This window comes from Parus major, chromosome 2, assembly GCF_001522545.3.
Source record: "Parus major isolate Abel chromosome 2, Parus_major1.1, whole genome shotgun sequence".
NCBI classification, from domain to species: Eukaryota; Metazoa; Chordata; class Aves; order Passeriformes; family Paridae; genus Parus; species Parus major.
This window is the reverse complement of record NC_031769.1, coordinates 30,950,795-31,094,973: the sequence shown is the minus strand read 5'-3', so window position 1 is coordinate 31,094,973 and position 144,179 is coordinate 30,950,795. Positions and strand designations below refer to the sequence as shown.

The 144,179-nt window shown below is 39.0% G+C and overlaps 2 protein-coding genes and 1 long non-coding RNA gene across 3 annotated transcripts; 1 reads left to right on the top strand and 2 right to left on the bottom strand.

Moving 5' to 3' along the window:
* The first annotated feature begins 21,384 nt into the window (after positions 1–21,384).
* On the top strand, positions 21,385–40,148 carry CDCA7L (cell division cycle associated 7 like). The gene is made up of 10 exons (XM_033519198.1): positions 21,385–21,444; positions 28,209–28,358; positions 31,595–31,726; positions 32,187–32,543; positions 34,267–34,341; positions 35,440–35,622; positions 37,017–37,151; positions 37,941–38,090; positions 38,727–38,863; positions 39,214–40,148. The coding sequence occupies exons 1-10, from the start codon at positions 21,385–21,387 to the stop codon at positions 39,242–39,244; spliced, it is 1,410 nt and encodes a 469-aa protein (XP_033375089.1). The 3' UTR covers positions 39,245–40,148.
* Positions 40,149–41,880: 1,732 nt separating this feature from the next.
* LOC117243869 lies at positions 41,881–49,043 on the bottom strand. Its single transcript, XR_004495803.1, has 3 exons — positions 47,982–49,043; positions 46,649–46,867; positions 41,881–44,417 (listed from the first exon to the last, which is right to left on the bottom strand). It is a non-coding gene; the product is annotated as an uncharacterized LOC117243869 (long non-coding RNA).
* Positions 49,044–60,875: 11,832 nt separating this feature from the next.
* On the bottom strand, positions 60,876–137,214 carry DNAH11 (dynein axonemal heavy chain 11). Its single transcript, XM_033512550.1, is given in 28 exon segments — positions 60,876–61,052; positions 61,604–61,650; positions 61,653–61,722; positions 62,165–62,214; positions 62,217–62,324; positions 62,327–62,333; positions 62,957–63,020; positions 63,022–63,092; positions 63,646–63,806; positions 65,122–65,236; positions 65,238–65,322; positions 72,407–72,519; positions 73,878–74,115; positions 75,118–75,122; positions 76,844–76,951; positions 76,953–77,007; positions 91,173–91,246; positions 91,718–91,783; positions 93,451–93,594; positions 129,179–129,256; positions 130,711–130,883; positions 130,987–131,095; positions 133,238–133,381; positions 134,232–134,278; positions 134,955–135,111; positions 135,222–135,375; positions 136,210–136,370; positions 137,020–137,214. Coding segments are annotated over 28 exon segments (2,976 nt in total).
* Positions 137,215–144,179: the final 6,965 nt, after the last annotated feature.

Sequence of the window (144,179 nt, the reverse complement as noted above, 5' to 3'; positions counted from 1 at the left end):
AAATATCTTCTCACATCAATAAGATTGTAAATTTTAACTCTATTTCATGACAGCAAGTGTAAGCAAGAATTACACACAGTGCAATGAGCTGAATAAATTAATATGCTTAGGGTTTTTGTTGCTAGAAATACTTTGTTCTGTATTATAATCAGTCAGTGTAACTGATCTCAGCTGCAATTTAGGTTTCTTCTCAGAGCTTATGACAGACAAGCATTTGTGACTTGTTGGAAGAGGCCTTCCAACAGTGTTCATCTTTATGGTCTTTCCAATAAAGCCTTGTCTGAGGCCTGACCTTCAGCACACAGGTTTTTTCAATACATTAGAAAGACTGAGTTGCTGCTTTCACCTCTTTTCCCATTCTTTCTGCCTGCTGGAAGCCAGTCCTTGCTGTCTGCAGCCCCTATATTCCTCCACAGTTTAGCCACTCAAATATATCTTCTCATGGAGATGAGATACCAAGAGTGTTGAAGACAGAGGCAAAGAATGCCTTAAGCATCTCTGCCTTGCTCATGTCCCTGTTTGTGAGGTGATCATCCTCATCCTGTAATGCTATATTTACACTGCTTATTGCCATTAATATATTTGAAAAATATCTTTTTATTGTCCCTCACAGTTCTGTCCAGCTTCAACTCCAGCTGAGCTTTGGCTATATGAATTCTGTCCCTATAATGACAAACAGTGTTTCTGTATTCTTTTCATGTCACCTGACCTTGATTCCAGTGGGCATGCACCTTTCTTTGTTACCTTTTTCCAAGAGAAGATTCTTGTTCAGCCAAGCCATCTTTTTGCCTCACCTTCTTGACTTCTGACATTTGAGAATTGCCTGCTCCTGTGCCCTTAGGAGGTAATGTTTAAAAAGTGACAAGCACCAATGGACCCCAGCAGCTCCAGGGGACTTTACTAGTTTCCTAGGCAGCCTGAAGTCAGCTTTCCTCATGTCCAGAGTTGAGGGTTTGCTGACACTTTTCCTCTTATCAACAGAGATTTTAAACTATCTCTTTCCGACTCTGAATACAAGTTTTGTCATCAAATGTTAAAAAAATATTTCTCAGCCACAAAAAATCATGTACTTGGCTTAAAAACAACAAATTTAGAAACAAAGTATCTTTTGAGCTCTTGTATTTTCTTTCTGCTTGAAAAATGTATGTTTAATTTACTCACAGCTTCAATCTTTTCTACTCAGAAAGGAGGGCTGAAGGTTTACATTTTTGTTTAAATAAGTGTTTTGCAGTGCAGCCACATTAAGCTATTGAGATACCACATGAAGCAGTTTTTTGTTATGGAGTAAACACTGAAATCCCCACAAAGACAACATACAAATTAATGGAACACCCACAAGTCACATATTATAACTTCTTTGCTGTCACCACTACAACTGTAGGCATACTGCTACTTTTGAGGTTTTTTTCTTTTGTGGGCTGATTTTCACCTTTAGTGAGAGGATCAAGCACACCAAAATTCTGCTTTTTGCCAGGAAACTTACAAAGTTTGCAACACTTTAACCATCAAAATAGTTGCATGATATAGAGTAGCCATGCAGATTTGCCACCTGAGGCTTTACTGCTGGGTGCAGCTCTCTGTCTACTCTCTGTCTACTGTGCCTCTGAACTCTCTGCAGACAGGGCTGCCATGGAGTCATTAGACCTGGACATTTGTCCAAGCTGTGAAGGACGCCAGCGCTCTGCTTTGGCACTCTATTGCATGGGCATCTGGTCCTAGTGTTGCTAAGTGGCTGATTTCAACAAGCCAGTCATGTGTCTCCACATCACTCATTTATTCCAGGAGTGGAAAAAGATTAAAAAAAAACATTTTATGACAAAAAAAATACTGTTATGGGAAGCACAGTCTCCTCATTCAGATGCCCTTGTGTTAATGTATGAAAGCCAGCAATGCTATTAAAAAGATATTTTAAATTAGCTGCATTTTATTTCCTGCACCTCCAATGTCAGCTTCTTTGTCTCCATATATGTAGCCAAAGTTGCTGGAAATCCCATTTTATGGATGCATTTCCACCTTCATTCCGTTACTGCTTGATTTTGTACTCGGGATGAAAACCACACTGCTTGTGGATGCATATACAAGCTTAGTGCTGGGTGTATCAACCTTCTAACAGGGTTAATGAAATCGCTTTCTAGGCTGATTATTGCTCCCACAACTGTGCTTTTTGTTCCAGCTAGTCTTGGGACATAGAGATGCCCAGTACAGCAGGATTTGCCCCAAAAAAGTGTTTTCAGGCTTAATAGACAAGGCAGGTGGGCAGTGACATGGTCCCTGTTTTCAGTGTCAGGGCTGATTTTCATTAGGAAAAACTAAAGCATAAACCATACCTCCTACTTCTTAGGCTAGATCTCTGATTTTGTGCTACCATACTAACTAGATCTCTAAAAATATCAATCTATTGTTAGCAGGAATAAAAACATGTAGTGTCATAAAAGATCAATTCCACCAACCCTAGTGGGGATTTGATGCTTCCAAAGCAAACCAAAAGAGACATGAAACAGCAACCAACCTAAGCAACTACATATTGATAAGGATTTCTTCTATATTTAGCCTTTCAGAATCTGAGAATTACTTCATTATGCATTTTTCCCTCCTGTAATGAGAAAAAAAAAAAAAGAATCACAGATGACATCAGGATGAATTTGACTTTTTTGGCATTTATTTTTTAAATTTAATTTAAATTTTAATTTATTTGTATTTATTTGTATTTATACATTCTGGGGGCCACTGGATATTCAGGGTACTCACAGTGAAACAAAATTTGTAGTATATTAAAAGTCTTGCATAGTAAAACAAAGCTTCACTGATACTTGTTTTCAAAACAGGGCTGACTTTGACAATGAGTAAATAGTGACAACTCAGCAAAATTGAAACCAGATGACCTCATGGAAAAATGTAGTCCTTCATGAAATAGGATAGTTCCTCTAGAGTACGCAGCACTATACTGGCTACAGCAACAGATCCCAAAATATAGAGAACCCTCTGCCCCATTGTTCCAACAGGAGAAAAAAATTAAGAAAAGGCAAAGTTCAAGACTCTCTTTGGCAACTCTTGAGATCCAAATGATTTTGCTGGACAGAACCAAACCTCAAACCTTTAGCTGGCCTTTTGCCTCTGGCTCTCTACACTACTGTTTTCTCCCTGCCATTACATCCAGCTGCCTTTCCCTTGCACCACAACATTGCATCAAAAAGATGAGCTGATTACCCATCACTGAGTGTTTGTAGCTCCAGGTGTCTGTCAGACATGCTCTGGCTGCAGCTGAGCAGAGTAAAGAGGCCCAAGCTTAAGAAAAAAACCCAGGAGTCCTTTGAAGCCCTCTGCTCTTAGAAACAGTTCAACTGAAACAGGATATCTAGCCTCAGAGCATGCCAGCAGTACTGATTGCTGTCTGGTTTCAAAGCTTACCCTAAAACCATGCTGAGATGCTGAGCCAAAGGCAGGAGAAGACTCTGTCCCCAGTAATGAAGAGCTAAATGGCAGAAAAGTGAGAGAGATGCTTTCCATGGTGAGATGGATAAAAGAAAGTTCTACCCTGATTTTAAAAGCCCTTCTGACTCCAAATGATTTTTATTCGTGCTAACTAGTGCATGCCTGACCTACACTTTTTATTCCTTTATTTGACAATAGCTTACTCATGGGTGCAGAAATGCTTATGATAACTGTAGGGAAATCCAGCCTAGGTCCAGCCAGACCCATCAGCTTATGTCTGAAACTGCTGTGCAAATGCCATAGAGCTACTGCTGAAGCCAGTAGTCACCTGCAGCTGTGTGGCACCAAGCCCAAGGTAAGAAGCTTGGCAGTCCCTGAGCCTGGCAGGGCAGCTCAATGTAGCCTCAGCACCAGCTGGGCTGAAGCTACATGTCTGTCACCAATCTGTCACTCTTCAGTCCTGCTTCTGAGAATGGCCTTTAGCCTGGGGTCAGTGCAGAGGGCACCTCAGCAGGTCCTGTACTGGTGTTCATGCTGTGCCTCTACCTGAGCCAAAAAGCATGAGCTGTATAGGAAAGGATGAGGGGCATCACCCAAGCTGCTACAGCAGTGGCTCAGTTCTGTTCTATTATCTGGGTTACCTGATTTTTTCCACTCCCACACTTTCCCAGACAGGTAGCAATATCTATACCTAAGCAAGCTGACATTCTGCTCTCTGGGATGCTTAGGTAGATTCCTGATCACCCCAGTCCTCCTACAATGCTTTTTCCTCCTTCTGCTAATTGGTTGCTCAAAGAATTGAGTCTTTGCTGAAGCCAGGTTTGAAAAGTTAGTGCCGACCTGTTTTTGCTTTGAGCATCAGTGAACAAATGTATAATGTAGTTACTTAAGACTGGCTGGGTGCCATTAGTTACACACAGTAGCATGGTTGGCACCCTGCAGAACTAGTGCAATGGTGACTGGAAAAAATAATAAAGACATTTTTATTTTTATTAAGGAAAGATCAGCTTAATAACATCCTGGTGATATAACACAACACCATGACTGTCAGAGATACTCAGAAAGGTCTAGACTCTTAATGAAAAAGAGTTAAAATACGTTGGCATTCAGCAACTGTGACGATACTGAAGCAAGAAAACAAAAGCTGTCTAGACCTTTGTGATATGACCATTTCTCTCCCTCTCTTTTTTTCAATATTTCTTCCTTGCTTGTCCCAGATGCTACCTGGAACAATAGAGTAATATTCCTGGTTTTCCTTTGGTCACTTACAGTGCTGAATTCTTCATCACATTTCAATATCTAATGCAGTATACAGCACACAAAACACAAAGCTACAGTTCTGAGCCATGGTATTCTAACTGGAGGTATTCAGAGCATTCTGGATCAGGTTTTTTAAAACAATTCTCATTTGAGGAAAAATTAATTCAAAAAGCCTCTCCAAGGCTTGTTGGAGTGGAATGATGTGTAGTCTCAGATGTGCTGCAATTACCCTCAGCAGAGTCAAGAGTCAGATTTATGAATCCCTCATCAGAAAGAGTCTCCTGGGTTTCCCAGGTCGAAGGGTCAGGGCTTCAGCTGCTGCTTTCCCCTTGCTTGCATCTGGACCCGTGTAAGTTGTTCATTACCTCACCTCTCCCTTCCTAGGGAAGACAGGGACAGTGATACTGGCGGGTTCCACTTTATATCACTGAAGGTTCATCTTTTTCCCAAAGTGTGTGTGTGTGCTTCTCTGGCACCCCTGCACAAGGAGATGCATCCTGCATAGCACTTTCTTCCTAAAGGCACCAGTCATGATATACACTTTAGATTCTATGGTTTTGGAAGTGTATGGGCTGGGGCATCACCTTCCTGAATCCATGATTCCTCTTGATAACGTGGTTGTAAGGTATGTAGTAAGATAAAAGGTCAGGCTGAGGGAACGAAATGAAGGGAAAGCAGGGAATGGTAACCAACAAGCTTTGTATTTTTGTTATGTTGCACAGCTGTTCTTTTTGTCTTCCTAATGCTGTTGATCTTTTTGAACTGTAAACTGTATAATAAGCAGGACTTATTTTCATTCTCTGTGTGTAAAGGGGATACATATATTTAAATAGCATATATGATAGAGGAACATGAAGAGTCTTTAAGAGTATCTTCCCTAGCTTGAGATTATCCACATTTATGTAAAACAGGATGATCTCCATTTCTTGTCTTAAACTGTAGATTTTCCTGCACATTTTGTTCCACCATTCACCTTAGACATCTCTGCATTTACACGTACAAACGTTTTGCAGATTACAAAATGACAACTTCTGCCTTTTAAAAATCTCTCATGGGAAATAAAAGTTCCCTATGCAACCTATCACTGCACAGACTCTTATGCCTTGGACCTCAAAACATAAAATCAATCTTGATATTTAAAGTCTGAAAAATGTGTGAGGAAAATCTAACTCAGAACAGATAGGAAGAAAGGGTTAATTGACATGAAGACCAGCACAATCCTGACCATATTGACTGTTGTAAGGTTTTCATTAGCAAACAATTAGCAACACCCACACCAAATAAAATGAATTTCCTAACAACAGGTAGTAATAACAAAATACATTCGTTAGCTGAGAGGCATTAGAAGGTAGAGAAAGATTATCCATAAAGAGAGGATTAGTAAAAAGAGAAGCCCCTGATGTAGCAAAGGGAGCCTCAGCAGGCCAGCTGCCTAGATTGAGGTAATAATCCCACATTTTCTTCAAAGAAATAATAAAAGTAAAGGGAAAGATCAGAATCAATAAAAGAACCCCTTTGCATGATACAGTGTGCTATGGATAAATGCATGTGCCTTTTAAACAATCATTTCTAACAGGGAAACAAAGAAGAATCAGCAGTAGGGTTCAGCAATATTTAAAGAGACCCAGGAACTCATAATGCCACTTTTATACCCATGTAACTCCACTAGCATCTTGATTTATACCAATCTAAGTAGGAGGAGAATCTGGATGCACACAGTACAGTACAGTGTGCTACAGGACAAATTGTTGTTCACTGTTGTTTTTCTGACTGCTGGGGGGCAAACAGAATGAACTAATTGGTCTCTTCAGGGTTTTTTTATGTTGGTGGTTTTTTTTGTTTTGTTTTTATTTTTTTTTCCTTAGGAATGTTTCATATCCCGGTTATTTTCTTGCCTTAGTATTGATCATTGTTGCATCTGGTTAGTGCAGGGCAGAGCAGAGTGAAAGTTTGCCTAGCTTGAGCACCCCCCGGAAGGTTTCCCATCCCTTCTGGGCAGCATTGCTACGGCAACAGGTGCCTCGGAGCGGGGGGAGAAGCAGTTCAGGGGCCAGAGCCCAGGTACAAGGGGGTGTTCTGTCGGTTCCCAAAGCGCTCGGTCCCACTGCCATGGTTCAGCCAGGTTTTCGGCGTGATGAATTCGGCTCCAGCGGTCCACTCTCCTCTCAGCTTCACAGGACCTGTTCCAGCAAAGCGCAGGGAGCTGCACCAGCACTCTGCAGAGGCGTCACCTGGGCGTCACCTCGGATCCCAGGCTTCGCCATGGAAATTCCAGCCAAGATTCCGGCTGGGTTCTCAGCCCTGGGATCTGCCTCTGTTGACACTTGCCCTGTGGCCCGGGCCGGGCGCTGAGGCGGCGGGGACATGGCGGCTCCTGCGGCGCCTCAGCGCTGCCTCCATCAGGTGGCGCCATTGCCGCGGGCCCGGCCTCAGCTGAGGGCGGGAGACCGCCGTGAGTCTGCCTGAGCTTGTCCCTACTCCCGTTTTGTCCAGGTGAGTCTGAGGACACAAGCGGTGAAGCGCAAATCAGCTGCAGGAGCCAAGAATGGGTGAGGGCGCCTTTGTTTGGGTGTACCTGAGAGGGAGCTTTTCCTATAGGAAAAGTAGTTGAGATTTGTGCCACGTGGCCTTGACCTGGGAGGGCAGGTTTGCATCTGACATAGGTCACTTGAAAAGGTGCGAGGAGGATCATCTCCAGGCCTATGATATATCTATCCTAGATAACCCCTAGCTCTATCTGCTGCCGGTGTCGACTCTCCATGGTGTCCTCAATCCTAGGGGTGTCCGAGGCAGCAGCAGCAGCAGGTGCTAAACTGTCCCTGTCTGCTTGTTGCTGCTTTGCTGCTGGAGGGTGTCACCCTCAGCCACTGCCACAGAACCTGTCATCCCTCAGGCACTGCCACAGAGCCTGTGTGTGATTCTGCCCAGGTCCAGGGCAGAGCCATCCCCATCGACTCTGGTGACTCACAGGAGCTGCAAGGAACTGTAGCTACTGCAGCATCTCATCTGTGAGGAAACAACTTCTGGGCTGAAGGTGGGCAATGAAGAGCCACCAACAAAGCCTCTCAAAGCACTCACCTGCATGCCAGTGCTGCGCTGCACCCTGTGACTTCTGCTTGTAGCGCTAACTCTGCACAAGCATATGGTTAGATTTAGGAAAACATCTGCCAGATTCCTTCAGTTCTACCACACTGAAATTGCAGGAGACTTTGAACTTTACGTGCTCTCACAGCTCTAGTTTACAGTGAGGGACTAAATTAACAAAAGGTGCTAGTCAGGAAAAGTCACCTAGATACATTTAGTCAAGCCAGTGCATACAGAACTGGAAAACTATATTCTAGGAGTGGGTAGTTACTAACAAGGAAGTCAAAACAGATCCCTGTCCTACCATAGAGCTTTGGTCGTGGCTCAGAAGAATGTACTGTACAGCCATCAACCTCCATAGCCTGCCTAAAGAGAAACAAATATTGCCATGGTAGTGATGCGGTGCTTCAGGACTGTCCATTTTTCACACCCAGTGAACCACAAACTTGTCATGCCAAGAAGAGCCCAGATCTGGGCCAGCTCACTAAAATCTCCTCCAGGTGAAGTGTCTTTTTACATCCCATTCAAATGCATGGGAGGACAGGGCATGAGCAACTCCACCCTCGACAAAAGCTTATGCACAAGGCAAAATCTCCTGGAGATTTCCTCCCACTCTGCTCCCTCCTGTGGTTCCTCCTGGAGGAGGGGGCAATGAGGCCCATTATTTATTTAGCACCAGATTGCTCAAAAAAAGAGATTTGAGCTGACTGTATAAAGAAAAGTAGGTTTCATTACCTATAGTGCTTCACATTTCAGAGAAGCTTGTATTGTTACACAGTTTGAATTGTGTATTTGAATTTGACAATATAATTATTATTATTAGTCCATAATGTACACTAACAGGTCTGGCAGTGAAAGGCTGTATATTAATGCACAGTAACTATGTTTCTCTGGAGGGGGTTAAACAAAACTGTAACTAGGGTCAAAGCTATGCTGTTGCCTCCATCTGCTAGAAACCAGGCATAGTTGCTTAAATTTTAATTACAAATTAATAAAACAAAAATATGGTGCATTTTGCACTGGGGGGCTAAATGCTAATTTTGCAGCTAACAATGAAATATCTAATGTTGGAAGGCTCTGGTGTTAAAGGTTACTGTCGTTTACCTTTGAAAATATGCTTGATAAGAGCCTCAAACTGGAACTGAACTAATAATCAAAAAAGAATAGCATAGCCCAGTGAACTAATTTTTACACCTTCTCTCTTTCCGCAGGTTCAGATAATTTCCTGGCAAGGACTCTTAAACCAATATTTTTTTCTTAGTAAAGACTGACAAGTTTCTGGAGCTCTTCTATAGCCACACTAGTTTCTGGGAAGAAGAGATAAGCCCTTTCCTATTTGCCAAACAATGATGGCAAACAAAGCAGCATTCTACAGGAAGCAAAAGGCTTTTTAAAAAATGTGCTTTATTGGCTTGGCTCAAGGTTGCCTGCAAGACTGAACAAGCAAATACATTTTATTCATATTTCTCTATAACACATGTTTCAGTACAAAGTACAGGCATTAAGGGGCAGATACAGAACTGGTTTCAGGGCGACTGGTCTGTTTCTTTCACAGTAAAACATTTGTGTGGTTAATAGTGCTGGAGATACAGCATGCTAATAAGCACCCTGAAGGTATTCTTCCTACCTAGCCTCCAGTCAGGGAAGCAGCTTACAAAATATTTAACTCTATAAACTCTTGGGATATAAAACAATTGGTGGCTGTGACTGCAATGCACCATCCCTTCTTCTAGGTCTCAAAACTGTACAAAACATCATGATTCCTGGAAAGAAATTGCGTCCTTCAACAAACTAGTGAAACTCAGTGAGAAATGTGCAGGAGGAGGAAATTGGTGGCTAGAATATAGGAACCCAAGAGACGGTGAGTCAGATAGACTTCTTGTAGGATCTCTGTCAAAATACCTGTGAAACTTCACTTTCGGCAACACACATGTGTTTAAGCCAATTCAGATCTTAATTCCTCCTAGTCTTTTCAAAATACTGGCACAAATAATCTTTTGCTTCCCTTCATTTGTCAGGTGCATACACACAATCCAGTTCCTCTGCTCTGGCAGAGCTGGAACCCGTGCTACTTTGGACTGTGCCAAACATCTTAGGCAGCCATGACATTCTTTGCCATTTGAGACCACCTTGTGCCCTCACTGCTCAACAGGTTTTGCTGTAAAAAATTAGCAGGTTTAGTAGTAGTAGAACCTTAGCTCTCCAAAGGCCAGAAAGAAAATGTATGTAGTAGTGGTGTTGCTCCATCACCCGAATTATTTTGAAGAAATCTTCTTTTCTGACGAGCTCTCCTGTGAGTAGTGACAATCTCAAATCACAGTTTTGGTGATGCCAAGCCATTTTGAGGAGATACAGGAGATACAGGAGATATTGTGGCTGTCACCACCTTGTCTTTGCTGAGATGTGAGAACACTTCTCACAAAGTCCTGCCTTCCCTGTCCAGCTATTAAATTTCAGATGATGGAAGGAGCATTGCTACCAAGAACCCATGAGGGAAGAAGGGACACTGGGCTGAGTTACTGCAGGAAAGAAAGTGATCAGTGAAGAGAGGAAGGTAAAACAGCCAGCCACCACTTCCTTCACATTCTACCAAGGGAGAGAGTTAGTGTCCTGCCAGCTGTGCAAAGAAAGCAAGCCAATCTGGAATCAGACCAAAACTGCATAGGGAAAGAAAGGTAAGGCAGAGAGCTAGTGTCATGCAAACCTGTCCCTACGCTTGCATTCTCTATGTGGCTACAGGGAAATAGTCTTTCTTTGCGTTCCTGCCTGTTTCCAAGGGAGGTAGAATTTGGGAATAAATATTTAATGTCAGCCAAGAGTTTGAGTTCCACAAAGGCAGTTAAGTGTTTATTCCTCAGCCTGGGTCCTTGCTTTCTTGGAGCAGAGTAGGTACAGAGCCTGTCCTGGAGATCAGCCAAGGCAGGCATTACCACCCTTTTTGTGGCATGCTTCCCCATGGAAAAATTTCAGGCTCTCATTGCTGTCTACTGTGGCATGTGAACAAAGGGCTCGTCTGCTGTCCTGAGGGATTTAGTGGATTTGGTAAGTGATTTGCCATTTTGTAACAGGAGCTTCCCAAAAGAAATCTAAGTACAGCGATCCCTCTCTCCCTGTTCTGTCATTTAACCTGGATATATGGCTTTTAACAGTGTTGCCAGTTGCCTTGAGGCCTTATTTTGTGAAGCTCTGTTTAAACATGTAGGAGGTTTTGTCACCATCAGGCAAAGTTCTGTAAATAACCTGAAAAATGAAATGACAGAACATACCATCTACCAAGGGTACATAACTGTTCTCTTTGGGTTTTTGCTTGTGTTCTAATCTCTCTCAAACTGTTTGAACTTCCAGTCTGTTCCTCTCTATACCAGATTCCACCAGTACCTGCTGCCTTATGAATTGCTCAGAAATACAGTCAGTTTAAAGTGTGTGCCTACAGGAGAGTGATTGCTGGGAACAGCTTGTAGCATGCCAGGCCCGGGTGGTTTGGCCAGGTGCTACCTCGGGATCCTCGGTGAGAGATTCTCAAGAGGGTGACGAATAAAAGAGGGACAGGCACGATCCAGTGACCTGAAAGTAAAAATCTTTAATACCAAAACAACAAACACATAAGCTGAACAGTACAGGGTGTACCAAAAAGGCCAGGGTCCAGGACAGAAAGTAACTTAGATAAGGTAGGTGGAAGGCAGAGTTTGATGGGAAGGAACCAATAAGAATTAGGGATTAGGAATATGTAAAATAATGCACCAAATTCTAACCATTAATAACATAGAAACCATAGAACTTTCTAGCAATACAATTATTCAGGGCTCAGTGTGGGTAATATTTTGCTCTCCATGACTAAGGGGATTTTTCTCACAGCCTTAAGTTACAGTTTTCATTGACCCAAACAACAGTTGAGCATTATTAATGTTGCAAAAGGGTAGGCAGGATTAAAAGGCTTCTCCTGTTCTGACCAACTGGTCTTTGTTCCTACAGGGGCCAACTTTAGGAGAATAATAGAGGTCATGACCCGTCATGAACCTGCAAATTGTGCTGATTGCAGTCCTTACTGCATCTCTTCTGGAGAAGGGGATGTGTTCTTATTGAAAACTGGGTGATAGCTATGTAGCAGCAGGCACAAGGAAGGGACGATGCTAGAAGATGAGAACATGCTAGGACTGAGATTTTGTTCCTCGGGTCTATGCAGAAGCTATTGTATGTTTATGGGAAATATGGCCTTTGTCATCCCAATTCTTTTGAGCTCTACTTTTGGTAAGGGCAGGTAGAGGTGTGTGAAATTCACTTAATTACTACCTTACCCTCCTTGGAAGCATTGAGCAAGCTTTATTTGTAATGAGTTCACTCCTGCAACAAGAACAGCAACAGAAAAAAAGGACATCTATCTTAACAAATGACAGAAAGACCTTAAATGTAGAGTACTTTCCTAGTTGTATGGTAGCATAAACCCAACTCTCTCTAATAGATATGCCCATAAGTCTTTGGAGTAATAGATTATCTTTATTAAAGGTAGGGTCTGATCTGGAGAGTCTTTGCACTGATACAATGGAGAGGATAGTTCCAGTTATCAATACCAAAAAACAAAAGGAAAGAAGAGGGGCTATTCCTACATTAAGCACTATTTTTACATTCTTGACTTCCTTGAGCCACAGTGAAACACAACTGATTAGGAAAATGCTTCTAAAACAGAATTAATTACAGTGATTTCAGTTTTGTGCTTTGTAAGACCAGGTGAAGAATTTTGCTGTGTTCCATTGTTTTGGTCAAAGAATGCATGCACAAATTTTTCAATAAGATTCTTCCTTCCAATAAAGTCAGCAGCATGAACAGCAGCTGTGTCTCAGGTTAGGTACCTAGGGCTCAAGACTGTAAGAAAGTCAGATGCAATATGATAGACCCATCAAATGATTCCCTTTGGGCCACATATCCTCTCCTTGCCCCAAATAGGAAATCTTGGTGGTTTGGGAGCACAGATGCAATCAGGACATCTCAAAACTGTGACTCTTCCTAGGTTTCCCAGTTTGTGCGTATTGCATCTACACATTCCCCTGGAATCCAGCACCAGGTACTGATAAGTTACCATGTAGGCTTTTGCAAGTGTTTGAGCTTATTGCACTCAGTCCTGTTAGTACCTTTTAAAACTTACTCCTAAAACATTGTTAGAATCACAAAGAACTTTGATGTATTTTTAAAAGAGCTTTTTGGTTTCACTTTAAAGTGATTTGAAGTGATCATTGGAACCATTACAATCCTGTGGACTGGATTTAAACTGCATTTAAATTAATTTGCGTAGTAGACAATATTTTCCAAGTTTTCTGTAGTAGAATATAAATTGTCTTGACTTGTGCAACTTTTAAATGCAAAGCATAAAATTCTCTAGCATGTTTCTGGGAGGTAAGCAGTCCTTCTCATGAAAGCTATGAGGTTTTGAAACTATTCTAGGAAGACAATGTTGAAAATCCTTTTATGGTGGAGTTCAGTCAGCGTATTACAAGGAGTATGACACAGTTAAGTATAAAACAGGCAACAGAACACCTACTTCCCAAACACTGCATTTCTAATGAAATACACTATTTCTTGATCATTTCTCTTCCATTGTGAGAAGGGTTATCTGCTCCTTTGAAGATGAAGGACAGAAAAAGCCCAGGAGAAAAAGTAAATAAGCTAATTCCACTGGGGCAATGTCCAGCTCTGTATTTGCAATTTGTCCTCCAGCGGGTGACAAAACATAGACAGATCCAACACAGGCAGTCCTGTCTACCAGACACTGAGCACTGGCACAAGTCTCATTCTCTCCAGTGATAATGCCCAAGAGATGGTGGCAAATACTTTTTCAGGGGTCTTGCTCCAGATAGCTCTTCCTGAGGGAGGGTGTATGGTTCCTTGCTGAGCTGGAGATGTTGGCAACACTCCTTGTTGATGGGAAAGGCTGTCACATCACAGTCACACTCTGCACTCTCAAGCCCGGCACAGGATGCCTAGCAATGACCTTAGACATTTTGCATAAATATGTGTGACTTCTGGAGCTGTGTGAGAAGGTTGTTTTGGCACACACAGTTCTAACAGACTCAGGTGGAAAAGGACAGAAGTAAAAGATGCCCAGACAGATTGCTACTGGTCCTTGGCTATTCGCTTTAGAAGTGAAGCTACATCTGGCTGAAGGTTTTATGATGCCCTCAGCAGGTGTGTGGTGTTGGCAGATTATCATTTGACAATTCTGTCCAATCTATAAGACAAAAAGGGGAAAGTGTTAGTGATACTGCTTCATTCTACACTAATGCCAGCAGGTTGTGAGTGTACCTCGAGATCTTAGACTATGTCTGGGAGAACTGGAGGAACAAGGCTGTTACCACAAGACTGGGCTAAGAGAAGGTGCCTCAGCACTTTGTGCTCTGTATAAATTAATTCAGGAGCTTTTTGAAAAGTGGGGTGAGGAACAGAAGTCCTTAATACTAAAGATAGCCACCTTATTCCCAGATGCTAGAATTGAATGTGAGCCAGAAATAACACAATTTCTCTAAGAGACTATCTCTCACACACAGACACATTTGTCAAGGCATAGCCCAGCTACCAGAAAATAAAGCTCAGGCAAATGGGCAAGAGCAAATGCAAAACCTAAATCATGTGAGACCTGAGACAGCAGAGTGCCATGGCTGTCAGTAGGGTCACCCTTTTCTCCCACTGGCGGGAGCTGGAGGTCCTGGGAACCTCTTGCCTCATGTCCTCTGGGACTGGGCAGCACAGCCTCTACTGTGAGTTTTTGGCTGGCAGTCACAGCAAGGCTGATTTGTGGTAGCATGGTCAGGACTTGAATCCTATTTAGCTATCCCAAGAGATGTTTTGTTTTGGCTACCAGAGAGGAAAAGAAGCAAAAGCAGAAGGAGCTTATCCTCTGGTTTGCTCTGTGTCTCACAAATCTCTCCACCTTCAGAACCATGCTCCTTTGGTTCAGTTGCCAGCATTTTATCTAGTCTACTCTGGCATGTTGTCTTGGCTCCTTCTCCTTCTGTTGCAAAGATTTAGTACTATTAGCAAGTCCTGGTAATAAGTTAATTCCACTTTCAGTTTAGTGGCTGTGGGAAGAAGTAAAACACTTATAAATTGGCTGGGAGAACCTAGGAGGCACAACACTGAGTCACAGAAAGGCAAATTCTGACACTTTTACCTCATAGTGCATTTATGCTTTGTCTTCGCATCCTCTGCCCTTGTGGCTCCAGATGTGAATGATATACCTGTTCATTTTGTCACTTAATGCACAGTGCCCTTAATAATAGTACATTACTGCTTGCAAACTTCACATATTTTTCCTGTGTGAACTCCCAAAAGGCAGTCAGGCAAAAGAAAGGGGTAGATTACAGAATGGAGACACAGCTTTCTTCACCTGAAATTGAAGGTATGCAGACAGCAAATAAATTCTTCCTTTCTCCTTTCACTATATATTAGGTACTGGAGTAGAGATGGGGTATTCATAGTCAAACCCACATGGCAAGTGACACCATATGTGTGATGCTAAAACATACTGTTTGCTGCTAATAAGTGTGTCTAATACAGGTTGAAGCTGATGGGTGCACTAGCCAGATTCTGGGCATGCCATGCAAAAGAAGTGATTAAGCCTTTTATGGATTAAATGAGCTAACACAATAGAGGCCACCTGCCAAAGTGTTTGCCATATGAAACACCAGTGCTAAAATTATCTTAGAGGAAAGAAGGGAAGGAATTTCCCAGGAATCTGAATACAAATGCAGAACTCAAGTGGTTTCAGAGGCAGAAGGCAGTGAGGACACATGGCCTGAATGCAAGCTAAAAGAAAGGGAACTCGGGATGAGTAACTAGATGGGATGGATAAAGTGGAACCATCCAGAATAAAATAGCCTGGTTTTGCTTTTTCCTGTTTTATTGCAGAAGAGGGTGTTTAAGTGCATTGCAAGTAAACTGGAATGAACCAAAGAAATACCTAGTCCATTATTTTCATTTTCTGCTTCTAAATGAAACAAGCTGTATTTTCCTGTGCTTTCAACTCATGGTTTGAACCATGCAGGTGATTTCTAAGGGAGATCCAGAAGTCCAGGAGAAAAACCCATTGAGTCAGGATGTAATTGAGTTGAAGAAATTCTTATGTAAGGTGATAGCAATACTTGAAAAACTTAAATACTGACTAATATATTTGAAATTGAACCTGAACTTTGCAAAAGTGATGGAAATAGCAACGCGGAGGACCCTGAGAAGTCTAAAGAATGACCTTTCATGCAAAAGAATAGCTTTGATGCAAAGACTTTATTGGGTATGAGAAGTCAGAGCAGATTGCTTTCCCAGCCTCTGATGTCTGAGTGAACTGGCAATTGGACAGTTTTTTGGAGGAATTTTATGTTATGCAAACTTTGGTGAGCCTGGAGTTTCTTAATGATGGTGATCTTCAGGATGATTTATGGAACTGACAAATAAGCATCAGAAAGAAATTAAAAGGATGACAAAGGAGAAAGAATTGGGAAGTGAATGACTAGGAATGTGGATTAAATGAGGCTTTGTCATATGTTCCTAGCCTTTTTTTAAACCACAGAAAACAAGAGGAGAAAGGTCAGATAATCCTTACTCACAGGATACAAAAAACCCCATTTCCTCTGAAGGAAAAATCCTAAGCTCATTTCTCTGAAACAATAAGACTCATTTGTCCCACATGAATGGCTGGGAAGGTAGGGGAGAGAAGGGCATTTCCCATGTCCAACTGAAATGTTCCAGCCCTGCTGACGCTGCAGAACTTACCCAAGGAGGAATTAGCTACAACTAACACAGCCCATTCACTGGCAGTTTGGAAGCAGCCATCCATCAGAGTGGGCTGAAATACAACTAAGAATTAATAAAAACACATGAAAGACACCTCCAAATATCAATGAAGAATTTTAGGAAGAATTAGCAAAGGACATGTCTGTTCACCTGGACCTAGGATTTGCAGGATTAGATCAAGGAAAGTATCTCAAAGATCTTCTCATAAATTTGAAGTCTGAATTTTTTTGCTGCATGCAGCAGTATAGTAATGGAAAGAAAACTCATGGGAGGAAGCCTGAAGCTGGTGTTCATCTACCTTGTGAGTATAGCTGGCTGCCTAATAAGTGAATGAAAAGGGGGAATGGACTCTAATCCTGGCTCATCTCCTTTGTGAATGACTGGCAACAAAATATTGTTTTGCAATATGAAACAACATTATATTTTCAGCAATACAAGCTTTGTTGGCAAACTCCTCCCCCTGCCCCCCCCCCCCATTTTTGCAGGAATGTTAAGGGAATGATGGGATAGCATAGGGAAGGCTCTCTTGGACAGTATTCAGGTGACTACTGCAAAAGAATAACCTGTGGATTCATTTTCAGTTGGTAGTGTAAGATCACCCAAGCCCTCAGCCTCACCCACAAGCCAATTTGTTGCACCAATCACCTTGTATGAGGAAAGGTTTTGAGATGAGTGGGTGGAAATCAAGGTAGCAGGAACATTTGTGCTTTTGTTGTTCTGTCAGATACCACCCACAACCCACTGCTGGAGCACAAACCTTCACCACCACCAAAATCCTCCATGCCAGCTTTTGAAAATATTCTGCAAATTGGCCACAAGCAGCTTGAAAAAACAGTGGTTTTTGTATATAACTTAAAGTATGGTTCTGGGTTTTGTTAACAGAATACATAATATTAAAAACTGGGTTCAAGTTAGGGCAATTCTGTCTCTACCTTTTTTTTAGACATGTTTGAGAGAAGTGTTTTGTCCTGAACACCATTCATGGTAGCAATTGTGTGTGTATTCATACAGCTGTTAGAAACTAACACAGAAAATATCAAAGCACCAGAAATAGTGATAGAAGGTGCCAATGAGTTAATAGTCAGGGACACAGCTCCTGGACAAGCGTGACCACAAGTAAATCTTAGATTTGTTGTTTTATTCTATACGTTCTGCGATGGTGATTTGCCCTGCACAGCAGAACAGATCTTGGCCTTTCTTTTTCACTTACTAGAGGATTTGCAGAGCAGGAAAAGAAGATTACAATTCCTCTCAGCAGAAAGTAATCCTTTTAAGTTAGGTATGTCAGCATTCATTGAGAAGTGTGGGAAAGTGCATGCTACTTAAAATGCTTGACAGGTCTCAGAGAAGCGTGGTGGCAGGAAGATGGGAGTAAAGCCCCCAGTTGTGATTACAATGGCCTCCAAATTAGAGACTGTTAGAGGGAGCAGTGAAAGCGGAGTTCAGGAGCAATGATTGATTTTAATGTTTATCCAGCTTGGTAAATTCACAGCAGTAAAGTCCAAATTTATAAACTAGAGTGCTATTTGTTAATTTGAAACGCACAGGAAACAAATTTTCTGTTTCCATGGCCACTTTAGAGAGGTGGTGGTGCTGTCCTGTAATTTTACAGTGCATCATGTTGTTACTGAATATCCTGTAGACTCATGGATCTGCTACAACTGATATATATTTTGAGTAGCTCATTATTCCTTTAGTACACTTTTGTTCTGTTTGGAAATTTTAGTCTGATTATAATAGTCATACTGAGCCCAAGACAGAGCTCATTGTTAGGAGTTTCATTTTATAATTTTGAGTCCAAAGAGTTGGACCGAGACATTATCAGCAATGTTCTCATGAGATGATAAGCAAGGTCAGAAAATATTCTGGATGAAGCCATTGCAAAATAATTCTGGCTTAATATATAAAGCTGAAGAGTACCTGGAATTCAGCTAAAACTCATTTGAGCAGATGATGAGTTCCTACTGACAAGGCAATAACACAAAAACTGATGTGAGTTAGAAAAAAGAACTTTGAAATACTATGACAAGAGGTAAATAAAATTGGCAGGAATTCAATGATGGAAAATCCACGCTGAGAAGTATTTGAGCTACAGCCACAGAAAAATTAAACTAAGAAAATTTTAAAAAACCCCCACACTTATAATAAGGCAACATAAAGAACAATAACTGACAAGAGGGCTTGAAATACTGAGAAGGATAATGATGATGAAAGTACAAAATGAAGTGGAAAGTTAGGGGAAAAGAAAAAGAAACAAAGCCAAAGCAACAAATTGCATAAAATAGCTGAAGATATCAGACAGTTCATAATGTATTTGTAACAGCATAATAGCTGCACATCTCTATTGTAAGAGAATTCAATTTTATTCACTCTAATTTAGCACAGGACAGTCAACACAGCCATTTCAAATCTGTTGTTCGCAATCCAAGATAGCGTCTTGACAGCTTTTAACAAACAGCGCTTCATAACGTAGACTGCTGGGGACAAGGGAAAGAACCAAGCCCAGGGTCAGCAGTGGGACACATAATATACAGGCCTTTCAGGAATGCATTGCACAGGAGATCTTTATTCTTTTGTATTTCAAGAAGTCTGCATTTCAATTTTGCTGATATTACACATAATTCCCACATTTTGTCTTCTACTGAATTCCCTCCTCCCCACCTCATGCCCAAAGCTTCTTATTTCTGCACCCTGAGTGACAACTGCAGGTGCCTCAATAGTGGATATTGCAATGCAAACCAGTGTTTAAATGGCCTGCTTTGGCTAAATGCTTCTTTGTTTGCATGTAACGACTTCCCTCACATTCTCTCCTAACAAATACCTTCCATATGATTGGAGTATAAAGGCTTGGAAGTACTTAAATGGGTAGTCCACCATGTGTTACACTGAGGATCAGTTGCAATGGTACATGGAGATTCTCTTCCCCTCAGAGAGAGGAGAAAAACTCATCTCATCTGCCTTTCACTTTCTAAAAAAATGTTACTTTTTTCTGACTTTTAAGTCAATTTTTACAGTGGAGTGTTTAAAATACTAGTCAGGCTTGGGAACTCATCACAGTATGCAGACTGCACAGCACATTTTGAAGCACTCCCCTAAATGAAAAAATACATAATACTTTTAAGCCTATGTCATCCAGAAGGTACTGAAATTGTCAAAACTATCTGAATTTATTTTTAGCTTGGCAATTCACAATTGTATTTGAAGGTAAGCTACAGAGTAACACACTTGGTCCCTCTGCTTTGCTTTTATCAATTCAAAAACTAAAAAGGTAGTTATTACTGTTTTATTTCAGCCAGATTACATGGGCAAGTGAATTTCTTGCTCTTCTACTCCAGCTACACAGACTAGAGGGCTTGTGGAAGACACCAGACAGAAACCTGGCTGTGAAACATACCCTGAGACCTTATACTGAGATCCCTCAGTTTGGGTGTAGACCTCCACCCCACCCAATCGGACAACTCTGGGACTCTGCTCAAAGGGTAGCTTTTCTCACTGAATTAGGGTGTATTCATAATGCAAAGTAGCTAATCTAGTAACAATCCCTTGAGTAAAAAGGAACACATGAAACAATGTTTTTATTAAAAATTAAACCTCTTAATTGAGGAATACAGGTTGTTCAGAGGAAACTAGAAAAAATAGTTTGCCTGGTTTTGTGTTCATCTTTCTTTCTGCTAGCTGCACAGTGGAAAATATGATGAAATAGGAACTTGCGTGGAGGAAAAGTGCTTTAAAATTTGATATATTCTTTTTTTTCCCAATTAAATTTCTCTGATTAGATTTATTTTCCAGCATTTGTGATATATTTAAATTTGAACCATCGACTTTCTGTTTCAAGGCACCAGTTCTGCTTCCCATCCCTTTCACCTTTAGATTTCAGTTTCACAGTGAAGTTGAAAAAGTTAAAGGCTGTTGAGTTGGGAAGCTGGGAAACGCATTTAAAGTCTGCCTGTACTTGACACTGGTGAGGTCGCACCTCTGAGTCCTGTTTTCAGGTTTGGGCTCATCACTACAAGACATTGAGGTGTTAGAGAGTGTCCAGAGAAGGGCAACTGAGCTGGTGAAGGGTCTGGTGAAGGACCTGGAGCCCAGGTCTGATGAGGAGCAGCTGAGGTACCTGGTGTTGTTTAGACTGGAGAAAAGATGACTCAGGGGACACATTATTCTCTGCAACTGCCTGAAAGAAGGGTGTAAGGAGATAGGGGTCTGTCTCTTCTCCCAAGGAACAAGCAATAGGATAAGAAGAAATGGCCTGAGGTTCCGCCAGGGAAAGTTTCTTCACTTAAAGGGTGGTCAAACATTGGAACAGGCTACCGAGGGAAGTGGTGGAATCAGCATCCCTCAAAGTGCTTCTGAAGTCATATGATGTGGTACTTTGGGACACGGCTTAGCGGTGAACATGCAGTGATGAATTAATGATTGGATTTTACGATTTTATTATTTGTAAGTAGCATCAACTGCATTCCCTCTCCGACTCACCCTCCCCTCCACCCCCCATTTTTTTTTCCAGAGGTTTTCAAGAGGCTTCCACTTCTCGCCTGTATGGCGTAAATAAAAATTTTAAGTTATTTGGAGGATGAAAGCCTATTTCCCCAAGGCAAAGCCTGCCCCTTTCAGACGAACAGCGAGAAGTGTGCAGTAAAGAACGGACAATGCTGGGTGCCCAGGGACCCCGCAGCAGCATCCGGACAGCACTGGCCTATCCCCAGGCAGGCCACGCGGGGTACCCCGTCCTTCCACCCGCTTTCCCGCCGCTGCCGGGCGGCTCCACCCCGCCACCGCCCCGCGCCCCTCCTTCCTGCTCCTTCCTCCTCACCCGCGGCAGCGCGGGCGGCCATGGCGCGGCGCGGCCGGCGGCGGCGGCGGGGGGCGGCGGCGGCGGCGACCCGCGGCAAGGTGAGGCGGCCCGCGGGCTGGTGGAGCGGGGGTGCGGGGCCGGCGGTGGGGCCAGGGAGCCGGCCCGCAGCTTTCCGCCTGCCCGGGGCAGCGGCGGCCTTTGTCCGCTGCCCGGGGCGTGAAGGTCGGAGGAGCTGCCCGCCGGGGCCGGCGAGGCTCTCCCCCGGCGCGGCCGCACCGCCCCCGCCCGCAGCGCGCCGTGCGGAGCACCGGGCGGCCCGCGGTCCCGCCGGGGCCATCCACGTGGCGCGGCGGCTCCGCGGTTGTAAAAGGCCGGGAACGGGGTGGAAGCTGCCCTCGGGGCGGCCCTGAGACACTCAGCAGCGGCGTGGGGCAACTGCAGCTGTGTTGGGATTTGTAGCGGCGCTAATAAAGGCTGACGGAGTGGATCATTGATAATTAATTAGTTGTGAGCCTGGGGATGCCACTTTAGAAATAATGCATTTATTTATTTCAAATTTTGGCCACCTTTTTGTGGTTTGTTGTTTGTTTTTTTGGGGGGGGGAGGGTGTTTGTTTGGTTTGTTTGTTTTATATGGGGTTTTTTTTGTTTTGTTTTGTTTTTTGGTATTTATTTTTTATTGTTGAAACGCCGCTCTGCCAACACAGACACGTATTTGAGTCCCCTGAGAGGCATACTTCCATCAGCTGTGATCAGGTCCAAGCCTGGTGCCACATGCTTGGATGCATCAGACTGATTGTATGGTTCAAATCTTAAGAGGTGGTATGGTTATAGAATCATAGAATACTTTGTATTGGAAGGAACCTCATCTAGTCAACCCCCTTGAATGCACAGTGCTATCTTAAACTAGATCAGGTTGCTCAGAGATCCAGCCTGACCTTGAATATTTTCAGGGGTGGAGCATCCACCAGCTCTCTAGGTAACCTGTTCCAGTGTTTTACCATCCTCCTTAAATGTATTCTAAATTGACTCTCTTTAAGTCATGGTGAGCTTCCCAGGTGGTGGGAAGGAGCGAGGAGAAATTCAGGATCTCTTTCAGCTTTTGCTGATGGAAGGTTAGAGCTCTACTGGGGTTTCTGTAGAACTGGAGAGTAGTAGAGCCACTGGAATATTAGAACCTCTGTCCTCTCAGAGACTTTTTAACCCTTCCATCTTTGTATCACCTCAGGCCCACCATTGTCAGTGTGAAGATCAGGGCGCTATAAAATAGTTTGGGGTAACCCTGTTTGACAATAGACACAAATGGCACTTGGTTCTCACCTCTGGTGCTGTAATACAAGACTGTTACTAGTCTCCACCAGCTCCCTTTCTGGTTCACAGCTACAAGGCTGCACATCATGTTTCTTTTAAGGCTCAGCAAAAGGGAGAAGGACATGGTCTGTACTTGGTGCTTTCCTGTTTCTCATGGGAGTTTGTTTTTGTCTGAATGCAGCCTTCTGCTGGCTCTGCCTTGTTTTTGTGATACATTGGTGAGCAGTGAGTTCAGTCTTGGCTGGGCCAGAAGGATGGGTGAAGGTTTCTTTGCCTCTGAAGTCACGGATCATCACTGCTGACAGGCAGATTTGCTTGTTGAGTACATGCCCCCATTTGAAAACAGTTGCCAAATAAGTCAGCAGTACAAAACTGTTTTGAATCACAAAACCTGCAGTTCCATTTCCTGTCTTGGGGTCTGATTTACTGGGTCCTGGCACAGCAGTTTCAGTACTCAGAGCTTATTAAAGGGGTGCCGGCTGTGACAAAGTGCTTGCACCCAGAAGGCCTGAACACTGCTCCTAGACTCAAGCAGTCCAGTCACAAAGCAAGGATGCATCACATGCCTGTGGTATTACATGAAAATGTTTTCCTTGGACATGGAAAACTTGGACTAGTTCCTTGCTGGGACTTGGACAATACTTAGGCATTACCATAGATGAAAAGGATGCTCTTGAATTATGCAGAATTAATTCAGAAATAGTTGTTACAACTGTTTGGATTAGTGAGAGATTAGATGGTACAAAGGAAGAAATAGTAGCAGTTGACAGTGTTTGGATTGTGTTCATACGCTGGCATGCTGATATTCACAGTACTACCAGCTTTTTTGAAGAGTAGGAAATAGTTTCCAGGAAGGTACTACCTATGGTAGGTGGCATTTTGAATGATTTGCCATGTGATTATGATACTTGGGCATTCCTTATCTTAGGATAAAGTAGCTTTATGGGCATTAGTTTATTATCAGCCTAGATAAGGCAATATAGAAACCGTATTCGGCTGTTCTGAAAATAGCAGAATTTACCAAAATTTCATGGAGCAATAAGTTTGGAGGCACCCTCAAAGTCCCAGGAGTTGTTGCTGTGACAGATTAAAGGCTCAGGCGTAATCCATCTTCACTTTAGAATCAAATTATTCCTGCAAAGATAAAAGTGGGTGATGACTGCTTGTGCTATCAGTTGTTCCTTCTTCTTTCAGAACACTCACTTGCCTTACCATCTCCTGCCGCTTATGCCAGGAGTGCACTTCACTGTCCAGGGGATTTCAGCTTCTTGTGCTTTAATGATGTTGAGAAATTCTGGGGGTTATCTTCCTTGTCTTCCTAGATTTTGTTGATGCCCACGAGTCTCAGGCTGATTTTGTGGTTGACAGTCTTCTTGACCTTGCATCCAGACACTGTGATTCTTTTGCACTGTAGTGTGGGGCTTTGCATCTCTATGCTTTCCATGTCTTTCACATATTTGTATGATGGTTAAAATTAAGCTTTTAGAGTGCTGTTTGCTTTTATGACTCCAGTGGAAAAAACAGGATCTTGACTTCTGAATAGTTCTGGCTTACTGGTCTGGCACCTATTGACATTCTGGCTGGGCCCCTCTATTCTTGTAGTGCTGCCCACAATTGTCAGCCTTGGAGTGCTTCCCTGTTCCTTTGTTCCTTTGAGGTACAGCCAAATGCAGTGCCTGTAACCCTTGGGTGGTGTGCCTGAGGCTGGCTCCTGGACTGCTGAACCTGGGACAAGTCAAGAGACTTTCCAGCATGTGGTGAAGGTGTGACTTTGCACAGGTTTGGTTTATGTGCATGTGTGCATGGGATTGAACTTTGATTATTTGAGTTTGAGTGTGATTGAACTTCTCTGTCCTTTGAGTAGGAATGCCCATACATTGTGCTAAATTGAATTAAGGGAACACAGCCCAATTGATTTTTTCCCCCCATGGGAGGAACAAAAATAGAGAATTACATCTAGCCCTCCTTTCTTGTGCTGTAGGTTCTGATACATCACTGTTGGAGAAGAATGTGCTAGTGTGACAATTGGCAGGGAAAGTAATGTGTGCAAATAACTCAAAAAAATTAAATATGGTAGTTGGTGGTGTAGAAATAACATGCTTCCCACCAAATCCATGGGTTTGCATGCAGGCAGGTGTTCTTTCCTCACAGCCTACAGGGCAAGATGCATCTTTTCTGGCTTTGGTGTCAGGAAAGTTGCTTTTTCAATTGAAATATGAAAATTCTTTCTCATATTTCATGATGTGGATAGCAAAACAGCTCACCTCAAGCTTTTCTTTTTTTTCCTTGCCTAACAAGGTGGAATTCATGGGGATAGTGCTTGGAAAAATGTTCTTGTGACTGCTGGGGACCTTGTGTGCTTTACTTTTCAATAACTCATGTGACTGAAGCAGTTCTGACAACCCTAGCAGCATCTGTCACCCTCTGCCCTTGGTGACAGACCTGCCAGTCTCCACAGGCACGTGCGAGCTGTTTGCCCCTGGTTCTGTGGGAATGGGATCTCCATGCAGCCCAGCACATATACTCCTGGGTGTACTGGTGGTATTCTGTCTAATTTAGAGAGGGAAAACCTGGGAGACGTGGATGTCTTGAGCTTTGGACTACTTTTGCAGAAACATAGAATTTGTTATTCTGGCAGTTGTTGGATTGTGTGCCATCTGTAGCAGGGAAGGTTTGCTGATGATTTTGAATAGTACCTTGTAGGGGTTTTAAGAAACTAAGTGTGTTTTATGTACAAAAATAAATGAGTTCAATAGATATAAAATTTCCTGCCAGAAATAAGACTGACTTTTTTAGCAGCTATGAATTATTTCCAACTTTTACTAGATTTTTGGTATTCATCCTTTGTAACAGGTATCTTTAAAAGACAGTATTTCTCACATCTGCAGCATTTGAGCAGTCCTTTGTGATCTATTCATGTTGAAATATTTTCCCTGAGCAAGCTTGGAACGTTCATCACATCCTTGCCTTCATGACTTTTTTAGGGGTTTAGCGGCAAAAAGATCCTCTCCTGGAGTACCTGTGTTTTGCAGGTATTTTGAAAAAATTAACATTTTGACATTTCTGTTTAGACAAATATGTATTTTCTTTCATGGTGTATAATAATTAGTTGGTAATAGTTGAAATCCTAGGCTCTGATGCTGGTTGTAAATCAGTTTCAGAATGTATTTTAATTGGAAGTTGAAGATGGAAATGTCTGTGGCTTCCAGGAGTACACGATAAATGACAGTGAATAAGCCCATCACAACAGAGATATTTGCTGCAAGCTTGTCTTTTATGTCAGTGGACTTTTCTTGGAAATAAACTTGGCTTGCAATTTCAGGTGCAGAAGTAGTGTTGCTAATCAAGATTCATCATGGGGCTTCCCTTTTTAAACTTCTGGAGTATGTCTACCTGGTATGTGTCAGGTGTTGTCTGTTATTAATGAAAGCCCTTCTGGTAAAACTGGACTCATCAGTGGCCAAATTGAGATTCTTTGTAGTCAGGCTGTGGGGAGCAAGTCACAAACTAAAAATCCTTGAAGCTCTGCAGTAAGTTACTTAAGTCAGTACCGGTACATTAGAATTTGGGAATGCAAGAAATTTAAGTCTACTACTGGAAAATAATTTTTTTGTTGTTTTTCAAAATCAGTACTTGCAGCCTCATAATGACTCCTCTGGTGCAGATGCAGAAGCAATAGATGAAGAAGAAGAAATCAGGCATATAGTAATCACAGCAGTGGCTAATTCAGCTGTACATTAGCACAAGAACTAATGCAGTGGCTCCTGGAAGCAATTTATTCATAGCAGCTATGCTCTCAGCTCCTTATATGTTTTTTCATTGAAATGCATAATGCTTCAGCTTTAGTACTTTAGCACTGTTCTATACTGAGTGAATTCCGTCACAGCAATGGAAGTGAATTCTGGTTGTTCACTGTAGGAGGTGGGAGTGAGGGAAGGGGTTTGGATGTGGACAGCATGACTTTAGCAACTGTACTTTGGATCATACCATTATAGGCTCAGGAGGGTCGGTTTTTCAGAGGTGAATTCTACTCTTGCTCCAGCAACAGTAAGTTGGTTTTGCATCAGCCTGCATCAGCTTTATAAAAGTAGAGTAAGAGTAAAGTTGGGCTCATGTTCACCCTTTACTGTAGCTTATTTCAGGGTGTGATGCTATGGTGAAGGTACTGCTGCTCACAGCAATGTTGCTTTTGGAGAATGAACCTCCTTTGGGTCACTTGTCTTCTCACAAGTAAACTTAAAAAAACCCCAACAAACCTTATATGCCCTGTATGAGCGACCTTGGTTTTCTGTGACAGTGGAAAAGGGCAGTCTGCTCTTGGTTCTGAACCTCATCTCAGATGTACTGGTGAATATTCAGGACTTGAAAACAGCATTTTGAGATGAGGAACTGTCCTCTGACCATGCAGTCAATGATCTCATGTTCCTGAGAGTTAGAGTGTGGCTTTAGCAAACAGCAGAGAGGTTTGTTTCAAGTTAGAGTGGTGTGTGTGAGGTGGATGTGTGGTCCAGGGCATGTAGGGGTGATGAGTGTCTGGATGCTGTGAGAAATGCAGGCACTTTTCTCTGGAGTATTTGTGTGACTAGAAGAATGGTTTTGCAGGTGATATTGGGATGTGTAAAAATGTGTTTTGAAACTTGGCAAAATGCCTTCTTCCTTGGTTTTTAAGGCTTCATTTGTTCACCCCTTTCTTACACACACCAGATCCTAATGCAGCTCACATGGGAACTGTCTGAAGGCTTTCTTACTGTCCTGGTACATGCAAAGCCTTATCCAAAGTGTTTGCTGTGAAGTATATGGCCCCGTGGAATGGCTGGATGTAGTGTTATGAGTGTCCTAGGCTGGGACTAGACTTCTTGAACTCTAAAGCTGTGACCTGGGTTACCTCGGGAAGGCTGCTGCCTGCCCTTGGCTGTGCTTCCTCCTCTCCTGGTGGGCCACATCATGGGCTTCTAGCAAAGGAGAAATGTTCTTGGTTAGTACTTTGCACTCGCTTACCAAGTATTGCAGGAGAAGATCTGTGACAGTACTGACCAAGGAGAACAAGTTGCATTTTATTTATTTTTGGAGTTAGCTAAGTGTCTGCTAAAATCCAGAATGGTATTGTGGGATCTAAAGGTCAGGTTTCTTTGTACTTTAGCATTGTGTTTCATTTGAAGTTGTGTTCCTCACCTCTGAGCTATGATTGCTCTGAAAGAGCAGGAGGGATGGTGGGTTTCCCCATGGATAAGGACATCCTGAGCTCCTGCTTGCAAAGGTGAGGCACACATGTATTTTTATGTCTCTGAAGTACTCTCCTGTGGAGTTGAACACCCTGTGTATTGCATCCCCTCCCTAATCCCAGATGCTGAGTCTGTATTCAGGGATTAAAACAGTCTATACAGATTTTCCCTGGAGTTTAGCTAAATAACGTACAATTTACACATAGCGTATTTTGTGCTACAGACTTGTACTTGCATAGGAATATAAAAATAAGTTGTACTGCTGCCAATTTGAGTTCTCCCTGCTAAGCTGATGTATGTGAGTCATATTTTCTGTCTGTTTTGAATCAGAAACAGGTACCCAAGGATGTGGCCAACATTTTTAATGCCCCCAGTGACAGTGAAGATTTTCCAGGATTCCAGGAAGATGATGCTTCCAAACAGAGCTTCTTGTCAGAGAACAACTGTGCTAGTTTTGATTCCCCAGAGTCTGGAAAAGAGGTAGGAACAGATTGCCATAGTCCAATTATGCTCTTGGGATGCAGTAATACTCTGAGCCTGTGTCAAAACAGTGTGAACTTGAACCTTAACGTGTAATTTGCAGTCCCCATATTAAACATAAATGTAAATAAACTTAGTATCCTTCTTTGGGTTTAGTGGTTGCTTTTGAAAACTTCATAATATAAAAAAAAAAAAAAGTGTTTAATTGGAATGTGAGTTTAAGTGAAATAGGTAAGCATAGCAAAAAGGAAAAAGGGAATTACCATCCTGGAAAGATGTTGCTGGATACATAACACAGTGCAAATACATAACATTAGATGGGCATTTGTGAATATGTAGACTTCAAAGCATTTCTTCCAGAAATCTTTCAATGCTGTCTCTGCACTAAAATTCTGTTTTAATAGTGGTAACACAGAGAAATCATCAGCTCCTGCTGCAGTAGTGTGATTTGCTCATTCTTTGATCTCTTGATGATGAAGTGGCTTGGATCAGCACAATGATTTGATGGTTTTTATTCTCTGATTTGGTAGCTGGAGATACCAGCTGAATTCACAAGAAAAGAATAGAACTGGTGTACTGTCTTGGGTTGCAAAAAATTTAGTTGTTAGTGTTTTAGAAACTTATAATTACATGCTTGATAGCCATGGGCTAATGTGCTATAAGATACCTTTGTCGTTTGTGCTCTTGCAAAGGTCTCTCTGTTTCATTAATAAGATAATTGAATTTTTTTGCTTTTATTTTCCTAGTCCATCAGGTCAGCACCTGGTTATGAGGTGCTGATGACAAGGAAGATGATCAGTATTGACCAAGCCTTAGAATAAGGCTTGTACACAAGTATGTATTGCTTTGAGCCTTTACAGGCAAGTGACCCCAGGAGGGTGCAGAAACCTTTTGAGAGTAGAGCCACAGTCTGTGCTATGGACAAAGATAGTGTCTAAAATATACAGAAATGTACAGGGCTCTAAATTGGTTTGTAATCTTGTTGCTAGACAGCAGTACTGGCAACTTCAGAAAACCAGGAGGTAGTGTGCTCTTGCATTTGTGTTTTTGTGGGGAGAATCAAGAAGGGTCAGTGGGGAGAGGTAGTGGTGGGTGGTGGAGGGGAAGCCTTGTGTCGGAGCTTCTGCTTCTGCCTGCCTGGGGGCTGCAGGCACCTGACTGTACTTTTCTCTCCCTTGATTTCCCAAGTTGTGAAACAGAGTTTATGATAATGATCTCTTCTGCAAAGCATTTTAAAATCCTCTGATGAAAAATGCTGTGGAAGAGATAGGTACTGTTAGTTTAACATGCATTGCTGAGAATCCCGGTGAGACTTGTTCCAGATTTACAGCTGGCACTGCAACCTTCCTTGCCATTCCTGTGTTTCCCTTGGGATGAGAATTATTTTAAATCTTTATCAGTATTGAATTTAATTTCCTTACCACTAAATGGTACAATAAAAATACCCCGAGTTCTATCCAATTGCAGCATAATCTGGCATCCTTGCACATCAGGGCCCTGCATCAGGATGAGCATCATCCAGTGTTCATGATGCCATACACCACTATTGCTGCAAAAGGCCATTGGTACTTGTGCAGGAAACAAAAAGATTTTGGTGCAGAGGGCAAAATTATGGGAAATTCAGAAAAAAACAGCAGTTCTTGAGAAAGGAGGCAAGGTAGCTGCCCTGCTGGGGTGGCAAATGGGCTGTTAATGCATGACCTTGGATGGTGAGGTGCAAATGATGAGTTAACAAGTTTTAACAAGAGTAACCTTTGTTTGCCTGCTTTTCCTCAGGGCTTTCTGCAGTTCTGCTCCGATAATCTCTGTGCTTCTGCCCGAGTTCCCACAATTTCTCCCACAATAGATATTCCTGATGTGTATTTTACCTGGTGTAGACTGTTCTTCATAGATGAGCAGCATAGGTCTAGGTGTGTTATTTTTAGTTACTTTAGCTAACAAATAGCATATTTCCCCCCATCAACCTTCATTGTGGAATTTCATAAAAACACAGAATACATAAAAAAACTTCAGTTTCCTCCAAGAAATGCAATTTAACTTTAAAGTAACTTCCCTATTGTGTTTGTTCCTTTCTCAAGCAGCTGCACTGCAGCTATCAACAAAAGAATAAAGTAATTTTCCTCAGAGAAAACTCATTACAATTACCCATAATAATTTGTAGATGTTTAAATGTAAAGAAACAGCATATGCAGTGGTTCCCCCCTCCCATTCCCCTCTAAGTTTTTCCACTCATCTATTGTATCTTTTTTTCACCAGATATTATCTTAAAATAAAGAAGTGTGTAATTAAAGTCAGGAAAGGGAGGAAATTGAAAGGAAGAATAAAGATATTTAGCAAATGCATTGTATTAAAGGTAATTTTTGTTTCTGTGTGGGAAGAAGAAGTAACAGGGGAAAATTGAGGTAATGAATTTACATGTTGCTGACTTTCAAGTGGTAGTTGTGATGTGATCATGGATTATATTCCTACCAGGAACAAGTCTTTCAAGAGATTAACAGGAACAAGTTGACTAAATAGTTTTCTACTAGTTCTTGTTGGAAGTATGGAAATACATTTCTATTTAGTAAAAGTCTTGTGTTTAATTGGGCTGTAATGTTCATATCATGAAGAGTGTTTTAATGAAATCTTTTTACTTCCTGATCTGTAGACTGAAATTAAGGAGCTATCTACCCAAGAACACATGTGAATGATAAATTGCACCAAAAAAACCCCAGAGAGTTGAGAAGTTGAAAGGTGGAGGGATATTAGTCAGGCTTTTCAAAGCTCTGATAATTTGTTTTGGTATTGGTCAGTTCAGTGATGGTGGAATAGCATGAGGAGCACACTCCATCTTTCATTTGTATTTTCTTCTATTCAAGGCCTGTTTTTTTCATCCAGAAGAAAATACATAAAACAACATGATAATTTACATACAAGAAAAGCGATAGTTTATTTTTATTGGGTAGTAATGAAGAAGGGAAGAGGTGAAGAAGAGTTTCCTCCACAAGAGGTAGCTCAGTTAAAGCCCTGTCCTCAAAATGAAAAAAAAAACTTTGCAAAGTTAAAATAACTCAGTATTGAAACTCTGAATGTTGTCTTCTTGTGTTTTGTTTCTTTTGACAGGCTTTGCCTGCCAAGTGCTTTCACAATCTGCCATTTAGTTGGCACTGTCTTGACCCTCAAAACCTGTTTATTGTGGCAGTGTGAATACTCTATATCTGACTGTCTCTCACAGCTACTGAGTGGTGTTTTTGCAGGGGCTCCGGTTTCAGTCCAGATACCTCACTGAAGAGCTGCGGAGGATTTTCACTGAGGACACTGACTCTGACACGGAAGTGTTTGAGGGCTTCGCTTCAAACGAGGTGCATGTGAACAAGAAAGAAGTTCTGGTAAAGGCAGTCACACCTACATGTGAATGTATATGTTGACTTTTTTTTCTGTCTCTTCTGTAGAAACCTTATGTTCTTGTAGGAATTTTTTTGATACACTGTGGTGCTCTTTTTTCATGCTGAATTAAAACATGTTGTCTTAAAAGAGTAAGAATGCTTTATTTAATGTAGCATCACATATTAGAAATGGGAACTACTTCCTCTGCTTGTAGATTGTACTGGGCAAGATTGTTCCTGTGGAGACAGCCACTGTATGCCAGACAATACTACTCTGTAGATGTTTTGTTGATCTCTGCACAGGCAGAAGCTGCATACTGTGAACTTGTAAAAATATGATAATTTAGGTGAATTTGTGGTGTTGCCTTTGGGTGCAGAGACTGCTGTCTAAAACTAGTGATTTCAAAATGACCTCTCTTGTGTCAGAGCCAATAATGTAACATGGGATTTTTCCTGCCTCTAGGTGCTGGAGTCAGATGTGAGCGATGAAGAACGTGATAATGTGTTGGGTAATGAGAAAGAAGAGGGGGAAGAGGTGAAGAAGGTTTCCCCCAAGAGAAGAAGCATTGGCCTTCGTGTTGCTTTACAGTTTCCAACTAGGAAGTCATCTGAGAAAAAAGTGCCTGAGCAGGCTTTATCTGATTTACCTCTAAAGGACAATGAATCCCTCACACCTCTTTCAAAAGAAATAAGCCTCAAGGGATCGGACAAAGTAGAAGGCTCAGCTTCAGAGTCTGAAGAAGACATTAAAGAATCACAGGAGGAAAGTTCCAGTGCACTGCTTAAGAGAGCCATAAATATTAAAGAAAATAAAGCCATGGTAAGACTTAAGAGCAGTATTTTGTTTTCTGACATTTACATCCAAATATGTAGCTTTAGCATACATGAATTTTAGGGTTGGTGCTGTGCTGAAACTTTGTGAAGATCTTATAGTGAATTTTTCTACCTGGAAAAACTCTAGAGGACCCTCAGCACTCAGACATTTGCCCCTAAAATACCCTCAAGTAGGGACTGGCCTGGTCAAGTTTAAAACCAGAGTAGAACTAAGAATTTTTAATGTGGATGTGAACAAAGTTACAAATGACCAAGTTTTGCAGCCTTCAGAACATGTCAGGAAACCAGCTTGTCCTTTCAGGTGGTTTATGGTGTCATTTGCACAACAATGTTTCTACTTTTTGTTTGTGTGTGACAGATCTGCTGCAGTTACTGATTGGAAAGCCAGTTAAAAACTGCTGAGGATAAAAAATGTAATTTTTCAGTTATGTTGGATGTGATTTTTACAGTATTGCTTTACTATATAACTGTTGAACGTGTGTGTATGTGTGTGTAGGTGCAGAAAAGAGCAGCTGATCATTTCCTAATGTTTTTTCTTCTATTATCCAACGTGCCACCAGCTTTTCTTTAAGCTTTAATTAAAGCTTAATCTTTAATTATCATGCTGCTATGTAATCCAAACTGACGTTCAGTCTTTAGTAGCTCCTATAGTTTTACTATGTTTCAGGGAAAGTTGCAGCTTCCAAGCAGTGTTGGGACTCAAGCAATACCTCTTGGTGTGGGCCTGCAGTTCCTGTGTAAAATCTTGCTTCTGCTTTGTACCTGCACTTCTAATCTGTGTCCCCACTGCTGTTGTGTTGGTCTTGCTGCTCCTTGGTCCTTCTCACCTTCTACTCTTCCTTGCAGTTCAACCACTGTGAAATTCACTGGCATCGTAGGAGCAGTACTATAATGGCATTAAATAGCTCTTAATAAATGCCACACTGAAGTATTTACTGAGAAATACTGTATTCAGCTTTCAATCTCTTGATGGCTGTGGCAATCTCAGAGAGCTAGCAGCTTGGCTCATCCCCACTACCATTGGCTTTTCAGAAGTTAGCCTCATCTGGAATTCCAGATCAGGTCAGTGGGGGTTTTTTTTGTACCTGTCAGCCACTGCTTCTGTGGAAATATACCTCTTGTACATGGTGCAAGAAATCATCATCCTGCTGAAGTACTTCTGATGCTGTACCTGATCAGAACATGCATGCATTGGGGGAACTGCCAGTGGTGCTTAGTTGCTCTCTGACTTTGTACTGAGTGTGTGTGTACCCAGTGTCTGTATTGCTTAAGGCCATACTGAGCTCCCCAGCAAAGAGCACAGAGGTATCTGCAGTCAGTAAAAGCTCACTGGGAACATCTTACCATCTTCTGGCACCCTGCCTTTCTTTTTTCCCTCCTATCATATGAACTTAATTTCTCATTTTTAATCATTACCATGTTGGAATGCACTCCTTTGGTCCTGTTTTGACAAGATACTGTATAAATCTGGCTAGTTCTAATTCTCAGTAAGAATTAGTGGGAGCTATGAGGTTAGTATTGTTGGCAGAGGTTTTGCTCGTGGCAGAGTAAATTAACCCCTTTTATGAGCCCCACTTTAAGTGCTTCCATAAAGGTCCCTTGCACATGGTTTAGCTATAATTCAAGTGCATGTGAAGAATGAATGGTGGGTGGTGTTGCTTTTTTTGCAAGTTGCAGTGAGTTTTCAATGTGACATCACTTGATTCCAGCTTGCCCAACTGCTGGCAGAACTGAATTCCATACCGGACCTGTTCCCAGTGAAAACGCCCGCCTCGACTCCTTCAGTAAGTTCCCAGTACTGGCTGGTGGGGACAGTAATTTTTGTTAGACTTAGGATTAACATGTTTCATCAGAAACTTTCAGCAAATTTGTTCTGCTTTCCTTTGGTTTTGGTCACTTCATTTGTATAGATTTGCTACTGGTTGGGAAGTGCCAGAGATTATGTGAGGAAATGGAATTTTGTAAGATAATTTGTGAATAAATGCAAAGACCAACATGAGATGTTACATTATTAGTTTTGTTCCAGAAATACTGTTGAGGTCTTAGACAAATGTCTGTGTATGTGGGAATAAGGAAGAGAAGATGCTTTCCTTTGGGTTTAGATCCTGTTAATTTCCTTCTTGTAGGCTTTTATTCTAAAATCCGCACTTCCCTGTAGAACTGTGTTCATGAAATTGTACCATTCAGCACAAACAGAAATGATACCTTAGTCATTTCAATTGACATTTCTCAACTTTAAGCAGAGGAGTGTCAATCCTTCTTTTTCTGTAGAGTAGCATTTTTCCATTTATATTATAAACTGAAAAGATTTGAGGAAACCTTGGAGGGCCATGGCTTTGGTAGATGTCCGTGCAGGACTTGTGTTGCATGGATTCAATCACACAGTAACTGACAGGTGTGACAGTGAAGAGGGTAACTTGTGCCTCCTAAGAATCTCCAAAATTAAGAATCTTGAACTAAATGAAGCAGCTTCTCAATGCCCTTTCAGTTAAAAAATTTCAGTTAAAAAGAAAATTAACTAGAATTCAGCTTGTTCCTCAAATTGTGTATTCAGATTGTGGGAAAATATGAATATTTAGCTACCAAAGAGCAGTGAGAAGTAGCTTCTACCTTAATGTGCCATGTGTTAAATTTTGGTATAGTTCTGTGATGTTAATTAGAATGGAATTTGATGTGAAGGTGTGATGTTTTAAAAGTTGCCAAAAGGCATAGTGTGTAGGGAGTATATTTGGTGGGGTTGGCTTAACAAATAAGGGCTAGGAAAACAGTAGATCAATTCATGATAGTACAAGTGTGGTACAGACGTTTTCAGGTTGTTTCTAGTGTTTAACACTACAAACATAACTGAAAAGACAGTTACTGGAATTTTATTCTCTTTGTAGAAACAGAGGAAAACCCCAAGGAGGACATTTTCTGAAGGCCAGATAGCACGTCGAATGAACCCAACCAGAAATGCTCGTCCACCAGAAAAATTTGCCTTGGAAAAATTTACTGTGTCGGCTGTCAAATTTGCAGAACACATCCGTAACTACAGACAACAAAACCTCTTGAAGAGACTCAGTGTGGTATTTGCCAGATTTTGATATCCCCAGTAGCCAGGAACTAGGAAACATTTAAATTGTTGGCCAGCACTTAGACCAGACACATCCTATACAAAGTTATTGAAAATCTTTGGTTGGGATTAGCTACAGAAGAAGTTATCTCCAGGCCTTTCTGTCTCATCTTCCACCTGTTAAGTGGGCTCTATTTGTGACCAGCATTGTTCTTGCATAACAAGGCAGTTAACTTATGATCTCTTACTAATTCTTCATCTGAAAGTTAATAGAGCTCATAATGTAAAATTCCTTGGAGGGGCAAGGCAGTGTGGTGGAGGTGGCAAAGCAGATCTCTGTTACCAGACTCAGGTGAAAAAAGACAAAAATTCTTCTCTGGAAATAGCAGATGGAAGATGTGAGTTGTATGGATGAACCGAGAATGAATTAAGGGAATCTTCATGAACAAACTACTACTGTACAGGCTAGTAATTGAAAAGTTGCAGGTTTTAATCCTTCCTATTTTTAAAAATCTGGTTTTTTCCTTCTCTAGCTTATGGTGGTCATTTGTCTTGCTTATATTTTCTGTATAGCCCTTATGAGGAAGACACTTTAAATTTGAATCCTTACAGGCTGGATCTCAGTTCTGCTTGTAGAAACAAGTGCTGGGCAGACTTGAAGCATTATAGAAGGAAGTTGGCTATTAGAAGAAGAGTAGCATCAAATGAGGGCTGGTAAATGACTATTTTGGACAGAACAGAGCTGATCTAGAGTGAAGGACAAATGAGGTCTTCACAGATAGGTATGGGGAAGGCTAAGAATCAGATAAGATTTATTCATTCATAGGCGTCAAAGAGAATGATATTTAGAAGGGAAAAAACATCACTTAATCTTGAGTGGAGTACTCTTCCAAATAACAGGTTAATAAGAAAGGGCTGGGTATGGCAGGACTAACCTAAAATTTCAGTAGAGGTTTTTTTGCAGGACATTAAGAGATTGTCATTGGAGAAAGCAACTAGAGAACATACAAGGAGATTGAAGGATGGAAGCATGGGAAGGCAGATGATCACAGTTCCTAATTTTGAGAGAGTAGAAATGGAGTATAGTTACAGTGGAGGAGGACAGGGAACGCAAAGAATAGTTAGCAGTAAAACATGTCAGGGATTTGTGCAAATAGAAGTAGTAATGATGGAAAGGAATTAAATAAAACAAATAAAAAATATAGTAGAGAAAAGATTATGGAGGAGAGGGAGAGAAAAGAGGCAGGGATGATTTGGAAACTATTCCCCGTTCTTCCTGTGGTGCATGAGCCTGTAGTTTGCCAGCTGTGGACTGCATACTCATTGTAAGTGAAGGAATTTGTCACCAAGTGTGGTGACAGAGGCTTCATGACATCAGACAAAAGGTATTGAGATGAGTTTTTTTAGCAGGGGGATTGTGGAGTGCGCAAAAGAAGGAGATCATCTAAATATTCGTCTCATCGTCCGGTAGAAGACATAACTGAGGAGGACTTGGACAACATTGCAATCACTGTTAGAGACAAAATCTATGACAAAGTTCTAGTAAGTAGTTGCCCTATTCTTCAGTGTTTTTGTGTGCTTGAAATGAAAAGTCTCTCACTATTTCACTGGTTTGCTGAAAGGTGTCCTTTCATGAGGCTCTGGGGAGTTCAGCTCATCATTATTATGTCAAATGCAGCTTTGAAAGCTTTGCCAGACTTCTCTGGGCTTGGCTGTAGTGGTTGATACTCCCTACTGGCTTTTTGCCACTGAAAGTGTTTTTGTGCCACAGAGCTATTCAGTTGTTTGTTGTAGCTATTACTTGCCACTGGTAAGAGTTGACATCCTTTTTGTCTCTCACTAATAAAAATGTTGTGTTGTACCATTAAATATTAGTGATCCCTGCTGTTATTTGTACTCCTGGAAATTATATTTCTGTACAGGTTGTATAGTGTCCAGTGTTCTCTAATAGAACTCCTTCCTTGCTTTCACTGGATTTGGCTATTATTGATTATCATAAAGATCATTTTACCATGTGTGTCATGCTGCATGGTATTGGCAGGGATGAGTCACAAGATCATTTTCTCAACAGTTCTTGGCTTTTCCTAGAGAGAAGAAAGGACCAGAACTGTGATTATGAGGCTTGTATAATTTGAGACATCCAATGCAACTGAAATTTGGCACTGTCTCTATAAAATTCCTAGCATTGTTAAATGATTTATCATAGTAACAGAACTTGCTTTTCATTGTTTAATTTGACTTTGGTTTGAAGTTTGTGCTTATTCTTAGGAAAGCTCATCAATGGGCATTTAAGATGTCCTTCATACAAATGTTTTTCTCTTCCACCTTTAGGGTAGTACTTGCCATCAGTGTCGACAGAAGACAACCGATACAAAGACAATCTGTCGCAACCAGGGCTGTGGAGGAGTAAGGGGGCAGTTCTGTGGACCATGTCTTCGAAATCGATACGGTGAAGATGTGAAGTCAGCTCTGCTTGATCCAGTAAGTATCATTCTTGAGCCTGGAATAAAGGTGTAGTGAACAGAGTTTTGTTATTAATTTGTGATGTCAAGAATATGCTCATAGTAACATGGTGTTGAAACTTTTTTGTCAAGAGTAGATCTGTAATACTAACTAATGGCTCTGATGTGCTGGCCCAGTGTGGCAGTGCCTGCTCTATTAGCACTTTTATGTGCAGTTGCTGAGCAGCTTGGAGATGCCTGACTTTGTTTACCAGCTGGTTAATTCAGTCCCAGGAATTGTCCTGTACCAGCCAGCAGAGAGAGGCAAAGGAACTTGTCACAGTGGGTACCCATCTCTTTCTAGGGAGTTGACAACAGTCAGCCTAACATGAAATGAGTGTTAGGCATTACAGATGACTTCAGTCCATTTGAAAATCAATATTGGGCACATCAGAGAACCCGAGGTTTAAGCACTTAATAATTTCTCTAAATCTGCAGAATTTGGAAAATGTTAATAAGGTTGTCTGGCTGGCTGGTAGAGGCTTGTAAAACCTTGCCCTGAACAATCACGTGGTGGGGAAGCCGTACTCATGTTTCTCTGAGCAACAGGAAGGCAAGTATAACATTTTTCATAACTTGCTTTTACACCCCCCCTCCCACATTCACGCCCCTGCAGGCCTGGATCTGTCCTCCTTGTCGTGGAGTGTGCAACTGCAGCTACTGCCGCCGGCGGGATGGGCGCTGTGCCACCGGCATGCTCATCCACCTGGCCAAGTTCTATGGCTACAACAATGTCAAGGAGTACCTGGAAAGGTAAGAGTTCTGCCCTCTGGTCATTCCTTTTTAAACTGTTGTAGTAGCCCTTTCAATAACAATTGACTTCTTGCGCTCTGGGGAAAATCCTGTGCCTATACAAAAGAAGTTTTGTGGATTTCAGGTTTTTTCCTTGGCTGAAATCAGCTTATTTCAAGTGAGGTACATTGTCTGTGTAAACAACTAATTTGATTAAAAAATTGAAAGACTTTTGCCTATTTTGAAATCCCTGTTGGTTGGCTGAAGTGTATAGATGTGCTGTTTTGGAAGTTATCTTTTTCAGCAATGGAAATGTATGGGGAAGCTGAGTTTCCTAAAAAGCACTAACATTGTTTTCTCATTTCTTCTAGTTTACAAAAACAACTGGCAAATAACAATTGAGAACACTGAACTCAAGCCGTGCCTGCAACTGGTCAATATGTTAACAATTTGACTTCAGAAGTTTATTACTATGTTTTATATAAAATAGAATTGTAGTGTATAGCATATTCATTTCTGTATTGGGAATTTTTTGATTGATATGGTCTTATGCAAAAGATCTCAGGAAAATGTTTTGGTAGAGAAATCTACATGCACAGACCTATATGTTAAGTGAAATGGCACTCTTGAGCTTTGAGTGGTTAATTTTTAATAGAGCTACACAACCACATGATGGAGAGCTTGGTCAAAATGAGCAATACTTTTATTTATATAATTGTGCAAGTTTGCAGAAAGGATGTTTAACAGCTACCTTCAAAGCATCCCGTCTTCAAAGAAACAAAACACCCTTGTCTACCAGCTCAACCATAAAGATCCATTTTTCCAGCTCGGCTTTCTGAACCTGTTCCACCACCTGTAGTTTATGGAACTTGTCCTTGCAAAGAAGGAAGAGGTACTTTCACCTGAATGCCATTATATTCCAGCCAAAGCTGATACAATCAACTGGTGGGAGGATTTTTTTTAAATTCTATTCCAAAGTGCAATTATTCACCAAAACATTAAAATAGAAGAGTGTTTAGAAAAAAAATATCCCAGTAAAAAAACAAAACAACAAAACTCACCAGCAGTTTTTGTGTAGTACACCTGCTGCCTGAACCATCTGCCCAGCTGTTGTAACTGGTCTATATCAGAGTTCAGGATTAATTTCTCTACTTATTCTTAGCTATTTTTTCATTTGTACAACCAGGCTTTCAAACAACTTCTTTTAAATGCAACATATTTGTATTGCATGTTAAAGTATGTTAAAATTTGTGTAAGATATACGTTTCATTTTATGTAGAGAGAATAAAGACTGATCTAAAGAGGAGTATTTTGTGATTCAAACTACACCCTGATGCTGATGTTTCCCATTTACTTTCCCATAGCAGGTGTAATGGTGCTTGGAGATCAATAATCATTATGTGGAGAAACACATGAGCACAACATTGACTGATGAGGAAATAACAACATAGACCACATAAGTGTTGCATTAAGGATTGTGGTTTTGTGAGACAAATCTCTTGCTCCAGCTGACTGTGAAAAATGCTTGTCTCCTTTTACTTTTACTATCAGGCAGATTGAGAAAGCAGCACTTTTTATTGGAAGTTTAGTATGAAACTGCCAGGAGTAAAGCTATTCTTGCCAGAACCCATTTACCTGACTTCTTGATTTTCAGCTTGAAAGTCAAAACATAAGTTGTCCTCCTGCTTTTTTTTTTAATAAGCTAGACATTCATAGTTTCCCTTTGATCCATGGAATAGCCTTTAAAAAAAATGTCTGGCATTGCTGAAGTCAGTTCCTGAACCATGCTTCTGCTCTGGGCCCCACAGGATGTGTGGTGCCTGCAGTAATAGTAGAATTCTGTTGAGTAGCACCTGCTTTACCTGATGATCTGTAGTGCAAGACCAGAATCATTTGTGTTTAAACAGATGCTAAATCGTTAAGGCTACATTTGAACATACAGATGTAGTGTAGACTTTAGATTTGGTTGATTTAGGTTTAGATTTTGTTGGCCTCATGTGCATCATCTCTCTACAACTGCAGATATTAGTACATAACATCTGTCTGGACTGTACTTGCAGGTTCATCAACATGCTCTTTTGCTAACACCAGAGGCTGTAGGGATAGGAAATTTTTAAAATGCAAACACCAACAAAAGCCCAAACTGCGCTCACAAGGTTCCTTGATACTTTTCTCATCTACACAGGAGGAATGAACTGTATTTGCCCTTAGACTGACAGCTGTCTGAAAAAAAAAAAAAAAAACTCTGAAAAGTTGATGCCCTCTGTTTCAAAATGCAGCATTCAAATGACATCCTTGCCATTGCTCCATTCCCCCACCCTAACTTTCACCTTGGGGTTTACCTGCTGTAGTAGCATCTCCTTTCCAAAAGAGTGGCTTTCCTCTTAGTATATTTGGGTCTGGTGGAGTATGAGTATCGGTGGTGTTTCTCTTCTTGCCACTGGGAGTCACTCACCTTTCTCTAATGAGCCATAACTTTGTTGGCAGCTTTTCTAGGTAGAACTAAAATCTCATGTTGACAGCAGGCCTGAATTGTCCTTCCTGAACTAGATGCTTCAGGCTCAGGAAGATACAGATTCAAAGGAACAAAATACAATGTTTATCATGTGATGACAAACATGTTAAAAGAGGGGTTGACAGTCAAAAGGTGAACACTGTTTCCATTCAGGGACAGCCTGCAAACTATATTACAGCTATTGCAATACCTGACTGCTTGAAAATCCAGATTAAAAAATCTCTTAATTCTTACACTTTGCCTATCTAATTATATCTCATTGTACCTCATGCTAATCACAGAATCACTGAGTGTTTTGAGTTGGAAGGTACTCACAGTACAGGTGTTCTCAAGTACTTCCTTTACCCTTGGTATATCTACCCAAAAGCTTTATATGCATTATGACCCAGCAAATAAAACATTCATAATTCCTTATATCTTTATTTAGAATTGTCAATTTTCAGTCAAGGAAGAAGAAAAAACAGGATAAAGACAATTTTTGGGGGTTTTGTTTGTTTATTTGTTTGTTAGTTTGTGGGTTTAGGGGTTTTGTTGGTAGGTTGGTTGGTGTTTTTTTTTTTGTGGAGGCTAGGTTGTATTTTTTTTCAAATTGCAGTTGTGTAGATTACTTGATCCAGGTTGCCAGCATGTGGTAACTACTAACCCTATTCTTCACCTCTGAGAGCTGCAAAAAATTCTAGAAGTTCGTTCATGTGAAATTTACGGTTTCTGGAATAGTCTTTTAAACTTCTGAACCTCAGCTGGATTAGAGCTGCTGCTTTACAATGCAGACCTTGTTCAGACATATTAACAGTTATTTAAATTCAGGAAGTATATTTAATGATTAGAACACCAAGCTGGTATGAAATTTAAAGTCACAGTGACAAATGCCAGCAATCTAACACCATGCCTAAACTTCTTGGTTCTGTTCTTAGATAGGGTCGCAATGCTTTAGTGCAACTCTTGATGCAATTTAACTGCCTAATAGAGTCCCTGAACTCGGAGATCAAGTAATTTAAGTTTATTTCTTACCTTGCATGGAAGGCACACAGATACAGGCCCTTTGGTGTTTTTGGTAACATTTGCAGTTGAGCACACTTTATCCAAAAGCCAGTATTTCCTGCACTGCATTACAGCTTTAAATAAAAAAGTGATTTCAATAATTCAATATGCAGTCAGTAAGTTTAATGTTAGAACTGTCAGCCTCTTGGGCCATCCTGCCCAAGCCTGAGGTTGTGTAGGGTCTACCCTTCTTCAGAGAATCCCTGCCAGTGTCCTGTGAGGAGCTCCTGGCCATCCTTCCCCTAGCCAAGTGAAGCATTTAGTTCAATGCCATTGGTGACCACGCAGAATTTGAGCTACACTGTTACTGCTATACTGAGAGACTGTTACCAAGCACTCCTATGATGTTCAGAATAAATGCAAACATACATTCACAGATTCACAGAATATTCTGAGTGGGAAGGGACCAACAAGAATCATCAAGTCCAACTCCTAAATGAATGATCCACATGGAGATTGAACCCACAAACCTTGGTGTTACTAGCACCAACTCAGCTAATATGTTGTGATTGTGACAGGAAATGAGATGTACTGCTTATTCACTACACTGCTGAAAGTTTTCCATCCCCTGCTGTGGCAACAACTACACAAAGAGGACTGGGAGAGTTGATTTATTTTTCTCTTCAGCCTCATAGCTCTTTTATAGACAAAAACAGAATGATACTATGATACATGCACTGAATTAGTTAAATAACAATGGTGGGAAAACTTGCACTCTTAAACCTTTTTTAAACTATAAAATTCAAGCTTTTATTTCCTTAGCTGTTTTGTCTTCACACTTCTGAGTAGCCTGAAGGAAAGTTTGGATTGTTCCCCCTGTTTTCAGGAAAGGATTATTCTAGTGTTAAGGTGATTTTTATCTTTTTATTTAATCTGTGATTAACTCTCCAAACAGCATCACAAACATAGCTAACCATCAGTAAGTCAAAGAAAGATGTCTGGCACTGAAACCAGATGCTTGGTGCCCTACACCCATCACTGCTGATCTGTCAGAAAGCAGTGAGGATGGAGCAAGCCAGAAAGCCTCACCACTGCTGGCAGCACAAGGTCCTGTGTCCAGATGTCAAGTTCTTGGTACCTCATGAGAAAATCAGTAACCCTAAAAGAGAAGCATCAATAGCTCCTGCCTTAACTGCATATGAGCTAATTTGGTAGACAAAATAAACTACAGATTTCAAATGTAAAGAGTCCTTTTGTCTACAGAGAAAGTACATTGTTGAAGTCACCAGAAAGTATAAGTTTATGTAAGTATAAGGCAATTGTTTCAGTGGAATTTGTTGTTTCCCTCATGTAAGTATGTCTGAAATCAGTTGCAGAAGGTGATCAGCATGGGATGAGTTGCAGGCAGCAGAGAATGTGAGTATGCTCAGTGCTGTTGAATCTGCTGTCTAGGGGAGAAACCTGAACATCACCATGAGAAATTGCCAGAATTTCCTAACTGCTAGATGGCTTCTTAAATACAAATTGTCTGATATCGTCTTCATTGGTATTTAAACTTCATTTTTAAACTTTCAATAAGCCAGAGCAAAGTGCAAATCAGGAACATAAGAGATTCTGACAGAGGCTCTGAATAATGGCATAATGCAGCATACATTGCCATGAGGTATCAGAAGAATTTCCAAAAACAATGCCTGTTTCATCCATGTCTAACCACTGCTGGTGGCAGGCTAAGGGAAAGGAATCCCACAAGATGCTGAACACGTCCAGTACTTGGAACAAAAGGAGGTGACAGAGCCTTCGCTTTAACAAAGTGCTTGGTTTTGCTACAAAACCTGCTTCAAAGGAAAACTGACTTTCATTAGGACAAAATTTGGAAGAAACATGAATGGAACCAGGCTGGTGGACTTAAATCATTGGAATAGCTCTGCACAGTAGCTAAACCCTGTCACTGTGGGGCACTTACCAGTGGATAAAGCTGTGTGTGGATGGATATGCTGGTTTAGTCCATGTGTCTGGCACAACATCACAGAAGAGTGTGTATTGCAGCACTTCCATGTGAGCAGAAAAGATCAGCTCCCCCTTTGGAGAAAAATAAAAAGCCCTGAAATAAGTAATTTGCCTTGAGACCAAGGTCCAGCTGTTTAAAAGACCTACGGATCTCTGAAAGTAAAATGTTCATCACCTCACTCTTTGAGGCAAACAAGAGCATAGGGTCTCCAGGCAATGGTCTTCCCTGCATGACTTCTGCAATGTTAAGCTTCTCAGGAAGCATACCCAGACCATCATCTGGGACATTCTTAACCTGGCCAGGACAATAAAACAGAGCCAATAGAAATCCCAGCAATCAACTCTTTCTGACTCATCTACTTTGAAGTCTGATTTCTTCAGAAGAGCACAAATATCTCATTTTCTTAGATAAAAACCAGCTATGCTCCCTCTATCACCTTTGCTGTCTTCTTGGCTACAGTATTGAGAGGAATGACAGCAAACCAATTAACACTTAGCAGCTTCTATTTAGCTTTGCATTTTCAGGTAGCATTGACCCTTGAAGTCTACTAATACATTGTCCCTGGACTTGGAATGACTGCTGTTTCTAGGATACACCCTGGAATTTTCTTGATTTTCAGTCAAGTGTGATCACTAGTTTGTATTTCCCTAGTACCTAATAGCTTCCATCACCCCCTCCACCACCCACAGTTCTTGCTGTCTCAGGCATTAGGTAAAACAGCACAGGCACAGGCACACATATGCCTTACCCCCAAAAAGAGCCCCTCTCCCTGCAGGCCTGCTCTGGAACTGAGACAGAACATAAATGAAGAACAATTCATAACAGTACTAATGAGCAGGAATTGAAATCACAGCATTAATGCAGCTCAGCCTCTGTTTCAGCCCTAGCTTTGGCATACTTAATGATGAATGCCATATGTTATAGTCCAGACTCCCTAAACTGGATGGGAACTGAGTGTGAAAAGCACAAGCTCCCCCCAGGAGATGAAGCAATGTTTGGCTACTTGAATGCAGAGCTGTCACATTTCCTCCTGCAAAACCTCCATGATCTGATAGTGATAAGAGGAAAAGAAAAAAAGGATGCTTGGAGAAAAAGGAGGGAGTAAAGGAAGGAACCAGAATGGCAGTCACAGGGGACTTTAATTAACCCTGGTAAGGATGAGGAGCTGAAGGCTCAGTCTCATCATCTGCCAGGATTTGGGGCACCTGGACATAGTTTCTCAGATCTACACTCAAAAAGGAAGATGCAGAACGTGGCAAGATCTGAAAACAGAACTAGCTGAGATTTGTGATTACATTTTCCTTCCCTTCTCCTTTATTCATTTAATCTGTTAAGCACAACACCAGTGATGTTCCATGCTTAAAACCCATCCTTTAAATTTTTTCTGGAATGAGTTTGGCTATACTAATGTGTCTGTGTGTCTAACATATCTTGACTATGAACAGAACTACAATGTCCCAGTCAACTCCATATTAAGTGACAAATTTTATCATGGTATTAGGATTGGTCCTTTTAACCCAGCATCTGATTGTTTATCAGTATTGATGTTGTTGTTCTGCTAGACTCTTGGTGACTCTTGAGGTTAAGAGATGGTCAGACACCCTCCTTGGCCAGGATACACCTTGTATCTACCCAAAAACTAAACCTCCTCTTCCTCTACTACTTGCAAGGGAAGTCTTGGAGCAGCCACAAGGCTCCTGCTCAGATCAAGTGCCCAGCAAGGGAAGCAGTGGCAGAGCCTGTGCTTGGCCTGCTCTTCCTGACATGTAAAGCTTGCACACCTCTGCTAGGCTGTGCTGTGAATGCAGCAGAAAAAGTCAGGACTGCAGGCTAGGAAGGACTTCCTATGATTGGCACAAGTGGGAAGGTGTAGGAAAGCTACCCTAAGGAGTTTCATCATGCAGGAGATGGAAACAAAAGACAGAGATCAAGACTAGATCCACTGATTCAACCAACCACACCTTTTTCCCAGTAAGTTATTGTTTCTGTACTTGTTTATGAAAAGGTACAAAAAAAAAAAAAAGAAAAAAAAAGTAGGAGATCCATAGCTTGTTTCCCACCCCACAATAAATTCAATGTGAAAAATAAATTGGTCCAAATGTCTTCCTAGTGCATTACCCCTTGACAAGGCTGGTGCATTATCACACCCATTAACACTCATCTGATCTTTTCTAATTTGATGCATTTTTCTTCTCCCCAGAAATTCTATTCCCCAGAAAGTCTCTTGCTGAAATAACACAGTAAGATGTGTATTTCACCTGTCATTAACAGCACTGACAACACACTGGATGAAGAACTTCACCTCTTTAACTGCAGATTGGCTGGATCCCTCTCCCATGGGTTGTTTTCCAAAGGAGTTTTGAAGAGATTATCTGATGTCAAGAATCCCATCTCAGCATTGGGGTGCAGTCCATGTAGTACAGGGCTTTCAGATGGAAACATTTCATTTATGTATTTATGGTATCCATCATAATCCAGATTTGGTGGGGCCAAGAAACATGGTGCCAAGCTCCCCTTCAGGCTGTAGGAAAAGAATCAATAATGTTATTGGTAATGCTGACACCAGGAAACATTCTTCTATATCTACAAAGTTTCAGAAATTTATTTGAAGTCTGTGTACATGAGGCCTGCATGTTCTGCTTCAATGGAAGACGATTAGCAAAGTATTCCCAGCACAGTTACTATTTGCATAATTTCTGGATACTTCCATTTTCTGCGGGGTTGCTTCATACTTTCTGAGGATGCTTTGCATTTATTTTAAGGACTGTCACTACTGAGGCAAGTGTATTTTAAGTACTGGAAGTCTGCATCACCTCAGCAGCCAAGCAAGGATTCTTATGACATTTTGCCACTCCACTGCATCTCTAGAAGGGTAGGAGTCTTGCACGGGATTTTGGACTGCTGCTTTGGCCTCAGTGAGATAGACAGTGGTGGTGATTTTAACAGCAGAAAAAATTAAGGTCTCAATCAGATCAGTATTGAGCCAAGTACTATTAACTGCACTGTTCCTATAGAGCAGAAAGACCCTAAATCTGTCGGGATATTTAAGATAAGACTTGGGACTTTGGAGCAGATCAAGATTTATGTAGACACGGCTGGTGAGATGTACTCTCAGTGGCTAACCTCCTAAATAAAATAAAAAGGAATAAGTAAGAATAAAAGCAGTAGCCATCACATTTATATTTCAGACTTCCCCATCTCCTGTGCTGTAAGAACTTCACTGAATTCAAAGAATTTCTCTGAACTTATTGTCATAGAGCTGTCTGCAATTTAAACGATGCTTGAAGTTGGTTTTGTTAAAAAATATTTCTAGCTCTAAGTGGTACTTTTCACAAAAGCTATTTCTTCCTAATGCAGAGTCCACTCCACAAAACCACAATAACATTTAAGAGCTTCTGGCATTTAGAACAGTCTACAACAAGCTACTGCTCAAAATAACACCGGTAAGCACTTATTTCTGAAGTCATTTTGGTTCTGCAACCAGCCATTTACCTGTGCCTGAACTTGCTCCACTAACCTCACCCACAATAAGCTGTATCCTAAGACGCCACTTTGAAGTAGTGGTGAGGTTTTGAAAAAAGCCCTGTTATTTACCTCAAGTGGAAGATCAATTCTGTCAGACAATCTGTACTTACCAGTCTCTCTGCTGGCACTTAAATCAGGTTTTACTGCATCCGTGGGAATTGTGTGCACAGAGGGAGGCTGTGGGTTACTGGGGTGTGTAGCAGGATCCTGCTGCCCTTCTGTCTTTACGGCTGTTCCCGGGTGAGGTCTGTCATGATGCATGGTGGGTTATTCTAATAGACCCTGTGGAATGGATTTGTAGCTAAAAGAACTCACCATAAGGCAATAAGTTACAAACAGAAGGTAATCTCCCCACTGAATACAAAGCCCCACCGCTGATGAAGGACCATTTTGTTTACATTCATTTGGTGGCCAGTCAGTGAATGGTTTTCAGATTTTGCTGGTAATTCTGGGCTTTAACTTTTTTCAATTACAGCAAGAAGGTAAGAAAGATACCTCACTGTTTGAAATACCAGTGGATCCACACTAAGGGTTGGGTCCCTAAACTTTCCAAAGGGCATACAAATAGCAGTGATTCTGTTCAGGTTTCACCACCTATACTTATTTTGCAATTATTTGAATGAAAGTTCAGGCTTGTGAAGGTTAATGGACTACCTAAAGTAGTAAAGCAGTAATTCTTTACTTATCCATAGGCTAGAGGCAGAGCTGGAGCCGGCAGGATGAGCTTCCCACCATGCCCCCACGACCTCAGCTGTCATGTGGAGAAATCAGCCTCTTTCGAGGTCAGGAGTACAGTGGTGTTTAGCCTTTCCATCTCCATGGCAACTTACTCTTGGGCATCTTCTTCTGAGCAGTTACTTCCAATTGCCTTCATCTCAGTGTGGCTCTTTGACATATGAAATCCCACTTCTTCGGGACCAAGGAGACACCGGCCCGCTCCTCTCGCTCACAGCCAAAACAGAGGCTTCAACCCACTGCCAAGGGTGAAAGGGGCACTTCTCCCAGCTTAGCCCAGCTCCACAAATGGCCTGCTCACACGTAACATGATAATTTTTATTTTTTCTTTCCTCATAAATGAGCTTTTTACCTTTGGATGATGAAAACTAATGCCTGGAAACGGTGCTTGAAAAATCTCCTGGCTGGTTTTTAGCAAATTGTGTATAATCTGTTCTCTAAAGTGGTTTCTTCAGCATTAAAGGAGAAGCAGACAGGGGTTTTTAATGTTTATATATATATGAAATACATATATACATATATATATATATAATATACATATATTATATATTTATATTATATACGTGTGTACATATATACACACCCCCCCTGCATAAACATCCACATTTTTTATAGCTGTGTATATGGAAATAGATTAAAGCTGTTTCCATGCAAAACTTCTGAGAACTAAAGTTAAAGCAACATTTTCTTTTTGTAGCCTCAAAAATTTTAGCATTTGCTGCTGATTAGAAGCAACTTTGGCAGGCTGGCCCTTTGGAGTCATGGATGCTCCACATACACTGCTGTCCAGAATGAAAACTCACTAATGAAATTTGAATAATTCAGTATGTGTCAGTTGGTGATAACCTGACAAAGCTACAGAAACAGATGTGTGAGAGGGTAGTGGAAAATTAAAAACAGTCTTACAAGGTACTTTTCTTATTTTAGGAGTGAGACACAAGGAAATGTATAAAATTCCCATTATTTTTTTTTTGTGGAAGAAAATGTGCGAAGAGTAAGTGTAAGTTCTGAAGATAGTGCCATTCTGGACTGCTGAAACTGGTCTGACTGGTGAGTCTATCAGTTACTTTGGTTAAAGTGCTGTTCCATAAGAGATACTTTCCCATGCCTACCCAAAACTTTCTAAATGGAAGCACCTTAAAATAGTTTTCCTAGTAAAATGGAAACCTAGGTGTATCCAATGTCATTAAGCTCGCTATACAAGCAGTGTTATGAAGTCCTGAATTCAAGTAACCAATTAATAGTACTTGCAAAAGTAGACAAGCAGTATGCCAACTCACAAACCCTCACAGCCAAAATCTGCTCATGATAAATCATCGACAAATTTGTTCCCCCCACAAGGAAACCTTGCCACAGGTGGGGCTGCCTGGATGAGAAAGCATGTGGTCTTCTCTTTCCCTTAGGTTAAACACACTCTGTACCTGTTCAAGAGCTTTAGGCATGTGTGAAAGCTCTCAGCAGGACTGGGCTGAGGAACTCTTGCAGACAGGTCCAGCAGAGCCTGCAGTCCCCGTGATGTGGCCACCTGACATGATCTCCCCGAGGAGGTTATGCAAGTCTCCCTGTGCAACCCACCTGAGGAACAGAATGCATCGCTGAATAAAAGAAGTCAGCTGCTTAAAGGACAAACCAAAGCTGCTCAGAACAAACACTGTTAGGAGTTATAAAAGAAATCCAACTACTTCCTTTCAGAAAGCTTCATGGCTGCACATTTGCATTGCTGGGTTTGGTTTGTTCAGCAAATAATATTAAAACCAGATGTCCTTTATTTCAATTCCAGTGAGAGGTATCTGAGCAAAAATAGCAACTTTGTGACTAAAATTCAGTAATGGTGTAAAATGTATTATCCTTGCTTTGTTTTCTACCTTAGCCCTTATAAAAATCTTTAGAGAAAACCACATTTTCAAAACACCACATGATATGAGAGAACATAACTTCATGAACAAGTGCATGTATTTTCCCCTACAGATCTTTAAAAACATAATCCTCATGACTAACAGGAAGGTAACCTACTGTGCCTTTCTTGGAGGAGAAATAAAAAACTTGTATCTGATTGCAGTCTTTTATATCTCCTCACTAGGGAACATTCAGTTACTGAAATTCTACATTATTTGAATTTGGGAAGTATTCAAGAACTTTGGTAAAAATTGAATTAATATTAATCCCATTACCACTACACCATATAAGCATTAAGTTTATTGTAGAATTCTAGTCATAATGCCACAGAGAAGGCATGTGGTTAAAGGTGGTAAAACATTTTATTCAAGGAACCGCTGTCTTTCTCTTTTATTTGGTTTCACAGCATTTGAAGATTCTTTTTGCTCCCCTTTGGTTTGCAAAATATGCCAGTTTGTGATGAAACCTTTGCAGACAGGAACCTTTACGCCCTTGGGGGCAGTATTTGCCTCCCAACAGTTCGAGTAAAAACTTAATTATAGGCTTTAAATATTGCATGATGTGACAGAACAGAACAAGTAAAATAGCTGTAGCTATTCCAGCCTGCTTGCTACATAAACTTGTATGCAACAATTTGATTATGTGAAATGCTAATCCATCTTCACTTTAAGCTGGTTCAAAGAAAATGAAAAAATAGTTTTAAAAAAAGCCACTGGAATACAATATGCAGTGCTGCATGCTTGTGATGAGAAGGCTGAACAGAGAATCCCTGTGAAAAATACCAGCAACTTGGATATTTAGAACAAAAAATGTTCTTGCGGTCAGAATAAACCTGCTTTTCTCCTTGTCAGCAACAAAAACTCATGCTTTTCTAATTTCATATATATTTATCTCAAGAAATTGCTTTTCCCTTTGTCTTTTGCAAGAGTATATCAATATTCTAATGCAGTACAAGCTCGTTCAGCTGCACACTTCTGGGACATTGATTATACTGGGATAATCAAAGCTTGTGATATAAAAGGGACATTTTTGCGAGTGTGAGAAAACTGCGGAGTTTGCATTAGAAATATTTTGGGCTGTCAGGTTCACATAATTGCCATTGTACTCTATACAAAACTGTTCTGTTGTACCCAAAAAGCCCACAGAGCCATTGCTGGGTGGGAGGATAACGGAGAGGACAGAATCTACTTCCCCCCACAAGAACATCCAGTGACAACTCCTTGAAAACATGTATGGGGATCAGAAGGTGAAGGGCAAGAGTAGGACAATGAGGCAGGATCAGGCACCCTGTACTTGACATAAAGAGACCTTAACTATTGCAGGTTGGTGTGCTGGAGTTTGTCTTAGCAGCAGGAAAAACTGAGATACAGCATTAAATATTCTTGGGAAAATGCTATAAACTGGTGGAAGTTAAAACAGAGTTATGGCAATTTCCACTACTGATGGGCTAGCTCAAGTTGCCCCGTTTATGCTTTCTGGTCAATGCTTAATTGTCTTCAGGAAGTTATTCCCAAAGGACAATAAATGGGAAGATTATATAGATATGATTTAAAAAATATATATATATGTGTTTGTGTGTATGCATAAGGTCATAGACATGCATATATACATAGGAACTCACATTAGAAAAACCTATTGTCTTATTCCTTTCTCCAATATCTACGTTAAAAAAATGCTTATGAAGCCACAGGGTAATGAATCACTAAACAGTACCATGACAAAGGCCAATAACCAATATTACCAAGAGGAGAAAAGAAATAATTCTTGCTCTTACAGTCCTTTCTAGTATTCCCTGCCATCAGAATCCTCCCTCTCATTAATTAAAAAAATGAATTTTCCAGTTTATGAATTGTGGTTTGAAAAGAACAACTTAAAGTGGCAAGATTTATTAGCAAAGAAAACTAAGGGTTGGAATAAGCTGATTTCATAGACTTGTTTTCTAAATGGGAAGCACTATTAAATCATCATAATAAAATTCAGCAATTATTTCACTATGACACCAAGTACCACAAAAAGGAAAAACAGCTTGATGTCCTACTAACTAAATAAAGGTTAGTAGGGGTATGAAGACAAAAAGAAAATTAATGTCTCAGAGTAAATAGAAGCTGGGAGATATGGAATAAACTATATCATCAAGAGGTGACACTTTTTTTTTTTCTCTTTATAAATATCTCTGAAATTTATTTAAATTACTAAAATGGGAGGATCTATTCAATAATATCCTATATCATTCAGTAACAAATAATTACTGCCTGTTATTTAGGCATTTCACATTTTCACATACAGAACTTACACAAATGACCTCAACTCAGTATTTAAACTATGCAAGTATGAAATATGCTGTAGCTCAGAAAAAAATCGCTCTCGTATCCTTAACTTTGACTCAAGGGGAACATTACTGAGAAAGTCACAACAAGGTGGCATCCTTAATACATAATAATGACACATTCAGGAAATGCACCATTATTTATACATGTGACGTGCTGTAAATTGCTTCCATCATCAGAACTAATTGTAGTGATTATTAATGCAGTGTTATGAACTGTCAGAATTGCTGTTTGTAATTACATTTGTGCAAATGCTTCATTACCTGCCTAATGAATTTGGCATATATGCACATGTAAACCCCTGTTTTTGTTAACATAATGAAGGGCATTTTTTTCCCCCCTTAGCTACTGATGTGGAACTGGTTTGACCTATATTGCAAAGTTCAAGCATCTACTGCCAGAAAAAACCCACAACCCCCCACCCCCTTTGATCTGGTTCATTTTCATACTCACCAAAAGCATCATATAACGCCAGCTACTTAAATACCAGCTTCAGGGAAAGAACTGTGTCCCCCTTGTTCAGTATAAACCTGTGATTGAGTGGAAATGACCTTGATGTGTCATTCTCCTCCTTCTTCTTTCCACCCACCTGACCCCTGCTTACCTTCTTGCGGGGCTCTGGGTGGTAGCTGAGGACAGGGACACAGACGGAGATCTCTGGTGCCCATCGGGTCCCTTCCATTCCAGCCCCAAAGGCCAAACTTCAGTCTCCCAGGAAAGCAGGTGTGAAAACTGCACAGAGGAAAAAGGATGCTTTTAAATCTCCCTTCTCTGGCATGCAGTTCAGGGGTATCCTGTCAAAGAAAAAAGGAGTAACCTCTGCACTAACAGCAGGCTGTGTTGCCGAGAGCTGTGCCGACCTCAGCTGCCAAAAGGGATCACTCACGAGGCTGGAGTTGGAAGGAGAGTGAGAAACAGGTTTCTAAAGAATCAGAGGCTATTGGGCAGTACTTTTTGCAGTAATTCTCTCAATTTTGCAGTGGAAAATTGTTGATAGTGACATTTTAATTCCCAAATGTCCCTTAGGAAAGAGCGGTTGTTCTACTGAAGCCAACAAAAACAGTCTTTACCTAGGAGCCTATAAACATTACTCAGATAACCACTATAGTTTCCTAGCTAAATCATCCATAGACTTCATCCCAAGTAGAAAATTTACTAGTTTAACATTTATTAAAAAGACTTCAAGATCGCTGGAATTTTACACCATTTGCCAAAGAGTCATGTTTGAAATCGAAGTTTAATATTTTTCTTTTTAGCTCCATTATTTATAGTGTTGGTAGAGAATTTCAGCAAGATGATATTCAGCACAGGGCTTCAGCTGGTTTTTAAATAATTTGCCATTTGTCTGTAAAAGCTGCAGAAATTAATCCTTATGTCTCTGACATTTTTCTATATTTTATCTCTCAGCTTAAGAAGTAATATACATACAAAATTAATTTTTATACCCTTGAAAATAATGATGTGTGGAGGGAATATCAGATGGATAAACTCTTGTCTTGTAAAAGGAAATAGATCATCCTGAGCTGAACAACATGTAGTTGAATCTGGGAAAATGGGAAGGATTTTATGTCTGAAAAAAAACCTCCTTAAATCAGAATGCTGAGTTCAACCATGAAAAACATAACACAAGTTTCTACCCTGAATAAAACCACAAACCCATGAAATGCATTCCATGTGGATTAGGGATACTTTGATTTTCTTATTGTAATTAAAATAAGAAGAAATACCTTAACCAGAAATATATTAAAGACAGTGTCTGCACAGGAATTTGTGGTAAGCCACAAACACCTATAGCTCAGAATAGTGGGTGAGAAAAGAGAGTTCTCTAAAGTATGAATTTAGTTCATTCAAATATATATATTCTTTCACTAAACACAGACTGAAGCAGGACAACAATGTATATGAACCACCTTTAATAAAAACTTTGTCTAAATTTTTCAGCTTTCCATTAAAAGTATTACAATAAGAAGTTATAAAAAAGTTGAAAAAAGAACAAAATGCTGTATTAATAGCTGCTCAGCTACAAAACTGCAGCTATTCTTCCTTTCTCACAAATATCTTTCCAAATCATCTCACACCATCAAAATCAATCTATTTGTAGCTCTGATGCAGCTTTTTCCCCTTCTTTTTTTTTTATTTTCTCATTTTCTTTTGTTTTTCCCCCGGCGTTGGCTAGTATTCCTTTTTAAAGGACCTCTTACCCTTTTCACATCCCAGCTCTGCCCTCATGTGTGCTGTGCTCAAGTAGCTGCTTGAGCTACATGTGAATACCTTGCTGGAAGGCGAAAGTTTGCAGTTCCAGCTGCCTTCATCGTGGTCTGCTTTGCTGATGTGAGCAAGCTGACTGCACCAGCACTGCCACTGCTGCAGGGAAGCTGACTCACACTGGGCTTGAAGATCTTTCTACAAGTTCCTGGGGTGGCAGACCAGGATAACCAGGGATCTGGAGGGAAGGAGGCTACAACCTCCCTGTGATGTGCTTGCTCTCCACATTCTCATGTCTTTCTCCTCCTTCTTCTTTCCACCCACCAAGCTTACACAGGGAAAGAGCAAAAGACAAAACAAACAGCACATAGCCCTTGCTCTTTAATTCCTCTCTTTATGCCTGACTGCAGGAGCCCATACGCAGGGTACTGAGCCATTGCCTGAACAGCCAGGTGTATAAATCCACTCTGTGAATTTATATGCATTTATATGCATGACCATGCATTTGGCCAACCCAAGTTTAGAGCAGAGCAAAATACGTGAGTACCATGGAATGAAAGAGCTCTGACTTTAGAGCATGTACATGTTTTTTCCATAAGTGCACCACTGGCTAAAGCTGGTGCAATAAATGCTCTTTCTGTCTGTGTAAGCATACCTGTGCATGTCTATATTGAATGGTACCAATTTGTGTTATTGCTACACTTTCCCTCCTGCCCAACACTGATGGCAAACACAGAGGCAGTGCAGGACACAGAGGGCTGGCCCCTGCAGCTCTCAGCTTAGTTAGGAATCACAACAGCCCCAAGTCCTGGTCTCCCACATAATGGTCATCAATGCTGCCACTTGGTTAATTCAAATATATATATTTCCCTGCGGGGGAAGGAGTAATTAAAGCATAAGAAGGGAAAAAAAAATATGTAGCTTACTTTTACCAGGTCAAAACCATAGGGAGCAGCATGGAAATTAGCCAGCCACCTTGTAGGAGGTTCACCAGTAATTTTAATTGAATTTTTTAGTATTCCTTGGGAAATGATGTACTCTTCTGTGGCTGGGGCTGGCTGAGCACTGATAAAGACACAGAAATCAGGATAACATATTGTATTGCTCACGGAGTTTGCCCAAGGTTCTGAACCACTCAGCTACTTTCATCTTTTCCATTGAAAAGCAGCCAATATGGTTATTGTACAAAACCAAATAAATCTGTTTTCCTTAAGGCATTGTTGTTGTGACTTTTTAATGGGGTAACAGTTAAGTCATTGTCATTTCTTGGTATGCACTGAGGTTTCACTGTTAGCTTCTAAAATTTAAGGACTTGATTCTGAAGCTAATGAAAATATTATAAACTCAGGGTTAAGTGATCTGTGGTTGTGAGTGTTATCACATACAAAGACAAGCTTAGCTCAGAAGACACCTGGACTCTCCCTGTAGAACTGGGGCCTAGGACAAAACATGTCCAAGACGTACCAGGAGCAAGACAGAAGTGCTAGACAGAAAGAAGGGTCCATCTATCCTGCTGCTTAGGACTGTGTCTCAGACTACTTCAGAGTGTAACTGTCTTTAAAGTTCTAAATACATGAGGATGGCAGAAAACAACTGATGGGTCAGAGAAGAGAGATCTAATGGAAAAGCATCTGCCTCCAAAGCAACTCCTAGCGAAAAATGGGAATATTGAGAAAAGTTTAAGATTTATCTGGGCTAAAGATGTTTTAATCACACCATTAGCCCAGACTCCAAGTTTCTTTGTTACAGTACTAATACTTCAACTCAAATTGCAGCTCATCCACGAGCTTTTCTTTGGCTCTGATGTGCCAGAACCTCCTGATTGCACTGGCAATATCCATGCAGCACAGGAGGAATTACAGCCAAAGAATACAACATGTCAGTCACACCCTGGCTGCTGCATCATTTTATTATGAGGTCTGCTGGGGGGAATATATTCAAAAACCACGTGGAAAAAAGAAAAGGGGAATGGGAAAAGAGTGAGACTTTCATGTCACATTACATGATTGCACCTGAATTTTCATATATGCTGCATCCATCCAATGCAAAGTGGAAGTGATTCAAGCCTTAATATAATAACAAAAAAACCATTCAATATATCAGTTATCTGAATATGAGCTATTAATTATGAGTGACATAAGAGTTAAATTTGATAAAAAATTCCATTTTGTCAACCACTGTGCCAACTGCTTTTGCTAGATCTGAAGCCAAAGTAATTTTTAATGCATTTCCCAGGTCAGTCAGAATAGCAGCTATAGGTTGATTTGGTTTTTTCTCTTCAGTATCTAATTATGCACCCTCTAGCCTCCAATAAAATTCATAGTAAAATACTTCATCTTTTTGCTCCAAAATTTTTCTGAAATAAAAGCTTACAGGGGTTTTGGGCCCAAATGCAGAAGACTAAAGCTTGAGAAGCACTGAGTGCATCCAAATCCAATAGTTTTAGATAGATTAGCGCCATTTGGGATTTATTCCAATGTCCTTATGCAGTTTCCTTTCAGAGTTCCCACAATCCTCCATTATCAAAAACCTTTACAGCAAATGGTTGCCTCTCTTTTCCCTCAAAAGCCAGGCATAACAGGCTGGAAAACTGAGCAGATCTGTAACACAAGAAGCTTCTCAGATGTTCCCCATCCATCCCTGTGGCTTCAGACAAACAAACACGGCCTCAGCCATCTCCTGTTTTTTCATTCAGCCCCCAGAGCAGCTGAGAACCCTGAAATCCCCCTGAAAACCAACTTGACTCTTCCCTTCACAGCATTTCTATGCAGGGCTGTTCTCAGACCGGCATGATTAGCTCACTCACATGAAACATGGTTAAACACACTTCCAGTTTCATGGAAGTTCATGTAAGCCAATGAGGGGGGGGCAGTTTGTACATGCTCCCACAGTGCCTAGCACACCAGGGCCCCTCATTAATCCCATGGTGGTTTTGTTTCGTCTGGCAGAAAACACTGACTCTAAGCCATCTCTTCATTTGTTGTGGGCAACCTGGTTGGCAGACAAAGCAGGCTGCAGAGGTTCAAACCAGGAGAGGAGAGAACCACCCCATTCCCATCACCAACTTAATGCCAAGGCCTGGAACGTGCACTTGTTGTTTGGATTCGGGGCTGACAGGTTGTCACATATAAACATTGGCTATTTAGCATGAAACACTGGGGAGGGAGCATCTTTTTACAGTGGCATTTACAGTTGCAGTGCTCCCGTTCACTCTGTTACTGTGCAGGGAAGCCACGGCTTGCCAGGGCATCCCACAGATCTCTTTGTCCACTGCAGAGTGGGTTCTTGCTCCATACAAATCTGACCAAAGCCGTGGCTGCTATCTCAGAAAAGCAGCACTCCAGGACTAATTATACAGCTTCCCCAGGGACAGTCGGACCCATTTCATTAAAGTCTCCATTATGGCCTGCTGAATGGAATAGGAGCTCTTAATTAGGCAGGGGAAGGGTGTGCCTGAAGGCAGTCCTACCCACCCACCAGGGGCTTTCTGTTTTATCTCTCCTGTTCCTCCTGGGAGAGTGCACTGTTCAGCAAAATGTGACATACAGCCTATTAATATGATGTTTATCCTGGTACAAACAAAAGCAAAAGCAAAAGGCACAAGATTATTAGCTGTCTGGAAGTTCTGCTGTAATCCACAGCATATTTTGTGTTCTGGGAACATCCCTCCAGCTGAGGAGATTTTCCCCATCAGAGTGGCAGTGACACTCTTGGAAAAGAACCCAATGGCCATGTGAGCAGCTTTCTTGAGTGCAACCATCTCCTGCTTTAGTCCTAGATGTTATGAAATCTTCCAGAGTCTATAGTGAACTCAAGCTTTTTGCCTGCAATAGAAATAATTGGGGAAGGGTGAGTGATGGAGGGGGAGGAGATGGGAAAGTTAGCAGAGCAGAAAGGAAAAAGAGTGATAATGCCCCCATTAATTTCACTATCACTTGTGCAATGCGCATTACTTCCTCTGAAGCACTTCACTAAACCCTTACAATTTCAACAAGCAAAATTGCGAGCTCTCAACAGCGGCCTTATTGCTGGTATTAGAAAAAGCCTGCAGAAATCTGTTCCCTTGGTTTTAAGATAATGAACCTTTTGACATTTTGATAGATGCTCAGCATTGTTACTGAGCTTTAGAAACTCTTATGGGGGGTACAGAGCAATTCCCTCATGAAAAAGGGAGCAACATGTGGTAGATATCACATCAGTTTTTTAACTGATTGGTTCAGTGGGTAAATGCACAAGCCTCTCACCTTGTGGGGCCTGAGCTTAAATTGAGCACAGTGAGGTCACAGCTGTATTAACCTGGTATTCTCACTATTGTCTGTGGGGAATAGTAATCCTAAGTATAAAGCCACAGAGCCCTGTACAATTGAATATAGTTTGTATAATGACCATTATTTAGTCACAGGGGGCACAAGATTACATGAGCATGGAGAAAATTGCCCTCTGGCCCTCATCTAGTCAAAAGGTAGAAAACAGTACAAAGGAAACCTGCATTATGCCAAGCAGAGGAATGCTCTAAAAATTTCTTCATACTGTTGTGCTTATGGCCTTACACTTTTCATCCACCCCATTGCCATGAATATGGTGGGGGTGGAAGAAACTTTGGAACTTGAATCTTCTGCTGAAAATAAACTGCGCCAGATTTTCCGACAGCAAGGCATATTCCATCCCAGTGATAGATGAATCCAGAAGGCTTTGTTCTGTTCAGTAAAAAAAAATACATCTACATATGCATGTGTAGAAGCACATACACACAAGCATATAACCATACATCAATCATTCCACATTTCTAGCCCTGCATGCCCCATTTCACTTTCGAGCTCAAGTGTTCTTTCTTTAATGGGAGGACAGTTAAGTGGTCCTTGAACTAGAAGCAAATAGAGGCTTACGTATTGTCTCATATCTTCAAGTGGGTCTAGCCATGAAGACAGGATGAAAAACACAGGAGTGAGTGGCTGGACTGCTCTCTTCTTAGCATTTTGCTAAATCCATCCTTGTGCTTTTCGCACAGCTTGAGCCAAGTTTTTTCTCCACAAAGTTCCTACACATGACAAAACATCCACTAAACACAAAAGATGTGCCTTGATAAGTACTTCAGGTCTGCACCATTCTCAGACTTGAGCATCTGACACTGATGGTCATCTCACCAGAGAAATCATCAGGAGAGTGAACTGAAGGCAAGAAGGGAAGCAGGTGGGGAAGCAAGAGAGAAGATGATTGTTCCCATTTCCCTGCAGGATAGTGGTCACATACAGAAAACAGCAACTTCTGCATGCAAAGGACCTCATTACATGCAGGCAATGTTGTCACACAAAGCTGGGGCACTTGGGCAAAAGAAATACCCAAGAACCAAGCTTGCATTTTCAGAAATCATGTAAAAATGAATAAAACTGGTGGGGTGTGAAGAACAGGTCTCTAAAGCCATCCAAAGACAAAAACAGTAAAACTGGAAAACAACTGTGTCAGTGTTCACAACTGAATACACACAGAATCTAAAACCATAATAACTACTAACACTGAAAAATACAGTTTTATTAACAGAATAGCTTACTGTATGCCTATTTGCCAATGACTATTTTCCTCAGGTACCTATATTCAATCTAAAAGAAATCACAAGCACAGCTCTCCAAATAGGCTGTGACTCATGTCTTACCACACTACCTCTTCATAAACTTTTCACCAGGAAAAGAGGCTGTGAAGGACCACAGTAATTGATCTCAAATTCTGGTGAACACCCAGTTCTAGAAGTTTGCTTGCTTCTTAAGATCTGAATTTGTCAGAGACATGCAAGGCATCACCCTCACACACACTTGCCATGAAAAATGAACCCTCAGATTTCCTTCCTCATTCTGTCCTGATGGACAGTATTATTAGTTTAAGAAAAGAGGGTTTTTTTTTTGTCTACTCCCAGGGGAGTTTCTCCTTTTCTGGATGTTTTGAGTCTGCCCAACTCTTCCATTTCTTGGTGGATTTTCAAATATCTTTATCTATCCCTCTGAACACATCCATCACTGCCATAGCCTGGAAGCATGCCAAATACAGATGTTGTTCCCTTTGCAAGATGACTGAAACAGGATGACACTGATAATTTTTGGGGTGTGTAAAAAACCCCTAGTGCAACCAAGGCACTCAGGACGTGCATTAAAATACTACATTATATATCTATACAGACAAGCACACACACATAAAAATTGTATTATTGATAAGGAGTTACTTTGGTTGGTATTGCCATTGTCTGTTCACTGTTAAACATCTAGATATGACAAACTGGAAACCCTGTATGGGACATTTACTGCACTAAGGGGTGGCATGGAGTAAGAAATTCTGTTCTTAGGGGAGTGGACAACTTATGGTAAAACAGAACTTCTTCACAAGATACAGTCAGCACTTTATATCTAAGGAAAAAGGCACTCAAATAGTGAAGAAAACTCCACTTTGAAAACATCACTAGTTTTATTAAAATAACCATGGCAGAATGTATGACTTTATGGGAAATCGTCTAGTTGAGGGATTGTGTCTGGAAATAATGGCAAGAAAAGATTTAGAACTGAAAAGCTGTTTTCCCAAACTACTCTAATGATACTCCATGGCTGAGTAGTTAAAAAGTCAACTGGACTCTTTCATGTTCAACTCTGAACTGAAAAAGGAAATCCAGTTCAAGGAGTTCTATCTCTTTACTGCTTAGAAGAACCTTGACAGCACACAAAATTGAAAAAGGTCAACAGACTTGCTTCAGAGATACCTCTGCCTCCCATGACACCTGAGTCCTGACTTTTTCCAGGGTACACAGTCACTAAAATTAAAAGGAAAGGAACAGCCTGAATTTGGATATGTACTATTTACTCCTTACTTATATACAAGATCAATTTCAACACTAATTATCCAAGTGCAAGCAGCTAAGTCATGCTGTTTATCCTGAACCTAGCTTCATGAAGCCATTGTAGTATTTTAAATGAAAATAATTACATGATAGCATCTCTGGAATTTCTGCAATTATTATTGATAATGAAGCAGCAGTCACCCTGTGTGAGAAACTGCACAACCACAGGATTTGGGCACAGGCATCACCTTCCAGAGAAGAAACAAGAAATCCAGTAAATGTCATCATAACAAATATGAAAATTTTTCCTCACCTGAAAAGCCATTTGGACCAAGAAAATGAGCTTATAATTTTCAAAAATCTTTGGCTTGTGAAAAGATAGGTTGAATATGTGACAGCTTCTTTCAGGCTAGAGATAAAACTTAGAATATCCCCTGATTTTGCAACCTGTTTAATTGCTTTGTGGAAGACAAATTGAAGGCCTGAAAGTCAGTACAATCATTTTTATGTATTTGCATTTGCTTTTTTTGCTTTACTACTCATAAAATAATTGGTTTCATGCTGTAGGCTCCTATAAAGAGCTGGCCTAATCAGTGTAAAATGCAAGAGGCTGAAAAGAGGCTTTTAGAGGAAACTTTCAGCAAACCAGGGTTGAGGGCTGCAAACAGCAATACTCTTCTGCTTCCTTATTTAACTCAGCATGGAGACTCTCTCACTCGAGCAAGCTGGTAATTTTGCAGTGGGTGATCTCCCTTACTCACAGCATTAGATAACTCGGTAGATTTACAACGGGGAATTGTTTATACAGAATTCCTCCAAACTCTTCCTTCCTGGCCCTGTGGGATGGCTTAGCAGAAGGAAGGTAAACTTTTTCAAGCCCAGTCAGAAAGCGCTGTCAGAGTGGAGGCAGCCAACAAAGAGAGGCGTGGGGATGTACCGTGTTCCAGACCAGCAGGAGATCACATCGTGCTCTCCTTCCTCACACACGCAGCCCTGCCAGTGTAAACATCTGCTACAAGGAACAACTAATGGATCAGGCATCACTGCTGGAGGCTGAATTCTGTTTCCTGCACTTGGAGGAAAAGTCAGCAAGAGATGTTTTCACCTTCAGTGAAAACTGGTGGATGGGGTTGACACTGCCCAGGCTGATACTCCCAGGGTAAAGGAGCTCTTCTGGCTGTCAGTCTCTAATGCTCTCTTGTCGTGTTACCCTGACCTTCATTTTCTTTGGCTTCAGCTACCTCAGTGATGACAGTTGTCCTGTCTATTTTTTAATATGCTGTGATTATCCTGCACACTTACCAAATATTCCTATCCATACAGAAAAAAAAATATGGATATACCCTTGAAAACTGATATTATTTCAGACAGTAGAAAATATTTAAAGTAAGTAAGCTTCTTATCTTAGATAAACATTAGGGAATAACTGTCCTCTGCAGAAATATGCCTGTTTACCTGTGAAAACATGGCAATCATATAATAAGTATAATAATAATATAATCAAATAATACCTTTGTTCAAATACCATGTTGGTATTCATTAATTTTATGAGTACTAATTCAAGCACCTAAAAAAATAAAAAATCAAACATGTGACAACTACATTATTATAGACATGAAAATGTGAATATGGAGAGGACAGCCTTTTCTGGAAAGACAGCAATTTGACTATTTCTGTTCTAGCTCATAGAAATGTTACTCTTAAAATAATAATAATAATAATAATAATAGAATAATTAGAATAGACATTTTACAGGTGACTTTAAGTTGTTGGAAACAGTTCAATTGTTACTGCCTTGTGTTGTATTTTTGCTGCAGTTGACTTTGCTGATTTGCTTTTCTTTACAAGTTCACTGTCGTCTAGGAGACTGCCCTGGGCAGCTGACAGGCTGAGCAGCCTGCCATCCTCCAGCTGCCTGAGCTCAGTGGTGAAACTGTTCTGCTTCTTGCTGAGGACTGACCAGCAGAGATTTTAAATGTTTTAAACAAATGTTTAAATTTAAATGTTTTAAATGTTTTAAACAAAAACACTCTGTTTAAACAACCACAGCAAGAAATAAGTTTTATAGCATTTGTAAGATATATTTTCTGTTTAATTACCTCAGTTGATTTGATTTAATTTCTGTCACTGTATACTAGATCTAAGGTGTTGGACATCCAAAGTGAAAAGGTTTGGGTCATCATGGACTAGAACTTTATCGCTCTTCTAGTGTCCTTCCTCCTGAGACTACACAAAAGGACTGTGATCTTGCCAGGGATGGCAAGTGGTAATCTATGTGGCAGCTGAGAAAACCAGAGGATAGCACAAGGCTGAAGAACCTCACTTTGGCAGCAAATGGAGTGGGAAAGCATTGTCATAGTTTGCTCTGCTGGACTGACCTTCTGACAGTGCAAGAGCTTGACTGGTCTTGTGGGGAGCTCTCAAGTCAGCCTCTGACTCACACCAAAACCCTGGGTGATACAGGCCTTGTAAGCATGCAGTCCCAGCTGGAACAGTGTGCAGATGCAGAGGTAAATGGACAGCTGTTTTCAGATCTCATTCCCATGTATATGGCTTTCGCTCTTCAAGGGATAATTAAACTCCCTCACCCAGTTTGCCCTTGCATGAAGCAGGAGTAACTCAAGCAGGTGGAGCAAACCTTTGCAGATGAAGTTAGTTAATTATATGAGATAACTGAAAAGACACACTAGAGAAACACAAGGTATTCTTGTTATTCATTTCACAGCCCTAGGTGTTTTCTCTTCATATTTTATCTCACAGATTACAGTCTACCCAAAGTCCTTCCTATAACCACATATAAAAGCATTTCTCCTCATTCTATATATTGTTATGACTGCAGCAGCCACAGAACTGCATCCTTACAAAAATAAATTGTGATTTATTAGCCAAATGTCCTAGCTCCTAACAGTGCAGTTATATCCTTGTACAGACTGGCATGGAATTTTATTTACACTTATTGGCTGAAGCACAAAGCACTGCAGAGGGCTTTAATCCTGCACTGTAAATTAAATGCAATGCACAGAGGAAACCAAGCAGTAGAAAGAAGTGTGGGAATAATATCACAATAAATCTAATTTTTAGCAGAGCTTTAGGTCACGAGAAGCCCTTTGAGAGCACAGATTTTTAACAAATCAGAAAAAGAGCTTGATACACTTTCCAGACTCTGAAAATCTTTCTAATATGGGCTACTAACAATTACAGTACAGTGGATTCACATAGGCAGATTCAGAGCAAGCAACAGCCAAATCAAAGTATAGTCCTTACCTTATGTTTTCTGTGAGTCTTGCCTTTCAGCATTAATAACCTCAGGCAACAGCTGGTCTTCCATCCTGTCCCTGGTGACAGTGAAATTAATGAAGGTGGTCTGAACAGGCAGTTCTGGCTTGCAAGTGAGGGTTAGCCAGATTAGTGTGAAGGATGAGATGAAAGTTCTTGTTGAATTCAAATTTTTTGTCGTCACTCGTGGTACATCTGGGAAAGAATAAAATGCACAAGAATGGGGTTCTCACTAAATTAAAACCTCATAGGTATCTCAGATTGCAGACCATGGGTACTGTATGATCTTAGCAGCATAGCAAATGCATACAAGCCAAACTTTAGGTGCCTACAACTTAAGAAACAAAATGATTGAACACACAAAAGTATATGAAGAATACAGAGTGTTTATTAATTGTTGCAGTTTCATTTGCATATACAGCAGACACAGGGAGATTATTCACTGCTGAACTGAAAAGCGTGGCTTAGGGATAAATGTCTATCATCATTACTTAAAGGAAACTTAGGAAAGTTTTCAAACAAATTCCAATGAGATAGTTGTTTGTTTTTACTATCATTTCCTTAAATATGTATCCTAAGAAACTAAGCATGGACATGTATTTATAACAAATGGATAGACTAGAGGACAGGGATTGGCTGGCAACTGAAACAACAAAAATAATGATTTTTTAAAGGTAATTTACTAATTTTTTTGTTCCAAATTAATTATTTGCTGGATGAAAGAATTAGTTATCCTAAGTCCACCTTTTATTTACTGAAATCCCTTACTGAAGAACTGTCATTTCCTGATCCTTATCTTCAGTGAGGGGTGAAGCCCATCACTTACAGCCACTCTGCTACTGCTGATTTACCATTTTGGAGCCCAGCAGTGTGGCAACATGAAGTTCACCTTCCTACTGCTGTGGCATAGCACCAGAAAAAATTGAAAGGTTACTTGTAGATTACAGTGTGTGCCATGTGTCTGGTCTGATGTGACCCAGAGACACAAATTTTGTCATTGACTTGCCCAGTGAACAGTCTGTCAATTTCCAGGATTCACTTGCCACACATGAGAACAAAACCAGTATTTTCTGTACAGCAATGATTTTGAATGTTCTCTGGCAAGAAAAGAGATTTGAATATTAGTAATAAAAAAGGGCAAATAGGGCAGTTGTAACATGGAACACAAACTCTTTTATAAAATTCAAATTGACAGTTTTTAACTCAATTTTCAAAGTGATTGCATTAACATAGATATGAAACACTTAAAATTCAATTTATGAAAGTCACATCAGAACATGAATAAAACCAGTACTTTCTGTAGGAATTTTAACATTGCTTTCTTTCTAGGCTATCAAAGAGCATTGCCAGAACATAGGTTTCCTCTCTTAAGATCCTTTCCTACTTCTGACACGCCCTTAGCTATAAGACACAGCCCAAACAAAATGGTGTGCTGAGACCCTTCTGCATTTCACCAGGGAGAAGGAAGAAATGAGAGCTGCTTATGACATACTTCAAGCAAATTCTTTAAGGAAACCTACTATGTCTAGCACTGGGAAACCCATAGCTCTACAAAAGTCAGCATCAGACATGTATTTTGTATAATACTGTCTTGCAAACTAATGGAGATGGGTTTTCCAGGTTTATGCTTGTATAATTGCTTCAGATTATTCTTCAGATTATCCAGCCTCTCTCAGATGGACATGAATTCACTGTCCAGTTCTGCAACATGGTCTCTCCACAGCCTTCAAAACTGGTTACAGCTGGAGGGAACAAAACTGTAGAGTTTGACATGGAGAAAGCAATCTTGCTTTGCTTTCAAGACACACACACTCAGATGAAACAAAGATCTGACAAAAGACAAGTTCTTCAGTTTGCTTTGTCTGAAGAAAAACCTTTGCTAAGGGAGCCACACTATGATTCAGACCATCTATGAGGCAATATAACAAGTTTTAGAGCTCTGGATTAAAGTATTTCCTTTAGGAGTTCTCAATTCACAGAAGCAATAAATAACCAATTTCTGTGATTATCACCTATGAAAGGCAAAACCTACATAATGACTTAGTGGGTTTTATTACTGCAGCTGTTGTAGGTTTTCTGTTAATTACAGATTTGGGAAAAAGGAATGTTCTGTTATTGCTCTCGCACGGTTCAAGAGTATAAGCAACAACGATAAACAGAGAGGTGGAGAACCCAGCAGGATGACTTAATTTTTTTCAGTAAAATATATCTGTTTAGAGGTTAGCTCTGGATTGTGAAGAAATCCAGCAAAATAGGCATGAATAATGGAAGTCCATGACAGAATGAATATCAAAAAACAGTCACCAAAGAAATTTCTAAAGACAAGTTCTACTTTTGCCAATATTTTCTTCATAATGTCCTATTCCCTCAGCTGAGGCAGGCAGAATGGATGGAACCACTCTACCCAGGAACAGACATAGCATCTTTATGTGAGTCCCAGCTCCCTGGTATTTAAGAACAAAGTAAATTAAAAAGAGATTGTTCCCCACTAGTTTAGGTTTGTTTTTTTTTCCTGTTGAAATTATCATAGATTTTGAAATAAAGTAGATTAAGGGATTCAAAAAGGATTTAAAAAAATTTTTAAAAATCTGTATATGCCTTGAGTGTAAATGATTTTTAGCCAAAGCAAATATAAAACCAAATAAATTCTAGGAGGTAACATGAGCACTCAGCTATGAGAAGACCAGGATGTGTGTAACATCTTTTCTGATCTGTCAGACTTGATTGATTGACACAAAGACCTGCTATTCCCTTGTGCATGTTCTGCCTAAGGTAACAATGCCTAGGACTTTCAAAGGCAGGAACTCATGAATTTCGAGTATAGGAACATGACTTCATATAATGCAATGACTTGAGAGTTTACATGACGTCTTTCCTTATCAGACACTTTCATGCAACGCAAAATTAAAGCCTAACTTTCAGGGCAGATGTTCTCCAAAACACACCATAACTCTAAATGGTAGAATGGTAGGATAGCTTCCTGTAGCGAGATGTTTTGGATCAGCTCAGCAAGAATGAAATATGCGATAAATTTTTGGACAGGAAAGTAAAGGGAAACAATATTTTTCAGTGGGAAGAAAGAGGGATAAACACATTTTCCAGAGGAGCTTTCATTCAGCTCCTGCTGCTTAAAATTAAAAGCTTCTGGAACCGACTTGCAAACCCCAACAAGTAATGTAGAGCATGAAGTTGAATAAATCAGGTGAAAACAAGCACAGAATGGAGCTGTTACTAGGCAATCTCAGTAGGCAAACTGTGCAAGTTGGTCAAACTAGTTCAGTGGGAAAAGCACTGCCTTGAAGCTGCACAGCTGACGAGACGTTCAAGGCAAGGAAAGCTTCTCCCTGTGGAGAAACTGAGTGAATTTTCTTGCTGTTTCATGAATAATAGTCATGCCTCATAAGAATGGAAACTTGTTCATACAAACTACATTTGCACATAAATCAAATTTCAAGACATCTTAAAAAATCTCTTAATAACCTAATCTTGCAGCTGAAGAGACATGACTGCCTCTTTGTGACTGTGCAAAGGAGTTCAGCAAGGGTAACAGCTCGTGCAAATGCAAATAAGAGCCTTATGAACAATCAATTTATTCCTCTGCCCTCTCTCCTATGACCCAAAATAACATTGATCTGTTATAGTTAATGCTCATAGCCAGTGATTTCCAAAAGAGAGGTGCTGGGGAAACAGGATAGGACACACACATGTAAAAATTAAAATATTAAGGGCCATCCATATCAAATCTATTCAATAGCACAGTTTCTCTTATAGCAGGTGAAGACCAAAACCCAGCACCATGAAGAGTTGGAATCTGTTTACTTTTGTGTCTTGGTTTGTCTGCTCAAAAAAAAAAATCCAAGTATTTGCATCGTGGATAATTTTTACACACAGTGCTAATATGTTGCACCCAAATTTTGCTTACTTTTTCTCTTGTGGATTCCATGCTTACAGAAAAGTATGTACTACAACCGATATTTTCTTAAAATTATTTTATATTTTTTCCTTTTCTCCTCCTTCTCAAAGCAAATATCTTGAAATATTTTAACAAAAAATCTTAGCATTTTAAAGCAATTTTGAACATAAGGCCGTAGTCTAAAGTGTGTTAGAAAAAACTGAGGAGTTTTGCCATTCCAAAATTAAAAAATAAAAATGTATCCAAATTTGAACACCCAAAATTTGTTAGGCTTCTAAATATATACTAAAGCACTTCAGCATGAAGTCTGTTTTTCAGAGATACAAAGTACCTTTAGTTCACCCTATTGTGACCTGGTTTTGAGGAGAATATTAATTTATTCATTTGAAGTTCTCTAAGGCTGAGAATTTCTTTTGCAGGCTTCATTCAGAAGCAATACCAAGAGCTGGTATTGCAGAATATCCAGGAGTGCAACATAAGAGCCACCTTGCAAAGAAGGAAGGGGAGAGGTACTTTTATGAAGTGGTTCACAGATCAGCAAGTTCTCTAATACACAGGCTAGTAAATTTGCTTTGGAAAGAGTACAAGCTGATAAATCTCCCTTGCTATGCTTTCTGTCGATTGATATGATATATTTTACTTAAAATTAGGATTGTCTGAAGCTCAGTGGATTTAATTATTTGTAATTATCCAGTTGTTGTCAGTATGTGGCCATTTTATGACAGTGGTATCTACTGTGTGGGTCAGGTTCAACTGTACATCTTTTCAAACACAGAATTAATGTACTATTGATGAAACCATTACTAGAACCAAATTAAAGTCTGGGCTGATGTATTGGTCCATGGGGTGCTGTCAGACATGAAAGGAGTAATTAGTATTCATTACTTCATACTCTGCAACATTCCAATTATTAATGAACTTCAACTGCTGGACTGCACCATATCTATCACAAACAGTCTTTCTAGTCTTTCTTTATTAGGAAAAAACATTCAAAGTACCCAACAGAACTACTAAAATAAAAAAAAAAAATAACAGAAATTAATCAAGAATGAAGCAAACTCTGCTTATTTGGTAATAAATGGGGTATATATTGTGTGGGTATATATATAGTGGTGCATATATTTATATTTTAGTGTATTTATATATATATATATATATGTATGTAATTCTACACACAGACACACATGTGCCCCTCAAAGGTGACATGTGCACCTTCAGTCAGGCACAGAATGCCACTTCAAGTAATGCTGCCTAAAATATTGGGCAGAAGAGCCTATTTTTGAATAGCTTCATATATTTGCTTTTGTGTCCACATACACAGCTTCATTGTTCTATGTGGAAGCCTTTGCTAAATAAATTCAAAGCTATATTGCTGTGACCCTTGTCCTTTAAAATTCAACTTATTTCTGTTGTTTCATATCCCTTCACATCCTCCCATTCCTTAAAAGTCTGTTATCTTGTGAAAATTCTGATCTCTCTTTTAGAGCAGTATAATACTAGTTTTCAGCAAAGTTTCTTCACTCTGGATTCTGAAAAGCAAGCTGTATGCTCTCACTATGAAGTACTTCAAATGCAGCTATAGAAAAATGCAACAAAGTGGGATCATTTCAAGGTCTCACAGCACAGGGCAAGAGTGCATCTTCCAGGAGCTTCATGTGTACAAGGAGATTTGAGCTGGTTTTCACTGCTTAGATTTACTGAGCAGGCAACAATGCCTGAAATACAGGGAGGGAAGGAGGGAAAAAAAATATTTGGTATCCTGTCTAAAATGATATCTTTTTTATTTATAATTTGTTTCATATTTTCACTTTCTAAAATGTGAAACTGTGCAGGCACTTTAACCACTCTTTGACTAACATTTGAGATCCATCCAGAAATGCCCCAGGAGTATGTCTGGTATCTAAACATCATATTCTCCAACATGAAATATCTAGCTTGTTGAAGTGTTGCTTGAAAACAAGAATAGGAGGGAGGAACACATTCAGACTTAAAAATAAATTTACATTTGAGCAGAAACAAACTGACATGGCATTTCAGTTCATCAGATGAAATATTTAATGAGGCTTAATAAGTTTACTCTTGAGCAAGCACAAATCAGCATTATTCTTTAAGCTGACATCTGCATTGAGGACTCAACAATTTCATCCAAAGTTTTTTGTGAAAAGTTATGGGATACATTACAGACTGAAAGTCTCTTGCACCAAGTACAAACTTCTTTATTTTTCCCCATTATTATCCTGAAAATGTGTATCTAAAAAGTATCTAAACAAGATCTTAAGAAACATTTTTAATAGTCTTTTTAAAGTTTGATAATTTTTAAAAATATAGAGGAGAAAGAGGGCATGGGAATCAAAGATGAGATTCACAGACATCACTCCAAAAAGGTCAGAACATAAGGTTACCTTCCCTTGTACCATCTACCATTCCTGCCACTGCTGTGTCAGAACAGAGGAAACTCATTAGGTCAGCCTTGTGTCACCAGTTTGAGTCTCCTAGAGGAATGGTGCAGAGCTCCAGGGTGGAGCTGCAGCCCTTCCCTTGGGAGGGAGAGCCCAGAATGGACCCCAAATTCGAGTATTCAGAGCACTCACGTGAAAAATGAGTTTTGGTTCTAGCAGACCAGGTTTAGGGGAAAACTGAGTGGGCATTAACACCTCCATGACATCTGCCTCCATGAATTCCTAACCAGGATCAGCTGGACTGGTTTGGTGCAAGGGAAGTTGGCAGCAAAATCAATGTAAGCAGTATAGCAGTAAGTAGTCCCCATCTCTGGCTAACTTATTTCTGCCTTGTGTCCAGCCATATCAGTTTTTCATCGTTTGTCTTACTCTCCAGGGTTTTTGTTTGTTTGGAGTTTTTTTTTTGGTTTTTTTTTTCCTTTTTAAGCTGCTTGATTATTTAAGAGGTGACCAAAAAAAACATAGTGAAGGCATGGTTTTCTTAAGCTGATATTGCAGCTGGAAAACCCTTTATTGTTAAATCCAAATCTAGCTTGTAATTTCCAATGCCTTCCCCCTTGCTATCAGTGCCTAGCATGGAAAGGAAATACTTTCCTTTCTTTTGAGCTGAATTATAATATATGCAGCTCCTTGTTTTACTCCTTCCTTTGAAGTAAAAAAGTAAAGAATTCCACTCGAGCAATATAGTATTTTGAGTCCAATTTGGAAGCTGAGAACATTATTTTGCTATCTAATATGATACAGATACTAACATTTTAAAATCCACTCATCTCTAGATTTTAGCCATTGCATTTTAAAAAGAAATCATTTGTTACATGAGGAGTTGAAGCACTAAGTAAAATGTAGCGATCAAAGCAATATAGATCCAGTTGTCATGGAAAAATTCTGATTACTCAAGCATACTCACCTTCCCTTTTTAACTGCATGTCTTCCAAGCAGATGATCAAGTATGGGATCAATAAAGTCACACATGTTTTCAATTAATACAGTCTCATCAAAAGCTAAAGCTCTTTCAATGGTCTTCAGAAAACTTTACCTGAAAAATAAAATTCCCCCCCGCCCCAATATTAGATAAATGCTGGTTATAGAAAGATTTCCTTTATATACTATAAACAACAAAGCTTTTCTAAAAGCACATGGTTAAACCATGGAGAACTGCTCACAAAGAATTGCCCAGTGTTTAAGAGTTTGACAGTTTTGAGTTTAACATCTTTCTACCTATGCTCTTGCTAGTGATCATATAAAAAAAAAAAAAAAAAAGTATATATATATTGCTGGGGCTTTTCTTATAAGCAAATCTGAGGGTACAGCCCCACATTGTGGACATTAGAATTGACATAGAAATGTTGGGGGAGCATATACTTATATCATCTATATCTATATCTTCATCTATATATCTATATCTTTATCTATCTATACCTATATATATCATTTGTATCTATATCTATACCTATCTATATATATACAATCAATATCTATATCTAATCTATATCTAATCTTTATCTGTATCTATCTGTCTATTCTTGCGTTACAGCTTTTGTTATTTCCTCATTTAAATTATAAACACTTAGGATCTGAATTACTTGGGAGAATTCTGTTTCAAGGGGCATGGTAAATGGAGTAGATAATAATGGAAAGGTAAGTAAGTAATCAGGCAATATAGCTTCACAGAGCAGGGTACTACTGAGTGTGAATGGAAAATCATGATTATTTGTGAGGGTTGGAAAAAGAATGAAAAGCAGACCAGGACAGGTGAGGGAAAAGAGCTGATTCAAATGAGCAGACAGGCTAGATAATTAAGACCTATTTTAAAAATCAGGCATTACTGTGATCATTTACTCTTTTGTGTAGTTGTGTGTTCTATCTGGAATTTAATAAAAAAACTCTGAAAGCCCTTTGAAATGGAGAATTATCTCCCTAAATCTAAGCAAAAATAAGAAAATAAGTGAAGAGATCAGTTACATGCTAGTGCTATCGGCTATAATTCAGTTATAAGAGTAAGAATTAAAAACATGGTTGTTTACCAGGAAATGACCCAATATTGGCTTTGCCTTGAATGCTGCACATGTATGTGAGGTGCACAATGCTGTGTTCTGCTGACTAAACTGTAGAGTTTAGGACTTTGCACCTTACCTGATGAAAAAGTGATCTGACCCTCACAAGAAGTGCACCTCAACCTCCATTTCCTCCTCATCACTTGAAAACAAAGTAAGAAGGGTGTCTTTTCAAGAACCATTTTAAAGGGAAATAATGCTATGGATAAATGAGCAGAACTGTGGTAATATTTCAATTCTTTAAGTAAGTGCATTTCAACAAAAAAGCCCTTAGGAAACTTAGGGGAGCTTGAAGGCAGTAAACGCGAAAGCCAGTTCTTCAGCGAGCACAAATCCTTTCTGTCCTAGACATACGACTTTAAGGTCAGCTCCATATTTATTCTTTATCCATTTAATTCCCTGTTGCTGGGGATCTATCATCAGAGGTCAGCACTCACAGTTTGTTAGAATAGTGGCATTTTCTGCTGACAGCCTATCACCCTCGTTACTCCACGCCACAGCCCGAGCATCATCTGTCAACGTGGCAATTGGGTCCAGGCCCTCCGCCACAGGAAAAGGAGCCCTAGAATCACAGCGCAATATAATCAGCCAGCAACATTACCAAGAGGCACCACATGACTCAGTGCAATGCACAGGATAACTGGGGGGATATAAATTAAAGTAAGGCAGAAAAGTAAGGAGGATCCCTGTGGAGTTTCAGATGAAAAGAAAGTGACGAGAAGCAGTTTATCATATTTATAACAGATTTTTAAAAAGTGTTTTCTCTTAAGACATTTACTTCATAAAAATATTTATAGTTCAATAAAGTTAAAAATGCATCATATATTATACATCTCAGTGTAGTCTGATATTGCAAATTCAATGCTTATGTATGCTCTTGAGCACCTATTTCTGGAACATAAATCAGTATTTATCCACAAGAAAAAATTATGAAAGCAGGATTCCCATGGCATCTTATTAGTACAGCTCAGCCACCCTCAAAAGCCAGGGAATGGGGCCATCTCTGGGGGCAGAGGCAGGCGTGGGGCTCCCCGTGGGGCAGCAGCTGCAGCCAAGCTGTGCTGTGAGTGTCCCTTCAGCAAGGGGGGCTGTCAGAGCAGCCAGCTCACAGCCACACTTGCTGGATGCCAGCCCCTCACAGGAAAGGAGATGGAGAGGAATGTCTGAAATCAGTGCTCACCAAACAGGTAAGGGTGGGGGGGAGAAATGCCTAATGCAGCACAACAGAATAAGAGAGAGTGAATAAATAGGTTGTTTGGAACAAACAAGAGGGGCTGGTGGAAGCATAATAGTAGAGCTATACCAGATGCCTGGAATTAATTTTTTTCCTTACTGTAGCAAAGGGCAAACCCCCACCAGTTCCTTCATGGTGTTATTCCAGGCTTCCTTATTAGTGATTTTTGGATTGAATTCAAAAGCCTTAAATAAAGGACAGCACTGCATCATCAGTATTAAGCCTGAATTGTCTTGTCCCCCATTCAGAAATATCTCAAAAACTCTTCCATCAAAATTTTCCTTCTCCCTGGACATGTCTAGTCCTCATTGCTGGCTTTTAGACTGACACTTCTTCTAACAGTGTGCACTGAAACCAAGAACCAACCCCCATGTATACCTGACAGTTGTTTATAATGAAAAGCATTACATATATTTGAGCCAAATTTGCAAAATTGTTAATAATAAGAAGGGCACCATGCCCCTAGTGCAGCCTCTGTGGCGCAGTTACCATGGTATTACAGAGCACTTACCACCTTAAATTGCCTAACTCTTGGTTCTAATCTCTGAGCCCAAAATAAACCTAACTTTTGATGAATGCTCTGAAAATGCAAGCACAAGGGTCCCAGCAGGCATACACTCCCCTCTGCAAGTGAGCAACTTATCTATCTCCCATGTGTAACACATTCATCTAAATATATCAAACGACTGAAAACATAATTTGGTTTATCTCTGGACTGTAAGACAACCAATACAATAATTTCCATGAGCTGAAATACTTCCTTGTGAAAAACAATACCACTGGGGTATTATCAGGATTCCTAATATTAATTTTCACACAATGCCAGAAAAATATCTGAGTATATAGGTGTGTCTATTGTCACTGTATCTGCACAAAGCTGATATTTAATTACATAGAACTACTTGCTGTTCCTTCTATAGAGGACTATTAATAAACACCTATTTTACATAACTTTTCAAGTGTATTTGTCTCTTATTTTCCACTCTTCCTCACTTGCAAGAAAACAATCAAAACTGAAATGAGGTATTTTGTCTCACTGCAGTGAAAGCATCTTATAAAGTAAAACATCACAGTATGGTTTATTTTTATTCATAAAAATGTTCAATCCAGTTCAGAAGAGTCTTTAATGAGTTAAGAATGACATTTATTTCCAGTCCTACTATTGAAAATATATGAGGCAATTTTTTCTACCTAGGCTGCAAGGTAGAAGGAAGTTTCTGAGAAAGGATTTTGATCTGCAAGCAGGTTTTTGGTGGAAAAGGACAGGAGAGGTTCCAGGTAAAGCAAAGCTCTAGACAAATTAGTGACTGTCAAACTCTAGCACAAAGCAAATGTCTATAAAGAGATGTCCCCACTGTTCTGAGTGCTGACCTTGGAAACTCAGATTTGGATTTAACTGTATTTCCAGAGGGTCCTCATAACCCAGCTCATCTGCTGTGTCATAGATCTATGATTGAAAATGAGGTAAGTGCTGCCCATTTCACATATTTCTGAGAATAAATGACATTAATAATTATATAATACACATAAGAAATAGGAAACAAGTAGGAGCATTTGCACTAAGGAAGAAAAGACTGGTCCAAAGCTTCAAAAGTAAGGAGAGAGAAAGTTTTGCAGAGACAGCTGCAAGGATTGGAACTTCTATGCATTTAGTGAGTACTATCATGATTTCTTCTATGTGCAGAAAAATGGGGATGATCATAACTACATGCTTTTCCTGGAGCTGACAAGATAAGCAGAATAGGTCTCTGTACAGCTCTATATTTTCAGAGCACTTGCTGTTACAAAGGTGTCACAAAGAACAGGCTTTGGCATTGAGAATTGGAAAGGGAAGGGATATTCTTCTGCCAGAGAACCTCTCTCTTCTTCATTTCCCTCAAAAGATACCTGTAATCTGAGGAAAGCATGCCTGTGTGCACACACACTGTGTGTGTATATATATATATATATATATATATATGTAAGTGCATGTGTATACATAGCCTGCAGAACAAATAACTTCAGTGAGTTACATTTGTATATACACATCTGTATTTCAGATTTTACCTTTTTGTACCTTTAGAGGAGGAATCCAGAAATGTCCCTTTGCCTCCTGGTGATATTGTTTTATGAAGGATCCAAAGCAAGACACAAATGCTGCTGTCAATAAGATGTTACCACATAAAAGTTTTCTTCTGTGCTTTGAGGTTTTCAATGGACTGTCTCCAACAGGTTTTTGGACTGCAAAGCAAAATTAGAAAATGTTATCTCCTGAGCACCATGGAAGTGACAGAATGTTTAATCTCTGTGTTATTAACCAGAAGCACACAAAAGTACAACAGGAGAAGAACTCCATCCACAAGAGATACACTTCCAAAGACTGCAAAGGCTGGAAACAATCCAGAATTTCTGGCGGTGACTTGAAACCTTTGAAGCTGTAAACAACAGGATAGAACTCTTTGTCAAATGTTCTGTCTACTGATTTTTTCAGTAATTGGTGCTTTTGTCTAGATCAGATACAGCATGGTGGACACACTTCAATATTGGCAGCATCTGGTGTCCTACTGCCAGTGCAAGCATTTCCAGCAACATTCAGAAAAGCTAAGGAAACAAGAATATTAGAAGACAAAAAAAGAAGAAGAAGAAGCTGTTTCAACCTCAATAAAGATGTCACCTCTACTTTTTTTTTCACACTTTTTTCCAAGGGGAGGAGAAAGGCAGCAGAGTTGGTATCCCTGCCAGTGGCAGGGGGTTTAGAACTTAGATGGTTCTTTAGGGTCCTTTCAAACCCAAAATTCTGTGAAGACCTGCAAGGTTTTTTGCTCTTATTTGTCCTTCTTCTTTTACCTACTAGCTTACAGACATCTTACTCAGCTAAGGCTGCAATGATTTAGAATTTTGACAGGAGAAAAAGTGAGGGTGGCCAAACATACAGGCTGCCCAGAGAGGTTGTGGAATATCCATGGTCCTGGACAACCTGGTCTAACCAATCCTGTTTGATCAATGAGGATGGACTAGAACATCTCAGAAGGTTCCCTCCAGCTGCAATTATTCTGTCAAAGTTTAACTCTAGAACAACTTTATGAATTTTTTTTGTTTTTTGTTTTTTTTCCTACAGAGAGTCCTGGTTTCCCTTGTTCTTTTGCAGAGCTCATTTTTAACCTGGGATATTTAGAATGAATAGTCAGGAGTGGCCTCAGATCTTGATGATTTATTGCAAGCAGATATTTGGAAAGCTGTTATTTTATTCCAGTTATGTGTTAAGGACAGCACACCATCTAGCTGAAATTTAAGCTGGCTACTAAAACATTTCAGAAAATGAAAGCATCTTCTTTAAAGATAATGAACACTTAAGATATGGATCCTCTCTTTTCAGTCATGATTTGTGACATGGCATAAACCCCAAACTAGCAGTTTTGGCACATTATGCTTTGATTGTTCTGTGTGTACAATTCCTAGTAAAGGAATGAACGTATGCATAAATGCATGCTCAAATAACTTTGGCACAGAGAGGAAGGTGAAAACTGATCACTTGTTAGAGTCATCTTCAAATGGATATAAATCTAGATGTAAGATAGGGATAAAGTGTCATAACCTTTCCTCTTTGTACAGTTTGAAATACTGCAGATAAAATAGTTTCATAGTTTGTTTGCTTGCATCAGGGAAACCCCAGGAAATCATTCTCCAGTGAGTGAAGCAGAGAAAAGACCAGGATGAGAGAAGGAAAACACCTCAGAATTACTTATAAGGACAGCCATTTATACTCTGCCATACAGACAATTGTTTTTCAGAGCAATGATAGTAAGCAAATAATATTTTTCCAGTCCTTTACATGATGTAACCCAAATCAATGAAAATCTCTGAATGGAAAGTATTCTCTATGTAATTTGATACTAAATGCTTGTTTTTTTCTGGTGCCATCTGCTTAAGAGCTTAAAAGAAAACTTTTAAATGTGGTCATTTTTGAAAGCTGTACAGATTATAAAATCAATCTCAAATAACAACTGACTCTCTTTAAAAAATAATTTTGTATGTGTAAAAAACCAAAGCAATAAAATAATTTTTTAATTTTATATTCATGAAGCATTTTCCACTTACATTTTCCAGAAAAATCACAATTACTTACTGAAATAGGTAAACATTCAATCCTGGGATGACAGACACTGAATTCAATGGTAACAGAAGACTCAAAGTCTTTTGTTATGAAAGAGGAATATAGAAGACCCACTAAGAGTGTAGAAGTATCTTTAATAAAAGTATGCTGCTTAAAAGAGCTGGCATGTCTATGTTTCACAGTATAAACACAGGAATTTGGGGTGTGAGGGCCTCCTAAACCCCAGTTCCATCCATAAGATATGCTCAAAGACTGACAAGTAAAGGATCATTGCTGTTAAAATTTCTAACAGCAACGTTTGCAATGTAGCAGTTTTGCTTTGAAGCATTTTAGACATCCATTTTTGCCTAGAGAAGTCATTGGATTTTTCTTTAAATCATTAACTGAGGGCAACAAGACAATAAATCCTTTCATTTACAAGAGGGCTTTTTGATTTATCCATTCTCTCTTCTTGTCACTGACAGGTAAGTCATAAACAATAAAGAGCACCCACCTCATTCTCCAAAATAGCTTTGAAATTTGAAGATTTGCTAAACATAGAATGATTGTCTATTTAAATCTTCAGTAATTTTACCATACCAGCCAAGCACCATAAATCACTAGTGACATTGGCTAACAAGGGTTTAAGAGTTGGAACATGCAGTGTAATAAATTTCCAGACAGTTAAAAATCACTATAATTTTATTCTAATGCATTATAGATTGCCTGTAATGTCATCCTGGCCGGGGTGACCCATTTCTAATTTTGAACAGCTGTTCAGCTCGGGAGTTAGTTAATGATTAAATATAAATTGCCTGATTTATTAGTCTGAATGGCTGAGCTTCCAGGTCAATGCTATATAGACAAAATCATCAGTCTTGATGCTTTTCAGAAGTTAACTGTCTCCTGTTCTAGTCAAAAAGAATTTATTCTCAGAGGAAAAGACTTGACATTCTCAATTAATCCTTTCCAATATTTTCCCCCTTAACTTACACAATAAGATCACTAATAAAACCTCAAATTTTGGAGATAAACTTCCTGTAATTATGTGTAAATCTTCAAGAGCTGGAGACTAACTATGGGCTAAGGCTACTGACTTGCATAGAGATTCCAAAAGCTTTGGAGGGCTGCAAGGCCAGGCTAGTAGGGACCATCTCAGGTGTCTTGGAGCAAACAAAAGTTTTCATATGCAGATAGTAACATCAACTTCACTGCTTTTCTATCAGAGGAAAGATTATTTACATATTTTACATTTCTAGCATAGTAATTTCAGAATTAGATAAAAAATATATATATCCTGTTTTAATTGCATTGGGGTTTTTTAATTAGTTTTATGCTCATACGATATTTTTTTCCAAAGTGATTTAATATTGATTGCTAGCCTCTGCTGAGATATTTGCAGAAACAAAAGTATCCACACTCTGACCTTAGACAGAAAGGTCGCAGGGATTTTAAGAAATCCAACTTAAAATATTTATTCAGACTGCCTTGGGAGCTCATGTCATAATGTAAATATTCCTTGTACCTTCTATTTCCTGTCATATACACTTACTTGTCAAAAAAGGAGCTGCTAAAATTCCAGATGATAAATTGAGACAGAAAATTTCTGTAAAGACCTAGGAGAGGCTGCTCAGCAATGCTGTGGCTGACTCCAATGGTTCTGTTAAGTAGGCATGCGGTAGCTTTAATGATGTTTGTCTGCAAATAAAGCTAATAATCACACTGAAATATATATAATTTTAACATAAATACATTTCATTCTTATTTAAAAATTATTAGTTTCTGTAAAAAACCAAAAGCAAATAGCAAATATCTGACGGGTGCCTTCCACTTATTTGCAATCTAAAGTGCAACAAGGGCAGATGCAGGGCGGCTCCATCCTGACCTAGAGAATTATTCAGTCTTTCTGCTCATTAACCAGAGGCTGCCCAGGCTGTCACAATGTGTTCACAGTTATGTATAAATGTGGTGACTTCGTTATTGAGATTTCTCTCTAGCAATCTTGCCAATATCAGTTTCTCAGCAATACTTGATTTTTAGGAAATACAATTGTGGTGCAGCACGTTTTACTTCACACCATTTTATTGAGAGTTTATTTGTGGTTTGGGGTTGTTAGGTTGGGTCTTGTTTTTTAGATTGAAGGATTTCTAATAATTGTCATTTTGTCATCTTTATCTTCCCCTCTGCTCCCTCCACCTATTTTCCCCACACAATCTTCAAGTGTTCAGGCCAAGCCTCCTGTTCAACAAAAAAATTTCAACAATTAAAAAACTCAGACTAAGATGAACATTCATGCAAAATCTTTTTAGTTGGGTCACTTAGCCAACCTGTTGGCTAGCCCAGTAATTTTGTTTATTCTGTTTACATCATCTTGACATAGGACTGTTTCTCCAACTGCTTTCTCCAGTGAAGATGTGAGCTTATGCAGGAAAGAGATGGGTAAATAGCATAGCTAAGATTTGTTGTTTGGGGGTTTTGTTTGTTTTTTAAAAGTATCATTATTTTTATATCAAATAATATATTTTAATGACAATACTTGTAGGCAGTAGTTTTAACTTTGAGTGACAAAAACTTCAGAGGAAATGTTTTGCTAAATTCTGTGTTTTATCCTGCAGCTCCTTGAACACTGTAAGTACATTAACAAACAAGAATTTAAATAAAAAAATGCAAGACAGAATTATTATTTTCATTTTGCATATGAGCAAATATGCAGAGCCTGGAGACACAAAAACACTCAGTAATTTGCTCATGGGCAGATTTTCTGCATTCTGATCTGCACCTTCAACCACACTTCTCTGCACTCTGCTCAGAAGGCAGCAACATCCCTGGCTTTGCTTTCAGGGTCTCACACTGCATGCTGGCCTCAAAACAAGTTGCCTCAAACCAATTTCTTTCTCTAGAGTAACATACAGAGCTAAGTGACTTCTACTCGAGGGCAAAATTTTCCCACGTGGGGTTTAATGAAAGAACAGCAGCAAGTTGTGCATACCTCTACAAAAGCTGTTTTTTTTCCATTTTCTTGCAGGATCAGAGATTTGGATCTCTTCTGTCAGGTTTGATGCTTGAATTGGTGGTGTGCAACCAGGAAATTTATTATAAATTTAAAATAAGAAAATTATTGTCAAAGGGGGAAAATGCATCTTATAGATTGATAAAGAAGGTTGATTTTATTTCTTCAGGGGTAATGAGGCAGCCAGTATACCTCTTATGGTGATGAAATTTAAATTGAGAGACTAATGAGGGCTTATACTCAATAAGTACTCAATAAGGACATCTAACAGAGATGGGCTATAAGTAAAATTTCACCAATCTAGTATTCAAGGCATAAGAAGAACAAACACAGTAACAGTTCTCTGACCTTTTTCGGGAGAGACTGATTTCTAGACACCTCAAGTTTGCCTGCATGATAACATAGAACTGACTATAGCCCAAGTACACTCATCCATCAAAGGCTCAGGCAGTAAAGTTGAGAGAGTGAGACAAACAGTAAGCAGTGCCTCAGTATCTGTGGGATTTGCTTTTTTTGATACATAATAGTCTCCTTTATCACAGCAGTTCTTATCCTATGACTTCTGAATAGGAAAGTTGTCACTACAAAAACACACCATTCCCTTTTGTCATCTTTTCATAGCATGCAACATAAATAAAGCCTTGCAACAGCAGAATTACATATTGCATTTTATACCCCAGCACCCTAAATTCCATGGGATAAGCCATGTATTTTAAATACACTTGTTTTCAAGGAGCTGATGCCAGGAAACTCTGTTCCACAAATCACAGCAGAGAGCCATTACTCTCCATAGCAAACCTGCTGGACTGTGCCCTTGTATAACACTTGTCAGGCACAGAGTATATTTTTTAAGTGCTCTCATATAACAATGATTGTTGATAATGATAAATAATACAAATTGCATCACTTCTGCAAAAAGGATCAGTTTGCCCCAACTTTTTAACCTCACCACTACTAAACTTCTCTTTTTTTTTTCTTGCATAGTATAGGAATACTTATTGAGAAATACATACGGATGTAAAAATGGTAATTTTCACAAATATTTTTAGCAGATAACTAGCTTCCTGAAGGATGGAAATCTGATTTATTTCCACTCAAAATACTTCTAAAATAATTTTGCTTGTGAAGAAGCAATGCTTTTACATATTTCCTAACTACCTTTTCATTCAATTTACTGTAATCAATTTATATAGCAAATTTGGACTCGATGGGATATTAAAAATTTAACATACAAGAAAGGATTCATAACCATCATCCTCCAGAGAATGTTTTTTAATCATCTTCAGAACATTTAAAATGTTTGAATTACATCCTGTATTTCTATTAGTACCAGCCTGATTGTATTTACCATCAAAAAAGATTACTGTAACAATATTTATTACAACGCTGCCCACAGACCATAAAATAATTTTGGTCAGCAATTACCTTTAATATCATTGAGTCCAACTGTTAAGCCAGCACTACCAAGCCCACCACTAAACCATGTCCCTAAATACCACACCCCCACATCTTTGAAATACCTCCAGGGATGGTGACTCCACCTGGCAACCCTTTTGGTGAAGAAATTTTTCCTAATATGCAATCTAATCATTTTCTGACACAACCTGAGGCCATTTTCTCTTGTCCTTGTTGCTTGGGAGGAGAGAGCCTGTCCAGTTTACCCTGCAGAGCCTCCCTACCCTCCTGCAGATCAATACTCCTGCCCCGCTTGGCGCTGTCTGCGGACTGCAGGGGCAGTCTATACCCTCATCATTTCTCATTTAAAGATGTACTCTGGAGCCCATGGAAAGTGAAAGGAGGTCAGTCCAACTGTGCTGCCTCGACTGAAGGTGTGTTATTGATTACTAACAGCTGCACTGATTATCATTGCTGAGAATTGCTGGCCACAAAACCTTCCATATGAAAAATATGGAACAACTCTCCTTCCCCCTCTCTCCTTGCCAACAGAAAGAAGCTGAATTATGAGTCAGGGAGCACAGAATACCTGTGAATGCTGAAGTAGAGATCACTAGCATCTGATGCTCTGCCTCCAAGTTTGTTCTTTGGAAAATTGATAGAGGGAGATGGAAAAGAGGCAAATAAATGACTGAGAGGGAAAAGGGCAAGAAATGAACTGAAGAATAGGGAGCAATCCCCTATCCTGACTGGATACAGTCAGCTGATAGCCCAGAGAGACAGGTACAGAAAAATGTCCATATATAGAGAATGACCTTCTTTTATCATGAGAAGAATTGTTGTTTTTATGGACACAGCTCTGAGCTGCTTACTCACACAGCTCAGATAAGCACTAAGAGCTTTCTACAGGCTGATGGGCTACACGGGCTTATCAGCCCCTAAGGTAAGTAAAATCTAAGTACCTGTTGCTAAGAAGTGTCTGCATGGCCCGTGTTTCTTTTCCCAGAAAAAAACCACAAGTTTGCCTTCCCTTTATATTAATTTCGCAGACTTTCTTACACAGTGGATCTTACCTTTAAAAAGCCTGACATGGAACAGTTGGAACAGGTTGCATAGGCCTACATTATAAAATACTGAATAAAGAACTAAATCAAGCAGATCAAGAAGTACCATGGTTAGAAAAATGCAACTGCTGAAACTTTGCTAGATGCAAAACTCTCTAGAAAAGACAAAGAAAACTGCAGAATATGTCTACAGCATTTTATTCGAACTCTAAAGACGGATGACAGTGAAATGTCAATGTTTCATGCTGAATTTGCACCTTTTCATCAGCTGATTTTGGTTAATGGCACTGCTGTACATGACAGTCATCCCCATGAGCAGCATGTTGCACACTATATCCTTTAGCATATGGATTAATGCAAGTTTCCAGCTGAGGAAGCTGAGCTGATTTTAAATGTAACATTCAACAGTGCAGTTCAGGATCATTTAACAGGGATGAAAATCTGCAGAGAAATTTATTCACTGTTGACCATGTTGTACATGTTTAGGTGGACAAAAAGGATGAGCCCAGAGAGCAAAGACAGGAAGGCATCCTGTACTCACCAGTCTGCACACTTCATTCCATCTACTGAACTTTTCTAAGGAACTCAGCTTCTCACCATCCTCTAACATTTCACAGGTAGGAAACCAGGCACTAACCACCAGAGCAACTGCATCTCTCAGCCATATAGCTTCCTGTAGGTAAAACTTTTGGAATTAACATTTTATAAAGTGGGTGTCTCATTCACAACTTGTCATAGTTCTGGAAAAAAATTCCTTCTAAGCTTCATAGATGATTTGAAGTTCTGGTGCCTGCTAACTTGCAATTTATTTTAATTTTTTTCCTTCTAGTTTCCAGTCCTGAGGAAGCTGTCAATGTCTCTTACATGAGTCTTATGCACTACTTATAGACATTTTGATAATTTCCAGTCAGCCATACAGCTATTAGATAAAATTAGACATGTAATTAAGACTAGGTTACTTCAATCACTTTCAAATATTTTCTTTAAATAACATTTTAACATTTTCTCTCCATTAACAAGACATTATATGGTTTGAGTACAATAGATAGAGAAATCATTGTTACTGCATGTGTATGGAAGCTGTTTGGATATAGCATATATAAGCAGTTTGTGGAATTCAGTGACTTCAATCACCTCACAAATGGAAAAAGGATGACACATTAGATAAGAATCCTATTCCTATCTGGAATTTGCAAAACATTAGAATGAACAATATTTTTCACTGGTCTGTGCAAAGGATTGCACTGTAACTGAAGCTTTTGAAGTGAAGTGGTCAGAGGCTATAGTAGAGCACCTAAAAACAGTGACTGTACATTCTTCTGAAAGATTAATTTTATTTTTTCTAACAATCCTCAGTAAGGAAATGGTAGATAAAGACATGAATTATGTAAGGGTATACAATTTTTAAAGGTTTTTCATATAACAAAATTGAATCCCTTCTTGGCATTTTCAAGTTTGTGGACTAAGTCACAACTCAGTTACAAGAAACAAGTCAAACCAAATTTTCCTGAGTGATATATGATGGAGTTTACTAACACTCACTTAAATGTTACAAATACATCTTAGCATACATAGTATACACACTGCATAGACAGGTATTTTCTTTTTATTCTTCAGATGAAATTCATCTTGTAAAATATTACTGGATGAACTAAATTTCTGCTTACTTTTGGAATTATAAAATGGTATAGTTTAGAAGGATCTTTGGGGGTAATCCACTCCTACTCTCAACTCAATATAGGACTGACTTCAAAGTTGTCTTTGAATTCTTCATGATCAGCCCCAATGTCTTTCTTCCCTAAGATACTAATAAACAAAGAGCAATCAAGAAGTATTCATAGAAAGTTCAAATATGTATTATTTTGCATTTGTCAACAGTGAATTTGACCAACTGTAGAGTTATCCATTCAACAACCCCATGAGCTCTGGAACTTATTATTGTTATGAGTAATACCTGCTAGAGAATTAAAAATTAAAGCTGCTGTTCCTTAGAACAGCTCATCAGGTGGATCAGCTAGGGTATGAATCAGTTATAAAAATAATAGTTTTAATGAGATCCACCATGTAAAGAGAATCCTGGCTGAATATGCAATATGGATGTTAAAAAGTGGTTAGTAAAAACATGCATAGTAAATGACAGCATGACAAGTCTTGGCCTAACACAGGAAACAAATGCAAAGACAAATGCAAAGGAATTGCAACTTTGCCTGTAGTGCAGAATTCCTCCTGTTAGGAAATAAACATAGCTGAGAGAAAGACTGCTGCTAACAACCCTCAGAAAAAATGCATGAGGAGAGGAAAAGGGAAGTAAATAAATGTAAAAAAAAATGATGATTTGGATTTGGAGGCTGATTGAATGCAAGGTCACCTAAACCAGGAAAAGGTTATTTGAGATACTGTCAGGCAAGGAAGAGAGATGTATTGGTGCTTTTTTCAGAGGAGCAGATTAAAACAATAAAAGATTCCATGAGTTTCAGGGGTGACTGCTGTATATTAAAAATAAGAAAAAATAAAAAAAAAATCCCAAAAAAACCTCAAAAACCCCAGCTTCCTAAAACAACACTAAAAGGCTATTTTTGTCCAAAAGTGCTTGTACTTAATAGACATACCTCAGTAGAGATGTGTGAAATAAAAAAAACCATGATACTTCCATAAAGATGTCTTTTAGCGCAGATACAAGCTTCATTAGGGCAGATTTTGATATAAATGGCAACTCCAAGGTCATAAGGCTAAGGCTGTTACACATGGAAGAAAAATACCTGCTGTAGCAGCTGCCAGGATTTTTGGGGTGGAGGTCAGGGGGGTCAGAAGAGAAAGTGAGATGGTAAAAGCTATCTTTGTTTATCCATTAAAACTGCACGTCCTTCAGAACAAGACAAAAATTGGATATTAAAATAGCAAGAAGAAAATCAGGAAATTCCTGAAATAAAGAATTAAGTTCTAAAATACCATAACTTACAGGCTTCCAAGACTTTCCATAAAAGTGGATGTTTGTCATTCCTTTAAAATGCTAATTCAAGAGAAAACTGTGAGAATAAATGCCACATTACAGATTTGTTCAGCCTTGATATCTTAAACTGTGAGGTTACAGATCTAAATGTTACCAACAAAAAAGTCCTAAGCCAAGTCAAAGTCTTTTAAACCTAATTAATGTCATAATTTTCAAAGCAATTGAAGATTTCTTTGCTAAATAAGGTTGATAAGCTTGCAGCAGAAATTCCTTCCACTCACCATCTCCCAAGATACCATAAGACATCTTTGTATCAAGAGTGCTTTGTGCTGCAGTTGCTCCATTAAATGCATACTTAAACAACAAATAATCCCTCTCAGAAGTTCAATAGGTACTTGATGACAAGTGCTGTCTTCAATTACATCATTAACTCACAAGACACTTATCAGTAAAAGACTAACCAGAGTTTCCTCTTGTATGTGTATGTGTGCACACATGTGTACCTGTGTTTGTGGGTCTTTCAAAAAAATCAGAGGACATTTGATGCTGTTTTTATTGTATGTTTACTGACAAAAGTTAACACAAACGAGCATGAGCTTCTAAAGCCCTTTCTGGAGGTTATTGCTGTACTGCAGAAGGTCATTACAGGTATAAAAACTTGGCATATATTCCTTGTAAAACTCACAGTCAGTTACTTCTATCGAGCACCATTTCTGTTGTTAGTCTATGGGTTATAATGTGCCTTGATGGCTTCGAGGAAATTCAGTCATTTTGGGTTAACAGCTTCATGTGCTGCCACCCAAACTGCAGAATGTCCTTCAGTACATTTGTGGGGAAAATAGTGATAATCCCTATATGAGACCGTGCCTTTAATATTTTACCTAGATAGTAATGAAATTAATACAAATAAAACATGTTAAAATAAATAAGTAAATCAAAGAAATTAAATGGGCTCAAGGAGTTAGACAATGAAGCTTATTAACTTGGCAGTACTTACAAGAAACTTTTTCCTGCTGACTTCTAGTTTTCCTGTAGCTGCTGCTAATTCAGTGTTAGCCTGAGCCAGCACACAATATTTTGGTTCTCTCTCACAATACACCTTGAAAAAGACATACTGCATTGGTACATTACAGAGGAAATTTGTCTCACTTTATTACAAAAATTACAAATTACTCCTGATGAAAGACTTATGATTATCCTAGTTGTCCTTCATTACATATCTTTGCTTTAGACCCATCTTTCTACACAACAATGAGTCAGGCAAAGATTTTTCTCATTACTGACTACAGCAGATTTTATGATAGACTATAGAAGGATATCTTAAGCAGAACTGAATGCAATCGTAGTGGGTCCACTTTCCAACTAGAATTAATTTATATGTATTGCTATCATGATTTTAGAATACAGCTGGAAATCAGACAGGCACTACACTTGAGTAGATTTCATCTACAATTGATAAGTTTTTTACTATTCTGTAACTAAATGATCATGCTATAATGCTAGGATGAATGGAGCAATCCTGCTGCCAGGTGCTCCAGGGAATCACAAGTGATAAGCCCTGTCTTACACTCCAGACAGCCAGACCCACGATGGATGTTTCAAGTGAAACATGTACATCTGCAGAATATTTCCCAACTCTTGCATTGTAATGACAATTGAAAAACCCTGGACAGCTACATCTTTTTTACCTCTTCCTACTAAGAATAAATACATGCCAAATATTGAACACTTACCACTTTATCTCTGGTGGTTGTTACATGCCCCCTAGAATACTGAGCTGAGCCTACTAAAATAATTAAAAATTCATTAACTGAAATTCCCCCATCAGGGCCAGTCCAAGAACTGATATATACATACTTCACTGAATTTTACTATATTGATGGCCCAGGCACAGAGACCAGCTGCTGCAAAGGGTTTTGTAGGAACATAATTTGGGTTGAAGTCTGGATCCTTCAAGTAATGTTTCTTGGCGACCTTCAGACAGTTCTGAGAAATATGCTCCTTATCACAGTCAATTATATCTCACAAAGAGTCATCAGCATGTGAGAAGTTCCTGTGTATATGATGTTGAATTTTTTGAGAAGAAAAAGCTAAATCCTACTTTCATCTCAAAGGTAAAACTGGATTCCTGGTAAAACTAGCTAATTGGTTTAGAAATGTTTTTCAGTAAAAAGCAAAAATATTTTCCCCAAAACACAGAAGTATTCACTGTCACAAGCACTATTTGTGATTTATGTCTTGCTTGAGATATTAGGGGAAGATAGGATAAATACAGTGAAATGCTCTCCCTTTCATTTTCTCCTGGTTCTGCATTCAATAAATCCCAGTGGTGCTCAGGCTGGCTTGAGTTTGTCACCAAAGGTACACAGAAAAGAGAGATGCAGGGTCATATCTTCTCCCCCTAAATTCAAGCTGCAAGAAAACGAAGTTACGATTTTCTTTCTTTTTGACTCCCTTTTTAACTATTCTTTTCTTTTTTCATCTCAGATATTAACTGATGTCCCTTTGATAATCACCTTTGTGGCTTTCCCAGGTTCCATCCTTGGGCCCTTTCCCTTTATGTGGCAGGATGTTGGTTTTGGCTGGGGTAAAGTTCATTTTCTTCATGATGCCTGGTATGGGGCTGTGTTTTGGATTTGTGCTGAGCACAGGGTTGGTAACACAGAGATGTTTTTGTTATTCCTAGCAGGGCTTACAGGCTTACACAGAGCCAAGGTCTCTTCTGGTTTTTGCACTGCTGTGCTGGTGAGGCTGGGGGTGCATGAGAGGCTGTGAGGAGACACAGCCAGAAGAGTTTCATGGCAGTGACACAGACAGTGGGATCAAGCTCACCCTCAGCAAATCGGCAGATGTTACCAAAGTGAGCAGTGTGACTGACATGCTTGGGGGGTGGGGTGTTGTCTCATAATGCAGGACAGGAGAGCAGGGAAGGTGTTTGTACGAAAAAGCTGGGGGATGTTAGGGCACTCTGTCACTGCTGAGGAGTTGCTGAACACAGGGAGGAACTCTGCAGCCTATGCCATTGCTGGAGGTAAGATGCCAGCCTTTCATGATCTGGGTTCAAATGCAAATGCTGGAGCTAAACAAGACCTTTTGCTAAGATTTTGAGGCCCATGAATTTTTTTCCCCTCACTCCCCATTCTTCCCCTTCAAAGGGCTTTCTTTCAGATAATTAGAAGAAATACCAAGAAGGCAGTGACTGGTAGTGTTGTACTGGAGCTTTCCCTAAATAGTAAAATATTCACTCCAGTTTTGATGTATAGGAAAACATATAAAATTTGTCAAACCAGCCTCTGTCGTTTGCCAAATTTGTCTTCTTTTTATTCCTCAAGTCTGAAACCACAGGTCAAAACAAGGGAGGGAACAGGAGAAATGGAAATATACTGTACGAAAACACTGTACTTACTTAATTTCAGGTTTGGAAATTAAACAATCATCAGTTCAAACAGCTTTGTCGAGTCACTTATTTTGGCTTAACAGTGGCTTAGATCAGTGACTTTACATCAGCATCAATCTTACATGCAATCTGACTGCCTCCATAACTTTCTGCAACAATTTAATTATCTGTTTAAAAGCAGATTATGATTTCATTGGAGCAAATTTATCTGGGAGAGTAAACCTGGGGGGCATTCTGTATCATCAGCAATTGTGTACTTGGCAGATTACCATACATTCTTTTAAAGATACATTGCTTGAGGCTGAAGTCAGTTATACTTGGTTCATCCTTATCCTTGTACCTCATGCTCATCTCACAGGCTCATTTCCTGTCAGGTCTTGCTTAAGCCTAGTTTAATTACAGAGAAAGAAGATATTACACTGATCAAGATGTTAATACTTAGATCAAGCACTCTGCATTGGCAGTAAAAAGCCTCTGTAAGAATTTAATATCCTTACAAAACCTGTTTCTGCAATTGTCGGGGATATTTTCCATGTACACATTTATTAGATAGGACACACACAGCTGCTGTCTGTGGAAATAACAAATATTAAAAATCAATATGCATTACATTACAAATAACAAGTTACTAATCAAGTTAAATATGTCCTTCATCTCCTGTGATGTAGCTTTTTGATTTGTTCCTAATCCTCAGCTAGTGTCACTGTCACACATATCACACCACGATCTGCACGTTTTCTGTCTTTGAAGGGGTAGGTCCTGTTTTAAAAGGCAGTGGCATCTGCACCTTCACATGTAAGCAGCTGTGTCTGACAACATTCAGAGCACAATAAAGGCCAGCAAAATAACAGCACTGTTACTGTCCACTATTTTAAAACCCTACCAGTGTCATGCTCATGGTAGAACCCTTTTTTATTACTGTACAGTTGTGTAGCCCTACCACAGTCATGCAGAATCCTGACTGACCTAATAAATCTGATCTCAAGTGATTTCCATTTTTCACCTATTCTTTCTTAAGTGATACTTCACTCCAAGCCAATACCTCCAAGGTATTTACTTGCTTAAGGTTGTAGAACTCAAAAAGCTCTTGTAAACTCCAATTTGAAATCTATAGAACAGGAAAACAAAAATAATTGTTTAAAGGGTGACATATTTTGATCAATTAGGAAGAGTCTTCACAAATTACTTAGCTAAGATGTATTCTCATTTGCTGAGCTTTTTTTGGTAACAAAAAAATGAGAGAAGATTAGTGTTTAGAAACTATCATTAGCCTTATGAAACAGTTTTAGATTAATGTAGCACAAAATGACACTTTCATTTCCAATGAAAACATTTCAGAAGTGCAATAAAGCAATGAACAGTGGAGTACAGTAATCATTAGTGTCAGGCACTGAACTTCATCCTTGAAACAAAGTGGCCCAAAGATGTGATTATCTCACAATAATCACTCTATGTGTTTCACCTAGCTGCTTAATGAAGTAATTAAAATTGTGTTAAGGGTGTATTTTGAACATCCAAATTTATCAGAAGCATATGGAACCAATACAGGAAAAGCATCACTGAAAAGTGTTTGGTAGATTGTTGAACTGTTGGATCCCATTTGTACAAGTTTAATTAATTGCACTATTTGGACTTGAAACTTCATGGCCATTTTTAAGTCCTATGTGAGATAAGAATCAGCAAAAGGCTGAAGTCTGTAGTTAGCATAATCCAGAGAAATATAAAGGTCCTGATCATATCTTCATCTATCTCAGTATCAAAAATCATTTTTCCCTTAATAAAATTAGTATTAGACACAAAATTTTTGGAAAGCTATTAAATAGCATCTAGCTGTAAGTATTTAAGTGACAATACAGAAGAAAATGAGAGACCATTTTTGAATGTTTAGACAGGACAGTCTTCCCTGCTGGTCAGTATCTGGAAACTATAAAATCCTTGGAAACTTGAAGTCTCCATATCTCAAAATGAGGCATTTACAACTATTACAAGTCAATTAAGATCCTTTCTCAGCACTATTGGCCGATTACACAGCGTACATGAGATTTTGTAGCAAAATGCCAGATTTGAATGGGCCTTCCAGACTTTAAAGGCAGAGGAACTTCACTTTACAGCACTCCACATTGCTGGTACTTTATTTCAAAAGCCATGCTTGCAACTGTAGATAGAAATTTTAGACTCCTGATGAAATTATACATTTCTTTTCATTCTGTGTGAGCAGTAAAGAATGTGAGCTTCTGCATTTCAGACACAGATGTTGATAACTAATGCTAACAGACTAAACTGAGAGCAAAAAGAAGGAGAGTCAAGGAGAGTCAATGCTGAAGACATATATTATCAGGAATGCTATTATAATCTTAAGATTCAAGGTTTGTACCTTGTAAAATGGTGGAATGAACTTTTGTATCAATTGAGTTGTTCAATTTACCTAGAGTCTCAAAGCCTTTAGAAATCTGAAGTGCTAAGAGATGACTCTTTGACCTTTCCTGTATTACAAATAGGTCTGATTCTCAAGATCCACATCCATTAAATGCTTGAATGAGCTCAGTATTTATTGTTCTTTCATCTCATTAAAACAGCTAAAAGGTTAGGAAAAGGCATAATGTAAAGAAAGGTCAAGTGGTAATCATGGTGTGAAATGCTGTTACACGTGTAAGTATAATAATTCTTTAGATTTTATCCTCCCTGGAGAGGAAGTTGTTCAAAACTGTTCACCTAAGAAGGTTTATTTTGTGCTAAATATAGCTCAACATCAGTAAACAGGAGAATTAGACTGACCTTTAGCTCGTCTGCATCTGCAATGGCCTTTTCTTGGCTCAGTTTCTCAGTCTGAAACCCTATCATGGCAATCAAAGCTTCAGTATCTCGATTTTTCAGTTGCAGTGCTTCCTCCTGAGTAGCAAGTTTGGATTTTAGATCTACCTACAGGGCAAAAGTTAATGCATTATTCAGGTCATTAGGCATGGTTCTGAAACCCAAAAGCTGAACTGAAACCAAAATTCATGTTTTGTGGGTCTCTAACAAGAAGCATTGACTTTTCATTTTTTAGCCTTTTTTCTGTTTGTACCTGACAGAATTTTGTTGACATAAATAATTTACTAATGACAGCCTAAGTGCACCCACCACAGACCCCACAGCTCACCTGAGATGCTCAGATGTCTGTCCTGCTGCTGAGGTTGGGGCTGCAATCAGGTGTCTCAGTGGGGAAAAAGAGGGGCAGCTGCTGCACGCAGCAAAGGCACCAACCTAAAGGCAGAAGGATGTTATGGAAAATGCTTGGTATTCACTCTGAGCAGATAATTCCAGCAGAGCTTTGCTGGAATTATCAGAGACTGATGAACAAAAACTACCTGCTAGATTGCTGAAATAGCAATTCATTGCCTACCAGTTGAGACACTCATATAAAAATATCCAGCAACAATATATTTTCACATGTAAAGGAATTGTTTCAAATAACTCTGAGTTTGGCAGGGTTTGGGGTTTTTTTGTTGTTCTGCTAACCTACCAATCATTTTGTCTGGGAGCTAATCAAGATATATTTTAACCAGAGGGGCCTTGTTAATCTGATCTGGATAGGGCTGATAAGACAAAGTGGAAGACAAATATTCGAGGGCTTAAATTTTAATCACACGGAAGGTCTTGAGAGCTCTCTTGATTTGGTGGGCTCCTGAAATCTTACAAAATCTACTGAATTCACCTTTTCAAAATTTGACCATTTGATCTGACAAAGCTGTAATACTGAGTTTTAACAGATGACTGTAGAGATCCTAAAGCTCTCCACTCACTTTATTTTTCAACTTGTTTGAGCTAACTTTATGTCTTTTTCTTTAAGAAAATATTAAACAGTGCTTCCTTTGATATTCTTCTGTAAAGCTCCAGAGTACAGGGTGAAAATGGCTCAATGTTGAAGTGTCTGGCTAGACAGTGCCTGGAGCTGGAGGTCTGTCAGCCAGCAAAGCAGGCAGCACATGAAATTGTCCAATTACCATTTGGTCTTCATCAAATTAAAAATCAGAGAAAAAGAGCATTTTAATAATTTACTAGCAGGAATAGGAAAAAAACAGACTTTAAAACCTTGGCCACTCTTGTCTGTTGACCATTTTTTTTGAAGGTCTTCAGCTGACAAAGTGGGAATAAACCAGCCAGCTCCCATTATTAACCTCATGCAGCAGCATCAAGATGCAATGTTATGCAAAGGCTGCAGATGAGCATTTGATTTGCATAAAAGCACACAAAAATTTAGTTTTTAATAAAGAAATCACTGTATTATGGTATGTCTTCAGCATTTGCAAAGGGGATTAGGGAGCATGTGTGGGTGGGGTGGGGTAAAGGCTTCCAAGCAGTTTCCCCTCCTTTCTGTCTTTGTGGGCTGAGCAACCACCAAAGCACAGCAAGCAGAAGCTCAGACTGGGGGCTGTGGCACCAGCCTCACGAGCAGGTAACAACACCTCATGGAGAGGCTTCACCCATGTTCCTCCTGCTTTCATTACCCCTCAGCTGGTCACTGGCCATGCACAACATCCACACACATGGAGCTGCCTTTTCTCTGTCCCTGGGTTCAGCTTTTACTGTGGCACTTGTTTCCTTCCCACCATTTCACAGCAGCCCCACTGCACTCCTCCTCCCTCCAGACTTTGTCCTTGTTTAAATGGATTGTCTCCTCTTTCCAAAGGCAGCTAAATAACTCAAAGAGCTTCTATAAAAAAAAAAAAACCAAAAAAATCCCCAACAGAACCAAATCAAAATAAAAAAAACCCAACAAAACCAACTGAACAAAAAAAAAACCCAACCAAGCAAAAAAACCTCCCAACAAACCAAAAAAAAACCATCCCAGTTTCAAAAATCAGGTAGTTTCAATGAAACACAAAAATACCACTCTGCAACTCATCAGTGTAATGTAAAGGTGATGATGATTTGCAATAAAACAAAGATAATTTATAAAGAATGAAAAAAAAGGTTGTGGCTTCCATAGTTTACCTGGAAAGCTGCTGCCTGCCTCCTTTCTGAAGAGAGCTTCTGCATGTCGTTTACCAAGTTCTCCATGTGTCATGACAGCCTCTTGCTTTTTTTTGTCTAGGAGGATATTATAAAGCATTATTTGCTCCAGAAAATAATTTGGAGTGGTGTAATTGTACTGCCTCTTGTTGTGATTGTACTTGGCACTCAGGACACTCACACTGGTGTGGGCAGAAGCCATGAAATCAGCATAAACCATGGAGTCCTGCATGAGTGGCTGTACTTACCCAAAGAAATGGAACAAATGGAAACACAGGAACAAAGAAATCCTTCCGAAATTCATTGTATCTGTGTCATTTAAGCATATCCATATATGTTTCTAAGGATGACTCATTCACAAAACTCTTCAGTCTGCACTAAATATAATGTTGTCAGCATGAAAAAAACCATTAAAGAAAAATGAGCCTTCCCCAACTGTTTTGCACATAAATTAATTAATTTTGCACTGGTATTCATCAAGTCTTCATTACTACAGAAGCTCAGTGCTTCAACATACTTTATTATTTTTTAATAAACACTCCTAGAAACTAGGAACAGAGATTAAACTAGTTCACTATACTGCTACATGCAGAGTTTATATTCCATGGATTTTCTTATTCACTTCTGGAACTTCTGTTGAAGAGAAATCTTCTCTAGGTTGCAGAAATACAGTAGAGTGGTTATCCTAAGCACACTGGTCCTCACAGACTTCATACATCATCAAATTTCTGTTTGGAGTTAAGTGCTTTTTTGCCATTAATTTCAGTTTGAATAGAACTGGACACCACAATTTAGATTTCCAAAGTTGTACCATCCCTGCTTATCTGTGCTTCTAAAAAATAGACTAAAAAAATGTAATGAGGGCAAGATTTAGACCGCTGTGGAGTGCTCCCTAAAGCTGAGCCTCTAGGTGTCATAAAATGTCAGAAAATCAGCAACATTTCTGAGCTAAAATTACCTTCTCTCAGCTTCAAGGGGTATTAACCAGAAAAGCAGCTATGACTTCATGGAGTTCAGACCCACTCCAGGCTGTGACAGTGGGGGCTCTCCCCTGTGTGCAGCCAGGCATCAAACCACCAACCATAACTCCAGCTGCAAGCAAACCTCAGCACACTGCAGAGGGGACCCCAGAGCACTACTGTGGCCCTGTGCTGGGTCCCACACAGCACCACCTGCGGTTCCTCTCTCATCACAGAGACCACTGTGCAGCTGGAGACTGGAAATTTCTCCTCACATACTACATAAAAATCAAAACAGGCCAGGCACATTTAAAACGGCTAACAGATGGTCATTAAGTCATGTGTTTCTGAGAAAAATGCAGAGATAAAATGCCTGTCTTTATTCACCTCCGACAGCAAGAAGAGGGGTTCAGGATGGAAGTTCGAAGGTCCTCTTTCTAAATTTGGTGAAAACTAAACTAGCAAATACAAGATACCACTCCAGTCCTTTGAATTAGAGTATACTTTCCCAGCATAAAGAAGAACTAGGAAACCCCCAGAATTAATTTCTGTTTGTTTTAAAGGACTCTATCCACATATATTAATAGAATAAATTCATATACATATCTAAGCAACAGTAGTGTATGCAAAATTAAAAGAGAAATACTAAGAAAACCCATTTAACTCCATCACTGTAACTAACTTTCATTTTGTCCTCTATGACTTCTAGCACACTTAAACTTTATCATTTGTGGAGTCACATCTCCCTCATTTTAATGATTATTTATTGCATTCTGTACAAGACGAACCCAGTTCAATTAATCAAGGGAAGTCTAAAAATCAATTAATATGAATTAAATGAGCTACACCAACTCTTAGGAAAGTCACACATAATTTACCAAAGCATTGTCAATAATGCTTAGGGAACTTTGGGAAAATTGCTCATGAGTGGCTGTTGATGCAGTCAAATGTTTTAAGCCTACATCATTAATATTACAATCAGGTTGATGCAGAAAGGCTTTCCATTTTTCTCAGTAAGAAAACTCATTATTTTCTTGTGCCTTTTCAGAGCTAGTTTAGAAGAATACTTATTTCACCTACAATCAGAAAAACAGAAATTAAAGCAAGAACCAAATAAACAAAGATTTGCGTTGGGGGAAAGCAGAGGCAAATTGCTTTACAAATAGGAAAAACCAGAACATCATTAGTGGAAGCAAAGCAGCATAAATTCATCTTTTAAAAAACTGCTTGTAAAAGCAAGGCTAGTCAGCAGGAATAGACATTTTATGCAGATTCGAGCAGCATTTAGCTTCCAACCGAAATGCGTTTCAGCCCTTTTCTCCTTTTTTTCATTGTTTGTGACACACACGCACCCTGCAGTACAGCTCTTCCCGGTGACAGACAGCCTCCTCACACATGATCCTTATGAGAGGGCTCTCCTCAGCAGCCCTGAAAAGCCCTCTAACAACAGTTTCATTTGGGAATCAGTGAGGGACGGAGCGGGTTCCGCTGGAGCTGGAAGTGGCCCGAGACAACTTGTCTCAATGGGGCAAAATAACTATTGTTATGGAGCTTAACAAAATGGCACAGCATGGGAGACACGCCGAGCCAGAGAGCAGCTGGTTGTAATTCACACTGGTTTTCAGAAAACACTAATCGTTCCCCAACAGACCTCTTTGAGGATTGGTCTTCCCTGCATTTTCAATTTGTCACTTTCTCTTATGATAAGGTCAGCGGTGACAGCACTTCCTGACATTAACAGCTGTGGCTTTTAGAAGGGTCATTGTGGAACTACTAATTGCAGTAATTTCATTAGCATAAATTATTTATTCTGCCATTCATTTATCTCCAGGATTTTTTTTTTTTTAATACTACATTGTACTTTTCAATATATGGCCATTCAAGGTTGTAGGCAAAGGAAATTATTATTGCTAATTTAGCCTTCTTTATGGGGAAAAAAAAAAACCAAACAAGCAAAAAAGAGTTGACACAGTAACAAAATCTGATTTAACAGCAGTTCGCTAGAAAACATAAAGTAGCTTGAAGCCAACAATGAAGATTAGGCTGGTACAAATCGAAACCATTCATTAGTACTAAAGACAACTAAGCATTAAACTTATATATATTTTGAAAGAAAATATGAGGGTGAATTAGGTTCATTCTTACACAATCTCTTTACTCCAGGCCTTGGCTGATTGACTTTAAACATTAAAATAACCCAAAAAACCCAAGGCAAGTTATGAGTAGTTTATGCAGGAATTTTGCCTGCATCCTCCCTCTATCTTTTCTCAGGATGTGAAATAGTCATTGCTATCAAATACATAAATCTTAACTCTTTGCAGTTAGATTGAGCTAGCTGAAACATGCCAAGGAAAGAACAAAAAAGACCAATATCACTGAAAATTAACATACGTGGCAGGCAATTATCAAAACTGAGAAAAAAAAGCCAAGTCAGTGTTTGCTAGGAGGAAAAGGTAACTGGGAAGCTTGAGTGGGTGGACAGGGAGGAGTTTAAGAGGCAAGGAAAGAAAGAAAAATATTACTCCAGGTGACTTCTTTGCCACACTGAACATTGTAAAACACCTTGGAGTTTGATGAACTAAGAGCATAATGAATTTTTCCTTGGTATGCTTAACAGTGTGTGCTGTTTGGTGCTAAGCAGCGGAAAAGCAGCATAAAAGACAGTATGAGAGTAGACAAGAAAATACTCAAAGATCATAGAGATGTACAGGGTTGCTGTTTTCAAAGAGGTGAATTAAAGAATACTGATCCTTTTATTCTGCACTGAGTGATATGTGACAACAGATGAAAGTAAGAAAGGGGGGGTGCCTGTCATGCTGCATTTGGACACAGATTATTTTAAAATACTGTAGATCGTGTCTTACATCAAATGAGGTATAAAAGCACCTTTGTAAGTTCATGAAGTTCAGTACATGGATTTCAGAACAGCTACATCCTGCTCTTTTCTTGTGCTCTTTTAAAATGAGGTTTAGCAATTTCCGTACTGAAACAGAAGAGGGCTCTTTTCCTCTCCTCTCTCCCAAGAAATCAAAGACATCAGAATTGATTACATTTCTGATGCTTTCCGTTTCCCTTCAAATAGCTTTGAACTCCCTGTTTCTTGTCCTTAACCCACACATTGGCCAATGTCCTTCCAGGTGAAAAGTGTCTTGCAATGCCTGCTTCCAACAGGCAGCACGATTAGGGAGGATCACTGCTCTCTCTGTTCAGGTGCTTTCACACAGGGTGAAAGGGATGTTCACAGCAGCACCCTCCACAGAACATACTGACCTGCAGCTCACCATCTCCCTGCTGAGCTCAGCCTGACCCACTTCCTTCCCCAAACAAACTCTATCTTCCAGAAGGGTAGAATTGGTTGTTTTTTTTTTAACAATTATATAGAGGGAAAAAACCCAAACTAAACCCGCCAAAACTTCCTCCTGAGTTCCCACAATCACTGGAAGCTTTTTAAGGTTTTTCTTCACCATTTAAACTCAGAAACTCTGCATTTTTTATTAAAGCAATATAAATATGATCTCATAGTTGTTTTAAGAGAAACTATCATTAGTATAATTTCAAGATACCCTAACTAAAAGTAATCTGTAATATTGTTATACAGCATTGAACAAAAAATCCTTTATCAACTACTATTGCTCAATTTTTTGAAAGTGTGAAAAAGACAATTAGGAGCTAAGTGTCAATTATGCCAAAACAAGTGCTCATTAGCAGACCTCACACTGCTGATCAATGATAAGGAACAGCAGGAGCCAGACACAGGTGAGCACGAGCTAACAAGATTTCTGTGCTAAGAACAAAGGACTTTCCCGAAGTATCTAAAATGGAGCAAGCAAAATGACACATTAACACAACAGCACCAGAGAGAAGGAGAGGACAGCACCTCCTATAAATCTTGGATGGAGAGGTGATGGCAGACTCTTAAGATTCCCTCTTCTTCAGGGTGGTCCTTTTCCACCCAGCCCTTCTCATTCTTTTGATATCCTAATACATCTCTGCAATTGTCCTGCTACCCCTCCCTTTACTCCCTTGGTCATTCTCTCTTGACTTTCTTTTTACTCCTCCTCAGACCCTTTGCTTTATACCTCTCCCACCATTCTGGTTCAGTTTTGGTTTTTCTTCCTGCCTCCCCTTTTCTCCCCACCCGAAACACTGACATAGTTCCTCTTATTTCAATGCCTCTGCTCTGAGTACCTTTCCCTCATCCCTTTAAAACCCTTCTCCTGCCTCATCCTATTATTTTTTGCATTCTGCTCTTTGTTTTTTTGGTCTTCCCATCGGCTGCACATGACTCATGCTACCAGTACTGCTTTACATACATTGATGACACAAACCTCTTAATTTCCTGTCAATAAAGTGTCATGTTATTTTTTTAGTTGACATTTATTTTATTTGCTGGGAATACAACAGGAAAGATACTTAACAGGAGTAGTTAACACCAATGATGAAAAAAAGAAACTCATTAACAGTTGCTAGGATCAGAGAAATCTTTATTAATTATCTAAAAAGAAAAGAATTCTTGAGGAACATAATGTTTAAATTATTTAAAAAAAAATAAAAATCTCTTTTCTCCATGAAATCATATCTGCTTCTTTCAAATAAAAAACTTGGTATCACATTAAAAATTAATTCAATTGGATATCCCCCCCAGCTCAGCAGACAACAAATAACTACCCCGATGACACTACGGGTGTGTTGAGATAAAGCAGGAGCAGCTGATGGAGCATACAAGTGGCAGGTTGATTTGCAAACATCTCTCCCTCCCCCGCAGGCCTACAGGAGGCATCCGTGTGCCGCAGGAGCCCGGCCCGGGAGCCGCATCCCCGGGCAGGGCAGCCCCAGCCATGCCCTGCCCTCCCTTCTCCTGCATCTCAGCGCTGCTGCTGTGTTCTGTACGGCTCCGAACGGAGGCACACGCTGCAAATCAGGGCTGCCTGCTGCTATGCTCAAACTAAAACCAGGCGGCACTTCCTTGGGTTCTCCTGAAATCCTCAGTCTTACCTGGTTAAAACCCCCTACGCTAATAAATGCTCTCAAGTGTAACAGCACTCCAGAAGGAAACTTGTGCAATGGCAGTCTCTGAAGGAGAGTAAGCATTTTCCTGATCTACAGGAGTAACTCCAGCAGTCTCACTGTCAGCATCAGGTTGCTGCATGCTGTTCCATGCTAGAGGAACAGAGGCAGCTTGTTAAGACTCCTAGGACATGAGAATATTCCTTTCCCCTGAAGAGAAACTCACTAATGTATGTGGTTTGTTTGTTTTTTTTCCCTGAAAACAAACATGTCATCAATCAGCAACAAAAAAAAAGAATAATTTTCCAGATATTAAAATGCTAAATGCATTTGTTGTGTGGTGCCATGGATTGTCTTTCCAGGGGAAATTTCTACCTGTCTGAGTGCTGAAGAGATGGAGAACTCTTTGGTTCATCTGAACTGTGCACAACAATATTTCAGCCTTACTTGCTAGAGCTCTAATGAATATGTTTAACTGCATGGGAAAGGGTTAAATAATCTCTGTATCTATAAGATCCTAAAAAGTTTTGAATGGAAGGATTCTGGAAAGACAGTGTTATGAATCACGTGCTTCTCTTTCCCTCACTTCTCTGCCTGTGCTAGACAGCTCCCTTAAATCTCCTCAAGGAATCAGGCAGTGACATATCATTAAAATTCAACTTTTAGCAAGGGTGAACTTGGACAACACCAAAGGCAGTAAGTGTGCAGCAAGGAGTAAAAAGAGGGTTGTTTTTTCCCAGCTTATTCAATTATCGGTCTTTCAGTGATCTCCACTGCTTTCTTAGGAAACTGATGAGCTTGAAACTGTACCTCGACCCCCTCAGGTTCCTCAGTGAACCTCCTGCTGCTGAAGGGAAGGGCTTCCCATGGCCACTCATGAAGCTGGTCACTAGCAGGAGAGTTAACTGTGCTCACAGCATGGCACTGATGGGACAGGAACACAGGACAAACTGCAGAGAGGAGGGAGGGAACACAGAGAGAAAAGAATCACAGTGCAAATAGAGGCCATCAAAGAGAGGCATGCAATAAACCATGGTCCAGCAGCAGCCAGTACACAGCTGAGGCTCCAAGACAAATTTGGCAGCTGATAAACTTTGCCAGCAGCCTTGGGCAAGTAGGTTTTGCTCCTTTTCCCTTCTACAAACATGGCACTTTTGCAGCTTCCTTCTGCTCTCTCCACGTTGGTATCAATTAGTTTGATAGCTATAGGTGATAAGGCAGGCACAGGGACTGGATGGCATGCAGACAGCCAGAAGGTTCACTTGCAGCTGTTCATGGTGACAGAAACCCTGTTACTGAGTTTCTAAACCTATTCAAGCCTCTTTATGTGCATTGCGACCCCTCTAAAAGAGCAGGAAGAAAAGGAGATTTGGATCTTAGCTTGTGTGGGAATTTTAAGGGATCATTCCTACTAAAAGTGGAAAGAGATGTACAAAAAGGGTAGGGCAAAATATTCAAAGGAAAATAAAAGTGTGACTGAGTCTTGATATCACCAGGTCTTCACAAAGCAGCCTGAATTTTAGAAGGAGGGGTTATTCTAGTCCTCAGCCAATTCTGTGAACTTTCTTACTGCTTTAGCACATGCTTTGGCCATTGTATATGCTCTTGGCTAATTGGTAAAATGACAGACATCAGGCTGTTAAGACAGGAATGGAGTCTCTCCTCTATGCTTCTTACTAAAGGAGTTTTTTTATTGTCTCAAACCTTACATCACTGATGCTGTTAATTCCAATAATTACCAATTATTGGCTAATTGGTTAATTCCAATAAAACCAAAAGTTTTCAGAAGGGTTTATAATTTGTCCAGCAGCCACAAGAGCCAGGACAGAGCCCCATCAGGCATGCCAGGGATGTGACAAGTTTACTCTTCCTTTAGACTGATTGAGAATTGACATTCTTATAAGAGAAAACTGGATAAAAAATGGAAAAAGAGCAGAAAGTTGAAAGAAACGAAGAAAAAAAAAAAAGAAGCAATGAAAGAAAGAGGTTGACCTGGCCCAATACTTCACTGAATTGTAAAGCAGTCAGATAGAAGAGGCAAAGTGATGAGGAGATACTAACAATGGAAAATAGTTAAATGGTCTCTGGAAAGAAGATAAAATAATGATGAAGATGGAAAAGAATTGCCACTATCTCATAGTTTCTAAAAATACATCTCTGTACTAGAAAACACAGAGAAGAAAAGACAGGAATTTATCTAAATAACCTAGATAGTGGAACCAAGTCAAAGGAAGAATACACAGGTTCTCCAGAAATGTTTACAAAGATGGGCCAATCAGCAAGTTGGCTTAAGGTACAGAAGAAATAATCTACTTTGAATGTTTGAAGAGACAAATGGCAGAAATGCCCATGTAGAATTCCAGCCAAGTGAAAATTATACTGAAACAAAAACTAAAAAGTATAAAGACACAGAAAGATCTTGGAATTTACTGCTGATGATAAAAATGGGCACACACAGAAGAAACAATCAAAGAGATACAAGAATAAATGGTCTCTACCACAAAACTCTGAATTAGAGAAGAAGAACAAATGCAGGAGAAGAATCTGCTAGGTCTGTTTCAGGACTCGAGCACTGTTGAGTTTTCCGAATTTGGCTCTTGGTTACACTATGTATCCTTCAGTCAGATGTTTCTCCCTCGTGTCACCTCACTTTCTGAAAAACTTCTATGCTCAGCTGTAATACCAAGACTCACAGTGAGCAATGTTGAAGTCTGGGGAACCCAATTTTCTCTTCTTTATTCCTCAAGTGGCCACGTTTCTCAGATCTGCACACCATCCCTGCTGTGGTAGCAGCAGCAAAGGAGAGCCTGGAGAGATCAGTCCATGCTTTGATGTGCTGCCCACAAGTGCCCTTGGTACAGCACTGGTGCCAAACTGAACCTATCACACCTCCAAAGCTGCAAACCATACACAGACTTGCTTGAAGTTTCATCTTCTACACCCTCCCACACTCCTCACATTGCTCATATTTGGACTTAACTCTCTAAGTTCTGGACTGCAAGAAGAGTTCAAATCAAAGTCTTGGGCTGTTCACCAGAAAAAAAAATCTGAATTTAGTGTTTTCTTTAGTCTTATATCCCAAGAAATATTTTAATCTCCCTAAATATTGAACAATTTGTTTGTATGGGATGATTACTATTTACATCAATCTTATGTTGGACTTTAGGGGAGAAGATGCTTTCCCTACCCAATGTAATTTGTTAGAAGTGATTTAGAAGAATTACTTGTATATATAAGGAGCCGCATTATTTTATATGAACTGCAGATCCCTGAGAAGGCAATACTGGGCTCTTAGGATTGTTTGCTTTAAACCTTACTCTGGCATCTAAATTCTAGATTTACTAAGTGATACCCAGAACTCTGTTCTCTCCTTGCCTTGGCAGATATATTCAAATGTGTAAGTACAGTTTTGTAAGTACAGGTTTACAAAGTAACAGGTAACAATTGAATTAAAGTGTTATGAAGGCTAAGACTTGAGAAAGTAGATGAATTCTGCAAAACTGAATTCTAGAAACCTTACAGGGAATGAATGCAGTGATAGGTAAAATGAATTACACAAAAAATTTGGCCATTATTGTGACAGGATGAAGTGTAGAAGAATAATTTCTCAATTATTTAATAAATTACTTCTTGGAATATCTGGTCCTAGAGCTCTAACTGTGGCATACTATTCATAATTTCCATTATTTTTCCTTAAAACACAAAGCCAAGAGATTCTTACTATACTGTATTGCTAGGCAGGAAATTCCAGCACAGCCCTGGATATAATGTAATACTAGATAATTAGAAAACTATCAATTTGTTAATTACTTTCTGTGAACAAAAATATAGGATACAGCATATTCTTAAAGGGGTAGTCATAAAAAGAATGTAACCAGATCCTGACCACAGCATAAGCCTTCTTTCTCCTTTAGCTTTAGTGAAGTTTGGTAAATTCACACCAGGCGTAGATTTGATATGGCATGTTTTCAGGGCTCATTTGCATTCTCCCCAGTGAATTCCCCATACTACAAAGGACCTTGTGCACTGCTTGCTTTGCACACAGAATAATGAAGATGCCATGTGATCTGCTAGCAAGAGAGCTGTGAGGAAAATTGAGTAATTATTACTGACTACATTTTGAACAATCTTTGCATAAGCAAGAAGATCTTATTTTGAAAACATTTATCTTTTGTCCAAGCCATACATTACAGTTTAATTTAACAGAGGGAAAAAACCCCAAAGAATAGGAAATTCTCCATTTAAAAAATGGAGAATGTCTTGCAAGACAAAATATAAATATCACAGTGAAAGTATTTCATCTAGAAATAGAAAAAGAGTAGTTAGTTCTTGAAGACAGACACATCCCTTTCTTTGAGGATTTTTGAGATTTAAACACACACAATGGAGTAATGAAGACAATCACTGCAGAAAAAAGAACTTGTGAAATCAGTATCAACTTCCATGTAGCATTCACCACGCCTAAGAACACAAACCCTCTGTTTTCTTAAGTGTCCATCTGAGCCTCACACATGTCACTCCCACTACAGATGTGCATCTTACACTGTATTTTTTGGCTCAGCCTCCTCCTGCTCATCTCAAATACGCAAGGCCTCTAGGTTCACTAAGTGCTTCAAACAAAGCAAGACAGAAGAGTAAAGAGCACCTTGGCACATACTCAGCCACTGGTCTGGCAGGGCCCATCCTACTTAAGTGTTTGTGTAAACAAACAAACAAAGATGTAAAATCTCACGATTTTACCACATGAGACCAAGCACCTCTGTGGCAGGAGTGAGGAACTGCACAGGCCAGGAATTAGTGCTGACCATCTCTGTGGCATCACCATCATTTTGTGAGCAGAGCACAGGAAATGCTAAGCCGTACGGATACCAGCCTTTTCATCCTACTAGTCCTCAGGGCCACAAAATGCCCTCCATAATTTTACTAATACAGATGTAGCCTTGAAAGTCAGCTCTCTGAGTGCTCAAGAAGATATGGCTGACATCCAAATCAGAGAAGCCTGGAGCTTTTCATACAGAAACAGGAACTCCGTAAGAGCCTGCCAACTGAAGAAACAGATGTTTTCTGTGTTACAGAACTTAGAAATCCTTGATAGCTACTCCCCACTGAATCAAACAAAACAAACAACAAAAAATAATCCCAAACCAAAATCCAAAACAATCTGGGGGCAGTGATAGTTTAACATAGAACCATAAACCCTAAAAACATAGTTCTTTTTGGCTGAGATTTAAGCACTCAAGCAGATAGATGTGTATTAATGCCCTCAAAGGAAAAACCATGAGACCTGGCCAAAACTGAGCTCTGATGGGGTTTCACAAGTTCCTCTCAGACTCACAGATAAAGATAGATGTTCTGCCAGTAGCAAGACAAACCACAAGGAAAAGGCTAATGTGTCCTAATGAAAGAAGATTTGGAAATTAAAGATAATAATTTAAAAGAAATCATAAAAATATGGACAAGATTGCCTGTGGAACACAGGACACCCACTCTGCCTATGTTTGACTTCAATTCTGGTTGAAGCACAAAATTACTGCACTACTAAATTCAATAGAAAATGGGGAGCCAGGTAAATCCTGACAGGACTGTAGTAAGAGGAGATCATTATGAAGATGTGATGACTAAAGTAGTCATGCCAAGCTGGAAGGAAATTGGAAAAATGACATTCCCATAAAACTAGAAAATTTAGTTCTTAGTGCTGGGACTTCACAACAGCCACTGAGGGACTGTAAACTTTACATGAGGAGAATACACTGTGAAGAAACTTGCTCAAGGATGGAGGAGCAAGTATTCAAAGTACCCATCAGCAGCTCATGAAGAAAACTGTCTGCACATGGTGGACTGAATAACAGAGATTCAGTTCAAAAGAAAAGTCATTTAACATGTCCAAGTTTGGAATATATAGTAATGTTTAAGAACACTGAAGTTAGAACCTGGAAGTCATGCAAAGATGGATTGCTGCAAAGAGTATACTTACTAGAAAGAGTTCATTTGTGGGAATCGTTGTGTAGGGCATGAGGGATGAGAGGTATTTAGGTGTGGTGTTTGCATCTTTGGGGAAAAGCTGAAGGTTACCATGACAAGTAAAGTAAAAAGTAAAGTAAAGTAAATCAGACTGAGCTTCAGAGACAGCAAGACTGACTGATTGCATCATATTCACACTTTTGAGGAATAATTGCTTCTTCTGACCTTTACTTTTCCAAGAAATTTTGGTCATGTGCAGAGTATTTAAGAGTGATTACTGCATGAAGATTTTGGATATTGAAAAAAATCTGGAACCCAAGTAAATCACTGAGCTTCAGAGATGTCTCATCTTGTGTATGTATTAGACCCATCAGCACATTAACACAGTGTTCATAAACTTTGTTTTCTTGAGCATCATTCTTCCTATATAATTTGTTTCACCATTCCTTATGAAAGTTTTTGAAATTCTCAGGTGCTTATCCTTCCTCTTTTACCCTTCAGTTGTGGACCCATATTTTATAAAGATGCAACCCATTGTCTTCACCTGACAAACTTTCAACTCAGGTTTGCACATACACACATGGTGTGTTCTCAGTACACTGGCAGCAGAATTGATTGCAATGTCCAGATTGAAAACAAGCAAAACAAACCCAAAGAGATTCAAAGCACAGCACTGTGTCATTTTGGTTCCTGAGCTACAGATTCCTCAGCATAAACAGAACTGCAGGATGTAAAATTATAAGTGAGCTCAAGGGAAAACGTGGCTTAATGTAGGATGTTGATTTTTCTAAAATGAAAAGGAAAAATGAGACTATATCACTTCACTGAGCTTTAACATTATGAAACTGTCTAAATTCACCCTTTTGTTCTCTTCCACATTATATTAGTCTTTTCTTCTTCAAATCTAAGGAAATGAGGAGGTGATAGGTTACCCTGCACTAACTAAAAGTTCATTTAGATATCTACCAGTGTGTTAACTCACAAAATTTATGTCTACTTCAGTACTATAATGTCACTACTTTGCTTCCCTGCAACATGAATAGGTATGTCCTGTTCTTGCCTCCAGAAGTGCTAATTTGCACAGTAGGGGACTGGTGAAATTGTTGCAAGGTAAAAGGAGTCTGAAAGCTGGCTTTCAAAAAGCCCTTAGAAAGAAAAGAAAAAAGAAAGGAAAGATGAAATTATTGTGGGAATAAGGAAAACATAAAGGGTAAAAACATGAAAGGAGAAAATGAAGAGAGATATTAGAAATAATTTTTTCCCTGTCCTTTCTTAAATATATATATAAACTCAATAGCAATGAAACAGAGTGAAATAGCACTGTCAGAAAGAAAAATGCAGAAGGTAAGCACCACTATTGACCATGTCACTGAAGTCTGTAAAACTGAAAATGATACAGAATATGTCACACTGGATTGTATACCAGTCTCCATTGGTCTTTAATCTGCAGAATAAATTTGTGGAATGAAGGAATAATGGCAACAAAATTAGAGTTAGGAGGGAACTTCAGCAAAATTTAAGCAGGATTGGAAAAAGAGAAGGGGGGGGGGAAAGAGAAAATAGTATGTTATAAAAGCATAAGAACTTGATAAAAACTCAGTCAAATCAGAATGTTCTTTAGGACAGCAGTGGTTAAACACCTCAGAAATAATCTGCTATAGGAAGGCTCTTCTAATCCCAAATCAAGCAGATCATTTTAATACAAAAAATACGAGGCATATACCCCTTTCAAAACATTCTCTTTCTTAAGGGTTAATGGTTTTCAGACTTCTCATTTTCTTATCAGCTGCATAGATGTTTCAGATGATGTGTGAATTGAAGCCTACATAACCTGAAAATTCCTAAAGATGCCACTGCCAAACCAGTTTTCCCAGCTACAGCTTTCCAGCTCTCAGGAGAGAACCACAGTTTCCCTCCAAAACAGTGCCTCTAAAACAGAGTTTAGGAGAGACACTTGTTACAATTATGATATCTTATTATGTGTATTGCTGAACAATTTTACATCTGAAAACACCTACATGGATACTTTAACTTTTCCAGTTTTATACGGCGAAGGAAAAGTAGAAAGAATTAACATTTTCTGTGAAATTTCAATCATTTGTGCACAAGTTTAACAATTGAGTATATATAGTATAATCAGGAAGAGTATTCCCAATTGCATTAACAGCACCATAAACCCGTCATGAGCACCTGGTTCTCTCTGAAGGGCCTCATGATGTCCAACATGTGAAACTAAGACACAGAGCAGCTGTGTGACTTTCCTATGAACAGGCAGGCAGTCAACAGCCAGATCCAGGGGCAAAACTTGGTGCACACTAAGCCTCCACACAAGCAGGTTATTACAGGGAGGCAAATCTGGTGCCACACATCAGTAAGCTTTCAAGAGAAGTATGCCAACATATGCTGGGTAATGAGATAACTGAAATGTGTTGCTATTTTGATCAGCTCATCACTGTTTCTTGCCCCTGAAATATGTCTTATTTCCTACTGCACCACACTCTGAGCAATCACCTCCAGGAGTGTTCTCTGATGTCCATCAGGCCCAGGGCTCAGACTTCTTTTCTAACTCCTGCAACTATGACCTTCATGACTGAACAGATCTGGAGCCTTTCCTGTGAAAAAACAAAGGGGTAGGTAACAGCTACAAATAGTCCTCTAATGTCCTACATTGGTATGGTATTTAAGCAGATAACCAGACCTTTGGTATGACGCTACATATATCTAGCAACAAAAGTCTTCTCCTGTTCCCTATGTCTTTTTGCCTAGAAGGAACTTCTTTATTTTTTTTTAATTTTTTTAAGGGTTAGGAAAGAACTTTGTTTTGAATTTTCCCTGGTAGGAAGTTTACTTATAAATTTTGTTCCCCTCAGAACAGCTCCTTTTTTCACAGGCTGCTGGTGAATTGTTTACTACCCTGGTTGCAAAAGCAAATATAACTTTAAAAAAACTCTTTCAAGATGTTTCCTCCATCCTATCCCCACATTCAAAGTCCAGGTTCTCTAATCATCAAAACATGGGTGAAGCTTCATTGCTACATGCTACACTTGTGCAGTCATGGGGACATTGCTTGAAATAAGTAAAATCACACCAAAGCAAACACAATGGTAAGTCAAAGGGGCACTGTCATTTCCCCCAGATCAGTGCACTTATGGATGATAAGCCTTAGCAATTTGTCTCCTCAATGGACCATGCTTTCTCAACCAAGTTTGACTTAATGCTCAAGCTGGATGGCTTGACACAGCTCTCTAAAATCTCCCCTTACAAATACCTGAAAGAGCAAAAACCTCTTTAAAGTTCAATGAAAACACAGATCATTTGTCATTGGAAAAGATCTTTCAAGAAATTTGTTGGTTTAATCACCTGATGCAAACTAGTCATTAATCAGCACAAGAAAGCATTCATCTGGAACTTGGGCATCTGTCAGCAAAAACACTGTGGGCATGTTCTTGGCACCTGTCTTGATGTACAAACTGGCAAGATCTACCTGTAAGGAAAGGAGGCAATCACTCATATTCTGTTAAAATGTTGGTACAGACAAAGTGTGAAATACATGTTTGTGGTGGCAACACATTGCTGTCTTCTCCTTACTTTTTTCAGCTTATTTACATATCACTAATTTGTTGTATAACATCCAAAGAGAAATGCAGTTTGCCTTTTTTTTCCCCCTATATCAGACGCTGAAGTTTTGACAAGACCTAGTGGTAAAGATTGAAGAAATCTCTCCATGAATGTACTTAAAAAGGATTTTGAAGCCATGAAAGCTCCCATCGAGAACAACCTTTACTGTACCAAAAATTGTGTGGGAATGGCATTGAAGAGTCAGATCCATTATAAATTCAGAAATTTCTGAAAGACCTTTTTTTATATATTTTGTTGGTGGTGGTGGTGGTCGTGAATTAATTTAGGAAAGCTTTCTTATCTGCAAAAAAACCCCAACAAAACAGAGGTGTGCACTTTGCCCTGAAGAGACATGGTGTGGGAACATGTGGTATAAACATGGAATGCTTTTTGGCTTGGCTTTCCAGAAAGAAAACAACCCACATGGGTTGCATTTGAGTGTGACCACATTTGAAATACAGAATAAGGTCAATGCTGGCTGTTTTGACCAAGCTGTCACAAAACCTAGCAAAGCAAATCCTCAGGCTTGTTAACAGAGGCTTAGAAACTTTCCTGCTTGGAAACAGCAGGGAGGAAATGACCACCTAAGTCCACATCTTACACTGCACCTCGTTTGAGCAGGGAAGGAGGGCACAAGAAGTTAGACACCAAGAACACACTGAAGAACATGCTGCATTTTTCAAAGCAGAACAGCATCCACCTCCCTCTGAAAACCAGAGACTGACAAAGCCTTGAGCTACACACGCTGTGGTAGTTTGGCCATGGACCAAGGTAACAGAAGGGCTTTTTGGGGACTGGAATCCACCAAATTTGGCCACAATCAGATCCTTATTCAGGCACATCTGAGATTCAGAAATAGTGCTTGTCCATATAGGAGGAAGACGAAAATGTTCCCTCTTCAGTTTTCAAAAATAGAGGTACAGCTGGAAACCACAGGAGTTATTAGTGTAAATTACAGTTTTGCCTGTGATTTTATCAAGCTTGTGCAACAGCAAAACACATTCTTGAAGTCATGAACTCAACAGACTCAAATAATATCTATTAGTTTACCCTGAGGCCTTGGTTTCTTCTGTGTAATTTGGAAAACCTCCAGGGAGCAGATGTATCCTGCCAGTTCAGACAAGCTCTGTTTACCACCTACTCCAATCAGAAGTTCATAACCTCTACAAGTTTATAGGATAGGACTGATTCAGCACCTGATGACGAAACATCAATAAAGGAAAATAACGTAAAGTAGCTTCAACAACCATCAAGTTTCTCAATTCCTTTTTATTGCACAAAGCCTGCTTCCCACTCGCCCCATTCTTTTTTTTTTTTTTTTGTCTTTTTTTGAGACAATGTTCTCCTGGCACCTAAAGGTGAATTATCTTCACCTCAGAATTTGCTATTGCTTGCAATATTTGAGCAAGTGGAAAGAAACATTCTTTTCCTTTATCAAATACTGAAGGTTTCCAGTGACCAGAGCTGTCTGGTTACACATTCTTTACATTGAATTGCTCCAAAGCACCCCACCAGGGTTCTGATGGGCCTGACTGAACTCAGAACAGAGACCTGGAGAACTTGAAGGGAGCTTGACTGGGCTGTAGCACACGAGAATTTCACATCTGGCAGTTTGCCCCACAAAGGCTAAAGGACAATGAATCACTTAATGACAAATTTGCATCAAACTTTAATTAACACTTGCAATATCTCTCCCAGACTAATTAAAGCATACTGTTATTTGTTGATCATAGGACTTATCCTCATTAGAAAAATGAAAATTAGGAAAATTACATGAGATCTAATAATTGCTAAAATTTTGAAACGTAAGTTGAGGTAACTCCTCCCACAGAAAACTATATTTGACACATTGAAATGAGTCTTTTGTAGTTCATATTCTAGCAATTTATATGAGCATCTAAAGATTATTTTCAAAATTTTGTTTTTTAAAATCAGATGCAGATTCTAAGGGATGAAAAACCAGAGCTTAGAGACAGCAGGTTGGACCTTTTGCTTAATTTTTCCTACATGTATCCATGAAATACCCCCTTCATTCTCTTTATTCCACTGGAAAAAAAAATTAAAAAAAACTTGAAAAAACATTGATGGGAACCTTCTTAAATAAAGGCATAATGTGTCTAATCTGGTTGCATCTAATAAAGTGCTAAAAACCTGTCCAACCAAAACACTACTGAGAGCCAATTCTCTTTGACTTCACTGTAGAACTTTGTCAGCCTTATTCATGATTTCACAATGGATCCATAAAAAATCCCATAAAAGGTGCAGAAAAAACTTAACAGGGTTTAATTTCACAACCCCTTTTCCAAGACTGCCAAACCGTAAGCCTAAGACACCCCACCACTTTGTTTGCCAAACTGAGATACCACTCTCAGTCACCTCAGAGAGATGATAATAGCTTACCAGCATTTTCAGGCAAAAGTAGCGATACCTGAGAAGCCTTCTGTCTGCAGGTCTGATGATTATCACATCAACCTCTAAATCAGCCTAACAAAAAAATCTACAGTCCCTATGAAAGGTCCACGTGATTATCTTTGAAATTTAAGCGTTTCTTTAATCCTTTTGGAGTGAAACTCCTACAATAGATTACTTTGTCAAGAGTGCCTTTTCTCATTTAATTCCTGTCTGATTATGTGTAAAGTGAAAAACGATGACACTGAAATCCCAGTACAACCCACTGAGAAGAAAAGTTTGTGTGTTAAACCATCTGACATTGCAAATAATACAAACAGCTTCAACAAAGCTAATCTCTGCCAGCAGGGGCCTCTGTCTCTTTCTGGAAATCACTGATACTACACATGACCAGAGTGATGGTATCTGTTGAAGAAAGGTTACAAATAATGATAAGGAGCAACAATGAAGTCTGTGACTCACTTACTCAGCAAAACCTTCATCTTCTGAAAACTGGCTGATTTTCTTCTGCGTAGGAAAACAAGCAAATGTAGTAAATCAGATTTTAGAAACAGAAGCTGAGATTTGAAGCCATGATGGTACTAAAATACTGCCTGACATGAAAAATACAAATTACATTAAACTGAGGTGAGGGAAGCACACATGAAAAAAATGGTATGGATAAATAAAATAGATCTGTGATAACACTTAGAAGTCTTGGCTAGTTTAGATATTAAAAAGTACAAGTCTGGGCAGCAAAGCAACTCCAGGTCTGCCATGCAGCCACATTATTTACTATTTGCTTAAGGTATTGTCCTTGCTTTGAACTAATCGAATTTTAAAAGCATTTTCCCTTTCTTGGAAACAAAAGACAAAGATTGCTTTCCTTATAAGGGCCTGATACATCATTAACTAATTAAAAAAGATAAAACTATCTACAACATTACAGATTGTCTCCAGTCTCAGAAAATAAGTGCTGTTAATTTCTGTGGAGCGCAAAAAAACCCGGTGAATGTCTGTTCAAACAAACAAAATGGAGGTTATTTTTAACACAGAGCCACAATCTGCTCTTCCACAAGGACACCAACAAAGTCTATGTATCAGCTCTATTTCTGCCTGGTGCCCTGCATAAACCTTCTATTAGGAATGTTATGAGTTTGCACAGCAGCAACTCCTGAACAGCAAAAAGCAAAGACTTCATGCAAGCATAGTTAGCATCAGAATGGATTGTATGTTCCCTTTATAGATATTTCAGTTATACCCACTGCATGGAACCCTCAGACAAGACTGGGTTCACTGAAGCAGGCATGTCATTGTAGGATCCCTAGGAGCTCCTCAAGTAGCTCCCCACGGCTACATAGAATTCCAATAAGAGTTGTCACCACTCCGTTTTTAACTTGCTGGCACTAGGTAGAATACTCTCCAGCCACCAACATACCTTAAAATACTTGTCCATGGTGTCCATCACCATTTTATAACAGAAATTACAGTCTTTGCTTTCCACTAGTCCATCCCCATAGACATGTGCCAACCCATGATCTAGAGAAAATGAATTTCATTTGGTTGCTATAAGCGCTTGGGTGTAGTAAACCAAATGCCCTAAAGGTAAAAAAAATATTTTCTTTTGTAATGTTGTCATCTGGCATCAAAATAGGATGTCTTAATGAAGACTAACTTATATATTCTGCAAAGACATTAGTTACACTTAATAAAGATCCAGTAGACATTGTGCTTGAATCTATATATTCTTGAACATGAACCAGGATGTCTCTAAAATTAGCAAGCTCTCCAGACAGTTGAACATGTAAAATACAATTAAAACAAATGTCTGCTCTGCACTGACTGGCACACTTAGGTGGGCCCTTATGGCTTGAGGCTCCAGGGCAGTACAGGACACGCAGAAGCATCAGCACTGCCAGGACCTTCCATGGTCACTAGCCCTGTTTTTCAATACTTCTCAAGAAAACATGACAAAATTAGCACTTTCTCAACTGCCACCTCAAACTTCTGTATTTCACAACTTCCACGCCAGGATGGGTGCAGACATGCACGAGGTGCAACCCCACCAAAACAAGGTGTGTGGTGTACAAGGGGACCTGACAAGTCCTTGCCTCCTTGCCTTCACAGGGGTGGGTAGAACAAAAATATTTTGTATAAGAATAGAGCTGCACTCCAAGGAACAGGAAAGCAGATAAAAACAAACCAGGATCAACTCACCTGATTTTACAACAGAAGCCAGAATTTGATGACCCTATTATATCCTTCCCTCTGTCTTTAATCTCAGTTCTGGTGTTCAGCTACCCTTTGAAGACCCTGCTTCACAGAAAGGGTTGTCAAGCATTGGAACAGGATACCCAGGGATGCAGTTGAGTCACCATCCCTGGAGGTATTTAAAAAATGTGTAGATGTGGCACTTAGATATGTGTTTTAAGGGTGGATATGACAGTGCTAGACTAATGGTTGGTGTCATTGATCTACGAGGTCTTTTGCTACCCAAATGATTTTGTGATTATATGATTATTGTTTCAGAACTTCCTCAATCTGTGTTTTATTCTACCTAGTCTTACAAAAGTTGTTTCACCCTTTGAAAGGCTGACCTTCTCCAAAACCAACCAACCAAAAAAGTAAGCACAGCAAACTTTGCAAACTGTTGCTCTGTTTCCACTAAATACATTTTCTGTCTTGGTTTTCTACCCATCTGCTCTACCTGACCATGCTCACATTAGGGAAGGGACTATCTTCTGCTTTGTACAAAAAGCATCTGCTCTTCATCAGCCCACAGTTCAACATCCACCATTAGATTGTAAAGATCAGCAGTAATAGTGTTGTCAGGTTGTAGTGTTGTCATTAGCCCATGGTATAGACCTGGAAGCTGCTGGAGAGGTCTCACATATTAAAATCTAATGGAGCTTTGTATCAGTTGGTGGGAAGTTTTGAATCCCTGCCTGGTGAAGACATATGTCTGCTTCTACTATGGCTCAAACATTCCTGATTACTGGTGGAACAAAAGCTTGTTCCTGCAAGTGGAAGCAAACTATCTTTCTGCAGATGGTAATCAGGGAATCTGAATTTCAATTCAGATTCCCTGGTTTCAGTCCAGAGCAAGTTGGAGGCAAATACTGCAAAATATCCCTGAAAATAAAAAAGGAAAAGGAGATGAAGATTCTCCAGCATCAGACAGCAGATAAGAGTCAATGAAGTGTTAAATGACAACACAGCCTGCTGAGCACACAGCCACTTGTGTGTCACAGAAAATACTTCATTTCTAGCCTCATCCCTGATGCAGTTCCACAGCAGTTGCATGTCTGGTTATGAGCCCCAAGGGCACATCTGACAGGTGAATGACCACAGGAGACTGCAATTCAGGGAACTCTCAATGTCATAATAAATCCAGTGTGTCTCTTTCTGTTTAGCTATAAGAACAGCAAGATTTTCAACCTGTACTAAATTTCTAACACTATATTTTCTCCTACTCCCTTTCATCTGCCACCTATTGTAGTGGAAAGCTAAATATAAATTATTTCATGTATTAAATACAGGATTGCTATAATATGACATTTCAAATCCCAGCTGCAGCTTAGGCTTGATAACGAAGCTGCCAGCAGCTAGACTCATATAGACAACATACTGAAAATTATGAATTTATTTGATAGTTAGCTTCTGTCTATCATAATTGAGAAAGAAATTGTAACTTGATTAATATTAGTTACAAAACACTGAAGCACTGTACATTTCCAGGTTTAACCTCAGTTGAACAATCAACAGTTCTGTTCTACAGGAGATCTGGATTATAAATATCCATGGAAGCATCCAATTGGGATTGACATTTTAAAATTCAGAATAATCACACAGTTTCCATCAGCTAATATTTTGTTCAAATTTTCTGTTGCAATTAAGATACCACATTTTTACAAAGCTTCTAATAGCAAAGGGTTTTTTGTAATCAAACTGGCTCCAAACACACTTGGAGATGAGTAAAGCATGGTCAAAAGAAGTACAAATCATTTTGAGAATGCACACAATCATCACTCATCACAGAGAAGGGGAAAATTATCTCATGTCAATAAGAAAAAAACCAGAAAAGACCATCATGGAGTATAAGGGGGTGTGCTCCTCTGTTTGCTGCATTATCCAATATTCTTTCTGGCTCTCCATATGACACAACTCCTGGTGAATTAAAAGGTGGCTACCTAAAAAAAAAAAAAAAAAAAAAAAAAAAAAAAAAAAAAAAAAAGGCTCTGGAGTTGCTGGCAATTTGTATTCTTTTTGTCCAGATGGGAAGACAATCTTGTTTCTTTAGACTTTAGTGTACATCTCAACTAGGACAAGCAGGTCTTTGAAAGAAATACTGTAAAAGGAAAACTCATGAATAATGCAGTTACTCCCTACTCAAACCAACAAATCCTTTCTTCCCAGAACTTCATAAAATAATGTGTTATCTTACTTTCCATGTGTTTGCAATGAATTTTGTTCTATTTTATAATTCTTAAGCAGTTATATTAAATTCCTGAATTGCAGGGTCAACATCTTTCTTGATTTTATCTGTTTTGTAAAAATTGAAATTTTGAATTCCTGGCTAGGTTTTGTTTTTAAAAAATTCAAAACCATTCAAAAGAAAGAAGCACCCACCCTTTTAAGCACTAGGGATTTTGAGATCTTAACTCTGAAATCTTTGTTAAAGAATAAAAGTTCTCGTGTCTCAAAAAGAATATAGTTTTGGGAAGAAAACAGGAGAGCGTTGAGACATTAGCTTTGCATGTCACCAAATTAGACCTGACTGATTTCTCCAAGCCAGAGATGTTTCAGACATAAGTAGTCACTTGCTTTTTCTTTCTTTTTTTATCCTTTTCCTTAACAAGATATTCAGCTGATGCCTGATGCCATTCCTTCATGAGAGGAAGGATGACCCAGTGAAAAAATTATCCAATTCATCTGCATTAAAAGATGCAAGAACGGGACAGATCATTCAAATTGGTTTTTCTGTAAGTCACATATTTTCCTCGTGTCATATTAGATGACATGCTTGTATCTGAACAAGAATCTAACACGTATTTATGATCATAGTGAAGTATTTACACAGAATATTGGTCTTTCCGTAACAGAATGAACTAAAACACTAATCTGTTGATTTTGGACTGGAAACTTTGTTGTGATGAAGGAATACAATATATTTCAATATTGAAATTAAAAAATTAAATTGTCATTTGGAAAGTAAGAAGGTTGTCACCTACTCTAGGCAGCGCTGCTTTGACATCTTGGACTAGATGATCTCCAGAGGTTGCTTCCAACCCTAACAGATTCTGTGATTCTGTAACTACCTTAATTATCCAAATCAACTGAATTATCCTTCAGTGGTCATCTTCTATGTTTTTATTCTCATGGCAGAAAAAGACTGTTCATTTGAACCAGTATCATAAAGTTTCTATAGGCAGCGCTGCTTTGACATCTTGGACTAGATGATCTCCAGAGGTTGCTTCCAACCCTAACAGGTCTGAGATTCTGTGATTCCGTAACTACCTTAATTGTCCAAATCAACTGAATTATCCTTCAGTGGTCATCTTCTATTATTTTTATTCTCATGGCAGAAAAAGGCTGTTCATTTGAACCAGTATCATAAAGTTTCTATGGATTTTGTCTGTTGTCCTTACAGGTGAAGAAAACAGGTGTTCCAGGTGAAGAAAACAGGTGTTCCAGGTGAAACACCTGCAATTTAGGGAATCAGTTTCTGTATCTCAGCCACCCCTGCTCTCTACAGTCCATCAGTGGGGCCAATGTCCAGCAGCTCCATCAAAAGCAGCTGAAGGACACTTTCCTTCCAAGACTCCATAGCCCCTTCACTTTCTGCTTCTCTTTTCTAGAACAGTTTATAACCTCCCAAGAGCACATGCTTTTCTCTTTAATCAATTAATTTCAAAGCTTTCTATTTCCTCTGTGGTTTAGGGTTGTCATCACGGACCACAGCACAAAAATTATATCATAACATTAAGAAGCAAAATCTCACCAGTATTATGATTAGTATGCTGACAAATCAATGCATGAGGCTGAACCATTCCATATCTATCCACTTCAGGCATATTCAAATCACCAACAAAACAGAAAAGTTTCTCATTCTTTTACTGGAACATAGGTATGACCATGTTCTTCCTCCAGCTTTTTTTCCAAACATCCCTCAAATGTAGTAGAAAGACACAAAAATTATAACCATATGAAAAAACACTGAAATTAAACAAAATCAAGAATTCAAAATCATGCTGGCTAAAATTGATGGAACATTTCACCATGTACAAGGTTGGAGTTTTTTTTAACTATTGAAGGCCTTAGCAATCAGTGAAACTCACAGATAGTATTTGGGAATATATCACCCAGGGATTCTGAATCTCAGAAAAGTCTTGTTGATTTAGTTGATTGACTACTTCACAGCTTTTGAAAATTTCACAGCATATCCATCTGCATCCTTTGAAACTGAAATGCTTTGAGTGTGAAATCCCCAGGTATCCTGGCACTCAAAAAATTAATCAGTGAGTAGATTATTTTCTCCTTCTCCTGGGAAGGATTAAATAAGATCTTTACCAAAATACGTAAAGTGCAAAAATATGAATGATAGATATAATTTAATCAGGACATTTAATCAGGAATCTAATGCAATATCATCTCTCAGACAAAGGCATATTAAGGTGATTGTACTAAACTTCTGCCTATTCCTCCAAATGTGGTGGTCACACGATGATCACTGCAGACCATCAGGTTACAAATTTACTATGACAGTGAACAAATTAACTAAAATGTCCTCATGTATTCATCAGAACTGTAAAATATTGAGACATAAACTTTGAGTTTATGCAATTTTTATCCAACCACACTGTTTCACTTAGATGTGCACGGGGAAAAAAAATAGCTACAGAAATCTGCTAAGTCATGTTGAAAACACAGAAGAACACAATTTTGTTAGGCTTTATTATAATGCTGAACTCTGGTACGATGTGATCCTCAACTTTTGCCACTTAGTGAAGTATTCCACAGATACATAAGACAAGATTCAACATCCACAGAAGTCTGATTTCTAATTGCACTGTTTCACTATTGTGCATGGAAACAAAAACCTGCAGAAATCATCAGGAATTTATTAAAGTAGAAGTAGAAAACTAATAATCTTCCTTCCTAGGTTGTGTATTATTTTTGTTCAAATTATCACAGGAATATTTTGCTATTATTGCACAAAACAAAACCACAGTAATAGCTGGACTTCAAGTATGTGAAGTATGTGACTCTTCTTAAGGGGGTGTTTACAAGTTGAATTCACTTTTTAATGGTCAGATCTGCTGTCAATTCTTGGAAATGACTAGTAATTGGTCAGGAGGAAGAACTCCCATCAGCCATCAGCACCTCCAACTTCCCCTCTCTCCTCAGCTGCCTTAAAGGTAAAGCTACCCCATGACACTGAGGCTCTCACCTTCAACAAGCAGCCTTAATTCTTTGTCTCAGAGCTGGGATTTGAACCAAAGGAGGTTATGAAATTTAGGGAGTAGAGTGGTTAAAATCCCTGCAGCACATCAGAGAATTTAATGCAAACTCAATACTGTTCTGCAAGAGAAAAGGTATTTCTCAAAAGTTTTATACATCCAACCCAGATTTTTTTTGTTCAGTCAATAATGTAATGAATTTGGGATATACCTGCTATTGATTTTGAGATGATGAAAGCCAGAATTTAATAAGACTTTAATATTTGTCAATAAGAAATGTCTATATGTATTAAAAAAAGAAAAAAAAAAGATCAGTTCTATGTATAATAAGTAGAAGAGAAAAAAATGCACACTACAGACATTTAAATTTTTTTTTCTACTGCACTGAGTGTTAACATACTTCAGGATGGCCAAAAAAAAAGATAATGAAACATAAGTATATGGTTTTAAACTTGTCTTGCTTATTTAAAAACTGGGCAACATGTTCATGAGAGCTTGTAGGAAACATAAACTTTGTTTGCACAGGGATAGCTGAAGGCTGAACACCACAGCACTGCCACAGTCCTGACACACATCAGATTTATTAGCTCCTTGGGCAAAGCAGAATAAACAAATACATCACTGCAAGCAGTTTCCAGAAGGACTACAGAAGTATTGTCATAGATTTTGCAGTGAAATGAATCATCTGCAAACCTAAACAGTGATTTTGACTGGTGAACTCAACTAAGGTAGCAAGTGCTTCCAAGGCCATTCCAGTTTAGTCAGAGTCAGCTGAAAGGATGGTTATTGGCTGGAGAAGTAAAACAAGCAGATAAAGACTGAAGGTGTGCTGGAAGACAGGACAGAAATGGAGAACCTCAACATATTTGAAACTGGAAGATCATAAGCTTTGGGGGGAAAAAACTGTGGCTGCACTTACCCTGATTTCTTATCACAGAAGGGAGAAAACTTTTTGCAGAAACTATGTGCATATGAAAGGCTTAAAAGACAATTGTATAAAAGACAATTTTGGTCTTTTAGCTCAATGTGTACCCATAATTTTAAACCCCAAATTAGGAATCATCCCTCTTGATCCTTAGCCTTATCTAAATTTTAAATAATGTCCAGAATTAGGAAAAAATATTGCACATTTTTATTCTCTGTGGCAGCGTTCCAGACTTAAGCATTATTGGGGACCCCAGAATTAAGGTACCAATATTAGTTTGCATCAGAACATGCCTCCATCAAGCAACATTTTGAAATTTTCTGCTGTTCTAGAGGCAGAGCGGATGAGTCATACGCCTTGGGGAATGCTAAATAAAACCCTACACTACATGCTAATCTCACCCACTCTAGCAGATACCTCAAAAGAAGTTATGTGGCTATAGATAAGATGAGAACTGACAGAAAATACTGCAGATTAAAAGTGATATGATCAGTGAGAAAAAATCTTTTAACCTCTGAACTGTGGAAAGAACACAGCAACAAATGGAACTGAATCACTGTACTTTAACAAGTTCATCTCTTAAGCTCTTTTTTTATGAACTAAGACTTAATTTAAATTGCTCATTTGTGCAATTTGCTGTGAATGACTCTCCATTATGAAAACAATCCACAATTTGACTGTTCCAAATAATTGCTTGGAGTGATGGCTTCAGACACATGAAGGCACTTCAGCGTATCACTTGAATGCATTTTCCGGGAGGAAAATATCGGTGCACACAAACACAAAAATAATGCAAGGGGCCATCATTTTGATGTACACATGACAGTACAAAATCATTCTGTCACAGCTCACCAAGACAATGCTGTAAATACAGCAGAAAAGGAACACAATATACTTGTTTCTGGATCTTCATGCAGTTCACCTGGTGTGGTTAGCAGAGGGGCTTGGTAGAAGAGCATTTAACAAGAGGAACTTGGCTGAAGAGCAGTGGGCAGAAGAAAGAGCCACAGAAAATGAGATGAATCCACTGCTTTGTATGTCTTAATTTTTCTTAGAAGGAGCATGGCTGGCTTACAGAAGTAGCAGGGTGGCTTACAACACTGACTTAAAATGTGAAGGAATACTACTAAAATTTTACATCAAATCCTTACAGGTTCATAAACTTTCAAATTTTATGCCACAAGACTGTTTGTGGGTGTAACACTCTTGGAGAACAAGCCTCTGTGATGTTGACTTCACATCTCTGGTTTATTTAAGAAGTTTCCTGCAAGAAGAAGAAGACACAGCCTTTGCTGCCCAGGAGCTCCTTTCCTCAACTTCTCTTTGCAATGGAAAGTGTTATGCTTTTGTACTCTTGAGCCATGGCCATGGTTGCTACTGGAGTGGCAGTCATTAGCTGAAAAATCCCTCCCTGATCAGAGGGATTTCTGAAAGCCTTTTAAGGCTGATTCCCCATTAAAGGAGCTATGACAGTGTACAACAGCTCATGATCTCACTCAGATGCACAGAAAATTTCTTTTCTCCTAATATTTCCATTCATTTTGATGGGCAAAAAGGCGATTAGGTTCTGTTAATGCAGGATTCTATGTTAATGTGAATTTGGAAACACTTCAAAGAATAAACTAAGGGATAAAGAAGACAAAATGATCTTTGTTTATCTGATGTGAATACAGAAGAATTTAACACAAGACAAAATTAAAAAACATGGTAAAAGCTTATTCAATTAAGATTTGTGGATTTGTACCTATCTTTTTAAAACAGGTAAAAATCCATTAGCAGCAATGTAGATTGGCTGGAAAATTAGACAACTGATTAAAAAAGCAGTTAAATTACATATCAAACACACTTAAATTCTTATAAAGATTTTATCTGAAGACTTCTAAAATCATAGAAAGTTTTTTAAAACTGAAAATATTTTTTGGCATCTTCTCCCAGACATTTAAAAGGACAAGCCAGTGTATTAATTTACTTCTCTAGTGTTTTTCATGGCATGAAAAGTTGTACTGCAAAGAGGGCACATAGGGGTTTTTTTTGTAGTTGTTTCCTGTTCAAGTTACAGGAAGGATAAAAAGAGGGATGGCAAAGAGGGTATATCCACTGACAGCTGAGCTCTCCCTTGATGGTGTTGTTCATGAAGAGCAAAACAGACAGCTTTTATGAACCTATTTACTTCTACCACCTGACTTTTCTTGTTCCAAAATCTACCACCAGTATAGCATTTTTGTCCGACATACAGCCCTCTCCATTTGTGTGTTATATTAACGTTTCCCTTGATCTGCATCCATCTCATCTACAGAGACTCCAAACTCCACCAGACAGGGATTAACCCTCCTTGGATGTTTTATGGTACCTAGCAAAAGTAAACTCAACTTCTGACTGTCTGTTTCAGTACACCTATAGGCACCATGCAGAGACACCCAGGCTATGCCAAAGCTGGCTCGAGCCTTCTGGTGAACAGAGGAAATTCCAAATTTTCTCATCTGCAGTCAGACAGCAGCTTTTGGGAGAACAGTCAGTTCCAGTTTGCATCAAGCAGTTTCATCCTCCTCCTTTCCCCTCACCTGGCACAACTTTCCAAGTTTCCCAGTTTGCAAAGAAATGAACTTTGCAAAGTCCCAGACAAGAGCAGTAGCCAATGGTTGTGAAAAGACTCTAATAATTGTGGAATATATTTTTTCCCTGCTGTTGAGGGAAGATAAGTTTCTCACATCTGCATGGAACTTACTCTGGAGCACTGCTGATGTTGTGTGGCAGTAGAATGAATTGTTGGTCTGGAGCTCGTCTTCAGAGAGAGCACCAAGCCTATTGCCTACAAAGGCTGTTTTTCCTACTCCAGCATTTCCAGCAAGCAAGACTGCTTTGCCTTTTATTATGAGTAAATCAATAAACTACTGGAGATGTACAGTCTAAAATGTGTGAACAAAGATTGACTAACATTAAAAAGGAAAAAATTCCATCAAATACATTACAGTTTACTCTTAAAAGGAAACTGTAATTTCTGTTTCTCTCTCTGGCTAGGACTAAATTCTAGAAAGTGATGAAACAGGATACACCATTCTTTAATTTTCAAAGAACTACTAAAATTTTTTTTTTTAGTGGATTACTTTTTCTGCAGTATTTTTACTTTTTATTTAGTATTTTTATATTTTATGAAAAATTTTATTCAACTTCTTCTAACAGGAAGCTTTTGAAATCTGGTTGTAGCTGAAACATATTCGTTCCACCTCTGGCTTTACAGAACACCAGTCTCCCCATAACTGCAAGAGAAGCAAAGTCTGATGAAAGATGTAGGTGGTTTAATTTCTAAATTATTTCAATGTAATTTGTGGCCTGGCTTTCACCTTACCTAAAACCATTTGGACAAACAGCTGGCAATAAACAGCTTTATTTAGTGTGAGGACCTAAAAGCTTCTTTGCCTGATAAATACTTCATTTCTAAACTCTGTATTTTCCTATCATATATTAACCCTCAAAGGCAACAGGAGAGTTGATAATGGATTATATCTTTTGATCATCAGATCCACATTTCTACATCCATAGACTTCTAATCTCCCCAGGAAAATTCCTACTCATCTAAGCATTAAAAAGTTGTACAATACAGGTTAATGCAATCATAACACCATGACTCACTTGAGAATATCCTATGCAGAACACACTGAAAAAAAGTGCAAAAATAACCATACTTTCAAAATGAGGCAATCTCAACTAACAGCTCATGCTTTCTAATCTTCCACTGACAGGTATGTATCATACTATCATCCCTTCTACAATTTGTCTTCCACAAATATAACTCTGCAAGTTGTTCAAGAGCATAGTGGAAAGGTGATGAAGTGATTTGCTTCCTCTAGATCTCATACACTTTGTTTGTGTGAAGCTAATTTAGCTGGAAAAAAAAATTATCTGTGTATAAATGTGGCCATAGAAAAAGGTTAAATCTTCAGTTTGTGGTGTACAAGTTGCAGTGGGCATAATTCTCAATTATTTAAATGGACTTGGAGACTGAATTTCTCTTACTAAGGATAAAAGGTCCAAAAAAATCTGGGGAAGAGGGAGGAGTGGAAGGAAGGTATTTTTAAGATTTGGGGGTTTTTTTTCCCACTACCCTACTCTGATTTGATTGGTAATAAATAAAATTAATTTGTCCAGGATGAGTCTGTTGTGACCATGACAGAGTGCTGAGTATTTAATTTCCCTGTCCTTACCTTAACCCAAGAGCCTTTAATCATATTTTTCTCTCTGTCCAGCTGATGTGGGGGAGTAACAGTGGCTTGGTGGGAACCTGGCATTCAACCAGGATCAGCCCTCCACACTACTGCTCTGATTAAGCAGGACACAGAGGAAAATACCCCACTTAACTGATGGCAAAATTCCCTGAAATGCCTATTTGAGGATATACGTGGCCACCAAATAAATAATAAATTTTATTGAAGAATAAAAATTAGAAGGAAGACCTAGTAAAAATAATGGAGTTTATACCAATTAATCTTTAAATTGGATGTTAAAAATGCCAGCCAATATCTGATCAGATGCTCACAGGTTCTACTCCAGGTCCTGGGGTATCACGTGATGAATACCAGCTCTGGATATTGTAGCTGGGGCAGCAGCTCTTAGACATGTACCTCAAACAGCAGCCACATTGGCAGAGTCATAGGCACACATGCATTGCTTGTAAGGGTCAGAACCTAGAAATCATCAGTAAACTTTTCAGAAAAACGAAGTTAAGATGTATTGTTTAACAAGAACGTGGTCAGCACAATCATGTTTATTACAGTCCCACAGAGGATTATCTGCAACATAATGCATACACTATTCCTTGAACAAATTAAACAAACAAGCCTAGAGTTTTTTACCAGAATCTCAGGGGATAAAAAATTCAAAAGATTTTACTTGACCTTGTATGAGCTTGTTAGAGTTAACTTAATTCAAAGGGTGATGAGCCTGCTTTGCTGATGTGAGTTCTCTTGAAAGCAAGTAAAAGCAGAGGAGGGAAAAATCTCCCTCAAGGTCAATAGAAATAATCAGAAGATGATTCAGAGCAGGACTCTAAATTTAGGTGCTCAAAAATGTTTATTGAAAAAGCCACTTTTTGTTTTTCAGATAAAGTTAGGTTATATGGCTCACTCCACCAGGCACCTTGCTGGTGGAGTGAGCAATAATAACCAGAGGGTTATTAGGGCTTAAGTTTCTAAGATAAGAAAGCATAAAACTCCAATCCCTTTCCAAGTGTTACACTCAGATCTCAGATTTGGATTTTGTTACATTACAGCATTTCAGAGGGCCCACAAATTTGGTTTAGTAGTATAATTAATAAGAAGGAAAGAAGTCTGTATCCTACTGTGCTTAGACTGACTGATTCAGGTTTTCTACACTAGCCTTCCATAGTACAGTGATTCAAGAACGTAAATCTTAGATGTATTTTACTGAGAGACTTTCCAAATACCAGTTTCAATAATCTTATCATTGATATCTTGAATTACATCAGCTCACATCTAGGAGGCACAATAAGCATTACAGTATTCATAGGCTAACTTAAGGCTTTTTGCGGTGCCAAATAGGCAAGACATAAAAGCGTTAATTAGCTACTAAAATATTACTTAGCAATAGTGAAAAGCAAATAAATTATAAGAATAAAAGAAAAGAGGAATGCACACTGCAAAACTGTCACCAGAAAATAGAGGAAGAAGAAAATGGGAAAACAAGTAGAGGGGGAGCCAGTGTAACTGTGTCTCAATGGCTCACCTTGTTAGCATCCATAGCACACAGAATCTGTATCCCTACTTAAAACAAACTTTTTGGCCCCTCATGGGTAATTCTGGCTTGTCCACTCGGAGAAGATGATAGGTGAACTGAAAATTATATTTCAATAGAATCTCATCACTTAAGTGCTTCAACAACATTGCACTGCAATTAAAACTTCAGAAGATGACACATCACTGAAACAAGAAACTTTTGTAACATCAAACCCATGTTTTCTTTGCTTATTAGGTGGCTATTTAAAATAACAAAAAATTCAGTGATCACTCAATACAGCAAAATTAAATACAGAAAAAAAATATATTGCATTTTATGTAATAATGACCTATTTCTGTTTTGATTACAGGAGAGTTCTCATTAATCTTAATGATATGGGTGAGATAAGGGAGGTACCATGGGTCTGGGGAGGAAATAGCAGGCCCTTCAAGGCAGCTGGATCAGCACTGCTCAGGTAAATACTTTCTGTCTACCAGCATCCTGCCCTCCAGCCTTTCCAGAACCACCAGTGCTCTGCACTCACCACTCGTTACATCACAACCTCAGAAAAATGGAAGAATTCTGTCTCTTACATGTTTGTATTGTCCATTTGGGATGGAGAATGATATCCTAGCAAGAGCACATCTGTTTCTTGCCAGCTTTCCACTTTCAGGTTTCCTGGGGTATAAAGCCACACAGTTTATCAGCTGTCAGAACTTCTGCATTAACTTAATTCCAAATGGGCATTTCTTTTGTGTCCACATACATGTGATGATGAACTTTCAGAACCTGAAGAGAAGGAACAGGGTGAATGTAAGTGACACTAATTTCACCATTTTCACATAGTAGGAATTTTGGACTTTTTCCTGAACTGGATCCCTGACTGAATCCCTTCACTCAGCTGACAGTTTTATATTAATTTACTCTTGTCTCTGTGCTAGTTTAGTCCCAAATTTCCATTAAGCCTAAGGATAGGAAAGGAGAGTCCCAGTCTGAAATAGCTGTATTCTGCACTAAATTCTAATAGAAAGTGTTAAATGGAGAAGAAAATCTATGCAGCTGCCAACAGTTAGTAGCAGAAATAGGCAAGCATTATGTATTAGAATTATTTGTCTAGTGTTTTGGCAAGAAATTGCATTATGTCTGTCTAGAAGCCTAATTAAAACATCCTGCTTCTCCTTCCAGAACAAAGTATTACTTAGTCTATCTGTCAAATTGTATGTTCATTACTTCATGTCATGATTAACTGTCCTTTGGGACATGCAAACAACACATAAAATGTAGAATTTGCTTGCAACATTTGAGCTTTCTATTGCTCATCATGTGTCTGACTGAGTGCCCTCAGCAGAGTGTCATTACCCTGCAGCCTCAGGCAAAGGCAACATGAAGAATTTTTTATGCGAGAGCTGTGGCAGTTTCTTTACAATGAGAGATGGAAAACAAGTACACAGGCAGGCAGGTACCTTGCGTTTTCCATTCCCTGCAATTCCAACCACAAACACTGAGGGACACACTGCTGGCTGCTCCTCTAGCTGAGCATCCTACTATGCAAGAGGGACACACAATGAGCACCCTTCCTCTCCTGCTCTTGTTCTTATCACAGAGATAATTATTCACAAGATTTTTTTCACCCTCCACATTCTTATTCCCTTTAATAGGAAAAAATAAGCTTGTACTTTCTTGGCAGATTTGCCTTAGCAAAGCTAATGCTGCATCAAGCAACAGAGTCTCTCAGAAAACGATAAGAGTGTTAGTGGAAAGGAGTTAAAGCAGTTACCTCAGCAAGTGAGAACAAATCCTATTCTGCCAGACTGCCACATAGTCCAGCAGGACTGTGAAAACCCAAGGACACAGAACAGTTATCACAATTTTGCCATTGCTTTAGCAGAGCAGATTCCACAATCGGTTGTGCAGCTGTAACTCAGAAAAATACAAAGTCAGTCTCCTGTATGAGTCACAGAATAGAAATAGTTTGGCTGCTTGTGGATTTCTGTTTTGGTGAAGAATATTCTGTCTGATTTTCCAAAGACTAACAGGAACATTTTCATGATGCTTAGTGTTTGTTTTCTGATTTACCCAGTTGGCAGGAAACAAAACACTCTGTAGAAGGCTGATTGTAAAGTTCACATTACCCCAAGGCATACCTTTTAGTTTTTCTCCCTTCTGTCAGCATAATGGAACAAGAGAGAGAAGACCACAAAATCCTTTATAAATCTTCTGATCAGTCACATTCAACCAGCCTTGTTATTTCCAACATACCCCAATAAAGGTAAGGGGTGTGCTGTCACACACAGCAGATGTGGATGTTCATTGAAGAAAGGTGGGAATATATGCACTTTTTATTTGGTCTGTGTACTAACCAGTGTTTCTACATTTCACTTTTTCATCCTGTCTTTAAATTATTAATTAAATTGTTATTATTAATTATTAAATTAATTATTAATCAAACAAAATTAGTGCTTAAATTTAGCTTATGGGCAACTAATTCTTGTGAGTTATACATTTAATGTGTATAACACAACATGCATTATATAAATAAAAATATATAAATAAATATATAAATAAAATGAAATATATAAATGAAAGTCAGAGCACAAAAAAGTCACATGTAGTCATGTACATTCCAAATACACACCTTCTTATTTATGTCTTTTTTCCCTGGCTCTTCTACCTGACGAGAAATATCTGACCAACAATGAATTTGCTGCCAAATACAAATCTTTCTTACTGTGCACAAACATTTTTGTCACTCTAGATTGCCACTGTACACAGCTTTTCTGAACAGGACACATGTTTCCATATGGACATATTTATCATACTGAGGAACATTACTGCCACGATGAAATGCCTTTGAAATACTGACTCATTGAGAGACAATTTATCAGTGCTTTAATATACTCAAAAATAATCTTCCTGTCTAATACAACTAACCCACTGGCAATTATTTTGATCAAAAATCTTAAGGAGAATAATTAAAGACAACAAATTATTTTACTTTGAGAATAAAGTTCTCTTCTGGCTGCAAGTACAGCTCCAGGGTAGATTGTTTAACCATCTGCTCAAACTGTAGGTTCCTCATTCTCAGAACATCCAGAGCTGGAAACAGGTCACTGATCAGGCTTGTGAAAATTGGGATATCATCTGTCACTATTTTATGCAAATTAAACTCTTAAGGCTCATATAAGCACATGGAAAAGGAGGGTAAACAATGTATCACAAAAGTATGAAATAATTTTTTTTAGGATTCTGTTTTTATTCAAAGGCAAAACACCAGAAACATATTTTACCCAATCTTCAGGTCTGTTCTTGTCTCCTTGTTTCAGGGACCCTGCAATTACCAAAACTGACTTGATAGCATGAAGTCCCCAGTCATAACAGCTCTACAAAAACATTTTAACTAGTCATGGTAGCACATGAAATAAAGCTAAATGGAAATGTTTGTGAAGAAAACAATTTTACACAGAGTGAAACAAGACATTTTTATTCACTTACAGTCTTTCAGTGGCTTTCAATCAGCCTTAGAGATTGACTAAAAAATATGAAAGGCTGAAATATAGATATATCTGTATATCCATTTAATTTTCAGTGTTCCAGAATTTGTTTCCCTACTCTTAACTGGCTACCAACTGGGTAAAGTTTGAAAACATATTCAGCAGCTACACCTAGGAGTTCAATATAAATATAGTCTATTAGTATTATCGATTTCCCACCCCCTCAAAAAAAAGAAAGACACCCCCCCTTGCAAAAAAAAAAACAAACCAAAAAATCCAAAACAAAAACAGAACTGGAAGCAAATTCACAACTTAAAATATACCATTTTAAGTTGTCAGATGCCATGCCTCTATCCTCTACCATGACAGTGGTAACTCTGTAAGTGTGAATCAAATGCACTAAATACATCACAAAGAATAACTTAACAAAAGTAATTTTCAAACTCAAGAAAACTCAATTTTCAAACTCAAGTTCATGATCAGTAAGAAAAAAATTTCTGAGGTAATAAAGATGCCAGTTATCTGTACTGAAAAAGAGTCTCCACATTTTAGAAATGGTTCATCTGGGCAAAGAAGTTAAAGTTGATAATGAAATCAGGAAATTTAGGAATAAATTGTGTTTAATAAGATTTTGGTTAGATTTAGGGAAGTTTTTTTTTGTTTGTTTGTTTCCAAAATTTGTTGTTGTTGTTTTTCTGTCTGAAAGGGTGTTAAAGAGCAGGATATACACCTCAACAGCAGCCTGGTGTGAGGCTTTTCCAGTGTACAAGGACTTTATTTGCCATGGTATGGCAGGACCAGAAGTCCCTTCACAACAAGGAAAGCCCTGATAACCCTTCTGCAGCAGTTTCCATAGGCTAGGATCCTCGTGCCCCAAAGGTATATTTAGAGTTCTAGAAGCCCCAACACTGGGGCAATACTCTCAGAACTGCTGTTTATTTTGTGCAGAAGCCCAGAATTTTTTCTCAGAGATACTTGATTTCTCCCATTTCCATTAAAAGCAAACCAAATGAGAATTAAAAAGTAAACAAAGAAGAACATTCTAGATTTTGCTTCAAACATTAATGTTAATATTATTATTATTATTGTAACTATAATTAATAATGAAGTGGCAACCAATGCTATAAATTACTTTTCTCAATTCAGAACACGCCTCTGGGACAAAGTAATCATTAGACTCAAGGAATCCTTGTTCTAGTGAAGCAAACAGTATTAATTATCTTTAGATATGCATGGTTTAATTTCATTATCTCTAGAAAATTGCAAGAATGTGTCAGGAAATCTTCAGGATATTTAGACATAATTTCAAAATTATGCAGGCAGGAAAATCAAGTTGTTTCTTATTTCATAAAGGCTCTGCCTGCTATTTGAGTTTATGGCTTAAGGTTGAAGGGTTCTTCAAGTTTTTATTCCGTTGATAAAAATTAATATTAGGAATATCTTGTGAAAAATTATACAGCTGGAGATGATCAAAACAACATACATACATGGAAGAGATCATAGAGTTTCTAGGGTTTGCATTTTTAAGGTAATATTTCTGAACACAGATTCTTTCTAGTGTAATAATTAAATTATTTGGAAATGCTTTTCCACCCCTTTTTTTTCAAACAGTTGCCAGTGTTTTTACTGAGGAAAGTTTAAAGATATCTTCATTCAATTACAATATGCTATTTTGCAAATTAATTTCTATTCTGTTATTTTCTTCTCCAAAAGATAGGTATTTACGTGGGTATTACACAGCAGCACAATGTAGTCGGTCATCCCAGGTACAAAATGGTGATGTACTGTTATTTAATACAAAACTAACACATTACAAACATTCAAAGGTAAGAAGAAAGGACACTTGTTTCCAAATTCATGTCTGACAATTTATTAAGGATGGACATGTGATTTAAAGTGTCTTTAAGACAATAAGACAATATGCATAAGTCCCTCCTATTATACAATAATATCCTATTATACAGTTCAGCTGCACTGTTATGGAGGAGTGTGTGTTAATGGATATGTATCAAATCCAGAAGCCCAAAGAACCTTCAGCTGTTCAGGGAGCAGCTCCCTGCAGAGGGGTTACGAGGTGATGAACTTCTTGGCTAACAGACAGGTGTCAATAAACCCTTCAGCAGCTAACATCATTTCAGAGACCAGCTCAGTGTCAGGGACAACCTGACACAGCTTCTAGGGGAGCAAGAAAAAAACAACCCATAATCCAAATACACAGATTAGTATATAAACATGGTAAGAATAAGTCAGCTAAATCAAATATCTGATGTGTGCAAACATTTTTAAGAACAGAGCTCAAGAGAGTCACAATTAAGAGTGTCAATCAAAGCTGACAAGAACCCCAGTTCAAAGCAAAATGAGCTAATTAGGCACTGTTGATTGTTAGTATTCCATAACATTGCTGCACAAAAGAGGCATCTGAGAAACACAGGCAGGTACTACCCAAACTCAGAGCAGGCACAGGCTGCAGTGGTGTCACCTGCCACCCATCACAGGGGCACAGCCAGCAGCTGCACAGGCTCTGCAAGTCAAGTGCAACACCACCATTGCTAAAAATGCCATCCTTTTTAAAAGCACTTCGATTTTTCTGGGAGAGCTTTAGTGCTTTTATTTGAAGTCTTGGTTGCCTTTAGAGGTTTCACTGTTTTGTTTTTTTTAAATATAAATGCTCAAACTTTTAGAACGAAACCCCAGAAATTTTAATGACACAAATGAAAAAAAATCTCCTTAAATCTCATTTCTAAAGGAACACAAAATCATAATGTCATTGCTAAACAATTTCACAATTTCCTCATTAAAAATCTTAAGTTACATACTAGCAAAGAGGGGATCTTGAATTTCGTGTTCATGCCAGTTACAAACCAGCAAATTTGTCCCTCAGAGTTCTTTCTTATTACTGAAAAAAACCAAATATTTCTTTTTCCCCCCATTCAGAAATATACTGCTGAACCAAATGATCAGTTTTAATTTTGTCATATTTAAGTATGAATGGGGAACCTGAGGTTCTCATGTGGTTCTGTCTGACCTGCACATCCAGGGACAATAGTATTAAATATTCCAACTCTGTTAAATCTGTTAAAAGAAAGATAACACAAAGAAGTGTTAAAAGAAAGATATTACTTACAAAAAAAGAACACCTACTAGACATTATCAAGCAGAGGTATTTCACTGGTAGGCATCAGCTTTTAGTAATCTGTCTGGCATTGAATTCAGAAGGAAAACACTGGACTATTAGAGCCACAGAGAGTGCCTGTGGCTGAAGCATGTCAATAAGAAGAATCATCTTTTGAAACATAGAATAAAGGAGACTAGTAGGGATGCAGAGGGTTTAAAAAGGCCAGGAGACAATATTGAGTAAAAAAATCAAAAATGGAGAAAAGGAAACATAGGACAGTGGAAAAACACTTCCCAGAGGTGGAAGGCACTTCCCAGAAGCACTGGAAAGTCCTGGAACCACCGAGACTTGCAAAGTTGAATCCCTCCAAACTTCTCACCCATAGGATGCCATGGTGTCACATGGTAGGACTTGAACCAGTTTCAATAGCAAAACTTAAATTGTAATCTAGTAGGACCAGGATTTACTCACATTTATCCCTACAGTTTGAAGAGAAAGGTTTTTTTGGGTAATACATTACACAGATGATTTTGTGTTACCATCTAGTCTGTCTTTTACAAATAGTTTCACAGGAACTTTGGAGGAAGATACTATGGGTTCAGTATTTATAGCCTGCAAAGGACAAAGAAATACAAAGAAATACTCACTTATTTTTCCTCCTAATTTTATCATGGATAGACTTTAGTTGTACTGCCAGTACTGACTAGACTTCTACCAAGAGATGATTGAATTCCTCAAAGCACCCTCAAGCTCCTGTCTGGACCAAACCTTTATAGATATTCCCTACAGACTAAAATTAAAAGATTTGGCATTTTTTCTTGACAGCAACAGTTTCCAGTGTAGTTCACACGAAAAACAAGCTAAACAACAATCTCCATACTGCTTAACAGAATATCTCACCTTGTCATCCATGTGTTCTGGAGAGTTGAAAATTTTCACTGTCATACCAAGGGCACAGCCTAAATCTTACAAGGTCTCTTTATCTGTGCCAGCTGGTGCTGCAGGAGCATCACTCACTGCTAGGTGGAGAGCCTGGGTTGGGGTAATACAGCACCTTAACATATGAAAAGGGACTGTTCACATTGCAATGAACTTCTACAACATCAGGAGCATTTTTATAACTCTTGTGTTTCATGGATAATTTATTCCAAGTCCACTTTCTCATTATAATTTAATGTCCTAAACCACAAATATATCTCTTCCATATTAATCTAAAGTCATGGTACTACATGTACTACTAGGAAAGTGCTTATTTTAGAAAAGCAAACTAACTACAACATTTTTTATCAAGAAGGAAGATCCTATCAGTGATCACATAGGACAGGAAACAGGAGGCTGTAGCTGCTGCTTTGCCTATTTCAAAAACTTGAGCCCCAGAATTTGGTCTCCCAGCTGAGGGTTGTAAGCAGTAAGCAAACAATGATTCCTGAGTGTATCTTTTTGGATCACTTGTTTTAACAAGAAATTCCATATTGGAGCCAAAACATGCCCTGAAGAAAAAAAGTTTCACTGTAGGTGATGTGAAAAAAACAAATAAACTGGTGTAGACTTTCACAAATGAAAAAAAAAACTTTGCTGAAAACTCATGATTAAGCTTGGCAAAGATCTGCTCATCATATTTTTCCCTTCAGATTAGACAATGAATGTATATATATAGCTTAAGTTATGCAAAAAATATTTCAGTTATTGTAAATATAGTGGCCATTAAAATCATACCATTTCTTAAGTACACACACCTACGTGCACATACATTCTCAAATATGTTGTGTCTTGATAACCTCGTAATATACATATGAGGTAAGAAAGAGCTCTGAACTTGTAAGAAGCATTTAACTTTTTATTCACCGAAATAGATAAACCAGGCCCTGTTATTTGTAGCAGTCATTACCTGTCAGTCAAAGGTGTAATAACTTGACAAGGAGTATTTCCCAAGTACTCATAAAAGTACTGAAACCAAGCATCACAAACGTTGGCAAAGCAGGGTTTCTGGACATCATCCCATCTCTGACACACCTGTGACAGCCAAGCAAAAGCTCTGGAACTGGAGACCTAAGAGTCATCAAAGACTCATGGTGCCAGGTAGGAGCTATTCAGGTGGTAGAAATGCCACCCATCTCAAAGCTGCAGCTGTCATCAGCAGGTCTCACACCTCATTCCTAGACACTCATGACTAATAATTACTACAGTCTGTTATAAAGGATTAGATGCACCTCGAGGCATTTGTGCTTTTATACAGATGCAAGTGTAATAGAAGCTAATTTTAATAGAGCTACTGCAGCAGAACACAAGGCCTCTCCATACAAACAATGCAGTCTTTGTAAGGGAACTGACCTTACTTTGACCACAATGAGTTTCATTTTACTCCTCAGGCCTTGTTCCTTCTTATCTGAATGCCACCTTAAAAGGCCATTTTATTTCTGAGGCTCAGGGGGAAAATAAGTATTCTTTCTTATTTCAATTCCAATCCGGTGAAACATTTTGTTCATTCAAACCAACAGCATTAGTTTCACCTGAAGTTATACATAAACACTTTGGTTTAAATAAACATTCAAAATTTCAGTTGTCTGCACTTATAAAAGGTCACCACAGGAAAAGGAGATACTCTGGAGATGCACATGCCTCTGAAAGGAGAGCAAAACACACAGTGAATTACTGAAGGCAGAAGAAACCGTGGATGCAAAATCTGGCAGATTCAAACATGCACTTTCTGGGCTTGAAGGCTTGCTGACACATCTCTGCCATGAACAGCTTTGGTGCAATTGGCCATGATTTTTACATGATCACCCAAGGAAAGATCTCAGAGCAGGATGGTAATGAGGAGCATCCAGCTCAGCGACCTGAAAAGATTCATGTGACCCTCTAAAACCAGATGGCTTCCAGTACTGTCTACCATTATTACCACTAGAAATCAGTTCTGCCTACATCATGAACTAATTCACCATAAAAACTGGCTTGTAAGTGCACATTTTTTTAATATTCAACATGAGATGCCAGAAGAAATCCTGGTTTAAGCAGAAATCTGAACCATCTCCAAAACAACAAGAATCCAGGTGAGCACAAATGCTGCAGATGGTCAGCTAGGCAGGGTAGGAGGAATGGATGGATAAGAAGTTGTACATGAAATAGAACTGAAAATTCTGTGGTTACAGTCTCCAGAGAGATATGTACCAGACTTTGCCAAATTGTACTAATTGTACAAGAACATTTATTGGCAAACTAGAAACAGCCCTTAGGGTCAGGGACATTTCAAAAATAGACAAAGCAGTAAGGGGATGATAACAAAATACAATATAAGTGACTATGCAGAGTTACGCAATACAAAGTGACCATGGAATTATTCAGGTTTCATATTAATGGGGGGAAAACCCCAATCTCAGCCACTGCATGTAATTCTAAAGAAAAAAATATAAAAATACATAGAAATATCAATAGAAAGATATAATGCCTTTCCTCTTATAGGGAAAACTTAGACATTTCTGTCAGATATTCACGACCCCTTTAAAGTCTCTTTCCTATTTTGTATTTCCCTTCAGCAGATATTCTATGTTGGAAAACAAAACCAAAACTACTGAAAGTTTTTACAAAGAGAAAGACTACTCACAGCAAGAGATATTCAGGAGAAGTTTAAGGTAAAAAAGGGTAAAGTAAAAAATCAAATGGCACAAGGTAGCCTGCTGAAATGGGACTAAAACTAAACAGATGTAAACTGCTTGGTTTGACACAAACAAACCCAATAGTTTTGGCTTCCTTACACAAATATACAGATGTAATATTTGCATACATACTGAATGTGTACTCTGTTCTTAGCACACTGTTGTGGCAGTATCTTCACTTTTAGGTTTTGTCTCAGTTCAGAGCAATCCCACAGAGCCCCAGTAATTAAGGTGTGATAAAAATGCCCATGAGGTAGCAGAAACTGAAGAAAAAGCCACGTTTCTTTTTTCAGTAGGTGCACTGAAAGTATTGTTGAGTATGTTATAGTAATATGATAGTAATAAATAATAACATAATAAATATATAATATATTATAATATATAAAAAATAAATATATAATAGTAATATGTTAATATGTTTAGCATTTATTATGCAAACTATACGACTATTTTCACACTGTATTTATTTTCTCTGAATGAAACAAAAAGGAGATATCAATACCTGCTTCTAGTGGCAATCCTTCAGGGCTGTTGCCGAGCTCTCTTTCAGCCTACTGGATGACATTTCTGCATCTAAAGCCCATCAGGTTTGCAAAGCACTAAGTTCAACCTGGGCTGGGTGGTCAAAAACTCACTGTTCTCTCTGTCTCTCTTCACAGGCCAGGATGGCTTCTGTGGAGCAGAGATGAACTGCTTTGTGTACAGTTTCCTCAAAGCACAGCAACCAAGACTTCAGCTTTTGCAGCAAAAAAATCCCCAACCATGCATAAATTTATGCACATACTATAAATGGTATATTTTGTACTAAAAATAAAGGAAGTCCATCTCACTAATCTTCCAAAGGATTTTCTTTACGTCAGCACTTTTTACAAACTTGAAATGAGAGTGGATTTTCCCTCCATTTTCTTTGTCATTGTGCTTTCAGTAGGATTTAGATGAGATATCAGATACTGGGATTTTTTACATATCCACTTGACTTAAACACAGACATACTGTCTCAGAGCTACAAATATGAAAGTCAGGAATTTTTGTGTCCACAGCCCAGACAGTAAAACACCGACAATACAGTATTTTTTTGTCTCTATGAGCTCAAACATAGCTGTATCTTGGAGAAACTACCTCCAAGAGGCAAGCTGTATACACTTGTGCATTCAATCTGGGGCCTCCCTGCTGTGACAATCAATCATTAGAACCACAAGCAACATTGATTTTATGCAATGTGAATGCATACAGCACTGTTCTGAGAACAAAAAGTTATTGTCTCAGAAGTTGCTGATCTGTTCTCCCTGACCTACCGCTGTCCAGTTAGCACACATCCTGGCTGGGCAGCTGGCAAAGATGAGGCTCAGGACCAGCTGAAACCCCATTCAGCTGATAGGGGATGTGTGAGAGCACTGGAGGTTTGGAGAGGTGTGTGCTAAATCATAAGGCAGAGGGATCTGAAACTATAACAGAAGGCAAAGCAAAAAAAGCAGAAGAGAGAAAGTATGAAAAATGCAACATTCAACCATAGTCTTGATCAGTAGTACTGTGACCTTTAATACTTGTTTTTCCATTTTCATTACTTCCAAACAGTACTCTCTACACTTCTTCTAAAAAACATTTTATGTACAAGAGGAGGACAGAAAATGTATTAAATTATTAGTAAATCACACAGTATTGGGTAACAAAGTGTTCTGGGTTTATTATTATTTCTTAATTTTTCCAAGTTTATATAATTAAAAGTAGCATTTCACACAATTGAAAGTATCTATTTAATCTACATCCCAAATAGGACAAAATTCAAGGAGACTTCACATAACATATCTGATCATTAGGTCTGCATTTGTCATGGAACAGAATATGCTTCTTTTCTGTGCTGTATATCCCATGGGCAACATTTATATACTCCTCTGTATTCTCTTAAAATTTAAAATCGGTAACATTGTCAAAAATTTTGGTAAGATGACAGGCTATTTGCATCCAAAAATACCAGATGTATAAGGAAACCATTTACATAAGATTTGTGTCAATCACACTAATCACGCCTCTGTTAAAGTGGATGACTCTGACTGTTGCATGATTAGTACACACATGCTTTTTATGGGGAAAAGCTGGGCCAAAATGATAAATCAGTGAATGGAGTTAATTACACTTCTGTCAGTTGTCAGAAGAGTCTAAAGGACAATGCTCAATATAAAACTGAGGAGTCTTGAAATTGTTATTATTTATGGCTAATGCTTATTTTACAAATTGCCTATTAAGGTCTAAATGCCTTTTGTAGCCACACATCTCTCCAAAGACCATGGAATTTGAAAATCACTGTCTACACACCAGCATGCTCTTTTGCCTGACAACTAAAACAGAAGACTTGTTTGCTTGCCTTATGTGTGGATGAAACAAATCCCTGAGATTTAGTTAGGTGAAGAATTTATGAGGGCCTACCATAGTGTTTGAAAAGGCTCCATGTTCAAGCCTTCATCATCTCTGAAAATATCAATTCTTCTGTTACAACTCACAGTCCTCCAAAGAAAAGGTTTTGCCTGAGGCACACTAAAAACCTGCGCACTCAGAGAATTGATGGCTGTGGCTGGATAGCAACCAAAGCCAGGAGTATCATCTGGCATGTAGATAACACAGTATGAAGCTTCTGAAATACATCAAAGTGCCTGTGCTTTTACACAGATTGGTGTCACAAAACCTAGCAGGTCATTGTTCAAGAGAGGAGCACAGAAGGACAGCTACAAAAACATGCCTTGTGCAAGGGTCAGCAGCTCAGTCAGTAACAGCTACCAGACACCATAGATCTTTCACTCTTACTTATCATCACTATGCATTGCTTGCCTGAAATTTGATCAATCCTTGATAGAAGAAGAAGAATAGACTTGATGATCTCATTGACCTTTTCCATTTCTAACTCCTGCAAACCTACAACCCAAAAATCCAAATAAATGCAACTTCCACGTGGCTAGATTTCCAGCAAAGACAGATTGGGATTTGTAACGTCTCTCATCTCTTCTTGCTGAACACCTTGTACTTGTCTTAGCTGGAGGGAAAAAGTATTTACTACCATCCTTAGGCAAAATGTTTCTATTTTCAAAGTAAATTAGAAATTTGCTCAGAACAAAGGTGCAGTTCAATGATATTATCAGCTCACAAGGTTAGCTGGAAAACTTCCTTTTCTGTAGAGAAAATTAAGTACATTAATACACAAAGAGGCTCAGCTGTTCTGGCTGTGTTCCTCTTCAAAGGATGCCTAGCAAGTCTGCTGAAAAAACAAGATAGAGGAGAGAAAAATTATGCCCTTGCTTTCTAAGTATACTGGCAAAGCTTTTTAACAAAGAGAGACAGATTTTAATGACACATGCCTTAAATAATCTTAAAGCCTGGAATTCCCTCTCAGTTAAGGTAAAAATCAGACCAAACATTAAAACAGAACAATAGACTCCACTATTGATTTAAAATGATAACGATGAACAAAGCTGTAAGGATCAGAGATGGTGGCAAGCCTTCACATTTCCTTTCCAGAAAACAAAAGTGAACAATTTCATTCAGACCAAGGAAACCAAGGGATGGAATTGTGCCAGGAAAGTCTCCCAAAAGGTAAGCCTGGCCAGGGGAAACACCTCTTCAACCTTCCGAAGAATCCAGGAAATAAAGGATGAGAAAAAAGCTTTCTAACTCAACAGGGCAGTTATGTGCAGTTAAATTTAAAAAGAAAACCACCAAAGCAACAAATGAAAAAACAGATAAGAATTAGTTCAGTGGGCAAGCAAAGAAAACACTTTTACAAAAGATCCACATATTTTTGATGTACGAAGAGTTAAAAATATGAAAACACATATTAGTATTGACAAAAAAAGTATTCAATTATATGCCTATCAGGAAAGAAAAAGAAGCCATATTTATTTATGCTTGACTGATGCACTCCAGCTATTAGCTTTGTATCTCTCAGAACAAAAGTGACATCTCAAGAAACGGGTTTGTGTTGGGTTTTTTTTAACTTCCTATTGCAACATTTTCCTGAAAGAAGTAATAGACTGTGACTCTAAACACGGCTGCTTCTTAAGGGAAAGCTTCCCTCTTCTAAAGGTGGGAAGTTCAAAACATTCCGTCAAGTGTGTGGAAGGACTTTGGTTGCACAAATCCACTACCTCCTGCTGCAAGAGTGAAAGAAGGACTCCCAGCTCCCAGAGTGTGGATAGGGAGAAGGGGAATTTGATCCAAACAGAGCATATTTTTAAGACTTTTGACAATTTTGACATCATGCCATTCCTAAATAATGAACCAGTGCCTCAAGTTTAACTGGTCATGTAAAAAGCAGTAGAAATCCAGTATGTCAAATAGAAACAAATGACAAAAATATCATCAGAACATCTCACACCTGTACAAAAAGGAAACAATCTGACAGCTTTCATTTCCTGCTTGCTGCAGAACTACATTTTAGAACAGTTTGTAATCATTCTGGAAATTTTACCTCTGCTGCAGAGCTTCAAAGCTTTCATACACCTTCGGTTTTCTTACAGCTTCCATCACATTTTCTTTATTTGTTATGTCAGTCACTAAATGCTGTACAGAAAGAAAGGGAGCTATTTCAACTCTCAAATTTATTTTTTCTACTTCATATGGTTTACTAAACTGGGACAGGAAAAACATGGGGGAAAAGAATACATGGGAATAAAGAATGTGCCTAATCAATTTGTTTTAAGTTCTATTTCTTAGATGGGGAAAAAAAATTAAAGCCACAAACACCTATTTTGACAGTGTTAAGACTGAATATGAAGAAAAAGTAATATTAATGGAGAGAACTGCAAATATCACTGATGATACCAAAAAAACTCTTGAAGAGAAAAATGACAGATTAGCAGGTTAGCAGGATTTAAAGTATTTCTGCTCATGCAAGCTCAATGCCTTTTCCATTATGCATCATGAAGAAACTTATGCATGTTGAAGACCACAAATCATTTCATTGCTCTTAGCAGGGTTCACAAGTTGTACAAAAAATACACTTTTTTTGGCATACAGTGAGACATGTTGCTGTCAATATTTCTAAATTGCAGATTTAAACAATTAGAAATATATTTTAAATTTCAAAGCTCCCTGTAGAGCATTACCCTATATTAGCTTTTCAGAATTGCACACGATGAGAACTTTCCCTGGCATCTGTGGATTGAATTACAGGTGTATTGGCAACACAAAATTATCATCTTTACTATGCAAGGGGTCAGCGACTTTTTTTGGTCAGAGTGAGCAATTAAGGAATAATTCTTTGTACCAGTTCAAGTGTTTATGTTGATTGTTGTAGTTACCTTTAGACATTAATAAATAACAGACCAGAAACTTGTATTTCAACCACCACTTTCCTAAATGATATGGAGCTTGATGAAAAGATTTCCTCACCTCAGCAGTATTGTATCTCTATGTGCCTCCACGAGGTTAAAAAGCTAACAAAGATTAAATACAAGAAGATATTAAAGACATGTGAAAGAATGACCTGCAGATCTTTGTCTCAAATTGTGACACCAGCAACTCACTACAGGCCCATGTAAAAGCAAAACAAGGCAGATAATTACTTTGATGAAGATACCACATGTTGAAACTCCATCCAAATAGAAATGACAGAATCTGCCATGTTTTATTTACTTTTCCAGCCTTTCACTTGTTCAATGAAATGTTCCACATATTTACTTTTCAGAATCACTTGCATCTGAAACTAGAAAAACAAACAAAACAAAAAAAAAGCCAGAAAAAACTGCACTAATCAAAATAGTTGATCAAACAGAGGAACTAAAGCTAAAAAGAGCCTAAACAAATTCTCCTGTAATTATTATTCTTGTATATCATAAGAGAAGACATCTTTAAACACTGAAAATGGACAGCATATTATTAAAGGATTTTTTTTTAAATTGAAGGAATTAAAAACTTAGAAAGCTGTTATTTTTTTTAACTCCTACAAGGAGACAGGAATGTAAAATTGTTACACAGTGTACATGTAAATTTCTAGTATTAACATCTGGAGAAAATATAAATCTGCAATCAAGATTCAGGGAAAAAGTTTTAACTTGCCAATTACATCAAGGGAGTGAATAATACTGATACAATAACAATATTTCTAATCATTAAATTCTTATTTGATTGTTACCTGAAGTTTCAAGCAGCTCTTCATTAAACTTTAATAGAGGAATTTCTATTCTTTTATGCTCTTGGTAAGAAAATTCCATGGCAG

Bases quoted from the DNA above. Each gene is read 5' to 3' on its own strand.
- CDCA7L (XM_033519198.1), top strand. From the start codon at position 21,385: ATGGCGCGGCGCGGCCGGCGGCGGCGGCGGGGGGCGGCGGCGGCGGCG. The intron at 28,359-31,594 runs GTAGGAACAGAT...GTGTTTTTGCAG, and splicing joins CCCCAGAGTCTGGAAAAGAG to GGGCTCCGGTTTCAGTCCAG. The intron at 34,342-35,439 runs GTAAGTTCCCAG...TTCTCTTTGTAG, and splicing joins CGCCCGCCTCGACTCCTTCA to AAACAGAGGAAAACCCCAAG.